Source organism: Simochromis diagramma, unplaced genomic scaffold, assembly GCF_900408965.1.
Source record: "Simochromis diagramma unplaced genomic scaffold, fSimDia1.1 OVJJ01000734.1, whole genome shotgun sequence".
Taxonomy (NCBI): domain Eukaryota; kingdom Metazoa; phylum Chordata; class Actinopteri; order Cichliformes; family Cichlidae; genus Simochromis; species Simochromis diagramma.
The window spans coordinates 84,046-205,310 of NW_024387513.1; the positions used below are offsets into that span (position 1 = coordinate 84,046).

The 121,265-nt window shown below is 40.0% G+C and overlaps 5 protein-coding genes and 1 pseudogene across 13 annotated transcripts; 2 read left to right on the forward strand and 4 right to left on the reverse strand.

The window, feature by feature from the left end:
• Window positions 1–1,400: 1,400 nt before the first annotated feature.
• On the reverse strand, window positions 1,401–7,721 carry LOC120725831 (butyrophilin-like protein 10). The gene is made up of 8 exons (XM_040018877.1): window positions 7,686–7,721; window positions 6,204–6,299; window positions 5,738–5,888; window positions 4,022–4,360; window positions 3,645–3,926; window positions 3,393–3,503; window positions 3,250–3,300; window positions 1,401–2,431 (listed from the first exon to the last, which is right to left on the reverse strand). The coding sequence occupies exons 1-8, from the start codon at window positions 7,719–7,721 to the stop codon at window positions 2,289–2,291; spliced, it is 1,209 nt and encodes a 402-aa protein (XP_039874811.1). The 3' UTR covers window positions 1,401–2,288.
• Window positions 7,722–23,113: 15,392 nt separating this feature from the next.
• Window positions 23,114–24,782, forward strand: LOC120725800 (annotated as a pseudogene).
• Window positions 24,783–24,923: 141 nt separating this feature from the next.
• On the forward strand, window positions 24,924–32,421 carry LOC120725802 (RING finger protein 150-like). The gene is made up of 2 exons (XM_040018844.1): window positions 24,924–25,410; window positions 29,913–32,421. Exons 1-2 carry the CDS (start codon window positions 24,954–24,956, stop codon window positions 30,200–30,202), a joined length of 747 nt encoding a protein of 248 aa, XP_039874778.1. The 5' UTR covers window positions 24,924–24,953; the 3' UTR covers window positions 30,203–32,421.
• A 2,063-nt stretch (window positions 32,422–34,484) lies between these two features.
• LOC120725803 lies at window positions 34,485–103,491 on the reverse strand. 9 transcript variants are annotated; one of them, XR_005694219.1, is made up of 8 exons: window positions 91,689–91,773; window positions 89,606–89,652; window positions 89,343–89,438; window positions 78,067–78,167; window positions 77,413–77,772; window positions 36,418–36,495; window positions 35,758–35,858; window positions 34,485–35,599 (listed from the first exon to the last, which is right to left on the reverse strand). XR_005694219.1 is itself a non-coding variant. In XM_040018845.1 (8 exons), exons 4-8 carry the CDS (start codon window positions 89,189–89,191, stop codon window positions 86,477–86,479), a joined length of 690 nt encoding a protein of 229 aa, XP_039874779.1. In that variant the 5' UTR covers window positions 89,192–89,202; window positions 89,343–89,438; window positions 89,606–89,652; window positions 91,689–91,773; the 3' UTR covers window positions 86,120–86,476. The 9 variants fall into 9 exon arrangements, 8 of the variants coding, with proteins under 8 accessions (XP_039874784.1, XP_039874785.1, XP_039874783.1 ...); XM_040018845.1 differs by lacking the exons at window positions 34,485–35,599; window positions 35,758–35,858; window positions 36,418–36,495; window positions 77,413–77,772; window positions 78,067–78,167 and adding exons at window positions 86,120–86,536; window positions 86,720–86,820; window positions 87,406–87,489; window positions 88,454–88,807; window positions 89,101–89,202; XM_040018850.1 differs by lacking the exons at window positions 77,413–77,772; window positions 78,067–78,167; window positions 89,343–89,438; window positions 89,606–89,652 and adding exons at window positions 37,348–37,701; window positions 38,099–38,199; window positions 38,339–38,537 and having other exon boundaries at window positions 91,689–91,765.
• Window positions 46,427–47,694, reverse strand: LOC120725806 (myelin-oligodendrocyte glycoprotein-like). Its single transcript, XM_040018855.1, has 2 exons — window positions 47,495–47,694; window positions 46,427–46,851 (listed from the first exon to the last, which is right to left on the reverse strand). The coding sequence occupies exons 1-2, from the start codon at window positions 47,589–47,591 to the stop codon at window positions 46,454–46,456; spliced, it is 495 nt and encodes a 164-aa protein (XP_039874789.1). The 5' UTR covers window positions 47,592–47,694; the 3' UTR covers window positions 46,427–46,453.
• LOC120725805 lies at window positions 59,752–63,417 on the reverse strand. The gene is made up of 5 exons (XM_040018854.1): window positions 63,269–63,417; window positions 61,600–61,959; window positions 61,415–61,492; window positions 61,211–61,324; window positions 59,752–61,137 (listed from the first exon to the last, which is right to left on the reverse strand). Exons 1-4 carry the CDS (start codon window positions 63,324–63,326, stop codon window positions 61,212–61,214), a joined length of 609 nt encoding a protein of 202 aa, XP_039874788.1. The 5' UTR covers window positions 63,327–63,417; the 3' UTR covers window positions 59,752–61,137; window position 61,211.
• Window positions 103,492–121,265: the final 17,774 nt, after the last annotated feature.

The window sequence follows — 121,265 nt, forward strand, 5'->3', positions numbered from 1 at the left end:
GATATTAAGAGTTTATTGTTTATTACTTTTTGTCATTGCCATTGAACCATTGCTTCACTTCTCTTATTTGTTTAAGTGTTATGCTGCAGCCATGTTTGTTTTGAGCTGATTAGAAAAAGGTCCACCCATCATTTGTTAATTTTTATAGTGTCACCTAAATTCAATGAGTAAATAAAATCAAAACACACGAAAAAACACATTAAAAATACATTTTATTTTTAGTTTTCTGAGTTATGGAACATTTTAGTTCTTTATATTTTGCTTCAAATGACAAGACTATATTTTACTTATTTTTTTAATGTTCAATAGTTCTACAAACTTTCTAAAGGTCTTTAAAGCTTTGTTGGACATGTTGGCTGCTTTTTCACTCAGTTTTCTGTTCTTGTACCTGACCATTTTCAGAGGAATGTTGTTTGTTAAACCACTGAAACAATGACCTCTAACTGACTCAACCATAAAAACTGTACTCAAGAGATTAACCACAGTTTTTATCCACAATACATTTTTTTTATCGTCGCTTTGTTGTGTAGGTGTTAGAGACCAAGAAGTTTCTTTTTATTAACCTTGTCACATTGGTTCAGTCAATACTCTGTTTTTAAAAAATGTTCAGAAGGGGTTGTTTAAAAAAAGCCTGATTGACGACTGATTATTGTCTGCAACAGACAAAACACAGTAAGAGATGGACTACTTATTGTAAATCTTATATCTTTGTTGTCTTTAGAAGTTCTTTTGGCACATAACTGTGAGAATGTTCAATGTGTTCATTATCTCAGTGAGGAGCTACTTCATAGTAGCTGTGAGGAAAAATCCAAGAAATCTGAGAAGTCCCCATGTTAATAAAGAAGAAGGAGCAAGGTGATGAGTTTTTCCCATGAAGATGTTGATTCAAGATTCAACAAGTTTATTGTCATATACACTGCAAAACACAAGTGGTTACACATGGCAATGAAGTTCTTACTTTACAAGTAAGAATTACTTTCCCTTCATACAACAAAAAAACAACTAACTAAAATAAAGAGTAAACTTAATTTTGAGCACAGAAAATAATAAATAAAGTAAAAAAGGTGACAGCAGTCACATCGTCTTTAGATTGTGTTTCCTTTATGCTGAGCAGCAGGCAGCAGAAAAGTATGTAGCTCCCTCTAGTGGTAAGCTCTAGTTTGTCAGGATGAATAAACCCCTGCAGTAAAGACTTTGAGTGACTCTAAATGGGTAAAAACCCTGCGTACAGTGAGCACCTTTTTAAATCTCATGGTCATCTGGAGGTGATGAAGGCAAAAACAAAATATGAATTACACAAAGAAGCTTACTGAATCTTCAGGGTGAACAAAAAGGAACAACATGTCATTTAACATCACATAAGATTATGATATCTAGAGAACAATTTTAAACACATTTCACTCCTTTCATCAGTCTGCAGGTGGATATAACGACTATTCTGGGTTAAAAATCAATGCAGTTACAGTAGTTTAACAGTAAATACTGAATTCTGTTTAACACACCTCAGTACTTGAAATTCCACATGATAAATTTGTTGTACTTTTGTTTTTTGTATTCTGTGTGCAAAATCATCAAACATGATGAGTTTTAAGTTCAGAGATAAAAAAAAAAAAAAGTTTCCAAAGCTGAAGATCAACTTGTGACTCCTGATTGATAGTTTACATTGAGGCTTCCTCTACTTTAGTTTAATATGTGATAAATACGTGTATTACTGTGTTACTGCAGTATTGTTCCCTACAGGTTCATGTGAGTTATGTTTGTTAACAGTTATGTCCTGCTGCTGCTCGCTCCTCTCTCCTTCACTCTTACCGACTGTTTAAGATCCTAAATGATATTTGATTCTCTGCTGCTTGGTATTTCTACTTGTTAATTGTTTATGAATTACACCTGATTCTTGGACAGATCTACAAGCAGCAACAATCACAACTGGTTGTAGAAAAAAAAGGTTTCAAGTGCAAAGAGCAACTTGTTTTGATGCGCACAAAAAATGACCAGCATATCACACAGGGAGAAGTGGTACGATTATATAAACACTAAGAAAATAAATTCAGTCAAATTAGAGAATAGAGCACTGATTTTAAAACATCAGAAATCAACAAAGTGATATACAAAACACTGAAATGCAAAACAATATAAACAACAATAAATACAAGGTGAGAAGACATCACTCATTCAAAGTTAAAAGCAAAGGAATAAAAAATGATTTTTTAACTATTTTATAAAACAGGCAGTGAGGGGTCATCTTAACATGGTCAGGAGCCATAACTGAAAAAGTCATTCCTGGTCATTCAGTCAAATCTTTGAAACGACTCGTACCACCTTTTCTCACTTTCCAGCAGTCCCTGTGTTGATGTTACCGTCTGGTTGTTATCAAAGAGAGTTATGTCATTATTTTCTTCTTCTGTCTGTTCACATCCATCGTTCATGTGGTCTACAAATACAGATAAATGACACAGTTACCATTCATATAAATATTTACTACACTTGGATTTTGTTTGCTGTAATCTGGGAATTAAGTGTAAATAGCTTTTTAATAATAATCATAAATATGATTAAGAGAAAAAAATATGAATAAGAGAAAAGTAAAACAGTATTATTTCATTTTTACTGAAATAACAAACACATGTCTGAAACTATAATGAAGTTCTGAGTCAGTTTTAAATATAGTCCTTGATGGGTCCTTGATGCCAAGGGCTCCTCTTCAGTCATTTTTCCTTTTGTTTTTAAATCCTTATATGAGGTTTTCCTAGTATTGTAAAATATGTTGACTAGATGATTTTTAAATTTGAAAACACAGAGTAGTATTAGTTTAAATCACAAAAATGAATCATCGATACTTAAATTTTACCTTCAAAGTTTAAAGGGTTGAAAGGTTATCCCAGTATTTTCAGTACAGAATAAATCCCCATGAAACATTAAGGTTCTAAGTATGAGCTGACACATGAGGATACTGACAGTGTAGTGTCACAGAAACTGGATGTTCTCATATAAAGTTTGATAAAGTGAGTTTGATAAAGTGAGTTTGATAAAGTGAGTAAAAGGAAAATCTAATCTTACATAAAAACAAAATTGTCCAGCAAATATACATAACCACTACAGCATGAATGATACAGTGAACAGTGGATATAATACGCATGGTTATATTGTCAGACAAGATAAAAAGTAAAAACAAAATCTAAAACTGGTCATGAGTAGATCAAAAATCAAGCAATACAGAGATTTTTTCCCTTACATGTGAGTCATTATTACCTGGAACATCTATGTGTGTCTCTGTGCTCTGTTTGGTGTTCCTCTGTTCCTCTGTATCAAATGACATATAAATTTACTCCTACAGTGTATTGATTTTTTATTGCAGATAACATTGACAATAAAAAAAAGAATTTCTGACTCACCACTTTGCTTCTCCTTCAGTTTCCATGTAACAAACATCACTATAATACACATCAAGAAAGCTGCTCCAACGCCGATACAGCTAATTAATGTAGAGTCACTGATGTGTTCACCTCAAAGGACAAAACAAACCATCATACACTGGATTAGAGGAAGTGTGTGTGATTTTACCACTGGAGGGAAAAATGAAAGTGACAAACATTTTAAAGTCAAAATAATGGAATAGATTGTTTCTGAATGTGAGTCATTATTACCTGGAACATGTTTATGTGTCTCTCTGCTCTGGTTGGTGTTCCTCTGTTGGACTCTGCAGGTGATTTTGTTGCTGTGTCTCTTCTCCACAGTCACTCTGCTGCTGACAGTATAGAGGTCTTCAGGACCTCTGAGGGTCTCTGTAGGTCCAGCAGAGAGGAGGTTTCCCTCACCGTCCAACCACAGCAGCTCAGGCTTTGGATACCAGCCTGCAGACTCACACTGTAACACCACCCTGCTGCTGATATTTGACATCACCTTTATGACGGGTGTAGATGCTGACCCTGATAAGAGCAAAGAAGGCATTGCTAACTCTTTTCCACCTATCATAAAGCTTCTTTATACTTTAAATCCGGTTTGTTTAAATGTTTTGACTCACCAACAGTGAGAACAATGGAAGCTTCTTCACGTATCCAGGGAATGGAGCATCTGTACGTTCCTTCATCAGAGAGTTTGACATTGAATATTTTAAGCGAGACGTTTCCTTTCATCAGTTCATCCACAAAGACTCGTGTACGAAAGTGATAAGATGGGTTTTGGTTCTCAAACACCAGCCGTCCATCTTTATGAAGATGGACGACATCTGGGTCCAGACCAGGTTTGATCCAGTTCACAGTCTCAGCGTTAGTATCAACAGCAAATTTAAGCTGACATGGAAGTACAACATCATCACCCAGCATGGCTACAACCTGAGATGGACACACCAGATGAGATTTTCCTGCAAGGTAACATAAGAAAACAGTAGAAGTAGACGATATTTTTGTGTAAATAAAAAAAAATAATAACAACAACAACAACAACACAAAAAAGGAGATTCCCTCGGCTGTTTGTTAAAGTCTTGTTTCCTGTCTGGGATCACATGGACAAAATGATAGATTACATGTTAATTTCGATTGCAGTGGAAATCATATGACATTTCCATACAGCAACAAACATTTTATTAAGTATGCTGGGATGATGAGAATAACGGCATTGTTTTTTCAGTAACTAGTAATCTAACTAATTAATATTTCTATCATTTCAACGCACTTACCGTTACTAACAAGAAAATGTGGTGCGAGCCTGTATGAGAAACACAATAAAATTGGGGGATGCCGACTCATGCAACAAAAACCAGTAAGTAGGTGTACAGCATACAGGAGCTTATTATGTACAGGTTGGTAAGCTGTCTTGTGACAACTGACAAACTGAAACAAACGAGCGTGCTGTGTGTGCAACAGCGTGACAAACATTACCTGTCTTTTTATTAACTGCACAAGTAGTGCTGGTCATAGCTGCTGGCTACCTGGGTAAGGCTGTCATGGGTCTGTAGCTCTGTCACCGTTGTAGGGAACATATTTGGATTTAAAGTTAGTTACAGGACTTTCCCTTTTTTCTGGAGGGCTTATATTTCACTAAAAACTCATAAACATAAAAACTAAATATGCGTGTATATGCATTGTCTAGATATGCTATCTAAGGAGATGAGGAGGAAACCGTGACAAAAGGAGCATACCAGTTGTTGTATTGCAGAGGTATTCAAGTATAAAAACAATAATAAACACAATTTTTTGGTTATATAATATATATTTCTATCATTAATTTATTATGGATTAGGTGCAAGAGTTGTTAAGTGTGGATAATTAAATAATAGTTTAATGCAATAGCAAATTGCACCTTGTTCTCAGATGGACAGCAAGTGGAGAGTGCTAGATGAGATGAAGAGATGGAAGGAGGAAGAGAGGTGATTCACAGGCAGAGCCTAGTTTATTTTTCTATTTTGTTGCCTTATGGTTCCAAACACTGTCACCAATCTGTGCATTTAATTATTATCTCACAACACGTGTTTAAGTCTTGAATATATCACAAGGACAGAGTCAAGGGGAAGTTAATTTGTCTGTACTCGTGGTTACAGGAAACTTGCTGTAACCTGACACACTGTCTCCTCCTTATTGAAGACAAACAGATGGTTTATAAACTATATGTGAGCATTGTAAAAAGTCACATTGGAAACATTTTTAACACGTCAAAGTGAATCAATGCCTAAAATATAATCATCAGTTAAAGAGAATTATGTAAGACTCAAGAAGAGTTTGGTAGAAACAGATTTATTTACCTTTGACTAAAACGAAACAGAGGATAAGAATCCACAAGGAAACAGAGTAAGAAGCCCACGATGCACACGGAGGATGGATGAGAACAAAGTCACGGTCTGAACAGTGAAATATCTTGATTTGGTTGGTTTCTGTGTCCTCTTCACACTCAGCCTGCAAAGAGTTAGTAACTCCATTAAATCTCAACATACAGACTGAAATGTTAATTTTTTGATAAGACCACTTTTTCTTTGATTAAACAATCATACTTGATTTCTACTTAAAATAAACCTCAATAGTCTATAATCTACACAGCTGCTAATGTGACTAAAAGTGATTCTAAATGTTATGGCCCTAGCAGGGCCTCTTCTTGAAATTGCCCTTGTGGGGGTGTGGTCTCTCTCCGCCTCCTCCTCTCTTGCTCCACCCTCCCTGTCACTCTTCTCTCTCCCCAGGACACAGCTGCTGTTCATTGGCCTCATTTACTACCTGGGCCCAGTCAGCAATCACCTCTCTGAGGTCATATAAGCTGGGGATGAACTGGATGTGGGAGGGTGGTTTTCTCTGGTGTCTCCAGATTGTGTCCTAGGTGTCGGAAGAGATCCTATCATGTGGAGTTGTAGAAGCATGGGGGAGTGTTGCTGCTTAATGTGAGTAGTGTGGGCTTGTGGGCCTGAGCAGCAGTAAAGCTACCTGCTGCTAGTAACAGGGTGGGCCTGTGGGCCCCTGGAAGTGCCTCCTCGTGGTGTGTGTCCCATTGTTCAGACGTACTCATGACAGTGATGGAATGAGAACAAGCAGAAAAGGGTGTGAGAGAAACACTAAAAAGCTCTGCATGACAATGTGCATGCTTCAGGTGGTTTTTGTCAATAAAACTTGTCAATCAGCAGAAACAATAAGCAACGGCATTCAAAGGATTAAGGAAGCGTTCTACTCAGTATTTCAAACATTTCCATGTGTCACTTGAGGCTGAGAGTGACACTTGGGAGTGACATCTTCATTTTTACAAAATATGTTTTATGATACTCTGTCCTTTATCAGAATATGCACAGCAATAGTCGCCTCAAGGCTCTTTATATTTTAAGGTAAAGAGCCTACAATAACCGGTTTGGGTGAGGGGAGGAAGACTGGACAAAGACACACTATGGAAGAGAGCCAGGGATTAATAATACATAATAATCAGATGCAGAGAGGCGTATATGCACATGGTGGGTGTAAAAGGTGACACTCAATGCATCATGGCAATACCCAATAATGCAATGAGTGTTTCTTTTTGATTCCCCAGCAGGAGTCAGCTGCCCTTTTGCTTTTGAAGCTCGCTCGTTTTTTGTTTGTGTTACGTCCCCCCCGAAGGGGTCTAGGCATGTGAGTGAGGGGACCAGTAACAAATGAGTCCAGAACAGAATGAAAGGAAAACAGACCAGTGTTTTTAATAAATAAAATAGTCTTTATTATAGATCATCATAACATAAGGAGCCGGCAACGCCGTATTACCAATAACATGCCGAAAAAAGGGAAAAAAGGTTGCAACAACAAAGAACACAACAACCAAACAAAAACTCCACACCACGAGGAGGCACTTCCAGGGGCCCGCAAGCTCACCCTGTCACTAACAGCAGCTGGCTTCACTGCTGCCAAGGCCCACAAGCCCACACTACTCACATAAAGCAGCTATACTGCTTCCACACTTCAGGCAGGCCACCTACACACCAAGCAGAGACACCCCACCCTGCTCACAGCTCATCCCCAGCTTATATGACCTCAGAGAGGTGATTGCTGACTGGGCCCAGGTGGTAAGCGAGCCCAATGAACAGCAGCTGTGTCCTGGGGAGAGAGAGAGCAAGAGAGAGACAGAGGGGTGGAGCAAAAGAGGAGGAGGCGGAGTAAAACACCACGCCCACACAAGGGCAGTATCAGGAGGCCCAGCTAGGGCCGTAACAGTTTGGTTGTTGTGTTCTTTGTTGTTGCAACCTTTTTCTTCTTCTTGTGGTGTTGGAAAAACGGCATTGCCGGCTTTTTATGTTAAGATTATCTATAATAAAAAATATTTTATTTACTAAAAACCTCTGACTGTTTTCCTTCCATTCCGTTCTGGACCCATTTGTTACCAGTCCCCACACACACCCCTAGACCTTCATCGTGGGAACATTACACTAAATAAAAGCTGTTTACCTTGAAAGCGGAAGAGCGAGTTTAAAGACACGGCACAGATCAGTACAAGAACATAATGACTGTAGGACGGAGCTTTGACTCTGGTACCAACCTGCAGTTTGTTGTTGAACTGCTCCCCCCATGTGACTGCTACTGGGATTTGAGTAAATGTGAGACTGGGTGGTGTCTGCATTTCCTCTTTTATTGCATCAGTTGATGTGCAATGTCATGACAAACTATTTAGTTTAGCAGAGGAAGTCATGACTTGATGAGTTTTTATTCCAATTCTGCTTTGTTTAGTTTTTTAGTCTCAAAGGTTTGTGGTTTGTAAAACACTCTTGGGTAATTTAACCCAAATGGCTTTTACTTAGGTGGTTGGGCTGCTGCCCCGCGACCCCGGATAAGCAGAAGAAGATGGATGGATAATTAAAAACGGCCTCTTCTTTCAATGAGTAGTGACATCATCCTCACCCATCACATACATATTGTAAAAACAAAAGTTGTAAAACACATCCATTAATTTCAAGCAACCTATTTCAATAATTTTAAAAAACTTCGTTTTAACAGGAAGAAATTTAAGTTTTAGAATTTATATTCAGTGTTAACTGTAACTAGGCTCAACGTTTAAATATCTTATTTTAATAAACAACACTGTCATATGCAAAAATAGGATGGAAATGTAACACAGTGTTAATTTGGTTATCTGATATTGTGTGATTTTCACTGTGTATGTATATATCTATATTGGGTGTTCAGTTATAAAATGTTCTTCAATGATTTTGAGGTTTTTTTTATTGCTATTGGTTTGCGGCTGCTTTGCAACAGTCGACTGTGGTAGTACATCCTAGCGGGAGGGGCTATGAGCTCACATGGCTTGTAGCTGTGCCAGAGAGCAAGCTTGGGTGAGCTAGTGGGGAACATCTCCTTCTGCAGTAGCCTTAAAAAAAGACTATTGTTCGTTCTCCTGCCAGACGCCTCGCTGCTGTGCTGCCTTACTGCTGTGCTGCCTTACTGCTGTGCTGTCTCATTGATGTGCTGTCTCGCTGTTGCCATTAAAGGATTGGCGGCTGCCATTCATTCATCCATCCGGACCTCAATTATTTGGACCGAAGTACTCACAAACACGCCCGCACTCAGTGCCATACACTCTCTTTATTTTGCTGGCCAGCTAACACCATTGTTTTTTTGTTTTTTTTTGGGGGGGGGTTGCATTCACAAAGACTATCCAAAGACATTTTGGTTATTGTCAAATAGACACTCTCTGATTATGGACTGAGGAGGTTGTGGTGTTACAACCCCAGGACTGAGAAAAAAGACTCTTTACATAATATATTCACTTGTCGCCTGGTTAGAAGTGGCCATTGATGAAAATATATTTTTTTTCTTCTTCCTTTTGTCTTTGTTTACATTGTATCCCAGGGAAGTTTTAAGTTGTTCAGGTTGAAACACTAGAGTCGGTTAAGTTTCCTTTGATGTATCAGTGTCAAGCTAATGTTTAAGAGGGTAGGTTAAGGACGTATGTGATCCAGTCCATCAATCCTTTAAAGTGCTGGACACAGATGGTGCCATCAGACCCTAAATAAATTGTCCTCTGCTGTTATCCATATTGCTTCACTCATTCTTTGGTGAGTAGACGTATTGGTTACAGAAATAGGGGTTGCAAGAGATCATTTTTCCACACATGATCATTCCATTCTTTCTACATCCGCTCCTGAACACAACAAACCTGATGTCTTAATGATGAATTTAACCAAACACCTCTAAACTTTCAGGATTTTTTTTTCTGAATAGTGTTAACTAAAAAAACTAAAAAATCGTGTTAATTGAAGATTTTTACAGTTCAACACAGACAGGTTAATACTCAGTTTAATCTTAGAATTATGTTTTGCAAATTCAGTAAACGTGCTTCATCTTCTGTCATTTCAGACAGCTGGGCTCTTGAGTTTGTGCCAATGAGTCATTTTCAAAGGAGAAACTGAAACAATTCATATGAGTTGACTCCACCCACTCTGTAAATAGCAGACTTATCAGCAGCAGTCTGTGGGGATGTAGGTGTCATGACAGAAAGAAAGTGTTTTATCTTTATTTGGCAAATACAATAAAGAAAGGTGTTTAATGGTGGATCATTAAACACTCACCAGGAACATCGACTAGCTCATCCCAAACTAAACACTAATATCCAAATAATTAGGTTACACTTATTTTTCTAAAGAAGCATCGGATACAGTGTTCACTTGTTTAAATGATCATCTTTAACTGAGATTACGTTATGATCTTTTATTTTGAAATTAAGCTGATTCATATCAGTGTAACTTAAGCACATGACTAAAACTGAAAGCTCAGAGTTTCTTTTAAGTCACCTTGATGAGACAAAGTCCTGCTTTAAGTGCAGGTCTCTGCATGATTCCAAGAACAGTTCTTTATAAACATAAATACAGGTTTTCTCACACTTTGTTTCTGAGCTTTTAACAACTGTTAAAGACATTTGTCATCTTGTATGTGCTCATGGTTTGACAAAGAAAAAAAAGACTGATTTTATTCAGTTTATTCAGTAAGATGTAGAAAGAAATTCCAGATAAAAAGAAAAAAACAAGCAAATAAAACAAGACTTACCACAGATAAAGACCACAGACTCTGACACAGTGATCCAAACTGTCGCTATACTGACTAAAAGTCATCATTAACATCACATCACTGCATTAGGAATGCACTAGTGTTTGCATAGGTGACATTATTATCATTGCTGTCAGCTCACAGACACATACTCAGTAGCACATGTTCATTATGCAACACTACTTGAATCTCAGTGACTCAATACTTCTGACCAGAGCTCATCAACTGGCACAGCAGTCTCAGTCATGGTGGCCACACTCAGTACCACACAAATCATATTACAAATGAACAATAAGTGTTATAACACTGTAACTCTACACATGAAGGTCAGAGTGAACCACGAGTCTAGTGCCCTCTGCCCTTCAGCACTACAAGATTTTCCTTTGACTAGAAAAAGCTAGCTCTCTGGCTCTGATTGACAGAGTGCAGAACAAACCCGATGACTCTGAAGCTTAAAATCAACCAAACACCTCCAAAAGTAGTTTATACTTTTTTTCCCTAAAGAATCAGCAAATACAATGTTCAGTAAATTAAATGATCATCTTTAACTAAGATTTGATTGGTCAGTAAGGTTAAGTTATGATCTTTCATTTTGAAGTTAACTTAATACTGAAAGTCAAGTCTTGCTCCAAAAACAGGTCTTTACAAAAATAGATGCAGCTTTTCTCACGCTTTGCTTCTAAATTTGGTGCTTTCTGGGAACTTTGTGACGACTAACAGAGACATTTGTTTCACCACATTTTTTAGTGCTTTGTTAGAAGGTTCGTGTCTGTTGGGTTCTCTGACACAAAAACAAAAATACAAACAAATAAAAGAAGACTCACCACAGATGAAGATCCCAGACTCTGACACAGTGATCCAAACTGTCACTGTCAAAGTGAAGTTAGATGCTGGAGCTGAGCAGGTAACAAACTGAGACAAGGATTAATGTGTCACTGCAAAAGAGAAATTCTGGTCTGATGAGTTTCTAAAGGTCATTGCTGCACATTTATTGGTTTATCAGTAAACACTGAGCACTACAAACACAAGGACAGCTTCACCTATTGCATCAGGTCAGGACAGATCATGTGTAAACCAAAGAGGAGCTCAAAATGGTTTCAACAGAAAAACATTAAAACTTAAAAAAGAGTGTGCTGTGTAAGGTCAACATTTAGAAAGAGTTAATAGTCATTTAGAAAGTACGGTAACAAGATTTAAAATATCATGTCACATTAGACCTCTGACTTTGCCCTAAGGTCAATAATTCAACCTGTAAGTCAAAGTGATGATAAGTCTCATGTCGCTATGCATTCATTACAGAATAATGATAGAAGAAAAGACAATCACTGATTATGATACACATGTTGTCCAACATGATGGATGTACTGGCATACTGTCACAGCCAGGCTCAACCTGAAGAGCAATGAGAGACGGGAAGAGGCTCAAACTCAGAAAACAACAATTTATTTACAGAAACAGAAACATCTGTTTATGAATTAGTCAGCCGTCTGATTCAGCTGAAAGGCAAACATCAGCTCTCAGAATTAAGTTATTCGTTGGTGAGTCGGTCCTCATCAACATCAGCAGCTGAATTCATTCAGCAGACAGATGTGACAGAACAGCTGAACATAATCAGCAGCTGTTTTTAAACATGTGAAAAATAAAATCATAATTCTGAAATGATACAGACATCATGAACATCTCTTCAGTATATTATGAACACACGGTTACCATAAAACAATCTACAGCAAAAAATATAAATAATCAAAGTGCTGATGTGTGAAGCAGATCTTGGTTTAGGATATCGCTGCCATCTACTGGCTGATCTGCAGTAATGCTGTTTGATGAGACCTTTTTTTATGTGCTGTCAGTTTCTGCTGCACCACACACAGGAAGTGTTTCATCCATCAGTCATATCAACATTGGTCTCCTTCAGGCTCAGAGAAACTTTTCATTTGTTCTTGATCACATGATGTAAAGTCTTCCTGACACAGAATCAACAAATTTGATAACTTTATAATATAAAGGTAAAAGCTAAGGGGTCCAAAGGAGGTCCAAAAGAACACCCAAGTTACGTACCGTATCAGAGAGGGAGGTAGCAAAGGGCCCAAATATATTGGCTAATTGTCCCCAAGGGATGTGTCTCAAAGACAATAATTTCTGTTTTCTTTTCATTTAGAAAAAGGGAGTTACTCGATAACCAGCCTTTAACCTCCCTCATACAATCGAGAAAGCAGCGTAGTGATCAGCCTATATCAGCCTAAGTAAACAGTCTGCCAACCCAAGTGGCCATGCATGGAATGGGAAGAACAGTCGTTATCAGTGTGTTTTTGTTCGGCTCAGCCTTGACCCCACAGCTGGTGCTGAGGAGGTATCCGCATTATGATGTTGATGTTGTTGATTTTTCTTTTATGCGAGCAGCTCAGGAGAATTTCAAAGCTGTTCTTTAACACTCCGACACTGGTCTCTCAATCTCCCATTGGAGAAACGCGAGCCTCCCCATGATGGTATCAAACTTCCGTTCCGTGGTGTTGTCATTCTTTTGCTCAGAGAGCCGATTCTGAGAACTCACAACTGCAGTGAGCTGTTCTCTGATGTGATCCAACTTTTGCTCAAAGGTGTCATTTTGAGCAGGCCTCTCCTTGATGTAACCCAGTATACGCTCGGAGGTGTTATTTTGAGTCTTCATGGCAGCTGTAAGTGTCTCCAAGGTCTTAACCATGCTGCTTTTGAGCCCATTCTGAGAAGTCGCGCCTCGTCCCATCGTTTCAATCCCCCTGGCAGCCTTGGGGGGGATGGAACAGCTGGTTCCGCTGTCTTAATTCTCCGATAAGCCAGGGCCAAGCCAGCTCCGATCAGCAAGAACCCTGTTATCATGGTTCCAAATGGTTCCCTTTCTGTCACCCGTCCATCGTGTATCCGGCAAGGAAAGTCCCTCCAGGGCACTCAGGCTCTCCCGAGCCCAGACTTCTCGTTGAGAAAAGGGTGTCAATAGCATTCAGAGACCAGTTGATCAAATCCATAATTCTCTTTTAGGTTTTAGAGAACGACAGTGAGAGACTGTTCCAGGGAAAGTAATGCACACGAGAAAGGACAAGGACACAAGAGGCTAAGCAGGGAAGATAAGGGGAAGGAGGAGAGGAAAAAAGTGCGACTGCCTTCGCCGAGAGCCAAAGAGAAGACATCAGCATAAAGATGAAAAGAAATGTTATATTTGTCAAATATAGTCAAATATAGTATCAAAAAAGTACATATTCACATCAAATGTCTACTGAGAACACACTAAAAAAGATTTTACATTATACATTATACAGATTATACATAAAAGGGTAGCATGTACAATGAGAACATAGGGCCAAGAACAGACCCCTGGGGCACACCACAACGAAAAGGGGTAACAGAGGAAGAGTAGTTCCCCATTGTAACAGAAAAGAACCTTTCCAAAAGATACGATTTAAACCATTCAAGGGCATTCCCTTTAATGCCTACTAAGTATTCTAGTCTTGTTAGAAGAACGCTGTGGTCCACTACATCAAAGGCTGAAGACAAATCCAGTAGAACCAAGACCACAGCGCGCCCTGAATCCACAATTAAAAGGTCATTAAAAACTCTCAGCAGAACAGTTTCTGTACTATGATGTGGTTTACTCCCAGACTGAAATCTGTTGCTAATGTGATTAGCATCTAGATAGGCCTGTAATTGCTGAAGAACTACTTTTTCTAAAATTGTTGCTATAAAATGTAATTTAGAGATCGGCCTATAATTTGCAAAGTCTTTGTGGTTAAGGTCTCTTTTCTTAATGACAGGTTGCACAACCGCATGTTTAAAAGCAGTCGGAATGCAACCCGATAGCAATGATGAGTTTATTAGAGATAGAATGCAAGGCCCGATTACATCAAAGCCATTCTTAATAATACGAGATGGAAGAATGTCATGTAAAGAGTTTGAGCTTCTCAGCTGATCTATTATTCCCTTAAGTGTTAAGAGTGAGATAGGTTCAAACTGGTAAAAAGCCGAAGAGCATCCTAAAGTTGGAACTTGGTTAACCACCGGTAAGTGTAGGGCCTTTAATGATGCAATTTTATCTGTGAAATAATTCAAAAATCGCTCAGAAAGAGCTGTGGAGGCCTCCCTCAGCACATCAGAGTGAGGGTTGACCACTGAATTAAAGATTTTAAATAACACTCGAGGATTGTGGCGATTGGCCACAATGATGTCAGATAAGAAGGCTGCTTTAGCCATCTTAACAGATTTTTGATATGCTGTGCGACTTCTACATAGGACGTCAAAGGACAGATGGAGCCAATCTTTCTTCCATGCCCTCTCTGCTCGACGACAGGCACGTCGTAGAGCTCGTGTATGTCACGAGCATTTAACCAAGGTTGATAGGGAGTTCTGGAGCATTTCACCTTAACCAGGGCCACAGTGTCCAAAATAGAACATGTACAAAGCATGGTATTAGCAAATTCATCAACCGAATAAAATGTATTCAATCGGCATCAAGGAGGGCGGAATTTATGAAAGCCGCAGAAAAATTAGCCACAGTCCCAGAGTCAATAATGCGCACAAGGCGCTGAGGGCCCTCAAATTTCAGTTCTGCGTTGCTTAGATCGGCATCAAACTTGACCGGCAAATGGTCAGAAATTCCAGCATTGCTGATGTCCCTAATGTCCAGGGCATATGAAAAGACCAAGTCAAGAGTATGACATTGAACGTGAGTAGGTTCATTTACCCACTGGGTGAAATTAAAAGAGTCAATTAAGGCAAGGAAATCCTTAGCCAGCGGGTCTCCCTCACCAGTAATAAGAACACAATCATAATTTTAAAAAAGTGATCCTAAAAGATCAGCAAATTCGTAGATAAAAGCCTTATTATATTTTGGTGGTCGATAGGTGAGAACACAGAGAGTCCGAGGAGAGCCAGATATTTCCAATAACCTCAAAGCTAGAGCACATGGGTGAAGACAATTGCTGCACTCGAATTTTACTTCTAAAAATTGAGGCTTGCCCTCCACCCCTGCCTGAAGATCTGGGGGAGCTACAAAATACACAGTCCGGGGGGATAAGCTCCGAGAAGGAAAAAGACTAAGCGGGGCGAATCCAGGTTTCCGTCAAAAACAGGGCATCCAGTCTTGAAGTAAGAACCTTGCTCCTCCATATCTATCCGATCTTCTCCATACATACTCACCCCTTCCTACACTCTGCTCTTCTTCAGCTTCCCTTCTGTCAGTTCCACTTGCTCGCCTGACTACCATGGGACTCAGAGCCTTTAGTTGTTCTGCCCCGAGACTTTGGAATGCACTTCCACTTGCTCTCCGTACCACACATTGTCTCACCACTTTTAAATCACTACTCAAAACCCATCTGTTTAGAATTGCATACACCTGATCCATTTTTAACTTGCTCAGTTTTTATATTTGCTTTTATACTTTTATGACTATTTATGTCTAAATTTTATCTACCATGTTTGCTATATATACATTTTTCTTATGTCTTTTATGGTATTGTTTACGTGTTACTGTAAGGTGACCTTGAGGGTCTGAAAGGCGCCTATAAATAAAATGTATTATTATTATTATTATTATTATAAAAAGATCATTTACAATGAAGGTCTTGTTCATCAGTGACATAGTATTCAGTAGAGCCATCTGCGAGATGGACGCCGCAGTACTGCCAACAGCGCGTCTCAGACGGCTCAGGTTACTGTGTCTGACACCGCCTCCAGAGGATCTTATCCAGCATCGGACAGCCACTGGTAGGGTCGAGTGGGATGGTTGTCCAACCTAGCGAATCCATCGATGATTAATCAATCTGAAGGTGAGTTGGTCACGGGAAATAGATGGAGATCACAGAACATCCATAATGGAATAAGGGTTAACTGCATTCTGCACTTTAAGATAGGCCCTGAAGTGGACATGAATACCGCTCCGTTTTCCTTGTTTCCTCTGTTGTTTCCTATATGGAAAAGAAAAAGGGAGGCAATATGTACAGGGGGAAAAGTCCATTCACGGTGAGGTGGCATCTCCGATATTCCAACGCGGATCCGGCTCAAAATGGTGAGATGGTCGGAGGTTTAACAAAGTTTGCCGATCATAGGTAATTAGTGCAATGGCATCTGGAGAACATATAGATAGAATAATAAAAATAACAAACAAAGTTCAAAAAAGAAAAAAGCGAAACAGGAGTGAAGATAACGACGGCCAGCGCCGTCTTAGAGTTGTTGTTGTTATTGACTGTGTGCACATCTTCAATGTTCATGGACTAACCCTGTATCAGTATTTAGTCAAACGTGTTGAGTTTGATGAGCAGCTCACAGCTGGAGTTCTGTGTGTTCAGTCTGAAGGTTTCAGGTAAACTTCACATCTTCTTCTTCCTCCTCAACAATTCATCTTTACAGTCTGATCTGCAGCTTCAAGGACCTCTCTGCTCGTGACTCTGTGCTGGTTTCATTAACATTTAGACCTTCTTCTTCCTGCAGTTATTACTGAGTGACAGTAGGGGGCAGCAAATGTGACTGCAGGTGTTAGTTGGTGGTGAAAGTGCTAATTTGTTTGCTCTGTAATAGTTCATCAGACCTGCTTGTTAACTTTATGCTGATACAATTTATTTTTACAAACTAACATTTAGTTAAATGTTGGATCATCAGTTGTGATCAGCATGATTCTTACCTCTGACAGGTCATAAATGTGAGTGTAGACTGAGAGGATGACAGCTTTTTATAATATTTTGGGCTGTATATTGTGCTGTAGTTATGATAAGATTATAAAGCTGCACATCTTCTCTTAGCAGCAGAAATTTGTCTTCTAACCCTTTCTTTTTTTCCCCCAAGTTCAGTTTCTTAGAAAACAGTTTATTTAAAGATACAGTAAAATGCTAATTCTTTAATTGGCACCATATCTCCATGTTGAATCACTTAACCCAGAGCTTTCATACTGAGTTGTTGTCACAGCTGTGTGGAGTGCACAAATCCAGGCAACAGAGCAGAAGTATTTTATAAAGAGAATAAAAGAGAACATAGCAGAATTATACACAAAAATACAAACAACTGCAGGTGAGAGCAGATCCTGGGAAAAACTTTGGATTGGGAACACAAACCTGACCAAGATGTTGGAGTTGGACTATATTAATATTTCAAGTGATTCGAATGCTTGTACAGCAGTGCTGCACCAACTGGATATCGGCACACAATGTCCAACATGCTTTTACATAGATACACATACTGTGATAGACTGGCTCATACGCAGTGAGAAGCAACGGGAGACAAGATGAGGTCATAACTTAGAAAACAGTTTATTTATGATTTACATAATTTACAAGAACATGTTTTTATTATCAAGTAAGTAAAGTACGATATGCATGGATGAGTAACAGAGTATGTGTGCACACAAACAGGAACCCCCAGTGCCTACATGTCTTACACTGCACACATTTCTAATGTAGGCATGAACTGTGAACTCACACAAGAAAAAAGTACATTTATAAAAATACATGTATTTCCAAAAATACAAAAACATGTTACATACATGTAATATTATTACATCATATCCCACCATTTAAAATACATATACGCATGCTGTTTGTCAACACGGAGATATAAACACTATTTTAGTGTTTGAGAATAAAATGACAACAATAAATATTTGATTCACTGTAACATAATTAAATGCTTGAAGTTTAACATGTTAAACACATGTCATGTGTTCAGGGCAGCACAATAGTTTCTATGGCTGAGCTGAACCTGTAACTTATTTCCTGATCGATGGTTTCAGGTTTGATCTGAAGTCGTTCTTAATGGACTGTTTTTGTTTTTAAATGTAGAGAAATTAAAGTGACGACCAGAACAATGGGATCATCACATTCACATAACTTACACTGTCTCATCCTGGGAAAGTCAATATTTTATCTTCTGAGTCTCATCATCATGAACTACTTTCAGGTTTTGTCAGTGAACAGATTTGTAACCTGTTTGGATCTTTGTGTTTAATCCTTGATTTCAGGCACTTAATGAAAACAAGCTGGCAAAGCATATCTGTTCAAAATAAATAATTATGAAGGCATCATGAGTGCCTACCTGAAGCAACATTTGCTTTCCATTTGTCGTTCTGCTTCCTTGTTCTTCTCGTTCTGTCTGATTGTCTCACTTGGATCAATAAGAGTTGAGAGATTTTTGAGCTGATCTGATGTTAACGTTTGTGAGTATTAACCTCTTTGCTGCTCCCATTGACAGCGACGACATTAACAAGAAGATAAATTAACCACTTCCACTTTCTTCCAAGCAAACTAAATGTAACCTTCATCACACATATCCTGGTTACAATCAGCAACACACTGATAAAGATCTTTGATTAACTTTTATATGTTTGTTGTGAAAATAAAAGAAATATTAAACAGAGCAATCACAAACTGAAAAATCAGGTTAAGAGCAGCAGTTTAAAATATGGCTTCAATTCAGAAGGCACTTCTGCAACAGGTTAGTAATTTTTTCCCTGTTGCTTTTAACCCCTTTTTTTGCCATCCATTTCAGATAAAGCATTCCAAATTTGGCATAATAATGGTTTGAAGTTTTTCTACAATTTATTTTCAGGAGAAACTTTTAACACCTTTGATGCTCTGATGAGAGATTACAATATACCAACCTCACATGTGTTTAGATACCTGCAAATACAAAGTTTTGCAAAAACATTGTTTCCTTCTTTCCCCTACCTACCTCCTAAAAATCAAGTGGATACCATTTTGGAAATGGATCCTTTTGGCAAAAGGAGAATCTCCGTCATATACAAACTGATGCAGAGCTTAAGGCCTATTACTTGGGAAAAAACTAAAAATAATTGGGAAAAAGACATTGGGGTGGATTTATCTGATGATGAGAGGAGATCTTGTCTGAATCGTATACATACTTCCTCCCTTTGCATTCGCCATGGTTTAATTCAGTTTAAAATTCTTCATCGTCTTCATTACACAAGAGAGAGGCTTTCAAAATGTTTCCCAGAAGCCGATCCTGCCTGTCCCAGGTGTGGACATAATCCAGCAAATGAGGGTCACATGATGTGGTCTTGTCCGAAACTGGATAATTACTGGGGAAATATATTTAAAGCATTATCTCATATCAGTGCGCAGAATTTAGTGCTTGATTTCCGCATTGGCATTTTTGGAGTTATGTCATCTCAATACAAAATTAGTAAATCTCAGGAAAATGCCATAGCATTTGCTACGTTGCTTGCCCGTAGACTTATTCTATTCCACTGGAAGTCTGATAAGGCTCCTTCATACGTACAATGGTTAAAGGAGGTGCTTTTTTTTTTACCACTGGAAAAACTTAGATACTCATCACAACAAAAATTCTCTGCGACTTGGAACCCATTTATTGACTATATAAAAAGGTATTTTCCAGATGTGTGACATACATTTTTTGTTTTTGTTCTGTTTCAATTTACATGAGCCTCAGGTGGGGATGGAGGGGGGGGGGGGTTCTTTTTTTTCTTTTTTTTCTTTTTTGTGTATAATGGCAACATTTTCATTATGTATTGTGACCATGATTTGTGAAAAAAAAAAATTTAAATAGAAGTTTCAAAAAAAAAGAAAAGAAATGCAGAGGCTTTCAGAACTGGACGATTTATGCGCACTTGTCTGTGAAGACACTCTTAATGAAAATAGTGTGTTTTCACCTTTATGTGCATTACACTTGTAGACAAATGCAGAGGATGCAAGTGCACAGCTATCACTTTGTCATTTGGTGTAAAAGTGCTGAGTGCCGTTGTGCGCCGCGCTGTCCAACATCACTGGGCTGTCATGGCAACTGATCAACAGTGTGTTTGCCAGCTGACTTGCGCACAGATGGCGCCCAGTTGCTTATGTGCTGTGGAATTTATTATCTTTTTATTAAAGGCTGATCATTAAAGGAAAAAAAAAAGAGCAGCAGTTTGTAGTTATGTAAAAATGTGATCATGATAACAAAACTAAATTTACATTTAGATTTACAATTCAGAGCAGCAGCACTGAAGGCTAATTATGTAAAACTGAATGTACTCTTCAGACAAATAATTACTGAGAATACAAAATATGACCTAAGACTAATTACATACAGGAGGAAATAATTACGTCATCCTCTGATGAATTTGTAGGTTTGCTCACTTATAATGAAATGAACAGGCTCTCATTTTATGCTAATTTCATTTTAATGGAGAGACAGAAGATCAACCAAATTCAGAATACAGTTACTTTGTTGAAATAAATGGATTACATGGCTGTCTTTTCTTGTTTCATATGTAAGGCTATGCCCTCTCTATTATTGGTAATTCCACGTCGGTGGAAACCCAAACAAAACACGCATTAAGAGGCTCTAATGTCTGTGTCTCAATCTCACGGCTAAAGCTACTTTTCGGCTACGAGCCCGACATAAACCCGACATATTAGCCAAAGGTTCCTTTGGAGCCACGGACCTGTTTTATATACGCGCGGAATAGTGTTCTATACGAGATTGCTTCAAAAAGTGCAGCCTTATCTAATGTCCAACCTACTGTTACTCATTTATATTAAGATTTAAAAATCTAGTTGGTATTGGTATGGTAAATAACCTTCAGTAATAGTAATAAATCACACAGCAATAGTACATTCATGTAGATCAGCCCAAAACTAGACGGGAGGAGCTTGTTTATAATCTGAAGGACCACAGTCGCCAAGAACAGAATTTTAACACACTAGGCTGAAATGGACTGAAATTTTGCCGTGTCCACAAGGTCCCCCTGCTCAACAAGGCACATGTCTTAAGTTTGCTAGTAAACATCAGTGATTCAGAGTGGCCAAGGAGCAGCCAAAAGATTTATGAATTTAATAAACGGGTCAAAAGAGCCTCTGTCACCAAACAGAAAACTCTACAGTTTCAAGCTCAACACACTGCGCGTTTTTCTCGCTTCGTAACACATCACGCTGCTCATCATGACGTACGCGAACTTTCCACTCCACGGAGAAAACAACGACGCTGTAGCACAGAATAAATGAAAAAGATTAATAAAACGAAATAAGGATGTTACCTTTAATCTCATCTGTAAAGTCTTCTGTGTATTAAAAGTGAGTGACCGTATCCATAGGACCTGATGTAACGACACGTGGGGGAGTGTTTATAAACAAACATCAGAAGTCTTGTTAAAATATTTGTAAATATTTGTAAGTTGCTATCAAAGGTGCTGGCAAACAGGCTGAAGATGGTGATGGATCAAATTTTACATCCAGGGCAAACTTACTGTGTGCCGGGTCGACAATGTGTCCTGTCCACTCCTAGTTAGAAGTGTTTTGGAAGTCTCCAGTTCACTGGGTTATGATACTGGTCTGATTTCTCTGGACCAAGAAAAAGCTTTTGGCTGAGTTGAGCATCGTTACCTCTGGAGTGTGCTAGAAAGGTTTGGTCTCGGCTCTGGTTTAATTGCTAAGATTATGGTTTTGTACGAGGAAATTGAAAGTGTACTGAAAAGAAATGGTCGTTTGTGTAAACCTTTTAAAGTAACTAGAGGCATTAGGCTGGGCTGTCCACTGTCGGGTATGCTCTGTCTATCAAACCAGTGTTGCACAATGTGAGGTCATCCATTACTGGGTTGGTTTTATCTGATGTCAATATGTCTTTTAGTTTGTCTGCGTATGCTGATGATATTATTGTATTTGTTAGGAGTCACCAAGATGTGAATAAGTTGGGAATAATTGTTGGGAACTTTTGCAGATTTTTAGCTGCACAGGTGAATTGGGCTAAGAGTGAGGCTCTGGCGGTGGGTGATTGGCTGACTGGGCTCCCACGACTTCCAGGTGAGCTGAAGTGGTAAAGGGGAGGGTTGAAGTATCTGGGTGTGTACGTGGGAGATGAGGCTACAGAATGTAAGAACTGGGAAGGGGTGGTGGAGAAAGTTGGGGGAAAATTGGAAAAGTGGAGGTGGCTGTTGCCCCAAATGTCATATAGAGGGAGAGTGTTGATTATAAATAACTTGGCCACTTCTGTTTTATGGCATCGATTAGCTTGTATAGAACCCCCTCCTGGTGTGATACATGATCTTCAAGTTTTGTTGGTTTATTTCTTTTGGGACAATCAACACTGGGTACTCCAGGCAGTACTTTTTTTTGCGCAAGAGGAAGGTGGACAAGGATTGGTTCACCTAGAGAGCAGAACTTTGTGTCTTTCTGTGATTTGAGATCATCATCAAAATTTCACATTCATTTCCAGCTGAACATTGAACATTTAAAAAGTGCTCTTTTGTGCGTATAACATATAAAAATTATAAAATAAAAATGTGATGATCTCAAATCACAGAAAGAAAAACACACAAAGTGTGATTTATTTATTTATATAGAAGAAAGTGTTAACAAGCTTAAGTTGAAGTGAGCAGTAAATAAAAGGGTTAAACACACAGTATCGCTCTCTAACTGCTCCTCTTCCTGGAGTGAAGCACAGCCTGATAACCCTCCCTCTTCTTCCTGCTCTTAAACACAGCACCTCCTCTCTGTCCATGTGTTTCCTCGTTCCCTCCCCTTCAGATCTGCAGTTTGCCGATGGGTGTAACCAACATGTGGTGACATGTAAGAGCTGACAGGCTCCATTCACTGCAGAAACATGTTGTTGAGATCAGAGCTCAGACTAGTTTCAGTTATAAGGAAGAGAAACTCACACAGTCACTGACACTGAGAGGAGAAATGGTGCAGAAAGGAGTTCAGCTGGACCGAGAAACCTTCTCTTGTTCCATCTGTTTGGATGTACTGAAGGATCCGGTGGCTACAGCCTGTGGACACAGCTACTGCAGGAACTGTATTAAAAGTTTCTGGGATGAAGAGGACAGGAAGGGAATCCACAGCTGCCCTCAGTGCAGGAAGACTTTCACACCGAGGCCTGTCCTGGAGAAAAACACCATGTTAGCAGCTTTAGTGGAGCAGCTGAAGAAGACTGGACTCCAAGCTGCTCCAGCTGATCACTGCTATGCTGGACCTGAAGATGTGGCCTGTGATGTCTGCACTGGGAGGAAGCTGAAAGTCCTGTTTATCTTGTCCGGCCTCTTACTGTGAGAAACACCTCCAACCTCACTATGATGCAGCTCCATTAAAGAAACACAAGCTGGTGGCCCCCTCCAAGAAGCTCCAGGAGAACATCTGCTCTCATCATGATGAGGTGATGAAGATTTTCTGTCGTACTGATCAGCAGAGTATCTGTTATCTCTGCACAATGGATGAACATAAAGGCCATGAAACAGTCCCAGCTGCAGCAGAAAGGACTGAGAAGCAGAAGGAGCTCGAGGTGAGACGACTAAACATCCAGCAGAGAATCCAGGAGCGAGAGAAAGATGTGAAGCTGCTTCAACAGGAGGTGGAGGCCATCAATGGCTCTGCTGATAAAGCAGTGGAGGACAGTGAGAAGATGTTCACTGAGCTGATCCGTCTCCTCCAGAAAAGAAGCTCTGATGTGAAGCAGCAGGTCAGATCCCAGCAGGAAACTGAAGTGAGTCGAGTCAAAGAGCTTCAGGAGAAGCTGGAGCAGGAGATCGCTGAGCTGAAGAGGAAAGACGGCGAGCTGGAGCAGCTCTCACACACAGAGGATCACAACCAGTTTCTACACAACTACCCCTCACTGTCAGCACTCAGTGAGTCTACACACTCATCCAGCATCAATATTCGTCCTCTGAGCTACTTTGAGGATGTGACAGCAGCTGTGTCAGAGACCAGAGATAAACTACAGGACATTCTGAGAGAGGAATGGACAAACATCTCACTGACAGTCACTGAAGTGGATGTTTTACTGTCACCAGCAGAGCCAAAGACCAGAGCTGGATTCTTAAAATATTCACATGAAATCACACTGGATCCAAACACAGCAAACAGATATCTGTTATTATCTGAAGGGAACAGGAAAGTAACATTTATGAATCAGCAACAGTCTTATTCTGATCATCCAGACAGATTCACTGATTATTGTCAGGTCCTGAGTAGAGAGAGTCTGACTGGACCTTGTTACTGGGAGGTGGAGTGGAGAGGGGGAGAAGTTTATGTCGCAGTTGCATACAAGAATATCAGGAGAGCAGGGAGCTCTGATGAATGTGGATTTGGGTGGAATGACAAATCTTAGGTCTTAACTTGTAACACAGAAAATTTTCAATTTTGGCACAACAGCCAACCGCCTGGTGCTTCGCTTCGGTGGGCTCACGTCGCGTCACTCCTGTGGTGATTTCTCTTTTCAGTTGTGCGCATTTAGGAGTTTTTTCGTGGGTGTTTCTCATCGAGTTAACGGTGGAGGCTGGAAATGGAGACTGCTAACAGGCGTCTGCTGCTAGGTAGCCTGAGAGTAGTGGAGGGGAGCGGCTAAAAACAGCCTTTTTTTCTTTCTTGTGAAAAGGGGGAGTATAAGCGAGTTAAACACGCTCCTGGTGGTTTTGCCTTGTAGCATGGTGGAGTAGGAGGCTCCAGCGTTGAAGCTACCGGGCTCCTCCAACCTACCGACACACAGCTCGCTCTCACCTCTGGGAGGCTCGTCATGGCCCCGGGCTCGCTGGTGGCGGCCTGCCGCAGCCTGGCCCTCTCTACGTGGCTGCTCTCCTTCTGCTTCGTCCACCTGCTGTGCCTGGACTTCATCGTGGCCGAGCGGGAGGAGTGGTACACCGCCTTCGTCAACATCACCTACGTGGACCCGGCCACCTCGGAGCTGCGCACCGAGAAGACGGAGTGCGGGCGATATGGCGAGCACTCTCCGAAGCGGGACGCCAAGGGGGTGTTGGTCCTGCCCGCAGCACCGCTCGACCGCCAGGCCTGCGACCCCAACACCCGCTTCGCGGTGCCCGCTCAGGCCGGGGCCTGGGTGGCGCTCATAGCCCGGGGCAACTGCACCTACAAGGACAAGATCCGCCACGCTGCAGCCCACAACGCCTCTGCGGTGGTCATCTTTAATGTGGGCTCCACCAACACGAACGACACCATCACCATGCCTCACCCAGGTAGATGATGCTCTGCTTTATTCACCCCAATAAATGCGCATTTAACTCGATTTCCTCCCTCTGTGAAGGAGGCTTTGTAGAGCTTTTCTAAGTTGGGTAGTTTGCTGCTGGGGTGAATAGAATAGAATAGAATGCCTTTATACAACCGTATAGTCACAATAATGACATACAGAGCATCTCCTACTCAGTGCAAACATGCTGGGGGGAGGCAAAGTTCTGCAGCACTATATACATATGGAAAGCATTAACAGAGGGAAAATATATATACATAGGATTGGTATTGCACAGTGGTGGTTCTTAGAGGAAATGGGAAGAAAAAAAATGGGGGGGCTGTGTTATCGGTGCATGTGTGAGTTCAGGGCGGTTATGGCTTTAGGGAAGAAAGTGTTTTTGAGTCTGTGGGTTTTTGTGCTGATGCACCTGTAGCAGGCTGAACATGTTGAAACCAGGGTGGGAGCTGTCCTTGATGATGTCTCCTGCTCTGCTGAGGCAGCGGGAGGAATAACTGTCCATCAGGGAGGGGAGAGGGCAGCTGATGATCTTTTGTGCTGTCTTGACTACTCTCTGAAGCCTCGCTCTATCCGCCTTAGTGCAGCTGCCGTACCATACTGTCATGCAGTAGGTTAGCAGGCTCTCAATGGACGACTGGTAGAAGGTCATGGGGATTAAAGGTGACGTGGACAATGTTTATCTTAATTTCTTAATACAAACGTCATGGAAAAAGTCCAACTGACGAGGTATTTCTGTTATAAGGGATGTGTTGAGTCATCTAGTTTTATGTCCAAGGAGGTGTTATATGCAAACTGTCCCCAGATTCTCCTTATTTGGAAATTGTGTAGTTTAGACTAGAGGAACCACTTTTTGCTGAGCAGTGTATTTTTATATAATTTTAAAGTTGTGTTTCCCCACTTTCACAATTCTCCCATCTGTGGAGGCACTGTTTTGCTGCCACACTGACTGGGCAGGGTGAAGCACTCACACTGGGGACTGCTTTACTATGGACACTGAGAAATAGTTGAGTGGAAAATGTAGATGTGTGTACAGGTTAAGTTGGTGTCGGGTATAAATTAAATGTAGAACATAGACACACTGACACCAGACATTGGTTTGACTCAGTTTTGGTCTCACCTGTTGGTGTGTTGGGGCAAGAAATTGTCTCATTTAGACTTAACAAGTCAACACTCTCTTCTTCATCACCTCATCTTCCTCTTCTGACTGATGCTGAGCTCCAACCCTTTTTACCTCCTGGAGATGATTCATACTCACTGAAATTTCACTCATGACACAGAAACTGTTCAGTTATTCTTCATTTATTAGTCTGTTTATCAGGAACCTCTGTTGATTTTATATGCAAAGGATTTTCCTTGTATCACTGAACCTTTTAAGGGTTTTCTCTTAGTAGTTTTGGGGAGTTTTTAATTAGATTTACAGTTTCAGAATAACTTTGTGATGTCAGATTAGAAAGTCTGTGTCCAACCCTGGTGTTTGATCAGATGTTTGATCCCTGCAGGGTTGGATTTTTTATATGAATGTTGAATTTGTTGTTTTGGAACTGAGTTAGATTTTTATTGATGGAGGATTCAAGTGTAAAAAGTGGATCTACCAACAGTTTATTTTCTTTGGTATTATGATTCAATGTTATGATTAAATATATTGTCCTCTTTTTGTGTGACAGAGGCAGGAATTTCTCTGTCCTGGATGTAAATTTGCCCAGTAAATTGTTGAAACTGTCAAATAAACCTTGTTTGTGTTTTGTGATTTAAAACATAACCCAGTGTTCCCAGGTAATGTAGAGAGGTCTGTGTTCACAACACTCATGTGTGGAAATGTATCAATAGTGTGTGTTGGGAGCTGATAACAAGCGAAGACAGCCAGGAAATGTGTTTCCTTGATAATTGTTCTTTTATCAATGCTGGTTAATTCTGTCTCTGGTGTCTCCGGGGGAGTGTAGTTTGTGGCTCGGCTGCAGGGGGGGGGGTGCAGCAGTGTGTTCAAGGGAGGCTGGTTGTCACAGCCAGCAAGCATCATCTCAGCATACCTTCCCTATTTTAGTAGCTGCTGGGGCTGGAGGAGGAGAGAAGTGAGCTGAGGGTGAAGCAGCTGGACAAGCAGCACAAGAGTGAGCATTGTGGGAAGTGTAAAAACACATGGTACATGGTACGATCCAGAGGATTTCTGAAACGGGTTTCCAGCCTTACGTTTCCAGTTTGAGTTAACAACACATTCCCTGAAAGGCCTTCATCAGCTTCCAGCTGAAGCAGAATAAAGTGTAACACAACTGATGATGTGATGCACAATTCCCTAGATCACAGCGAGTGTGTTGCACATTGGGGTGGGAAGCATCAAATTTAACAGGCATGCACTGCTTAGTGTTTTTGTGTGATGGGAATGAAATACGAAGATGTGTTAACACTTACAGTCTGACCATTTGTGTCTCATAGCGATCGTGGAAAACATGACATAAATGATATCATGACCATGCTCACTCGGTGGGTTTGGGCAGTGTGAATAAGCTTCACATTCCTGCAGGGGAATCAGCAGGTGTAACGCTGCCAAACCGGAGGTGAAACATTGTTTAAAGGGGGAGGATACACTCTTCATAACCAGCAAGAAGACTTTTTCCCAGATCTGAGATTGTCTCAGAGCTGCTGACTGAAGGTCTGTGATGCTTCTTTATCAATTTATTTCCATTTGTTAAACGATGCTGTCAGTGGTCATCCACACAGTGCCTCTCTGACAGAAACAGTCGTGTGGATCAAGGATTCCCAGCCCCGCTGCATCCACAGTGACTGATTATGGAAAACAGGCTCCTGTCATTCGATTATGTCCAGAGAAACTCCATGTGACGTTTGATGTTGGTCACGACTTAGCGCTGAGTTACATAACAGGGCTGACTGCTCTGTAGCACCGTAAGTGGTGTTCTTTTGAGTCGCTCTGCTGCTGAGTGAAGTAACAGCTGTTTCTCTGACAGCTGGAAACTCCTTCAGGGATCCCTGGCAGGCGTACACTAGGGCTGCCACGATTAGTCGACTAGTCACGATTACGTCGACTATCAAAATCGTCGACGACTAATTTAATAGTCGAGGCGTCGTTTGAAGCTTTGTAAGATCACAAAAGACGCAGGAATAAGTAGTAGGATTTAAGAGTGTAATAACGGACTGAAACAGAAGACGGCAGCACTGCATATACAAGGATGCCAGCTGCCGTTAAACCCTGAAGAAGAAGAAGAAGAAGAAGAAGCTGTGTCCCAGAATTCATAGCGCAGCCCAGCTCAGTTTCCAACAATGGCGGCAGCTAGTTAGTTTTAATATTACTCTTATTATTCTTTCTGGGTCACAAAATAAACGTTTAAAATATTTTCAGGTGAGAATGTAGCTGTGCAAACCTCAAATATCTGCTCAGTTTATCAAGACACCACATACTTTCAAAAGCGCTCCGATGTTTTCGGAGACGTCTGTTACCCACCAGCTCGATAGCTAGCCGGGGGCAAGGCTCACTAGAGCCGTGAGAACACCGGACTCCCGGCAGATCGTTTTCAAACACACCGCTGTCTTTTGCTGCTCAGGTTAAACATGATATATAAGTCACTTAGATAACTTAAAATGTTATTGTTTGCCTTTTTTTAGTATTTTATTTGTTCCTGAGTAAATCGGTTTGGCTGAGATTAAAGTTATAGTTTTTACACAGCTGAATAAATGTCAAGCAGACAACTGATTATCAGAAGTGTGAGATGCTCGAGAATATACTCCGGTGTCCTGTTATATTTTAGATAGCAAGGAGTTTATTAAACTTCACCGAAACAATCTGCAAATTTCATTAAAATTTAATAAACTATCATCTTGTCTTTATTTTTAGTTAGCACATACCTTAAACACTTAAAGCTGTAAGCTAATGATAGTTATATAAGAGCAGATGCTGCTGGTGCAATAAGCTGAACGTTTTATGTCCAATGGATGATGATCTGATTAGTCGACTAATCGCAAAAATAATCGGTGACTAGTCGACTATCAAAATAATCGTTTGTGGCACCCACATTTAGATGCCATGAATTCAGGAAGGGGGGGAAAAGCCCTGAGTGGTTGGTTTGCTTTAAATCCAGCCTCAACTTTCACGGCCCGCTACCAAACAACTCACGGACCGGTACTGTCCGTGAGTTGTTTGGGGACCGCTGGATTAGAGCCACATGAACTACATTACAAAGCCATACTAGTGACAGAGAAAGGAGACTTAACCAAAGGGAAGTGTTTTGGATTTTTAAATATAAGCCCACTAGATATCCTTGCTTCAATAATGTAGATTTATTTTTTATTCATCTTGATATTTGAAACCTATTCCTGTTCCTAGTAATTGGTGGTTGTTGCTCATGGAGTTCTACTCCTTTTTTTTAATTGACAAATATTTTAGGCCAAAATGATGACATCAATCAATCAATATTTATTTATATAGCTTATGTAAAAAGTACAATAACCATCAAAGTGCTTCTCACCTGTCCTCATCTTCAGGTGCGAGCGAGGTCGTCGCCATCATGATCCCGGAGCCAAAAGGCCGCGAGATCGTATCGCTGTTGGAACGAAATGTGACGGTCACCATGACAATCACCATCGGGACGAGGAACCTGCAGAAGTACGTGAGCAGGACGTCGGTGGTGTTCGTATCGATCTTCTTCATCGTGCTGATGATCATCTCCATCGTCTGGCTCATCTTCTGCTACATCAAGAGGTTCAGATACACCAATGCGGGAGACCAGAACCAGGCGCGAACACGGGTCTGCGTCTCCTGCTGTTCTGCTTAGTTTATGAAGACAATGAAGATAATGATAATGTGAGACACTTACTGACATGTATAGATGGATTTTCTAAGTATGAATGCAGGTGTCTTCAAACCAAGGCAGGAGCATCTGTTGCATCTGCTTTTCTGTTCTGAGTGAGGGACATGTACCTGTTAAACTTCAAATAGATGAAGGCGAAGAGTTTAATAATAAACATTTCCATCAGGTGATGGTTCAGTTTAATATCACACTGTGATGGGTTTAAAAGAATTGTAAGTGAATAAAAAAGATGTAAGTGTGAAAACCTGGTTGTAAAACTTTTTTTTTTTAAATTTCTATATTTACATTTTCATTTAATCTTTTTTCAGTATCAATTTTTTTCACTTTCAATACAAACCTTTTCAGTACATTTATTTCAGTTTCAATATTATTTTTCAGTTTCATTTTAAGGTGGCATTTGTGCTGTTGCCCTCTGTTTTTAAGCTGTGTTAATGTTTATCAGAATTCCTTCTGTGATATATATTTAGCTAGAATCTACACATTTATTTGAAGAAAACATTTTTTTTATTTAGCTGTAATTCTAAAGATTTCTAAGTGTTCACTGATGCCTTATTTGTGCATACAATCTGTTATTGTAGTTAGATTTATGTCTTGGATTTGTCTTAATTTTGTGCTCCTTTATCAGCCTTTTTTTCCTGCATGTACATCTAATGGCCAGGAGGGTTTGCAGTTTCATCAAAACATGAGTTGATTGTTGCTTTCATTATGAATTTGCTGACTATGGCTGCTTATAAAAGTCAGATTATTACATTAATATGTTATTAATATCTGTATATTGATTTAATTTTACTGTCAGACAGTTTAGTGTGTAGCAGCAAGGGTTGTGTGGTTTTATTGTTTGTTACTGCCTGGAGTAATCAAAGTACAGTTTGACTTTTCGTGCTATAGCATACAAAGAGCACCACGCTGGGGTGTCACCTCTGAATGAGCTGGGAGTTAGTCTCAGGTTTTGTGCTGGACTATATGCACCTTGTGTGTCTGAGGGTCATGCGCAACCTTATTAATCTTTGGGTAAAAGGTCCCTGAACATGCAGACAGTCTATGCAAATTCTACCTGTGATTTCAGCATTCATGCTTTCTTTCAGGCAATATTTTCAAGACCCAAGGTCTCTCCTTGTAATTAGCATGTAGAAAGCAACTGAATTAAGACAATTTTTGTTTCAAACAGGTCCTGTTGTTTTACTTAATAATGTACCAAGCCAAATGTATAGACACTTTATACTTTTATCTATATCTAAGTCTTTATTTGTGTAATGTAGGGGGGGAATTCTTATTGTGACAAGCATTTTACAGGATTGCCAAGTTGTTGCACCGTGTCAGGTCTTTGAAAACTGTAATTCAGCTTCCCGCTGGACTCAACGTGCCTTGGAACTTACTTTGTTTCAAATCTGTCTAAACACACACATACTAGTTGACTTCTTTTTGCTTTCCCCCCAGCATGCTATGATTTGCAGTTGTTGATTTTCTGGATGGTGGAGGTGGATCCAAAATTCTTTGCAACTGGTATCACTCAGCATTTTTCTTTTTGCAGGGTTTTTCATCTTTTTGCAAGTGTTTTTGTTTTTGCAGCATTTTTCTTTTTGCAAGTGTTTTCTGAAGTTGCAGCCCGTTTGGCCTCTCAGGGCCACCGTAGGTAAGGCATGTTCACTTCCTGTCATTTATGGGCTCAACTGTGCCTTGTATAGACCGTTAAAGGGGTTAAACCATATACGGGGTGAAGGGAGATAACCCTTTGGTGTTAGATGTTTTTAAAACGCGTGTAACCAGGAAGTCACGTATACAAACACACATACACGCACTCACATTCTCACATATGCATACATACACACAAACACAGTGCCTTAGCTTTTACGACACACCATATGGGTTTTACAATGGGGTGTTTCTCTAACTGTTTTTACTGAATAACAGGCTGCGAGGGAAGGCTGGAGTTGGAGTTGTCTGGGATCAGGTGAGGAGCTTAAAGCTCTGGGATCCTGACTGGACTGGCTTCCTTTTCAAGTTAAAATGGACTGAGTGTCTTGCTTTGTTCACGGGGATAAGTCTCTGAGTTAGCGAGGTCTGCGAGTACAGACCTAACAATGTGGATTTATCCAGTCATTTTTAAAACGGAGCTCGGGACATAACCTGGTCCTGGCAGGTCATGTGTTCAAGTTTATGTGTTTAATAAACAGGTCAAAACAGCCTCTGTCACCAAACAGAAAACTCTAAAGTTTCAAGCTCAGCACTGCACGCTTATTTCCCTTCGTACTACATTCTGATATTCATAATGATGTAAACTTTCCACTCCACAGAGAAAACAATGACACTGTTGCACAGAATAAATGAAACACATTAATGAAAATCTGAGAATGTTACCTGTAATGTCAGGTTCTGTGTATTAAAAGTGAGTGAACGTATCCGTGGGAACTGATGTAACGACTGTGTTTTCCCAGCCACGTGGGGGAGTGTTTATAAACAAACATCAGAACTTCTTGTGGAGGACTTGGTTATCTGCGCATGCGTGAATCTGAGCCTCATGAAAGTTAGTTTTCTGGTAAAACCTTTTTTCAGTGTCATGTTGTGTAAACTTTCCTCAGAAATCTGATTAAATTCATATTCACATAAATGATCTTTTTCTGTATCTGTTCGTTTGCAGTTCGTCCGGGATTCACATGAATTTCACCTTTGTGTATTGGAAAAAAAATACTAACAGTAATAGTTTTTTAGCATATGCCTTTATGGTGGGAACTCTGAAATGTGTTCAGTTCCTACCATGGACACATTTCTAGAAGGAAATTGGAGTTTTGATTTATTTCTTCAGTCTGTTTCATTGTTACACTGTTAAAGACTGACACTCAGCTCTGAAAGGTTAAACCTGGATTTGTTTTAATGACCAGCAGGGGGAGACTCCTTTATCTTGAAAAACAGACCAGATTATATTGAAGTCTATGACAGAATGACCCTCGATCTCACTATGACCTCATTATAAACTTTCCAGGTGACTTCATGATCTCCAGGTGCTGCTATATAAAAATTTTGACATTTGTAATTGTTTATTTTGCAAATTATGGGCTCTAGAATCAAAATAAGTCAATAAAGTCAGGATGCTTTAGGTCTGCTTCTAATTCCTCACATCCAACCTCTTTAAATCCAAGTCAGCTTCAAACTCTCATATAAACCTATAAATATCATCCCACATCCATCTTTTATCCTGTGACTGTGGCTGTATCCCAATTCAGGGTCTGCAGCCTTAAAGTACGCAGTCTCAACGATCCTCAAGGGCCGCGTACTTAAAGACCGCTAAGGCCGGAAGTGCGAGGCTTGTGAAATGGGACGGTCTAGCCTCCGTATCGCTGCCCAGGTTGCCTAGCAACCATGATACTAACAGCTAGAAACGTTTCATACAGCTTTGTTTGACAGAAATGAAGGAGAAAATATTTTGTTCATTTGTTTGTTTGTTTCTACATGAGCTTTGATCATTCTCTGTAAGATTAAGGTCAACTATTGAACGGCTTATGTTTTAAAGTAAAGGCTTTAAAACCAAGTTAGTACAAACGTCACTAATGTCACATAACTTTGCCGACATGTGGCCAACAGTAATGTTTAATGTTCTTCGTTATTAAACATTTGCACATAAATAAGTGCATATCCAGTACTTACTTAAAGTTTACTCTTCGGGCACCCCTCATCCGCCGTTTATTTTTTTGGCAAAATTATCCACACCCACCGCCGCGCTATGCATTCTGGGATATGTTGGGCCACGAAGTCTACACCGCCACATCCTTAAAATTCAGGGAAATGAAGGATGCATTTGAGGGCCGCATTTCGAGCAGCCTTCGAATTGGGACAGCCTTCGTCGTGTTGCTGTGACGTAATCGGCCTTAAAATGCGGCCTTTAAGGCTGCGGACCCTGAATTGGGATACAGCCTGTGTCTGTGCTGCTCCCATGTAGGAGGACAGCAGTGTTTTACAAACATTACTGACAGCTGTCAGTGCTACACCTCAGCCTCACAGATACACCTGTGGTATCAGTCAGAGAATGCTACATCTCCTCGTTCTCAAGTTAACATGTTCACAGTGTTGGATGTCCATTCAGCCGACACACTGGAGTTATGACATCACCCCATCAGCCTTCATGGTGTAAATCTGATTTAAGTCTGTCATTGGTCGTATTTATTCCAGACTGGAGGACGAGTTACAGGAAGTCAGAGTTGTGATATTTAAATGTTCATGTGATGTAAAAACTTCTTGACACAGAATTCAGTTGAATTCAATTTAAATTCTTTTATATTAATTTTGTTTACATATTCAAAATATATTATATATAGTTTTGCATAAATGATAATATTTCCATGTCCATCATTTAACCAGGTGTTTCACACTGAGTTGTTGTCACAGTTGTGTGCAGTGCAGAGATACAGCACACACGAGGCAGAGCTGAACAGTGAAAGACAAATTTACAGAGTTACTCAGAAATAAACACACGGACACATCCGAGTGATGACAAATTCAGGTAACAGAGCAAAAGTAAACATTTTTTAAAAAGAGAAAAAAATAGAACAAAGATTTATATACAACGACAAGAACAGGAGTATTTCTACACTGGACTCTGATCGAGGGTTAGACACAGGAGATGGATCAGCTGCAGCTGAGAGCAGCTCTATCCTGGGAAAAACTTTGGATTGGGAACATAAACCTGACCAAGGTCTTGGAGTCTTTGTGAGAGGAACAGAGCTGACACTGAAAAATCCAGCTTCTCCCATAAAACACACATTAATAACAGGATCTGCAGCTGTGCTGATTAGTTGTAATCTGAACGTCACAAACTGATGAATCTTTATGTGAGTCAGAGTTCTTCTCACTGAGGTTTCTGCTGCTTTGATGTTGCATTAAAACGAGACACGAGTGTAAATATCAGTCCAACTACTTTTCTTACTTTACTTTTTTAGCACACATGACAAATAAAAAGTAGAGAAACCGTTTTACTGTAAACAAAAGGGCCAACAAGAGTGTATTAAACAATGTAAACACAAAACATGAAGCTCCATCCTGTTAATGCTGTTTTGTGTTTTACCTCAAATTCAATTCATCCTGTTTTTATTTTAACACCTCAGGATATTTATAGTTCAGATGAGTTGAAGGATTTCAATATTGGACTGAAGTCCTGAATTTAAATCTTTTTTCTGTTGTTTGTGTTGTTTTTCCCTCTGTTGGTTCTTGACGCCAACTAAACAGCATCGAATTGGAAACTTCAAATCTGGTTTATAATCATGATGTTATGAAGAGTTTCTGTTCAAAGTCTGAGATCTGCAGTTTCCAGCTGTTGTCATGAAACTGAACTAGAAGGTCCATATGCTGACAACGTCTTCATCAAGAACTCTGTTTGAAATTGAAAGAAAATCCAAAGACTCACTGAGTTATACTGAATATGAAAAGTTTAAGAGACTTTAAGATGTCACAGAGCAAATGATATTCTGACACAAACTGTAAACATTTGTTTTTAAAAGACAATACTTTTTTTTTTCTGACAGACTTACGTGTTCTTTGCAATTCTGATAAAACATAAATCCCCATGAGATCAGAGAGATACAGATGAATACAGCCCCGACGATTGCTAGCCGGCCTGACAAAGAAATTCCTAAGGTGCAAAACACAGTAAACACATAATTCAGTTAATGATGTAAACGAGCACATTTTAAAGACAGGAAGTAGAATTAACCATTAAATAACCAGTATTACTGTGAGAGGTGAGCACCAGACTTTATTTACATGTTTCTGATGCACAGAGAATTTCATTTATCACCACTTACAGTCTGGTGACCTCCAGCTTACATCGGGCCTTTTGCCCAATGTTAACCAGGAAAGACTCGAGCCCCCAAAACCCAGAACTGGATAAAACTGATATTTGACATTTTGAAGCAGAACCTCAGTATGTTTACCTGAAAGAGCTGCAGGTTTATGGGAGGATTTTACTTTGTTATTCATATAGACTCAGTTTCACTTATGAAGGCCTAGTCTTGGACTCTCTTTATTTTAAGACTAAACTAAATCCATTTCTAGAAAACTGGATGGGAGTGTTTTCTGTTCTCGTAAATTAATACAGTTCTCAGATTTGGCCCATATCTCCTGACTGAACTGTGTATAAACAATATAATGAATGAGTGATTTTGTAAACTGTAAAGTTATTTTGTTTTTACCTTTGGTCTCTTCCTTCAGCTCTGGTGGTTGGAGACTTCCAGGTTGCTGAGTTGTTTCTGTCTTCCCAGGCCTTGATTCTGAAATAAAATAAAAATTCTTTGTAATAAATTGGAAAATGATCTAATGTTATGACAGTGAATTAAGTTGCTCACAGTTTTATTTCTACCAAGTGGAAACTGACAAAACTGAAACATGAAACCAACAATGAAGAACCCAAAAACAAAAACAATGTTGTGATGAGAGAAACAGTTTGTGGCTCTTCAGTGTTGATTTCATCACATGTCCTGATGAAGCTGCTCAGTAACAGTGTCACTGAGGTTGGACACTGTGGATTTCTGTGGTCGACTCAGACTCTGAGGCCTCCTTCAGGGATGTTACCTGGACCAGCAGCTCCATGAAGAATTAGCCTCACGTGTGTGGAAGCCACAAAGACTCTTGTGTTAAAAAGTCCAACTTAAAGCAGAAATGACCATGTTTACAGTCTTCTACATCAACCAGTGTTGTTCTCCATGGATAGTTTCATATCATCTCTGTGTAGACTTCCTATATGTCTGTTACTGTACTCAGCACTAATTAGCAGGTGTGTGTCTGTGTGATGCAGTTTATAGATGTAATTTTCTAACTACACAGTTTTTCTGGTAATTCTATTAAAATGCTCCAAAAGGAAACATCAGCTCTAGAACAGTGAAGAAGATCCAGTTCATGGACTCGAGTCAGTGAAAGTGGGGCTACAGCTGCTGGTGTCTGAAACTCCATCAATCAAACAGGATATTTATAAAGACACTGTTGTTATGAAAGTGGAAACTAAAGATTTGTGTTCATCACTTTGAAAGCCTGTAACAATTATACACACCAATTTTATCTCAGGTTTGAACCATGATTGACGTTAACAGCTCCCAGTGATCACTTGTATAAATGAATTGTCTTACCAGAGACGGTGACTCTGCAGCTGTTGGAGCCGCGGCCATAACCTGTGTCCACCTCACACAGGTACAGACCCGAGTCCTCAGTCCTGAGTCTGGACAGCTGGAGTCTGATTCGTCCTTCTCTGAGGGCGTCTTTGTCACTCTGGACTCGTCCTGAAAACTCTTCATCCTCTGAGAACTCGACACCACCACGAAGAAAATACAGAGTTATGTGTTTATGATCATTATTCATGTAACAGAGGATGTTCAGTGCTGAGATGGGCGTGTCTGGTTTGGTGGTGAACGTCCACTCCAGTGTGATGTTGTGGTTCTCGTCTGCCTGATAGGAGCTCTGTGTCACATCCACTACAAATGATCCTGTTGAGGAGACAGAGAGGAGCAGACACACTCACAACTTTAGACAACATCAGACTGTAAAACACAGGAATAAACAAAGCATCATTTCTTTTATAAATCCAAAGAACTTCAAGGCCCCCACACCACAGCCTGTCATATTTGTCCATTTATTCAGAACGCCATAATCTGCTCCTTGTTGTTTTGGCTCCTGCTAAAGATGCTTTAAGTTTCCAACATTTTGTTTCCAAGAATCATGATGCCTAGAATCACATTTATTTATTAACAATCTTTCCTTATTTGTTTACACAAAACAACAAAAAGTAAACAGTACAAAATATAAATAATCATAATTCATATACCCTGATCTGTGTCTGCTCTGAGCATAGATGAGTTTAAATGCTCAGCAGTTTTTGCTCACCTCTGCAGAGGACGAGTGTTAGAAGCAGCACAGCAGCAGAGAAGGCCGAGGGTCTGTGTGTGAAGATCACACTGATCTCCTGAAGAGCCATCACTATTACTCTGAAAATCAACAAGCAAAACAAGCTTCCTGTTACTCTCTGCATCTCACAGCAAGCAGCCCAGCAGACTAATATAACATCATGTGTTTTTTCTAAATGTTAATGTTTCTAATTCTTTAACAACATTAAAGAAATCTTACCTCAAATAAATATTTTAGTCAGCACTGGAAATACGTGCTGCTTTCTTAAAAAACTTTCAAGTACAAACAAACAAAAGAGAAAATATCTTCGAGGATTTTAAGTTCAGAGCTTCTCTGTGATGTGTTTCTTCATTTGTCTACTCTGAACAACATCTCCAGACTGCAGATCCTGTACTGTTGATCAATGAGTTCCTCCACTCTGTAACAATAACAGGAAAACAGGTTCAGTCCCAGTGAAATTGTCACATTCAAGAAGCTGTTTCAGTGTTTAAGCGATTTAAAAATAGTTTATATGTAAAGAGACATTTAGATCATCACTGATTACATAACAGAGGGCAATGATTTTAAATGTGTTCTGGTCAGGCTTGTACTGAGACAAAAAAATCAGCCTGGAAGTTTTTGTCCAGGCAGATCACCATCATTGTCAACCCCCCCCCCCCCCCCCCCCCCAAAAAAAAACCCCTAATATATCTAATTATTAATATCTAATTAAAAACTACATCTGCTTTCAATGAGAAGCAACGTCATTCTCACTATAATCCATTTCTAACATACTGTAAAAAGAAAAGCTATAAAGCACATCCATTATTTGCAAGCAACTTTTTTTTTTTTTAATTTGCATGACAAATGGATTTTTTCAGTTTCTTTTTTATTCCTGTGACACAAAAAGTCCCCACACCCACAGATGCTGTGAGATAGTGTATGTTTGTTTACAGTGTTTCTTGGCGCTTTTTGTCTGCTGACATGTCAGTTATTTAACATATTTTATTGCATTTATTTATTTTCAACTCCACCTTTTTTCTTTTTTCACTTATGTCTGTGTTGCATACACATTCAATTCAGTTCAATTGAATTTAATTCAATTCAATTCAAAACAATAGAATTCATTTTATTTATATAGCGGCAAATCACAACAACAGTCGCCTCAAGGCTTTATATTGTAAGGTAGATACAGAGAAAACCCAACAATCATATGACCCCCTGTGAGCAAGCACTTTGGCGACAGTGGGAAGGAAAAACTCCCTTTTAACAGGAAGAAACCTCTGCAGGACAGGCTCAGGGAGGGGCGGGGCCATCTGCTGCGACCGGTTGGGGTGGGAGAAGGAACAACAGACATGCTGTGGAAGAGAGATTAATAACAAGTATGATTCAGTGTAGAGAGGTCTGTGCGCCTTAGCATATGCTACTTCCGGTGGGGAAACTCCTGTAGGGTGCTTCGTTTCTAGTGTGATATTCACGCCTTGTTTACAGTCGGGTTTTCGAAAACAAGTCAACTAAATGGATGAATCAAACGGCGATTTACATTTCTCATGATGTCTTGGGCATTTACCGGATATATCTGTACATTATGTTCATCGATTTGTCAATATTTTTTGTCCTGCGCCTCAGAGCAAAAGAGAGAAAGGATTCAAATTTTACATTTCTCAGTATTTGTATAATCTTGAAGGTAAATCACAACATACCCTTCATGAATACTAATATATAGAGACACTTACCAGCAATCATTTATTTATTTATTTTTTATATCCTGTGGCTTTTTATTCATGGTTTGTTGATGCTGTGTAGGCGTGTATTTGAAATTTCTAGCTGATATCGACTTCACGGGGTAAACATCTGGCTTTCACTAATATTCACCTGTAGTTTGAATGCTGAACATTTGCCTGTTTAAATCATAAGAACTGTCACTATACAGAGATGTGCTTCTGATTCTGTGATGCAGTTCTGCTTCTGTTGAGTGATGTAAACAACCAATCAATCTACACTCTTCAAATATCAAAATCGATCATTTGATTTTTTTTTTTATGACACAGCAATGGTGAGTGTTCCCACCTTCTGCTCTTTGTAACTTAATGCGATCTTTCCATTTTTGTATTTTGGACATGATTTTGGAGTCCACCTTTGCAGTAGCGATTGACCGCAAAATAAAGCTACCGGAAATGTAAAACTCTACATTTGGTCTTAAAACAGGAAGTTAATATTTTCTCGTGCACAGGGTTTATTACCACATAGTGAGTGAGAAAGGTGACTGAAGAAGAAATACTCAGTGCATCATGGGAATCCCCCAGCAACCTACGTCTATTGCAGCATAACTAAGGGGCAATTCAGGGTCACCTGGTCCAGCCCTAACTATAAGCTTTAGCAAAAGGGAAAGTTTTAAGCCTAATCTTTCAAGATTAGGCTTAAAACTCCTGAATCCAATCCTGTCTCCTGAATCCAAACTGGAAGCTGGAACAATAACCATGAGACACCAACACAACATTACTGGAATAAGTGATATAACATTGAGCATAAATGTCAGCATGAACCACAAGTCTTTGGCATAGTGCTCCCTCCCCTTGAGCCAATATTATATTTTCTTTTGAACGTAGAAAAAGCGAGCTCTCTAGCTTTGATTGACAGAGAGCAGAACAAACCAGATGACTCAATGATGAGTTTAACCAAACACCTCCAAACTTTAAGGATTATTTCTGAGGACCAAACTGACTCTGCCCCCAAACAGCTGAAAAGTCGTGTTAACTGATGATTGTCACAGTTCAACACAGACAGGTGAATGCTCAATTTAATCTTAGAATAAGTTTAGTAACTTTAGTAAACATGCTTCATCTTTAGTACTTTCAGACAGCTTGGCTCCTGAGTTTGTGCTAAAGAGTCATTTTCAAAGGAGAAGCCGAAACAATCCATGTGATTTGACTCCACCCACTCTGTAAACAGCAGTAGTCTGTGTGTATGTAGCTGCCATGACAGAAAGAAACATGCCGCTGCAGTCAGCTCTGTGTTTTATCTTTATTTGGCAAATACATTAAAGAAAAGTGTTTAATGGTGGCCCATGAAACACTCACTGCACACAGGACAGGGACTATCAAAATAAAACAGGAAACACATGACAGGCACAGACTTGATACTAAACAGAGGGAACACAGGACGGGAGTAACAAACTGCGTCATGAGACATGACTTACCCAAGAACTAGAAATCACAAAACAATAAAGAACCTGTCAGTATGTGCTGACATGTGTATGTGCTCACAGTTTGACTTTATTCAGAATTCATTCAGTAACATGTAAAAAAAAATCCCAGTCTTTCATCACAAATTTTAATGTTTTGTTATAAGGTTCTTGTTTGTTTGTCACCTGACTGAAAAAAACAAAACTAAAAACCAAAAAAAACCCAAAAAACAAACAAACAGAAAAAGCAAACAAATAAAAAGAAGACTTACGACAGATAAAGACTCCGACACAGTGATCCAAACTGTCGCTGTCCAAGTGAAACGAGTTGCTGGAGCCGAGCAGGAAACAAAAACTGAGACAACGATTAACAAGTTACTGCAAACCAGACATTCCGGTCAGATCAGTTTCTAATGTTTATTGCTGCACATTCATTGGTCTATTCATCAGATAAACCCTGAGCATGACGAACGCAGAGACAGCTGGTCCAGTGGGTGATCAGGGAGGATCATTTCTTGTATAACACTTTATTTATGTGAAAGTGCTCAATAAATAACTTGGACGCGGCTTGAGTCTTTTTCTGGGGTGAAAGTTTAAAGTGTGTAGTTTCCTCAAGCAGAGTAGCAGTATACAAGAACCAGTCCATTTACCATTCCTTTCAGCAAGGCAGCTAGACTGGTAGTGATTGTTTTTGTGTGTCTTCATCCTCTCGATATTTCTGTTGAAAGAAGTTGAGTGATGAGTCATTCTGATGACACAAGAAGCAACAACATGGTTGTGTGTTTCTTTCTTACTTTTCGTTTTTTTAAAATGTGGAGAGAGAAATATGCAGCAAAACCAGCCCAAACTATTAATAAGGTGATGACAACGACGACCACAGGGACCCTGGATTGACCTGCTGATGTAAAAAAAAGACAAGGTCACCACAATTACACAAAAACCTAAACAGAAATGATGCAGAGAAAAGTTGGACTGTGTTACGACCCTAGACAGGTCTCCTCCTGAAATTGACCTTGTGTGGGTGTGTCCTGCCCTATCTCCTGCCTTAGGGGCCACCTTTTTTCTACAGCTGACTCCTATCAGCAATTAAAAATACTTAAGGGCAGAGAAAGGTGAGCTCTAGTACCACTGGGCAAGTCTACAAAGATATGGTCAAGATCATGCATAAAAGACAATTTTTCAACCCTGCTGCAAAAGAAAAAGAGAATTGAAGAGCTATGAAGAGCTATCACTATGGATAGTCCCCAATGCGGTATTAGATTTCACACTATTGAACAAAAGAACACGGATAGGGCTTTTATCTTAAACTCACATACACTGCATATCAGTGTTACAGTTATGTCAAAATATACACAGATGCATCAAGGAATACAGCCAACCAAAGTGGGATAGAATTTATTGTTCCTGAGTTTAACACAAAAGTAAGGAAAGGCTTTAGTGACTGTTTATCAGTATACATGGGAATAAGGGTTTCAATACAGTTTACGGTCCAGTGGATTGAAGATGAAAGACCATTGAGATCTGTGATATGCTCCAACTCGAGTTCATCATTGCCTAGTTTGCAAGACGGTCACTCAGACCTGCAGACCTGACATTCTGATTGACGTTCAGCAAATATTATACAGAATTACTATGATGGGGCTTATGGTCACCTTTTTATGGGTACCAGCGCATCATGGAGTTAAGGGAGATGAAGGCAGACAGAACAGGAAAGGAAGCTACAAAGAGACCGACCTTTGTTGGATATGGATATCAGTGTTAGTAGGACAGATATTAAGAGTAAAACATGGCAAAAAATGAAAGAAAGGTGGCAAAAATAACAATTGCAAGATCGTGGCGCGAGCAGTTGCAGCGGCCCGGGACTCTCCACAATTTAGCAGCTTTCTTTTTATCTTGTGTATTTCATTTCACTTCTCCAATTAGCAGGAGCAGTACAGTAAAACTGAACTGCTCACGGTTCTAATCACACAAACCTGCACACTTTTCCCAACAGTGACTGGGACTCAATCCCCCCTGAGATCCAAAGGAATAGGGACTCCAACTTCACAATACAACATCTGAAGTGGCGCAGGTGAGGGAGGCATGGGAAACAGAAGAGGGGGGAGAGAGCGGGGCTGAGAGCTAAGCACTAACCGCCTACAGACCTGCTATTATAAGTCTCCTCCTCACCAACTCATGGTCAGTAAACAACAAGATGGATGACCTGCAACTGCGGATCACCTCACGCTGTTTGGATTACTGTGCTATGATTGTGACAGAGACTTGGCTGGTAATGAACTAATCCTTCATAGTGGACAGGAACAAAGAGTCCAGTGAGAAACGTGGAGTAGGTCTGCTAGTGTATGTGAACAATAACCCGTGTAACAACACCACAGTTAATGCTGCCCTCTGCTGTCCAAACATAGAATATATGCTGGTACAGTGTATGGTAGCAGAGTAGGGGTCTAGGGTGTAGACCACAGGTGTTGAACGCCAGGTCTCAAGTGCCAGTGTCCCTGCAGGTTTTAGATGTGCCCTTGATCCAACAAAGCTTATTTAAATGACTAAATTACTTCCTCAACATGTCTTGACGTTCTCCAGAGGCCTGGTAATGAACTAATCATTTGATTCAAGTGTGTTGACCCAGGGTGATAGCTAAAACCTGCAGGACACTGGCTCTTGAGGCCTGGACACCCCGGTGTAGACCCTTCTACTTGCCAAGAGAGCTCACAGCAATCACAATAATAGCAGTTTATGTGCCACCACAAACTGATGCTAAGCTAGCCATTAATAAACAGTTAACGACTCACCCGTACTGTGCTGTAATTGTGGCAGGAGATTTTTACCATGTAAGCCTGAAAGCTGTCCTGCCTGGATTCTGTGAGCTTTTCGATGAGGTAATATACTATAACACTGGACCTGGTATAGCAACATTCCAGATGCTTACAAAGCCACCCCCCAACCTCAGCATCAGAGAAAATGAACAAGGAAACTTCAACACATGTACATACAAGGCAGCTCACTTTACCATAAATCATATAGGTGTGCATCTATTTCTGGATACAGTGTCCCCCGCTATAACGTGCTTCACCTTTCATGGCTTCGCCGTTTCACAGATTTTTTTTCTTTCTTAACAGCGCATTATATTCTGTGTCCTGATTGTCAAACAATGGTCTCCTCCGTGCTGTGTCTCCTGAACAGTTAAAAAAAAAAAAAAAAAAAAAAAACCCGAATCTGTGCACTAAGGTGTAGATCTGTTAATTTGTGTTGTGGGGTTGGATGTTGATACAGCAAAATTACTGATGGAAGATGGACAAGAAAAGATCAAAAATACTCAAATGGGCTGTCAAGAGTGACCATGCTTTCACCACACACACACACACACACACACACACACACACACACACACACACACACACACACACACACTGATGTGTCCCTAAAATAAGACACATCAAGTGCAAATGTATCAATTATGCAAGGTAATACAGATGCTGGTTAATTTTTTTTCTAAATGTAATAGCATGCACCATCACTTTAGCTATGAATTAAATCTGTTGGGTGATGATCTCTGCTCTGAACAAAAAGTGAAAGCAGCCAACCATGTGAGCTTTTTTGTGCAACCAAGTCAAAACCAACTGTTGGTAACCACTTCATCACGCAAATCTTGGTCATATTAATTCACCAGCTGTTTGTCAGCTAGAAATAGAAAATGAAGGAATACACAACCCAGCCACTTTATTAGGTACACCGCAGAAGTACTGGATCGGACGCACTTTTAGCTTCATGACAGATCCACCAAGGTGCTTTTGCTTCATACTGGCATGATACCATCACACAACTGCTGTAGATTTGTGAGTTTGACGTTATGGATGTCTATCTCTTGTTCCACCATATCCCAAAGGTGTTCTATTGAATACAGGTCTGCAGACTGTGGAGTACAGTGAACTTGCTTTCATGTTCAATTAAGCAGTTGAATATGAGCTGAGCTTTGTGACATGGTGTATTATCCTGGTGGAAGCAGCCATCAGAAGATGAGTACCCTGGGGATGAATAGATGAACAGCAACAATACTCAAGTAGGCTGTGGTGTTTAAACAATTGGTAACAGTTGCTAATAAGGGCCTACAGTTGCCAAGAAAACATCCACCACACTGTTATACCACCACCAGCAGCCTAAACCATTGACACAAGGCAGGATGATCTAGTTATTGATACCATTAATACAAAAAGGAGGAGAAAAAAAAAAAAGAAGGAAAGGGGGGGGGGGGGAGAAAAGGAAGGAAAGAAAAAAAGGAAGAAAAGAAGAAAAAAAAAAGATCAAAGCCATCAGGTCTGTTTAGAAAAGCAGACAAAAGAAGAGGAGAAACGAGCAAAAGATGAATGTAAGAAGATGTGTCTTTGGATAACTGCAGGTATTATGTATCCCGAAACAAGATAACATTCATTAGTAGGAATAGTGAAAACTTCTGTTAACCTTAGTTAGCCACTTGGCTATGATAGTAAACAGTAGACACTGATGTGGCTTATTGAATCTTTTGGACTGTGTTCAGCCCAATATTAATCACCCATTTATTGGAAGAGGTATATCATTGATTTGTCTGCTATTCTCAGTGTATGATGAATTATATTGGCTGTTTGTTAGCCATTTGCATACTCTCTCTCTCTCTCTCACACACACACTATATAAAATATTTATCTGGTTAAATTCAGTATGGTTCTGACAACAGGATTCACAATAAAATATCAGAATAAGCAGAGGGTGTGTTCACCCAGGGCACCAAACAGGCTAGGACCGCCCCTGTTGGTAACTAACCTTTTTTTTAACTTGCTTTTCTGTTTATTGACCAACAGCTGAGTTTTGTTGTTTGCTTCCTTTAAAAGGTGATAGCAGCTTGTCCATCTCTTTTAGTTCGGTTATTATTAGAAACATTAATAAAACCCGTTGAGCATTTTGCCTCCCTGTCTCCTTTTTCCCCCCAACTTTGACACCTTTTGTTACTTTCCCCCTCATCCCCTGGACCTTTTTAGGGGAACATAACAGACTGTTTTCTCACCATTTGTTGGAGTTGTGTCCTGAGGATCTGGAGTTTGCAGCGGCGTCTCTGTTGTTGAGGTTTTAGCAAAGTTTTGATCTAAAAGACAAAACAGTCAAAAAAAAAAATTAAAATACAAATCAGAGTCTTTGACTTTTCAACCCCAAACATCACCAAAACAAATCTTCTCACCGACTACAAGTTCAACAACAGCAGCTTTCACTCTGCTCTGCAGCTTGGGGATGAAACATCTGTATCTGCCGTTGTCTTCCTCCGACACGTTCAGGATCTTCAGTGAAATGTTCCCATGTTTCATGTCGTCGATGAACAGCTCCGTCCTCCTGAAGTACGAGGCCATCTTCATGTCGGGGACCTCCTTTCCATGTCTGTACAGGTGAACGTACTCATCTGACGGGTCGGGCTTCAGGTCGGGTTTGGACCACTCCACCATCAGACCCTGGACATCGAACGTGGGCTCCAGGTGACATGGCAGGATGACATCATCACCCGGAGCAGCGATGATTGGAAGATTTGAACCGATCACCACAACCTCACCTGGAAACAGACAAAAAGTTAAACGTCCTGAAATCATTTCAGTAGCTAGCCAGCTGATTGGGGACCAAAACAGCCAACCAGAAATTTTGCATCCAAATCTATGATTGGTTGGTTTGTGGAGCATTTATAACGTGTACAGAAAGAGTTGAGCGTGCAGGGAACACAGATGTTGAGAGCGGGAAGGACACACTGAGACCAGGTCCAGAAATGTCTGTCAGCACAGAGCAGAGCAAATGCCAACAACTAAGTGAGAGGGGCTGTTACTGTGTGTGTAATAACAAACATTGAAATACATTATTTGCACGCAGAAATGAATTTTGTTCACTCAAAAATAATTGTCTCCTCAAAATGCAACACTTGCACTCATGCGCTCAGAATAGAGGGACAAAAACAATGGCATAAAATAATGCCATAAATCATCTCCATCGTGTCCGTTATAAACAAACCTCTAAACTGAGAGCAGTCGCTTCACACAGTCAGAACCTGCCAGACAATCTTCTCGATTTAAGATTCTACCGGTTCTAAAGTAACTCACTGACAGATGTCACACTGTTAGTGACAGACAACACAGCACAGCTGATAATACTCAATTCAGCTTTTCACCCCCCCCCCCCTCCAGTATGTGATTAAAATTCAGTGTAACCTTGTGCAGAAGTCCAGACGGACAAAGTCGAGCACAGGAGAAAAGTCCAGAGTGAGAAAAAGGAAGAGTCCTTAAAGTAGAAGTTGTTCAGAGACATGATCGATGATTAAAAATTCCGTTTTCTGACTGAAGAAAGTTTTCTGGAAAGCTGCAGTCCGATCAGTCCCTGACTGCTTCGCTCTGAATGAATGACCTGTGAGGCTCACTCGCTCTTTATATAAAACAGACTCCGCCTACTGCATTCAGGGTGGGGTTAGATGCCTATGAAGTCCCCCTGAATAAGTAAGGGAAAATCTCAATGTGACGCTTGCGTGCCTGTCATGCTTTTCTTTTCTTTTCTTTTTTTCGTTTCAAATATCTTTTATTAGAAGCAAGTATCACAGTTGTTACAAGTTAATAGAACATATGCCCCCCCCCTTTCCCTAAACAAAACAAGGCAAAACAACATTGCCATTCATGGTATATCTTATTTTTTCAAGGTGAAGTGCAGGAACCTTTTTGCCTTTCCAAAGCTGCAGGATCAGTTTCTTTGCAATGATCAGTGCATATGACATAAGACTTTTTTGAACATGTTGTAAAGCTTTGTGTTTCTTTAAAGATCCCAAAGGTAATTACTGTTGGATTTAGATCAATCTTGACTTTAAGAATATTAGACAGAAAGGTAAAGATGTTACACTCAAAACTCTGAAGCCTTGGACGAAGTGCAAAACTATGTAACAGATTTCCATAGTGTGTCATACATTTTTCACAGAAGGGAGAGCAGTCTGGATAAATTTTGTGAATTCCTTCCCTTGTGTAATGTAATCTGTGTACAATTTTATACTGAATTAGGTAATGACAGGAATTGATAAAAAGCGTATTTTTGTTGCATAAGACCTCCTGCCTGTCGTGCTTTAATGCACCACCTAAATTACTTTGTATTTGAATTATTTCTGTAGAAACTCCAAGTCTCAGCTTCATGTAACTAATTCTGCTCTGTCTTACTTTCTGTTCAGTACTGAAGACTCAGACATTATAATGTGTCTGACTGATGACAAATAAAAACAAGCTAAGCTGTCAGGTGAAGTAGGTGACTCCGAACTTTCATAATGGAGAAACATGAAATGCATTAATGACACAACACAAACGTGCTGTGTCATTAATGACTCAGACTGAGAACTAGTCTAGTCTGTGCTTGACTGGAAGCAGATGACATTCAATAGGGATAAACACTCACTCTCACTTCCTCTTCCAGGACACGCATTTAGCACAGAATGGGCGTAGCTCTGCTGAGAACTAATGTCACTGCAGGCGGCCTGGACAATCCTGGAATTATTATAGTGAAATCAACTTCAGTGTTTTTATTGTAACACCTCGACTGGTTTACCTATATCTTGTCTCTGACATTTGCCCTGTATACAACAATAAATTAAAATAATTAAAACAAATAAAAGTAGCACTTAACCAATAAAAATGAAACATTTTTAAACAATAAAAACTAAGTTGAAATAAGAAAATCTGCTCTGGATATAAACTGTAACTAAAATGAAATAAAAAAAAACAATGCAGAAAAAAATGAGGTTTTTTTGTAACTTTGCCCTAAGGCAGAGCCAACAGTGTTGCCTCTGCTGGACCACAAATCCTGCTTAAGACAACACGTGTAATCAGTTTGTCTAAAATAAAGACGTGCTTCATCTCTTATCAGTTCAGCAGCTTTTTCTAACAGGAACTTATCTGATTTGAAACAGACAGAGGTGATTTAAAGTAGGAAGCAGTGGGCGTTGCTGTGATAGTGGAAGAATATGAGAATGGAAGTGATACCATTTCCATAAGACCCTCCACACTCACAGTGCAGCTTTGTTTTAAGATCTACTGATGTAAGAGAACATGAGTTATATGGGGACGACCATGGTTCAGGTGGTTGGGAAGCTCGTCTTTTAACCAGAAGGTTGCCAGTTCGATCCCCAGCTCTGTCTGTCTTGGTCATTGTATCCTTGGGCAAGACACTTCACCTACTGGTGATGGCCAGAGGGGCCAAAGGCGCGATATGGCAGCCTTGCTTCTGTCAGTCTGTGGCTACAACTGTAGCTGCCTCCACCAGTGTGTGAATGTGAGAGTGAATGAATAGTGAAATTATATAGTGCTATTGAATTGAAAAGCGATATATAAATGCAATCCATTATTATTATATGGGTGTAGAGCGGAGTCATGTCAACAGTTCAACAAATTTTGGCTACATCTGAAACCATTAGGTCAACTTAATGATTTATTAGTGAAGGTTTAACCAAAAGCCTCATAACTTCTTTAGTCATGTCTGCAAATCTAATCACAGGGATGCAGGGCTCCTTCAAACAATAGCCACACATCATACTGATGTTTATTTAGTTTATTTCTCTCTCTCATCTTCTTCAGAGACTGTGGAAACAGAAGAAAAAACTTCTGTTCAGACCCAAATTGCCAATGATTGTCCTCTCAGCTAAACTATGGTCATGTGACCATTAGAAACTCTACCTTAGACAAACTTTACAGCACTTTACACCTGTAACAAAACCTTATTTTGCCACATATTTTAGACAAGTTTTAATCAATTATACCTTTTTTTTATTATCTTATCCAATAAATCTTAACATTTTCCAACAAATATATGAGCTAATTTAAACATGAATCTATCACAGAAACATAAAAAACAAACACCTTTATTTAACTGTCTCAGGGACAGTCACACTGTCCATTTACTGTAATCAACAGTAGACCGTCAGAGGTTGAGGATTAGTACATATATATTGTTATGTTAACTCAGCTCTGTAGAGCATCTGCAGCATCTTAGACCAGTTCTAACTTGTGAACAATGCACAGAATGATGGTTAGATTAGAGTTGAGTTTTTACACAACAGTGTGTCTGCTCCTCTCGATCAGCTGCCAACAAAGAGACTTCAGAGACGCCTTCATAGCCACGGGATGTTGCAGACAGCAGCTCCAGTGTTGAGTTGCAGTTTAACAAGTAAAAAGAAGCAGGACAGCTCACCTTTGTATACTGAAGTCAACAATCAGGCAAGTGTTTGATACAGTATGAATATTTCTGGATTTTATTATTGTTATTTAATCCTTATGTTATTATTTTATCTCCTAATACTCTGGTTCATTTTTCGAGAAAAACAAAAAACCAGACATACTATCACATGACATCATGTCCTGTTTTACATGAAAACATAACAGCTTCATGATGATTTAAATATATTTTTTATATCAAATGTGAAGATGTGAAAAAAACATTCAGTTATAATTTATATAGAGAGAGATTTTAAACTCTATCCTCACTGCTGTATCATAACAAATCCTTATAACTACCATAATGATCAGTATTAACTAAGCATTAACAGTTAAAACACAAAACAAAAATGGCAGCTCAGGTGGATCTTATGAGCTCAGCTTTCATTTCAGTCTTACTGCCCACTCGAAGTGTTTCTAACCACAAATCAGATTTTTTTTATTTTATTTTTTTATTTTATTTTATTTATTTCAGCCTGTAAACATCCACAGCAAACATCCACTCCCACTGAGATCTGCTCCATGATAAATGTGAGAGAAACTAAACACTGATGACATTTTAACGGTGTCCCTCCTGCAGATGGAGCTCAACATCAACTAATAACACAGATGTTACTGTAAACATTTATCTGCTCAGTTTGGAAACACAGAGACTCTGAAACTGTTTCAGGATTGTGCTGCTGGAGAAACAAAGCAGAACTCTTCACTGTGGACATGAAAATGGAAACTACTGTTTATGGTTTGATCAGGATTTTCACTTCCACTTATGTGAACTGAGGGAGTTCACTGTTTCCTCTTACATGCATGATTGCTGAGGTCTTTAGTTAAAGGAAGTTAACGGGAAACTTGCTATGCTTTTTTAAACTAAAGAAATAAATGCTTTATAAATTACATGTGAACATTAAAAAAGTCACACTGGAAATATTCAACAAATGAAACTGAATCAATACTTAAAACCTACTCATCAGTTAATTATAGTTATTTAACAAATAACCTTTAACAAAATCCAAGCTGAGAATAAAATTCCACAGAGAAACAGAGTGAAACCAGTCCATGATGACTGCTCAGATGATGGACGAGAACGAGCCCACAGTCTGAAGCCTGAAGTCAGTACACGTCTCCTTTTCACAATCAGCCTGCAGACAGTTAATCACTCCATGAAATCTCAACACACAAATGTAAACCTCAAATTTCTAGAAATATTTTTGAAAATAAAATTCACTGTCAGTGTTAAACAGAATTAAGTTGCTCCTAAAAGTGCAGAACTTGCCTGAGAAACATCAGGCAACAGTTTTCAGCTCCTTTTAGCTCCGTTTAAGTGATTCGCTGACAGCTGTCGTCACTGACACATCAAACAGCAAAGAAGAAATGTTCACAGTGAATTTAATTAATTCACCAACATGTGATTAAATCTAGTTGATCAGCTGTGATAGTCTATAATCTACACAGCTGCTAATGTGACTGAGAGTGATTCTAAATAAAAGCTGTTTACCTTGAAAGCAGAAGAGCGAGTTTAAGGACACGACACAGATCAGTACAAGAACATAATGACTGTAGGACGGAGCTTTGACTCTGGCACCAACCTGCAGTTTGTTGTTGAACTGCTCCACCCACATTACTGCAACCGGGATTTTGGTGGTTTGAATGTGAGACTGAGTGGAGTCTACATTTCTTCAGTCCTGAGAAATGTGATAGTTTTATTTTAGTTTTCACTGCTTGTTAAGTTATCAGTTAAAGAGTTCTGCTTGTTAGTTTGTGTTGATACAAACAGGTTCTTGGTGTGAATGTCTGAATATAAAACATATTGATCTTAGACTTTGAATGATTCATCTTTGATAATGTTTTTTTTATTATTATTGTCTCTGAAAACCAGAACATGTTTGATTCAATTTAAAAAGTGTGTCAGTCTGCTGAGTCAGTGAAGCAGAAGTGGATTTTCTGACAAACATCATTCTCAAAAAACTGTAGTTAGACTGCAGCAATAATCTCCTCCTGCCTGCAGTGATGGTCAATGTTAGGCTGTCATCATGTCTGAATTTTAGGAAAATTCACTTATTTAAACCATATAAGCAAAAACCCAAACACTGAAAAAACACAGAACAGAAACAGCACTGAGACTCAAGTCAGAGTTACACTTCCTGATGAGAAGTGGCATTAAGCTGGTCACTGATGTCAGTGTAGCTGCAAACACATTTACATGAAGGAGGCAGTAACTGACCAATCACAGACAAGAACATTAAAGTTGACAGCAGCGAGACAAAGAACATAAAACTGTAAAACTATAACAATATAAAGAGTTTACAAACACAACACAGACTGACAGTAACAGTGAGAGGAAAAGCTCTGCACAGTCAGCAGGTTAGTAGTAAACATGCTGTATGACTGTGTGAGGGTCAGTGAGACTGGAAAAGAGTTTGTGTTCATCAGGAATGAAAACGTTACAGCAGCACATGTTTCATCTTGTTGATGTAGATGATCGAGGCCGCTGCTTTCTGTGTCATTTAAATTCAAATTCAAATTTTATTTGTCACGTACACAGTCATACACAGTACGATATGTAGTGAAATGCTTGGACAACTGCTCGTGACCTAAAGAAAACAAAAAAAGGAAAGGCTATGAATAAGATAGGAAATAAATATGAAAAATTAAAAAGGGTAAATTTAACTAGGAAGGAATAAAATATAAATTAAGGTTAAAAATGAAATAACTGTACAACACAAATTAGAATGAAGGGTAAATTTAACTGGGAAGAATAAGATAAAATATATAAATTAAAGTTGAAAATAAAATAACTGTACAACAAAATACACAATATAGAACTATATAAGAATGTATGAAGAAATCTAAATCTAAATAATATATACACAATAACAGCAGCTGTACAAGTATTAACCGGAAATGAAGAATATAGTGACCAGTGTTGTGCAAAAACAAAGTCCAGAAAGTCCAGTGTGTGTGTAAGAACTGTATGTGTGGGTCAGTACTGTGTGGTGGTGTGATTGAGAGACCGTATCGCCTGCGGGAAGAAGCTCCTCCTCAGTCTCTCTGTGTTGGTCTTCAGGGAGCGGAATCGCTTTCCTGACCTCAACAGAGAGAACAGTCCGTTGTTGGGATGGCTGAGGTCCTTCACGATCTTCCTGGCCTTGGTCCAGCACCGCCTGCTGTAGATTGAGTGCAGGTCAGGGAGCTCGGAACGGATGGTGCGCTCAGCTGACCGCACAACCCTCTGTAGAGCTCGTCTGTCCTGCATGGTGCTGTTCCCGAACCAGGTTAAGATGTTTCCCGCCAGGATGCTCTCTATGGTGCACGAGTAAAAGTTCCTGAGCACCTTGGAGGGCAGTTGGAAGTCTCTCAAGCGTCTGAGGTGGTAGAGACGCTGTCGGGCCTTTTTCACCACGGTGTTGATGTGACAGGACCACGACAGGTCCTGCGTGATGTGAACTCCGAGGTATTTGAAGCTGTCCACTCTCTCCACTGGGCACTCGTTGATGACGGGGGTCTGGTAGTTCCTCTCCTGCTTTGTGCTGAAGTCCACTATCAGCTCCTTTGTCTTACTGACGTTTAGAAGGAGGTTGTTCCTCTGGCACCAGTTCTCCAGATTCCTAATCTCCTTCAGGTAGGCCGTCTCGTTGTTATCAGAGATCAGGCCCACCACGACGGTGTCGTCAGCAAACTTGATGATGGTGGTGGAGCTGGTAGTGGCCACACAGTCATATGTGTACAAAGAGTACAGCAGGGGGCTCAGAACACACCCCTGGGGGGCTCCAGTGCTGAGAGTGGTGGAAGCTGAGACATGTCCGCCCATCCTTACTGCCTGTGGTCTGCCAGTTAGGAAGTTGGAGATCCACTGACACATAGATGAGCTGAGTCCCAGATGCTCCAGCTTGGTGGTGAGTGTGGAGGGAATTATGGTGTTAAATGCAGAGCTGTAGTCTATGAAGAGCATTTTAACATAATTCCCCCTTCTAGTGTCCAAGTGAGTGAGTGATGTGTGGAGGAGATGAGAGATGGCATCGTCTGTGGAACGATTTGGACGGTAAGCGAACTGTAGTGGGTCCAGTGTGTCTGGTAGTGAAGAAATGATGAAGTCTCTGACCAGGCGTTCAAAGCACTTCATCACTACTGAGGTGAGGGCTACAGGGCGATAGTCATTGAGAGAAGCAGGGTGGGGTTTCTTCGGGACAGGAACAATGATGGACTCTTTGAAGCATGTGGGGATCACCGACTGAGATAGAGAGATGTTGAATATCTCAGTGAACACAGGAGCTAGCTGGTATGCGCAGTCTCTTAGGATACGACCTGGGATGCCGTCTGGTCCTGCTGCTTTCCTGGTGTTCACTCTCTTGAAGGCTCTCCTTACTTCATGCTCGGAGATGACGAGCACGTTTCCGGTGCTGGCAGCATCTTCCTGTCTGCAGCCGTTAGCGCCGCTAACACTAGCATTGTTGGAGACCTTAGCTGCAGCCTCGAAGCGAGCATAGAAAGTGTTCAGCTCGTCTGCCAGAGTCACGGCCGCGTTCGTCATACCGGTTGTTGGTGCTTTATAGTCCGTTATTGTCCTTAGTCCCCGCCACAGGCTCCTAGAGTCACTCTGTTGGAGTTGTGACTCTAGTTTCCTCCCGTAGCGCTGCTTCGCCTCTTTCACCGCCCTCCGCACGTTATATGACGCGGCTTTGTACGGGTCCATGTCCCCCGTCATGAGTCCCGTGTTGTAGGCAGCGGTGCGGGATCTCAGAGCGTCGCGGATGGTTTTATCCACCCACGGCTTCTGGTTGGGAAACGTTGTGATAGTCTTTGTCTCCACGGTATCATCCGCTAGTTTCCCGATGAATCCCACAACCGCTTCCGTAAACACGTTGACGTCATCGTCGGAGCTGTTCCTGAACATGCCCCAGTCTGCGTCATCGAGTGCGTCCTGTAACGCGGCCACCGATTGGTCCGTCCAGCGCGCGACCTTCCTCTGAACCGGAACTTCCTGTTTCAGCCTTTGTTTGTATTTTGGCATGAGGAAAATGGCGGCGTGATCAGATTTGCCAAACGGGGGGCGGGATTGTGCCTTGTAGCCGTCCTTGACCGTAGTGTAGCAGTGGTCCAGTGTCCTTTCACCTCTGGTGGGGCAGGTGATGTGTTGATAAAAGTTCGGCGCTGCGCGTTTGAGGTTGGCGCTATTAAAGTCCCCCGTCACAATAAGCGCAGCGTCCCGGTGTTGTGTCTGGTGCTGTGTGAGTGCCTCATGCAGCTCGCATAAGGCGGTGACCGTGTCCGCTTGTGGTGGAATATAAACGGCACTTACAATGACCGATGTAAATTCCCGAGGTAGATAAAAAGGACGACACATGATGGACAGTAGTTCCAGATTTGGTGTGCAGGAGCGTGTGAGAGGAACAACGTTCGCACTGTTGCACCAGTTGTTGTTCACCATTAAACACACGCCGCCTCCCCTTGACTTCCCCGAGTCCCGTGTCCTGTCCATGCGGTGAACCGAGAAGAACTCGGCCGGCTGGATGGCGTGGTCCGGCACCGCTGGGTTCAGCCATGTCTCGGTGAAGCAGAGGAGATTGCAGTCCCGAATGTCTCTCTGGAACTTTATCCTGGCCCTGAGGTCGTCAAGCTTGTTCTCCAGTGACTGGACGTTGGCGAGCAGGATGCTAGGCAGAGGTGTGCGGTGTGCACGAGCTCTCAGCCTGTTCCTGACGCCGGCTCGCTTCCCTCTAGGCCGCCGCCGCTTCCCTTTGTTCTCCCTCGAGATCTCACTCGGCCAGCTCGGGTCCGGAGTTAAAAACTTCGAATTGTGAGTACATTGTATACCAATAGAAACAAGAGTGTCACTGTCATACCTAATGTACCCAATGGTGATGGTTTTGCCGATTTAGAAACGCTGAAAACTAACTTAAAAAACAAAGACAAAGAAAAAGTGGTCGGAGCAGTCGTGACGGCAGCCGACCTCACCGGCGCCATCTGATTATTCTGATTACTGAAACAATTTTAAAGTTATATCTGATTATATCTGATTACTGAAACAATTTTAAAGTTAAATGTCATCACTCTTTATCTCTCTGCAGGACCTTCTTGCTTTGATGCACTTACTAACCACTGAGTCACTAGTATTATTAAATCTATTCCCCTTTTTTTTTTGACACAGCAAATATGATTGCATGGGAGAAAAGCTGTATTTGACATAAAACAAAAGCTTTGGTGGAGGAAACTCCTCAAAGGTGTTTTACTGCTGGTGAAAAATGCTGGACGTTTATGTCCTGTGCAAATTATAATTAAAGAAAATTTAATTAATAACAATAAAAGAAAAAACTGCACAAAAACCTACCAGTAGCATTTCAGGATGGCTGTCTCTATATTTGCTGCTACAAATTTCAACATGTCTTTCTTGAATAGAAATTCTTCTGAGCCATGAGAAACTGTGCTCAGCATGTCATTTCACTTGGGTTTCTGAACCTGAACCATTTGGTTAATAATACCACTACTAATGATAAAAGTAATAAAATGGAATGTGGAAGAAGGTCCCATAATCAAAGACACCCAGCCACCTCCACCTAAGACTTCTAAAAAAAAAAAAGAAAAGAAGAAAAAAAGAAAAGAAAAGTTATTAATATTTCCAAAACATGAAAACACTCAAATACGCCCTCTGTAGTTAAGCCCACTGCAGAAACACCCCCACTCCCCCCAAAAAGATTGAAGCAGACCTTTTTCTCCCTTGAGTGTTTTACTTCTAATACAATTTCTCTCCAAATGCCATCATTATGTTTGCTGTCAAGAAAAATGGACTTGATTTAATAAAACCATGGTGACATCCAGTGATTGACACATTTTTGTCTTAAGATGTGACTCAAAGTTACACAAAAAGACAAACTCCTTCTATAGTGTGACCCAGAGAGCAATGAGGATGCTGCTGTAAAGCTAACAGCAGCCCACCCAGGTCCAGACTTCCTGTAATGCACAGTAAGAATGTTAAAGAACCAATGATGTCACACTCACACATTCAAATGGCAGTGCGACAATTAGGAGCTCAAAACTTTTACAATTCAATGAAAACCTGACAGTGTCACCCTGGGAATTTCAACCACAGAATACTGAGTTGAGACGTTGTTAATTATGAAGAAGGTGCACAGGTCAGTTATACTTAAGACAGACGTGGTTCAGTGTAAAATAAACATTTTGACAGCCGTTTAAAATACGAAATAAGTGAACCAATGAACTGATTGTACATGCACAATTCAGAGCTGTGGATTACCAGATGAGAAGGTCCAGAAAGATCACCAACTCATACATGCAGCTCATCTTCACACACTCAAACCAAGAGTGCATAAATAAGCACTGCGCACAGATGGTCCCACCACCAAGGCACACAGTTGCCTCCACTTTTGGCCTTCAGCTTCTGAATAAAAGAAACACAAGTTGTTAAAGTAATTAAACTCCAAAACAAATGCATCCTCTGTGGTTAACTGTACTGCAGAAACACACTGGTGATCTGCAGCTAGAAAAAGGGCCTCCTTCAGTCTTCAGTGGTGTCACACAAAAGAGAATCTACAAATCAAAACATTCAGAAAGCAAATGCACAAAAAAAAAAATTCCTTCAGTTTGGAGCAGACAGCTTCACTGAATCTAACTTAATAATTTAATACATTAACAGGCTTCCATATATTGCATGTAAGGCTCAACTGCTATTCTAAAACTTCCAACTTCCAGTGAGAAGGCCAAACAAAGCAAAAAGCACAAAGAAAAAGGCAAAAGTAAAATGAACACAAGGCAAAGAGGAATATTCTGTAAACGTAGCCCAGAGAAGCAGCGGCGGCCTCGCTATAAAGTTATCAGCTGCTCGCTCGGCCCCGACTTCCTGCAATGTATCATACAATTAGCATTTATAGCAAAAATACAATAATGGATGTAAGGCTAAGATCGTAACAAATCAAAGTTACATGCTGAACAAACAGTGTCGCCAAATTTGCAAACACACTTGTTTAATACCAAGTAAAATAATAAAGGTATGGCACAAAATAAAAATATGTCAGGAGTCGATGGAAGGCTTCAGGGAAATAATCTGCGCGTGATCTTTACAAAACATGAGTGGCACCAATCAACAAAAGTGTAGCCAATTCAGGCTGAGGCAGCAGCTACATGTAGGCAAGTCCTACCAGTGACAGCTGGGACGTCAGGTGACTGAAGAGCTGGATGCGCACGGCAACAGGTGAGTGAGTCAGGGATGCTCAGATATCTAATGTGATTGGCTACTAACAGTGGCTAATAATGTAATATGGAAATACAGTACTCATTGTGCTACATGAATATAAAATAAGACTGTAACAGAAGTAATGCTAATATCTCAACAAGTCAGAGTTACACTCTGATCAAACTGTGATGCCCAAGTCTAGAAAAAAGCAGCAAATAGGTTTCTGCAGCTCCAGCTGTAAACAAACCTAATACAGATCCATCCTGTTCCATCCTGAAGCTGTGGAGCCGAGTGAATTCTGCATCGTTAAGAAGATTTGTTTTAATGTTTATGAATGCGAATGCAAATTCAAGACTGTCAAAATTAAATCTCTGTCACTGAGTTTATATCAAACCACAATGACAGAGACATCACTTCATCCAAGAACTCTCCAAACTTTAGATCCTGAGGACTCGACTCTAAAAAGAGAGAAGAGTCATTTTCTCTGTATTTTTTTTTTTCTTTTTGAATTAGTTTGTCTGGTAATTTATTTTCCTCATGAGCAACAGATAAAAGGAGCATTTGACACAACATGACCTTCAGTTGGTAACGATAGTCCCATCAGAGTAAAGAACATGAGGACAGGCCTGCTTTACGGTAGGCTTAACTTGTGATTGACAGGGGACTGCTGTATCTGTTGATGGTGATGGTGGACAAAACACTCATTCAAAACACTTTAAAAGGAAGTTGATCACTGTAGCTCAGGGGTGTCGAACTCCAGGCCTCGAGGGCTGTAGCTACTTTTAAAGTCTGTTTGTCGCCCCCTACAGGACATTAACAATAACCCCCACTGACTGCAGCAGTCACGGAGGCTGCAGAGACGTGTTTGTACGTAGGAAGCGTAGACTCACACTCATGTGTGGAACAAATCAGTGACAACGTTTACTGCTTTAAAACAGAAATCAGACGGTGGCCTCTAGTGTCCAGTTCTGGTATTGCACTGAAAAGATGAGTCAAAATTAAGGTGAACATCAACATTTCATCTCCAGTAAAACAAGTGAAGCTTTTATCATCTCTCATTTCATTTTATAATTTCTTACATCTTCTATCTTACATTCGGTAGTAAAAGACATCTCTACTTAATTACAGTGACACATAATGAACATGGAGCATTAAAGTTCCTGTTTGTCTGTTCAGCAACACAGTGAAGACACTGTAAATGTAAAACTTTAATACTTAAAAATAAACCAAAGATTTAATAAAAATTAACAAATAAAACCGTTGGACACTTTTACACTCGCAACTCTCAGCACTAAACTGAAAACACGATCACAAATCAGACTAAACTTTACAGACTGAACTTCGAGTCCTGACCAGCAGGAAGTTTAACATTAAACTTAATGAATTATTTGTAGCTTTAAAAATCCAGAGATGTAAATCACCTTGTTTTGGATGTTTATAAAGTGCAGCAGATGATTAACGAAGGGTGTTTAAAGTAATCAGCTTATAGCTCAGGTTCTCTCAGACAGTAAAGATGAAAGAAAGAAAACAAAAAACAATCAGAGCTCATCAGCTGTGGTAACAAAGTCTGCTTTCATACAGTGAGGTCAGTAAAACAAAGGAGTTCTCCTTATGAGCTCCATAAATTCTCTTTCTATTACTTTAAAACTTGTTGGTGCTTTTCCAGTCTTCTGTGTCACCAACACAATTTTCAGGTGACCCCCCCCCCGAACTGTGCTGGAAATATCCACTTCCATCTGTAATGAATGCAAATGGAATGGAAAAGACTGCTTGTTTGGGAATGATCTATGTCAGCCCAGCACAGTGATGATCAGGGAGGATTTTAACCCTTTAATTAGTCCCTCAGAGACACTTTGAGGTCTCCCTGAAAGGTTTAAGTTCACCTTTAACTAACAAACAAACAAACAAACAAACAGTAAGTAAATTCATTAAACACGCTGACAGTGAGGCAGAGGAGTGTTTCTTCTCCAGGCTGAACTTCACAGTTTTGTATTGAAGGAGGAAATCCATCAGTTTCACTGCTTGATGTTTCCAAGCAGATCCTCCAGAGTCTGACAGCAGCAACTCTGACTGAAGACATCTGTAAGAAATATTTCCTGTTTAGATCCTCTGATCTTCCACTCTGGGTTTTCTTGTACGTCACTTTGTTTGTCTGAAAATGAGCTCGATAAATAAGCTGGATGAGGCTCGAGTCTTCAGCTGGAGTCAAAGTTCAAGTCAATCTCACAGCCTTTTGTAGGAGTGACCTTATGATGAACTCAGTGCTGCTGGGCCCAAGTGTCACCCTGTGGTTGATGGTTTGAATCCAACATAAATGTGAAGATCCAGGAAAGATAAATCTCTCTCAGCTCCATTAACACCAACGCTCCTTTGAGTACAGCAGCTACACTGATAGTGGTTGTTTTTGTGTCTCGTCATCCTCTGGATGCTTCTGCTGAAAGAAGTAGAGTAATGAGTCAGTCTGACGGTGCAAGAAGCAACAACATGTTTGTTTGTTTGTTTCTTACTTTAAGTTTCTGCAAGACGTGGAGAGAAATATGCAGCAAAACCAGCGAGAGCCAAAACTAATGTTACGGTGATGACAACAATGACCACAGGGACCCTGGATCGACCTGCTGATGCTGAATAAAGAAATAAACATAGTCACCACAAATGGACCAAAAAATACTCAAGCAGGAATGATGCAGAGAAAAGTTGGAGCATTTTCTCACCATTTGTTAGAGTCTTTTTCTGAGGAGCTGGATTTTGCAGTGATGTCTCTGTTGTTGAGGTTTTAGCAAAATCTGTATCTGGAAAAAAGAAAAACAACCAAAACAAACAAATAAAAATCTATGAAATTGGCAGTTTTTGTTTTTTTATACACAGTGATCACATGTGTATAAATGAATTGTCTTACCAGAGACGGTGACTCTGCAGCTGTTGTAACCGCGGCCATAACCTGTGTCCACCTCACACAGGTACAGACCCGAGTCCTCAGTCCTGAGTCTGGACAGCTGGAGTCTGATTCGTCCTTCTCTGAGGGCGTCTTTGTCACTCTGGACTCGTCCTGAAAACTCTTCATCCTGAACCTCTGAGAACTCGACACCATAATAAAGATAATACAGAGTTGAGGGTTTTTGATCAGTTATCAGTCTACAGCAGATCTTCAGTGCTGAGATGGACGTGTCAGGTTTGGTGGTGAACGTCCACTCCAGTGTGAGGTTGTGGTTCTCCTCTGCCTGATAGGAGCTCTGTGTCACATCCACTACAAATGATCCTGTTGAGGAGACAGAGAGGAGCAGACACGCAACTTTATACAACATCAGAACTGTGAAGCACAACAAACAGTCTTTCTGACAGCCTCCCACACGATAGTTTTTCATGTTCTTCCACCACAGTATAATTCCACATTTTACTCTCGTTTTGACTAATCTCTGATTATTCGAGACTTTGTATGTGATTAGAAGGATTTTCAATTCAAGTCTGGATTTAAAACAGGAGCCAATAAAGAGAAATCAGCATGGGAGAAACATGGTCTCACTTTCTAGTCCTTGTTTTTCAGATGGTACAGCGGTGGATCAAAATGTGATGTTACTTTTCTTTGTTCATAATTCATCAGTTCGACAAGATCTCCATGAAATACAGCTGAACTCCATGACATAGCCTCCTCCCTCCTACAGATGGCTGCAGATACTCATTACTGAGCTCCTCAAACACACTGATATGAACCAAAGCTGAGACCATTTCTGATGAACTGGCCGGATGAATCTGTCAGATCCTTTGTCAGACCTTTGTTTTGTTTTGATTTTTCCTATTTCTTAAGGACGTGACTTTCAGATACTGTTCATCTGCTGTAAATAGTTTAAGCACACACTGGCCTCCATGCTGAGATAGCCCCAGTTTTCAGCTGATAGCTTTTTGGGAATGATCTTGTTTGTGCAAAAACATTTTTATGTCCGTCAACGTGTTTGAGCTTTGGTATTTTTTTATAGGCTCAACCAAAGAAATGGGAACAAACAATTTGTAACAAAGTGTCGAAAGAAACATTTTGAAATCGGTTCTTTGGTAAGTTGTCTGCTTTGTGCTAACACCGCACTGATTTAACCTTTAAGTTCGGTGACTAACTCAGCTTCAACCTGGTCCAGTTAAACTGTGAGCACGACATTGTCATATTAAAAGCTTTTCAACATTCACATCAAACATTCACTCCCACTGAGGTTTGATAAATATGAAAACAAATTATATTGAAGACTGTCATTAAGCTAACATTTTACTTCTTGAGATAAAAACATGATAAAACATATATTCAGCAATTCAGTATTTTACAACTGGACTTGCATGTTAAGCAGAGAGAAATGTGAAATTGTCTTTGTTTGCTGACTTCTGCTTCTTCTGAAACTGCAGCGTTTTAACGTGACGGTCTTGGCAGACCTGCTATAATTGGACACCTCCATTTCTAAATCATAAATAAAAATATATAACATGCAAAGAATGGATCAAGACCTGCAGGTGACTTTAGCATTAGTTAAATATTGTTGGCTAAAATGGTCTAAAAGTAGAGTCTGTAATAGAAACACATTATTTACCTTTAACTGAACTCAGGTAGATGATCAGAGTCCACAGTGAGGCCACGAGGAAAGGCATGAAATCCACACTGACATCTTATTCACAGTCTGTGGGGATCCAGAGCTTCTTCCTCATTACACACAGAGACTGAAGACACAATGAATTCTGTTAAATCTCAACACAGACGGGCCAATCATGTCTTCAGAAGACATTACACTTTCTTTATATAATGATATTGGGCCTTTATTAAAAATAAAACTACAGGCGTTAAACATCACAGGAGAAATGCTGCTCATGGTGAGTGCAAACCTTTTACAGTCATTTCCCCCATAACCCTGTAACAGGACAGTTATTTAAAGATAGCTGGGCATTAATGGGAAGCTTCTGTGGAAATGAGAGAACCAACAGAGAACCTTTCAAACCAAATCTTTTACCTTCAGCTTTTTAATAAGACAGACATACAGACAGACAGAGATACGTGTGTGTTGATAGCTGATGTCTCTCTTGGTTCTATTACACTTGCAGTCATTCTTTGACCCTGTTGCAGATCTGGACCTGGTGTCAACAATCACTTTGTGCTATTTTTGACGTTCACCCTGTTGGTTTGTTTCTGAAATGTTCACAGCATGACTTCCTGCTTTTTTTTTTCATGCAGCGATGGACTGATATAGATTCTGAATATGTGGCCTTGGCAGAATTTGGTAATAAAGCAATAAAAAAGTATTTACTGTTAGTGCAGATATTTGTTTTTTGTTTGAAATAAAAATTCTACTAGTATTTGTAGTATGTTATATGAAAATATTTGAGGAAGCTTGTTTGCCACCTTTTTGTGCACACACACTGATGATCATGTAGTCCCAGCTCCCACTGCTTCAACTAATAATATATAATTCTGTGGAAATACTATCAGTGTTTTTAAGACCAAATTATTAGAGAATCTGTTAATAAGGTCAGGGAAAAATATTTGAGCCCATGCTGATTTTGTAAGTTGTAAGTAACTTTTTTGAAATGACTTTTTCTGAATTGTTTTCTTTTTTTGTTGCTGTTCTGTCTCTCACTGTTCAAATAAACCTACCACTGAAATCATAATCATTTCTGTGTTAGTGGCCAATCTTACAAAATCAGCAGGGGTTTAAATAATTTGTTCCCTACTGTAAAAATCTATAGCATCAGTAGATACTGTAGAAATTTGAGTAGTTTCATGTAAAAAACACAGTAAAACTGTTAAATAAATTACAGTGAGGTTGCTGTAAGTTTTACAGTAACGCGCTGACGAATCCTGCTGCAAGGTTTTTACTAGAGTTTAGGGTTTTTCTTACAGTGCTCAACACTGTAAGAAATGAACCAGGTGCTGATACCTGTTAACAATGTTGTTTTCATTATTCTCACACACTTCGATGAGGATTGCAGCCACAACTACAGGATACACTTTATATTATCGGCACTCAGCGTGGATGCCCACTCGTGCCACGCTGTCAGTGTGTCAGTCTAACCAGGTTAAGAGGCAACACACTTGCAGATAAATTTATTCTAATTAGATTTCAGCTGAAAAGTTTCGGTTTTGTTTACAAGTTTTTGGATTTAATGCTCATTAAAATGTTTTTACATTTAGTATTTTGATGATGTATTCAGATCAGAGATCCGGGCACAGTCCTCCAACCAGGTAAGATGCTATTAAAAGGTAAAGGTTTCGATAATAGTGCATTTATTTGGTATCAGATCGATGTCAGATTTTTACGGCATTTAAGAGTCAAAGTTTTGGCCTTAAGCTGAGCTTAGAGTTGAAGTAAAACGTCGGTTTACCTTGAACAGGTGTGATTAAGATGAAGGCAGATCACAGGATTAAAGTCATGAGTAGAAAAGTGCAAGAAGACTCCTTACAGAGCGAGCTGTACCCGCACATAGTAACAGGTGCAGAGACTGACAGAGCGACTCGGTCTCTTTTCTTCGAAGCGATTGCTGAGCGGCTCTCAGATGGCTCTTTTATACGCGTCACAACGCGCCATGCAACGCGCCATGCAACGTGCGTAATACTCTTCAGAAAAACTGTTTGGAAATACTTGTAACCGCAAAAATACCTGCGCTCTTCTTAGTTTTAAATCATTTGCTTCTTGTTTGTCCAGTTATGAAGTCCCACAGCTCCAGTTTGAGGCTGTGGGCTCAACATCTAGAAATTCGCTTTGATATATTTGTAAATGTTTATAATTTTGTTCATTGTTAATGAACATTACACAATAAAGTCAAAGTGGTCTCTATGCGCCTTGATCTAATAGTTTACACTATTAGATCTACCACTGAAGGTAGAAAACAATCAGCGGCAAAGCTTGGAGGGTATAAAATTGCGAGAATAAAATACACAATTTTGACAATAAAGTGGCAAATTTATGGCAAATAAATACTTGTGATTCTTAGCTTAGTATCGCCACATTATCATAAAGATCCGGTGTTTATAAAGACGCGTTGAATTGGGTCTGTTCAGAAAACAACCAACTGATTTGGATGACGTGATAACCTTTGCACCAAGAACTATACAACGGAAAGATACCAGGACGTGGTAAGTTATATCTATGTGAATGATTGACGTGAATGTTGAAATCCTGCTATAAGAATGTTAAAATGAGCATTCTGCGTGGACCTGTTGCCTCCTGGCTGAAGATGACGTTGTCATAGTTATTTTTAGAGGATTTTGTTCTATATTTAGTTTAGAGTTCATTATACTAACAAGTCGCATCAACGCTGGGCCAAAGTTCAGCACGTGGTTAAAGTTTCCAGCCGGGGTGTAAATATCACTCAGCAGCCAGTCGTAGAGCTGAAGCAGGAAGCATCAACACATAAATCTACTCTACCCCGCTTAAATCACAAGACCACCTCTGACTGAAAAGCTGTAGATTTTTCTTGTTTGCACAAATTAATTCAGATTCACACTAATTCTGTTCACAGAACCAACAAAATGAGGAAGAGGAGGGAGAAAAACAATTAGATTGAATTACAATTGGATGGAAGTCAGGATCAGAATCAGAATCACAAAGACTTTATTTATCCCCAAGGGGCAATTAACATACAACAGAGCAGCATGGCGTTGAAGATAAGGACATGACATAAATAGGCAATAAGAGTGAGATAATAAATACACAGAATATACAGTATATACACAAATTACACAGTTTTAAAATTAAAGTGACTGAAAGGTGAATAAACAACTGTAAGTGAGTAAAGTGTCTGCAGTATAAAAAGACTGTAGTTTATGTTTCTGAATGGTCTCGACGACCTTGTAGTTCACCTACGAAAATTACAATAAACCAATAATAAATGTCTATGTGTCTCGATGCATTCTCAATCATCCAGGAAAGTAAATCTCCAAAAGTTGATTCTGTTCATCCGGACGTAGCGTTTTGTGGGAGAAACGTTTCGTCACTCATCCAAGTGACTTCTTTAGTCTCAGCTGACTGCAGGTTTCCTCAACATTATAAACAGTACATTTGCATAATGACTGAAACCAGCCCACTGAAGGAACAATGGGCAATTGTTTCTTGATGGTTCTTTGGGGCACCTTTAAAGGTTCTTCTATGGCAGACCTTCCCAAAGGTAGAAAACAATCAGCGGCAAAGCTTGGAGGGTATAAAATTGCGAGAATAAAATACACAATTTTGACAATAAAGTGGCAAATTTATGGCAAATAAATACTTGTGATTTTTAGCTTAGTATCGCCACATTATCATAAAGATCCGGTGTTTATAAAGACGCGTTGAATTGGGTCTGTTCAGAAAACAACCAACTGATTTGGATGACGTGATAACCTTTGCACCAAGAACTATACAACGGAAAGATACCAGGACGTGGTAAGTTATACCTATGTGAATGATTGACGTGAATGTTGAAATCCTGTTAATATAAGAATGTTAAAATGAGCATTCTGCGTGGACCTGTTGCCTCCTGGCTGAAGATGGCGTTGTCATAGTTATTTTTAGAGGATTTTGTTCTATTTTTAGTTTAGAGTTCATTATACTAACAAGTAGCATCAACGCTGGGCCAAAGTTCAGCACGTGGTTAAAGTTTGTAATCCACAAGGTGTGGGGCCCGCCCCCTACGGGGGGCGCAGAGCCATTGCAGGGGGGAGCGCGGAATGAAAAGGGGGAGAAAAAAAACAAAACGCTTGGACACTGCTAGCACGGGGCGGCCACAGAAACGCAAAGCAGGAGATGAAGCATAGCTGAATATGTTTCCAAACCAACTTCATTCTAAGCCAAAGAAAATATGGTGAAGCATGTCTGCTGTTGTTCCATTAAAAGATTTAATGGAAACGGAAGGCTGGATGTCTGTACCGCTGTGATTGGCTGAGAAGCACGCGCGGGTCACTTTCAAGTGTCTGACAGCAGGGAGGGGGGAGAAGAAACTTCAACTGTTGCCACAAAAACAGCCAATCACAGACTTGGATGCAAAAATATCTGATTAGCCGTTTTGGTCTCCAATCAGCTCGAAATGACGAAATGCAATATCCCAGAATCCATTTCGTCCAAAACTCAAACGAGGCAGTGGTGGAGGAACACAGAGTGGCGGAGTTTGAAATATTACTCTTTCTGGGTCACAAAATAAACTTTTAAGATATTTTCATGCGAGAATGGTGCTGTGTAAACTTCAAATACCTGCTCGATTCATCAACACATCACATATTTCCATAAGTGCTCTAACGTTTTCGGCATCCAAGTCTGTGATTGGCTGGTTTTGTGACACAAATATAACGGTGTACACAAAGAGTTGAACGCGCACGGGCAGAAATGTTGGGAGCGCGAGCAACACATTGCGAGCTAACCCAAATACAAAAACTGAGCGAGAGGGGCTGCTATTGTGTGTGTGTGTGTGGATAATAGCAAACACTGAAATACATTTTTTGTATGCAGCAATGAATTTTGTTTACTCAAATTCAGCTTTTCTTCTTCCATTTCCACTATACTCTTTCATTCACATACATTATTCTCTTGCATACATATATTTTCTTCAGACATGTATGCATTCTCTTCTTACATTCATATATTATTTGTGAGATTAAATGCATAGTGAATGCATGCAAATGAGAGCAAAATGTAGGAATGCAAGTATAAAGTATATGTGTGTGAAAGAAGAATGTCTGTGTGTGAGAGTGAAAGAATGAATTTTGGCTTGTACGGCCCCTCATAGGTATCCGTCCATCATTTGTATCATTTTTTGCTTAATCAAGTCATTCCTGTTCATCTTGAAATCTTCTGTTTGTTTTTTCACTCCAAATACACAGCAACACCCAAACAGAACCACTCTTGCTCAAAAATATCTACAAATTTAAATCAATGCCATTAGACCATTGTATCCAACACATTTTAATGACTCTACTTAATAAATAACACAACCTGTGTTTATGTTAGAGTTCACCAAGAGGAAGACCTGAACATACAGAGGCAGTCAGACTGTCAAAGCTGAAACTGCTGCTGTCAGTGAGTTGATGACAGTTTGACAGAACCAGACATTTACAACAAGTTACAACAAAACAGCCGTATAAACACTCACAGGCTAAGCAGTGCAAACAGAAGGCTGCATTACAAACATATGAACCATTAAACATGAGCTCAAAAGTCTGCCCTCTTGTTTTTCTGCTCTCATTCAGTTCCTGTTTCACTGAGCGAGTTAATATTTTTATACAGTGTCGAGCCTTAAAGCACAAACACACACAAAAGACAGACAGGAAAGAAGCAGCAGAAAGAAGAGAGACAGCCAATGCATATCAGACTCATCTTATATAGGAACAGGGATCACCCCTCTTGTATCATTTCATCCTCTTTTTTTCCCTCTTCATCTTCCACTTATGATATACATGACCCCGCACCATAACGTCTTGCAGAACAATCTCTCATCCATCACTGCATTTGGTCCGTTTGACAGTTTCATGGCCAAAGTGAGTCTGAAAGTCTAGAGAAAGGCAGTTAATCCATCTAACACTTTCCTTGGGCACGCATGCTGGACATAAGCTGCTATCCATGCTGAGTAAGGGTTGTTTTTTTCTTATAGGTGTTCAAGGGGCTTATGTTTTTCCCTATAGCTACTTGAGAAGGTTGCAGGCCCTTGCTTGGCAGCCATCCAAACAACGGCATGCCTTTGTTGTACAGCCAACTAAAGAGCGGCCCACGCCATGAAGCATCAGTCAAACCCCGCTGCCTGCTTCTGCTGCACAGCCATCTCGAACCACCGCATGCTTCTACTGTACAGTTAGATGCAGTTGCATGCCAAGAAGGGTCATATGCACATACCTTAGCAGTACCAAGTTTAATTAACCCTTTGTTGGACTAGTGACAGTAGGTCATAAAGGGTTACATTTTTAAGCAGTATTAATCAACATTTGGTCATACAACAAGTGGCACAATATTTTTGTAACATACTGGAGATATATATGACCTAAATATATGGGTCATGTGATTTGAACATGCAGGTTAAATGCTTAACACAGTGACTCCATATATAAACACTTCATTGTGAGCATGCATAGTATATACGAGTGTATATGATTACACACAATTTATGAAGGTAACTATGATTACATGTCTAGTGTATACAGGTATATATGTCATAATAAGATCCAATCAGTTTCTACACAGAAACTTTCTAAAGAGCTTTTAAGCTGAATGAGTCTGCTGAAATCAAGGTTTCAGTTTGCTATGGAAACAGTGCTTGTAGTCTCTTCTTTGATCGTTTTGTTTGTGACGTCTCTCTCTATGAGACTGTAACGACTGAGCGGACAAAATGAATTAATATCTTATTATTTACATCTGCAATGGATACAATAATTCATTCACATTTACATGCCAGTTTTTGGGTTTTTTTGGTTCTGTTTGCTCATTTCCATTTATGTTTTTTTTACTATTGAACATTAATGAAGTAAAAAAAGTTGACTAGAATAGATACCAGACAACGAAAAAGGATTTCACGCACTGCTGTTAGTACAGCAACACACAAAAGCTGAGAAAGCAGTGATAACAGACTGCTTAAAAGCTTATAAAGATGTCATGTTGAAATAAAAATAGGAAATTACACACCTGCAGTCGGCTGATTCACAAACTCAAAGAATCTCACAAATCTGCACTTTTCTCTTGATAAACTGATCTGTGAGCTGCTGCAAGACCAGTTTAGCCAGTTTGGGCTTTAAACAGTTGCGAGTTTGGACTGTTAGACTGTGTGCAGATAAGACAAGGATAAAGATAGATTCAATTGTCTGCTGAGGTAAAGTAAACAAGCCCGACACTTATCACTGCAGGTGAATTACATCACAAGGCAACTATTGCTACTAAAACATGGATTTTAAATGCGTTGTAGAACAACACACAGCGACACTACACATGAGTGGGTTTTAAATGCACTGTAGTTTTTCAAACTCCCGACAACCCTCAATGTCTACATGCATTTAAAACTGAGAGGTGAGGTTGAATGCATACGTGCCCACCCCCAAGGTCCTATATGTATGTGTTATGAGAGTGTGAGTAATGTGGATGTCTAGTTTGTGAAATAAAATTGAGGCACAGGCACCCAGAATGCCTCCCCTGCACCCTGGTGACACACCTGCACCCCAAGGCCCTGCATGTGTGGGTGGGTGTGGTGGAGTGGGAAGTGGGAGGCAGTCGGGGATGGGGAGGGAAGGAAGGGAGGGCCAGGCAGCCCATCCCTGGGGCCAGCTCCCCTAGGGGCCCAGTCCCATCCAGACCCGGGCCCACAGTAGCAACACCACCAAGTCCCACAGAACCTGGGGCAGCCCACCCAACCCCACCGCAGAGTATACTGTACCCACCCCATCCAGTTGTTTGAAATACACTGGAAGTGGAGCAATCAAAGTGAAGCTGCAGAAAGTCTTAATGATGACAAGGAAAAAAAGAAAAAAGATGGAAAGATGTTAAAGTAGTTTTTACTTCCACAGAACTCGAGCACACACACATTAAATAAACACAGACGCATCCATTCACAAACAGCTGATTAAGAAATGAAGGTGTTATTTGAAGAATGCCTGTTTTTCCACATTTAATCTGCTGTCATTGAAGCAGTACAGACCACAGTGGAGCTACTTCCAAAAAAGAGATCTTGAAATAGTTTACATTTATACAGCAGGTAAAATAAGCATTGAACACGCCACCAAGTTTGTAAGTAAATATATTTCTAAAGGTTCTACTGACATGAAATTCTAACCAGATGTCAGTAACAACCAATCCAAACATGCAAAGAAATTAAAGCATAGATGTGCATAAAAGAGTTTAAGAAAAAGTATTTAATCTGCTCCTCTATAGAGAAAATAGTGGGTGCATTACTTGGGTGTGATTTTGGCCCATTCTTGCACACAAACTGTCTTCAAATCCTATTTGGGATCATCGTCCTGCTGAAGCATCCACTCTGGTTTCATCTTCATCGTCCTGGTGGATGGCAGCAGATTTTTATCAGGAATGTTTCAGTGCATTTTTCCATTCACCCTTCCTTCAGTTACATGAAGCACGCAGTGCCCTATGGTTGCAAAGTTGATTCAAAAGCTTATTCACTCCTTCTGAAAGACTCTCTAACCGCAGGATGAAAACCAGTTGTGTTGCATTCTGGCTCCGACAGTGATGTCATCCATGAAGAGCAAATGCGACAGTATTGCTTTAATGGATTTTTTCCATTCCAAGCCTTTCCAACTTGGCTGACTTTGCAATGTGTAAAACTTTCAGGAAAATAACTTTATTTATAAAAAGCTGTTGATGAAGTGCTTTTGAAAGTAGATGAAACAGTTACATATTGTATTTGGTAAAACTAGACTAATTTTTGACAATCTGTTTTGCAGGTTGACAGTTTGTGTCCAGATGAATATGCAATTATTTACATGGACTAAATAAATTAAAAAACAAACAAACAAACAGATTCTTAAGCAATATTTTTAAGGGCTAATCCAGCTCTCACACTGGGGCAAAGCTGGCATACACTGTGGGCAGTTGGCTGGTCTACTGTACACTCATTCACTCACATGCCAACAGGTGTGATAAGCCCATAAAACATGCTGGGTGACTCATCTTCCCGAATTACCGTATGGATATATGGGGTAACACAAACCCACAACAGCCACTATGCACATTAAAAAAACAAAACAAAAAACCCCCAATAATGATAGTTAAGGTTGGACATCTGGAGTGCTCAAGCTCATATTTTTAAGATCAAGGATCTTGAAATTTGTGGATCTGGTAAAATTTAAAACTGGTCGAATAATGTAGAAAGCAAGAAATAATCTCTTACCAGAAAAAATTTCTTAAACATTTGTTCACAGACAGACTGTGGAGTTATTGTTAGGGCACCTGGGTCGTCGACCCAGTGGTTTTGTGTTTTTGGTTCTGGGTTTATTATATTTTTAGCCTTCGTTGTCTAATGGGTTAAAGGGTTGTGCTGAGTTTACGTTCTCTGCGTGGTTTATGTTAGAGTTTTAGTCTTTTGGCTTCAGTCTGTGTTCCTTAGTTGCTGTGAATCCCCTTATCAAGTCCGCATCTGTGTTACGTTTCCTGTTTTACTTTGAAGTCTGTCTCATGTTAATGTATCAGGTTTTGCTTCCCCTGTCTTGTTAGCCCTGATTTGCCCCAGCTGTGTTTCCCTCCTGTCTCTCATTCACGGATTGCTCCCTCTGTGTATTTGAGCCCTGTGTTTTCCTCTGTCTGTGTTGCGATCTACCATCTTACCATGCTGTGTCGTCTGCCTGTCAGGTTTTTGCAGTTTTCAGTTTAGGTTTTTTGGTTGTGTTTGCAGTAAATCTAAGTTTGAATTTACCTTCCTCCTCTATAAGTCTGCACTTTGGGTCCTATCTTGCTTGCACACAGCTGTCACATGACAGTTATGAGTTCAGGGATGAGCTGAGCTGTATTTAAAATAAACAAGGGATGAAGTGGGGCATTAAATATTTATGTGCTTATTGTGTATAATTATAGATTTTATAAACAAACAGTTTTGGAAAGGTGTATAGTTAAGTAATCAAAGGTCAATGGATATCTGTATATATTGATGTAAGTGGCACAGATATTGAGTCATGTCTGTTTATATTGTTAGTGTCATGCTTTGTTGTTTAACACATTTCTGCCATGAAGCAGCTCCACTGCCTTCAGTTCTCAGAGACAGTGACGCTGCAGCTGTTGTGGCCGCTGCAATAACCTGTGTCTATTTTAACATCTGTTTTAACATCTGTTTGCTTTGTGGATTTTTCTCAATTCTATTTAGTCGTGTTGTGTCCTACAGAAATAAACATTTAAAGATTAATTTGTCTTATTCTCATCGTTTCAACATGTATGATGAAAAGCAGGTTGGATTTAAGATGATGTGCTAAAACAGACAAAAAGAAACATACATTATATCATCACCAGCTCACATGAAAAAATCATCAACATCACATTTATATGGTTAGTTACATCTGAATATATAAAATCAAGTCACGCAATGTGGAAAAAAAATAATGTTGCCCTCAGATGTGATCAGAGCCGACCCAGTGCAGCACAGAGCCTTGTTTCCAGCATAAACGTCACTATAAACTGTACTGTATCTACAAACATTTGATATTTTGTCTTTGTACAATCTTCACACCACCAAAAAACAAACAAAAAACAAAACAAAAACACACACATTTAAAAATAGCAGCACAACAAGTGATTAAAAATGTCAAAGTTATTATGCATCAAACACCTGAAGTGGTTTTGGTGGCCAAGTTCATGCAGATAAGGAAACTGGTTCTTATTTGTCATCATAATTACCTGATACTAAACTCAAACAATACAACAACTGTACAGACAGTTCAGCTATTATTATCATACTGTAAACTCATGCAGGTAGATTTAACAGGATGCTGCCATCTACTGGCTGATCTGCACTAATGCCATTTGTTAGAAATCAGATTTTTGACAGGTGTGATGACGTCACTGAAAACTCAGGTGAGAATGTGGGTGTGACACAGGATCCAAGGATGGACACGTCAGCTTTGCCGTTTTAGCAGTGCTTTTATTGACAGTAGTGATTAGTACGGTTTCGGGCTTCTGTCCATGAGAAAGGCTACTCTGACTGTCACTCTCCCGCTCCGTCTCACTGCAAGACATCAAAAGAGAGTTTCCATTCATCGATCCAGTTCAGCACACCTGCTCTTTCCCACCTCTGCTCCGCCCTGTGAGCTCACTGCGTCACCTCTCCTCTGCAGCAGGCCAAAGACCACACTTCCACCACAGTGGGAAAATGTGTACATTTTTTATCGTGCTGTCCACCTCATCTACTCCTCCATTCATCTTACATAGCATTATTTTTTTAAACGCACTTAAAATCAATATAAATCGCAGATTCTTTAATGTTTTGGAAATCTTGTTCAACTCGATCCAGCTGTTCTATCTCAGAATGTGATGAAAGATATCGATATTGGTCTGAAGCCCTGGATTCAACAGTTTTCTCTGTTGTTTAAGTTGTTGTTTGTCCCTTGGTTCCCAGCACCATCTTACTGAACAGCATCAAAACGGGAAACTTCAAATCTGGTTTATCATCAGGATGTTATGTGTTTCTATTCACAGTCTGAGATGAGATGCTAACAGTCATGAACCTGAACGAGGTCCAGAAAGTCTTCATCAAGAACTTGTGGTTTTGCGTGAGGAAGTCCTCCTCTGTTTAAAAATGAAAGAAAATTGAAAGATTCACTGAGTTATACTGAATATGACAAGTTTAAGAAACTTAAACTGTGACAGAGCAAATGATTCTGACACATACTGTAAAAATCTGTTAAATGTTCTGATATTTTTACATTTACAGCTTATACAAGAAAATCACAGACTTACGTGTTCTCTACAATTATGATAAAACATAAATCCCCACGGGAACACAGAGATACAGATGAATACAGTCATGACGATTCTTCCCTGGCCTACAAAGACAATCCACAGTTACAAACACAGTACAAACATAATTCAGTGTTAATGATGTAAATGAGCACAATTTAAAGACAATAAGTGGAATTAGGTAAAAACCAGTATTACTCTGAGAGGTGAACACCAGACTGTATTTACATGTTTCATTTAATTTATCTCCACTTACAGTCTGGTGACCTCCAGGTTACATCAGGCCTTTTGCCCCAGGAAAGACTCGAGGCCCCAAAACCCAGAACTGGATAAAACTGATATTTGACATTTTGAATCAGAACCTCAGTATGTTTACCTGAAAGAGCTGCAGGTTTATGGGAGGATTTTACTTTGTTGTTTTCCAGATTTTCAAAGATGATCTAACATGAAAACTGTTTGTATTGTTAGCCTGATGTTTCATTACCTCCCTACCATTACCAGTGTTGGGAAGGTTACTCCGAACCATAGTAAAGGGACCTCTGGCTAATACGTCGGGTTCTGTGTCGGGCTCGTTGCCAAAAATAGCTTTACTTTGTTGTCTGGGTCAACTTTGCTAGCGAGAGACAGAGAGAGGCGTTGAAAGGCTGCTCCAACGGAACTTATTGTTTCGGAGGAAAACACGAACACGGTGTACAGCTGAGTCTTAATAGCTTACTTACAACTGGGCTCGTCAGGCACTCTTCTTGGCTGCAGTGGTTATTATTATATTTACATGTTTCCAGCCCTCGATGTCTGCTCGATGACTGCTCGTACTTTTCTACTTCCTTTTTCTCCCTCCTCGCGATCAAGGACACATAACGGGTATGGCGGTCCATTCTCCCTGTAGCACGGACTACACTGCCTATGAGGCTACATTCTTTAGGGCTATGCCTGTAGCATTCTGTAGCTTAGCACAACAACAACAACAACAACAAAAAGGCGCTCTCTCACCCAGGAAACACACAGGAACATAGCTGTCAAACAAAACTCAAACAGTCCTGACCCACGACAATATGAAACAGGAAAATACCGCTGTGTAATCCATTTATTTCAACAAAGTAACTGTATTCTAAATACCACCTTTTTAAATGGTAACTGTAACGGAATACAGTTACTCATATTTTGTATTTTAAATACGTAACGGCGATACATGTATTCCGTTACTCCCCAACACTGGCCATTACCTTTCATTAAGCCAACACTACACAGACTCAGTTTCACTTCTATAGAACGAGCCTAGTCCTGGACTCCTTTTAGTCTGAGACTGAACGAAATCCATTTCTAGAAAACTGTGTTTTCTGTTCTGGTAGATTAACCTAGTTCTCAGATTTGGCCCATATCTCCTGACTGTACTGTGTATAAGCAATACAATGAAAGAATGATTTTGTAAACTGTAAAGACTTTATTTTTACGTCTGGTCTCGTCATTCAGATTTGGTGGTTGGAGACTTCCAGGTTGCTGAGTTGTTTCGTTCTTCTCAGGCTTTGATTCTAAAATAAAGTAAAATTAAATATTGTTTAATAAATTGTTTTATTAACTTAAAATTGATGTAATGTAGCAGTGAATTAAGCTGCTCTCGGCTCTGTACACAGTTTTATTGCTACCAAGTGGAAACTGAAGACTGAAAAGAAACCAAAACATGAAACCAACAATGAAGAACCAAAAAAACAAACAAAGTGTTGTGATCAGAGGAACAGTTTGTAGCTCTTCAGTGTTGGTTTCCTCACATGTCCTGATGAAGCTGCTCAGTAACAGTGTCACTGAGGTTGGACACTGTGGATTTCTGTGGTCGACTCAGACTCTGAGGCCTCCTTCAGGGATGTTACCAGATCCATGAAGAATTAGCCTCATGTGTCTGTAAGCCACAAAGACTCTTGTGTTAAAAAGTCCAACTTAAAGCAGAAATGACCATGTTTACAGTCTTCTACATGAACCAGTGTTGGTCTCCATGGATACTTTTACCATCATATCATTTCTGTGGTTTGTTTCCTACACGTCTGTTACTGTACTCAGTACTAATTAGCAGGTGTGTGTCTGTGTGATGCAGTTTATGGATGTATTCTATGTGTTCTAACTACACAGTTTTTCTGGTCATTTTTGTCTGGAATCGGAAACTTCATCAATCAAACAGGATATTTATAAAGACACAGTTTTTATGAAGGGGGAAACTATCTTAAGAGAGCTTTTTTTCTTTTTCTCTCTTCAAAAAATGAAATGTTAGGTTTATAAACACCAATGTCAGGATCCAACCTTGATCCAGTTTAACAGCTCACAGTGATCACATGTGTATAAATGAATTATCTTACCAGAGACGGTGACTCTGCAGCTGTTGTAGCCGCGGCCATAACCTGTGTCCACCTCACACAGGTACAGACCCGAGTCCTCAGTCCTGAGTCTGGACAGCTGGAGTCTGATTCGTCCTTCTCTGAGGGCGTCTTTGTCACTCTGGACTCGTCCTGAAAACTCTTCATCCTGAAACTCTGAGAACTCGACACCACCACGAAGAAAATACAGAGTTGAGTATGTTTGATCAGTATTCAGGTAACAGGAGATCTTCAGTGCTGAGAGGGACGTGTCTGGTTTGGTGGTGAACGTCCACTCCAGTGTGATGTTGTGGTTCTCCTCTGCCTGATAGGAGCTCTGTGTCACATCCACTACAAATGATCCTGTTGAGGAGACAGAGAGGAGCAGACACACTCACAACTTTATACAACATCAGACAGTAAAACACAGGAATAAACGAAGCATCATTTCTGTTATAAATCCAAAGAACTTCAAGGCCCCCACAACACAGCCAGCCATGTTCAGTCGTTCATTCTTTCATAACTCTATATTGTCCTCCTGGTCGTTCTGGCTAGTTTCCAACAATTGTGAATTTGAGAACCATTTTTTTTTATGTTTAAACAAAACAACCAAAAATGATCAGAGATGAGTTTAAATGCTCAGCAGTTTTTGCTCACCTCTGCAGAGGACGAGTGTCAGAAGCAGCACAGCAGCAGAGAAGGCCAAGGGTCTGTGTGTGAAGATCACACTGATCTCCTGAAGAGCCATCACTATTACTCTGAAAATCAACAAGCAAAACAAGCTTCCTGTTACTCTCTGCATCTCACAGGAAGCAGCCCAGCAGACTAATATAACATCATGTGTTTTATTCTAAATGTTACTGTTTCTGGTCCTTTAACAACATTAAAGAAATCTTACCTCTCTTTGAGGATTTCAAGTTCAGAGCTTCTCTGTGGCGCGTTTCTTCATCTGTCTACTCTGAACAACATCTCCAGACTGCAGATCCTGTACTGTTGATCAGTGATTTCCTCCACTCTGTAACATCAACAGGGAAACAGGTTCAGTCCCAGTGAAGTCACATTCAAGAAGCTGTTTCAGTGTTGAGCAATTATGCATTTTTTAAAAATAGTTACTATGAAACTTTAGATCGTCACTTATTAAATAACAGAGTAATGATTTTAGATATATTCTGGTCGAGCTTGTACTGAGACAAAAAAAAATCAGCCTGGAGGCTTTGGTCCAAGCAGGTCACCATTATTAGTCTAAATAAATAAATAAATAATATATCTAATTATTAATATCTAATTAAAAACTGCCTCTGCTTTCAATGAGAAGTGACGCCATCCTCACTATAACCCATCACTAACATGCTGTAAAAAGAAATTATTTATTTATTTATTTTTTCCTTTTTGCCTTCCTGTGACACAAAAAGACCCCACACCAATAGATGCTATGAGACAGTGTGTGTTTGTTTAGCCTGTATTATTAATAAATATAAAATCCAGAAAGCTACACAACACGGTGTGGTTCATTTACAAACACAAAACTAACTTCGCTTTCACTGGTTTTTGTTAGAAAAAAATCAAATTGTTGCTTAAATTTGAACAAAATGTCAGAAATCTGTCATGAACTAAAATTCTAACCTACTTTTTTCACGAGTTGTTCGGTTAACCCTCTGAGGTCCAAAATGTTATTGGCCATTTTGACTACTTTTGATTTTACATTCGCATTTTACTTTGTGGCGGTTTGTGATATGGGCAATATGGGCCGCTGCCGTCACTCCCAAAACTTTCCCCTCTTCCTAAACAACCAAATGACTTTAATGTGGGTCATAAAGATGATACAAGAGCCATATATTTTATGAGGTGGTACTCATTGTGAAAGGTTTGAGAAGCACTGCACTATGCAATATATTCAATTTTAGAATTTATATTCAGTGTTAACTGTAGCTAAGCTCAACTTGGTAATGCGCTTTAAGCTAATGCTAATCTTATATTAATAAACTACACTGTCATATGCAAAAAGGTGGCACTAGGGGTGGCAAGAGATGCCACCCTTCTAGATCCGCCCCTGTGCAGAACAAACCTGATGACTTGTTGATGAATGTAACCATAATTGTCTTAACTAAAAAAGCTAAAATAAAATTGTGTAACTGATGATTGTCACAATTCAGCACAGACAGGTCCATACTCAGTTAAATCTTAGAATTATGTTTCATAAATTCAGTAAACCTGCTTCATCTTCTGTCGTTTCAGACAGCTGGGCTCCTGAGTTTGTGTCAATGAGTCTTTTTTAATGTAGCTGTCATGACAGAAAGAAAATCTGAAAAAAAAAAAAAACCTTGCTGCTGCAGTCAGCTGTGTTGTATCTCTATGTGGCAAATACAACAAAGAAAAGTGTTTAATGGTGAATAATGAAACACTCACCAGGAACATCAATCAGCTCATACACCACTACACACCAGCATCCAAAATAATTAGGTTGCACTTTTTTTTCTAAAGAAGCATCAGATACGATGTTCACTTGTTTGAATGATGATCGTGAGATTAGTCAGCGGGGTTAGAGTTATGTTATGATCTTTTATTTTGAAATTACAATCCTCCATATCAGTGTGACTTAAGCACATAACTGAACCTGAAAGCTCAGAGTTTCTTTTAAGTCACCTCAATGAGACAAAGTCCTGCAGGTCTCTGCATGATTCCAAGAACAGTTCTTTATAAACATAAATATAGAAAACAAAACAACCCCCCTCCCACCAAATAAATAAAAAGAAGTCTTACCACAGATAAAGAGCCCATATTCCGACACAGTGATCCAAACTGTTGTTGTCAAAGTGAAATGTGTCTCTGGAGCCGAGCAGGTAACAAACTGAAACAAGGATTAACGAGTCACTGCAGGTTTCTAACATTCCATGATCTATTTATCAGGTAAACACTGAGCATGAGGGAGGCAGGAACGGCTGACCTTGATTGCATCACAGCAAACACATTAATGTGTCTTCACCTTCTCAACCACACACACACCACTTTAATGTATCATGATTTTGCAGTATTTTATATATTGTATTTTTGTCATTCTCCAGGTCTGACTTGCCATTTCTGTCTTTCTGTCCTACTCAAGCTCTCCCTCTCTCCCTTCACTATCTGTGTGTCTTTCTGTGTGCGTGTGTGTGTCTTTGTGTGTGCACATTCCGGTGTTCTCGTCTTTGTGAAGCATCAGGACTTTGAGGACTTTCAGCTTCAGTTTCGGGGCTGCACGTTCCTGCCTGGTTAGGAGCCAATATTCAGGAGAGTATCTAAGTTGTAGTCAGCGCTGGGTTGTTGTATAACAAACAGACAGTCTTGTTATGTGAGAATTACTTACCTGTGTTCTCCTATGGAGTGGAGATGGAGAAAGCTCAGAGACTCTTTGTAAATTGGAGAAGCTGTGGATGGAGTGTTTTTGTACGTGGAGCATCGCACTGAGAGCTGGGATTACACTGCTGTGAATGTCAAATTTTTGGAACGGTTGTTTTTGCACCGATTTCACAGTAAATAATTCACTGTCTCTGCTAAAGAAGTCCTGCAATTGAGTCCTGCTTTTCTGCAAAGTGGCAAACCCTTTAGTGCGCTTATCTGTTTTTTGTGACTGAAGCCAGACAAATGACACAAAGTCACCTTAAACATCACACCACTGCAACAAGAATGCACTGATGTTTGCATAGGTGACATTACTATCATTGCTTTTAGCTCACAGACACATACTCAGTAGCACATGTTCATTATGCAACACTACTTGACTCTCAGTGACTCAATACTTCTGACCAGAGCTCATCAACTGGCACAGCAGTCTCAGTCATGGTGGACATTGTTAGTCACACTCAATATCACACAAATGGGTACAATTCACATTACAAATGAACAATAAGTGTTATAACACTGTAACTCTACAAATGAACGCCAGCGTGAACCATGATTCTAGTGCCCTCTGCCCTTCAGCACTACAAGATTTTCCTTTGAAAGTAGAAAAAGTGAGCTCTCTGGCTCTGATTGAGTGCAGAACAAAGCTGATTAGTCTAAACCTCAAAATCAACCAAACACCTCCAAAATTAGTTTATACTTACTTTAAAAAAAAAAAAAAAAAAAGCATTAATTAAAAATGTTCAGTTATTTAAGTGATCATCTTTACCTAAGATTTGATTGGTCAGTAAGGTTAGGTTATGACCTTTGATTTTGAAGCTAACTTAATACTGAAAGTACATGTCATGGTCTGTGTGTGGGCAGGCAGGATAAAAAGGACCCAAGTGCAGGACTTGTGGAGGCAGAAAAATACAGAGGCAAACACACGGGGAACAAGGACCAGAAGGGGAACACAGCTGATACAAATTAACTGAAGGGACCAGGTGGACGCAAAAGAGGAAACATCAACATAAGACACACACCTTCAAAGTAAAACAGGAAATTCATTGACAAAACTCAAAGGCACCAAACCAAACTCATATTAAGCACTAAAGAATAACAAACCACAAAAATAATACAACACTGGGTCACAGACAGTTCAGAGCTTCAAGTCAAGTCTTGCTCCAAGAACAGTTCTTTACAAACAGAGATGGAGGTTCTTGTCTGTCGAGTTCTCTGACACCAAAACAAACAAACAAACAAATAAAAAGAAGACTTAGCACAGATGAAGACCCCAGACTCTGACACAGTGATCCAAACTGTCGATGTCAAAGTGAAATGAGTCACTGGAGCCAAACAGGTAACAAATTGAGACAAGGATTAATGTGTCACTCCAAACCAGAAACTCTTGTCTGATCAGTTTCTAAAGGTCATTGCTGCACATTTAATGGTGTATATATCAGTAAACAGTGAGCACTACAAACACGGGGACAGCTTCACAAAGAGGAGCTCAAAATGGTTTCAGCAGAAAAGCATTAAAACTTAGATATGATGATTCTTGCTAGTGTGCTGTGTAAGGTCAACATTTAGAAAGTAGGGTACCAAGATTTAAAATATATTTTAAAAAAAGACCCCTTTGACCTCTGACCTTTACCTAAAGTCAACAGATTAACCTGTAAGTCAAAGTAATGATAAGTCTAGTCTCGGTCATTATTTATGCGTTCACTACAGAATAATGATAGAAGAAAAAGACAATCACTGATTATGATACACATGATGTCCAACATGATGTATGTACTGACATACTGTCACAGCTGGGCTCACACATTGAAGAGCAACGAGAGACAGGAAGAGGCTCAAACTCAGGAAACAACTATTTATTTACAATAACAGCAACATCTGTTTATGAATTAATCAGCCGTCTGATTCAGCTGAAAGACAAACTTCAGCTCTCAGACTGAAGTTATTTGTTGGTGAGTGGGTCCTCATCCTCAGTATATTAGGAAGACACTGTTACCTTAAAACAATCTAGAGCATAAAATATAAACAATCAAAGTGCTGATGTGTGAGATGATGGAAGCAGATGTTAGTTCATGAGAGCGCTGCCCTCTACTGGCTCATGTGCAGTAATACTGCTCTCGTCCTTCCTTCTACTCCCACATTTAAACTGTGAGCAGCTCTGATTGACAACATGCTGTCACACTGAAAACTTCACATCTGCTTCTTCCTCCTCAACAATTCATCTTTACAGTCTGATCTGCAGCTTCAAGGACCTCTCTGCTCCTGACTCTGTGCTGCTTTCATTCACATTTAGACCTTCTTCCTGCAGTCATTACAGAGTGACAGTAGGGGGCGCCAAATGTGACTGCAGGTGTTAGTTGGTGCTGAAAGTGCTGATATGTTTGCGCTGTAACAGTTTGTCAAACTTGCTTGTTAACTTTATGCTGATCAGTGTTGTATCATCAGTAATCAGTGATCAGTAACTAATTACTGATTACTTCCCCTAAAAAGTAATCCCATTACTTTACTGATTACTCTTTTTCGAAATTAATTAGTTACTTTGTTACTTTTTTAAAACATGATTTACAACCTAAATATGTGATAAAGCAATAGATCATTCAACCTAAATCTACTATGTAACCAAATGGAAAAAGTCAGTTTTTAAATTTTGTTTTATTAGTTTTAATATTTTAACTTTCAAGTTCAAGTTCAAGTTGGCTTTATTGTCACTTCAACCATATACATTTAGTTCACAGTGAAACGAAACAACGTTCCTCCAGGACCAAGGTGCTACATGCAACATAAATTTACAACATAAGTTAACACTAAACTAGCTAACTAAGAGGCCTAGTTAGCTGGCTAGCAGAGACAAGACAGACTGACCTAACATAAATTACAACATAAATTAACAAAAAAAAACTAACTATCTAACTATCTAAGGAAGACTAGGAAGTAAAGAAGTTAGTGCAAAAAGACCAGTAATAATATTGTGCAAAAGAGCATTTACAGGTTGGTGTATACGATAGTTTGATGGTGTAGGTCGGTGTGGGTCGGTGTGTTTGCACTTGTGTTGATTAGTCAGTTTAGACTCAATGCTTGAGGTAGTTAAGTTAAGCTGAGTGATAATGTTGTGTGTGTGTGTGTATGTGTGTGTGCGCGTGTGTGTGTTTATCAGTCCAGTCCCTTTTTGTTGAGGAGACGGATGGCTTGTGGAAAAAAGCTGTTGCACAGTCTGGATGTGTGTGCCCGAATGCTTCGGTACCTTTTCCAGATGGTAGGAGTGTGAATGCATCAGACAAAAATTAAATTATATGCAACATTCTCTGACTGGAAGAAATTAGTTTAACATTTAAAGCTATTTTATGCACATTCCTGCACATAAAATAAAATAGGTTTTTGTGTTTACAGTCAGTCTTTCAAATAGATGCAAGTGAAACACAGCAGAAAATAAATAAAATCCAAGACTCAGCAGTCGGGTTGTGCTATTTTCACCTGTATAGCAGGAGTAGGGCAGGTTTTAGTAACGCAGTAATGCAGCGTGCTTATGGGAAAGTAACGGTAATCTAATTACCTTTTTTGCAATAGTAATCCCTTACTTTAGTCGTTACTTGAAAAAAAAAATTGGATTACAACTAACATGTAGTTTAATTGTGGATCATCAGCGGTGATTTTGAAAGGTCATAAATGTGAGTGTAGACAGACAGGATGACAGCAGTGCCGTTGCAGAGCTTTCCACAGATTATTAGAGCAGCAGCACAATAATTAGTTTATATGTATTTGTATGTATTTAAGCTTGAGCCAGTCAAAGAAAACAAAAACAACTTTAATGTGTGTGACTGGTGCACAATGGCTGTGGATTCATGCTCAGAGTTAGGTTACATCAAGTGTAGCAGAATTTTAACTGGTGAGCCTGAGATCCATTGACTGAACTCCACTTTTGTACCAACTACATACTGTCTAACATAAAGACAGTATAAACATTGTACTGTCTGCATAAAGGATGAAAAATGAGCCAGGACAACTCATCAAACATCTGCTGACATCTGGTTGAATTAAGTTGTTAAATCCACAAAGAGCAGCAGGTCGGATGATCACAGCCTGTACATGACGAAAATCTACCGAAGCTCTCAGCAGTAATTATTCTGAGTCCTGATTTGTTTGCCCACTGAGCCACTACAACCAATTTTAGGGTTCCTCCACCTGCTGAATTCACTTTAACCCCTGACTGTAACAATTTTCCTGTTTAGAGGCAAAATCACCGTCTACAATGTAGACAACAGAAATATGTCAGAGCTAGTACTTTCTCACTTTTACTTGAGTAAAGAAGTTAAGTCAGTACTTCAACTTTTACTAAAGCAGTGGTTCTCAAACTTTTCACAATGAGTACCACCTCATAAAATATATGGCTCTTGAAGTACCCTTATGACCGTCATTAAAGTACGGTAGTATAGGCCTATTTAACACCACATACAGTTTACATGAGACAATTTCATTTCTTATATGAATGTTTTTCTTGTTTTAACTGTCATAAACAGGACAAGTGATAATAATAACAACTGTACTGCATTAAAACATTCACAACAGGGGGTTATCTGGTCTTTAAGTGATGACATGATGAAAGCTGCTTCCAAACTACTCTGCATTTATTAAGGCGGTTGTGTTTCTAACATGTTCTAATGTTTTGTATCTTGTTTTATTTAATCTGAACAAGCCCCTGAAAAAAGTCAGTGATCACTGTCAGCCTCTCACAGTTTTTATCATCACTTTTCATTTTAAAGCTCAGTTTTTAAAACCTTACAATGTAACTACAGCGCAGCCCATGCAGCATTATGTTATTATATATATTATATTATACGTATAAATGACTAACCACATATTGCAGTTGTTCTCCTGACTGAAGTTTAGTCCGTTTACAGCATCCTGCCATGTGACTGTATTTGTTCCTAACCATCGGGAAGGCCTAAGGAAACAAGCCCTCCAGCGCTCTGTAGGTTTTGGTTTTTATGAAAAAAAATAAGCTTTTTTTTTTTTCAATCTTCTAAAGCTGTTTAACTTCTAGAGAGAATCGCAGCAACTACATGATGAAGCTTTCAACTCCAAGACAAACTAAGACAGTTTTCATGTAGTATGAGTATGAGGGTGTGACACAGGCCCTGTGTATTTTTTACGTTGCAGTATTTTAAATATTTTATAATATTTCTGAGTATTCCATCATATTATGCTTTACTTATGTTAAGATTATAAAGCTGAAACAATGATTAGAAACGTTTCTGTCAGCAGCACCCAGCAGTTTATCTTCTAACCCTTTCTTGTTTCCTGATCCCAACGTCAGATACAATTAAAATGCTGATTCTTTAAATGTCATCACAAGAGTTTATTAAACATGAAACATGAAGCTCCATCCTGTTAATGCTGTTTGTGTTTTACTTGAAACGATCCTGTTTTTATTTTAACCTCTCAGTATATTTATAATTCAAATGAGTTGAAGGATAACAATATTGGACTGAAGCCCTGAATTTAAATCTTTTCTCTGTTGTTTGTGTTCTTTTTTATTCTCTCCAATGGTTCTCAGCGCCAACTTACTGAACAGCATCAAACTGAAAACCTTAAATTTCGTTTTTTCCTCATGATGTTATAAGTAGTTTCTATTCACAGTCCGAGATCTGCGGCTCCCAGCTGATGTTGTCATCATGAATCTGAACTAGAAGGTTCACCTGCTGAGAGCTTCTTCCTCATTAACTTCCTGGTTTTGTATGAGGAGGTCTGTTTTCTGTTTAAAATGAAAGACAATTCAAAGATTCACTGAGTTATACTGAACACGACAAGTTTAAGAAACTTTAAACTGTGACAGAGCAAATGATATTCTGACACAAACCATGTGTCAAAAAATGTGTTTTGATCATTTTATATTTACAAAACTTACAAGAAAATCCTGTTTTTCTGACAGACTTACGTGTTCTTTACAATTCTGATAACCAATAAATCCCCATGAGACCAGAAAGATACAGATGTATACAGCCACGACGATTGCTAACCAGAGTGCCAGGAAAAATTCTAAGGTACAAAAACAGGAAAAACATAATTCAGTGTTAATGGTGTAAACGAGCACATTTTAAAAACAGGAAGTAGAATTAACCATTAAATAACCAGTATTACTGTGAGAGGTGAGCACCAGACTTTATTTACATGTTTCTGATGCACAGAGAATTTTATTTATCACCACTTACAGTCTGGTGACCTCCAGCTTACATCGGGCCTTTTGCCCAATGTTAACCAGGAAAGACTCGAGCCCCCGAAACCCAGAACTGGATAAAACTGATATTTGACATTTTGAAGCAGAACCTCAGTATGTTTACCTGAAAGAGCTGCAGGTTTATGGGAGGATTTTACTTTGTTGTTCATATAGACTCAGTTTCACTTCCATAGAACGAGCCTAGTCTTAGACTCTCTTTAGTCTGAGACTGAACTAAATCCATTTCTAGAAAACTGTGTATTCTGTTCTGGTAAATTAATACAGTGCTCAGATTTGGCCCATATCTCCTGACTGTACTGTGTATAAACAATATAACAAATGAATGATTTTAGTGTTTTTGTAAACTGTAAAGTTATTATTATTATTTTTAATATATATATATTTACTTATGCCTTTGGTCACATCATCCAAATCTGGCCTCTGGAAATTTCCAGGTTGCTGAGTTGTTTCGGTCTTCCCAGATTTTGATTCTGAAATAAAAAAAAATAACATATCTTTTTAAATTTTAGCTCAGGTGGTAGAGCAGGTCACTTACAAATCAAAAGGTCGGTAGTTCGATCCCAGTCTGCGTGCTAAATATTTTTTTGTCTGTGATGCATCATCACAGTATGAATGTGTGTGAATGTTAAACACTGTGAACATGTGAGACAGTATAGACCAAAAAGGGCTCGTGTCAATGGGTGATGTACAAGTTGTGTAAAGCACAATGAAGAACCAAAAAACAAACAAACTGTTGCGATGAGAGAAACAGTTTGTAGCTCTTCAGTGTTGGTTTCATCACATGTCCTGATGAAGCTGCTCAGTAACAGTGTCACTGAGGTTGGACACTGTGGATTTCTGTGGTCGACTCAGACTCTGAGGCCTCCTTCAGGGATGTTACCTGGACCAGCAGCTCCATGAAGAATTAGCCTCACGTGTGTGTAAGCCACAAAGACTCTTGTGTTAAAAAGTCCAACTTAAAGCAGAAATGACCATGTTTACAGTCTTCTACATCAACCAGTGTTGTTCTCCATGGATAGTTTCATATCATCTCTGTGTAGACTTCCTATATGTCCGTTACTGTACTCAGCACTAATTAGCAGCTGTGTGTCTGTGTGATGCAGTTTATAGATGTAATTTTCTAACTACACAGTTTTTCTGGTAATTATATTAAAAATGCTCCAAAAGGAAACATCAGCTCTAGAACAGTGAAGAAGATCCAGTTCATGGACTCAAGTCAGTGAAAGTGGGGCTACAGCTGCTGGTGTCTGAAACTCCATCAATCAAACAGGATATTTATAAAGACACTGTTGTTATGAAAGTGGAAACTAAAGATTTGTGTTCATCACTTTGAAAGCCTGTAACAATTATACACACCAATTTTATCTCAGGTTTGAACCATGATTGACGTTAACAGCTCACAGTGATCACATGTGTATAAATGAATTGTCTTACCAGAGACGGTGACTCTGCAGCTGTTGTAGCCGCGGCCATAACCTGTGTCCACCTCACACAGGTACAGACCCGAGTCCTCAGTCCTGAGTCTGGACAGCTGGAGTCTGATTCGTCCTTCTCTGAGAGCATCTTTGTCACTCTGGACTCGTCTTGAAAACTCTTCATCCTCTGAGAACTCAACACCATCAAGCAGATAATACAGAGTTGAGGGTTTCTGATCTTTTTTCATGTAACAGAGGATGTTCAGTGCTGAGATGGACGTGTCTGGTTTGGTGGTGAACGTCCACTCCAGTGTGATGTTGTGGTTCTCCTCTGCCTGATAGGAGCTCTGTGTCACATCCACTACAAATGATCCTGTTGAGGAGACAGAGAGGAGCAGACACACTCACAACTTTATACAACATCAGAACTGTGAAACACAACAATAGACGAAGCATCATTTCTGTTATAAATCCAAAGAACTTCAAGGCCCCCACAACACAGCCAGCCATGTTCAGTCGTTCATTCTTTCATAGCTCTATATTGTCCTCCTGGTCGTTCTGGCTAGTTTCCAACAATTGTGAATTTGAGAACCATTTTTTTATGTTTAAACAAAACAACCAAAAATGATCATAGATGAGTTTAAATGCTCAGCAGTTTTTGCTCACCTCTGCAGAGGACGAGTGTCAGAAGCAGCACAGCAGCAGAGAAGGCCGAGGGTCTGTGTGTGAAGATCACACTGATCTCCTGAAGAGCCATCACTCATTACTCTGAAAATCAACAAGCAAAACAAGCTTCCTGTTACTCTCTGCATCTCACAGCAAGCAGCCCAGCAGACTAATATAACATCATGTGTTTTATTCTAAATGTTACTGTTTCTGATTCTTCAACAACATTAAAGAAATCTCACCTCAAGGTTCTCTGTGGCGCGTTTCTTCATTTGTCTACTCCGAACATCATCTCCAGACTGCAGATCCTGTACTGTGGATCAATGAGTTCCTCCACTCTGTAACAATAACAGGAAAACAGGTTCAGTTCCAGTGAAATTGTCACGGACCTGTGTCTGAAGGACCCAGGGTCTTTGAATAAGTATGGACGTGTATTTTTTGTGCTGCTGTCCTGTTTCCTAATGTTTGTGTATAGCTGGGTGTGTATGTGGGTGTGGCAGAGCACCTCTTCCTCAGCCCTGGTGGGGGTGTCAGCCAGGAGCCTGGCCACATCTGAGGACGAGAAACGCACACACACCTGAAGTTGATCAAGCCTCGTCTGGGAGCTATTTAATAGTTTTTCCGAGCGTTCCTTGACGCTGGATTGTTGCGTGAGACTCCACATTAGTGTTGTTAGTGTCAAGTCCAGTGAGTGTATGCCCACAGTAGTTGAGTGATAGCTGCTTCTATCATTTTTTGCAGGAAGAGTGTGGAAAGCCAGAGAGCAGCGAGCACGTGGAGAGCAGACACACGGGAGCGGAGAGCACGAGGCACGGACTTTTTGGGGAAGAAGACACGGCACGGGAGTCAGGGGAATGCATCGGGATTGTTTGTGTGAATATTTACTGCACTGTAAATAAACGCACTGTTCACCGCAGCATTTGGATCCTTTGCCCAGACAAACCGTGACAGAAGTCACATTCAAGAAGCTGTTTCAGTGTTTAGCTATTAACCAGTTTCAAAATAGTTTATATGTAAACAGACCATTAGATCATCACTGATTCAATAACAGAGAGTGATGAATTTAAATATTCTGGTCAGGCTTGTACTGGGAGAAAAGATCAGCCTGGACCAAAACGTCCAGGCTGATCCCACAGATACTGTGAGGCAGTGTGTGTTTGTTTGCAGTGTCTCTAAACTTTTCTGTCTGTGCAGGCTTCCAGCTGCTCACCAAAGCACACAGACCTTTTCTGTAGCACACATGCGTTGAATGCTGTAGTGTTGTTGTTGGTATTAATATTGGTGGTGCAGCTGCTGAAATGTCAATTATTGGACATATTTTACTGCATTTACCCAGCATAACTAAGGGAGGATTCAGGGTTACCTGGTCCAGCCCTAACTATATGCTTTAGCAAAAAGGAAAGTTTTAAGCCTAATCTTGAAAGTAGAGATAGTGTCTGTCTCCCGAATCCAAACTGGAAGCTGGTTCCACAGATGAGGGACTGACACAGCATCTGTTGTGCTGACCAGAGCTCATTAATATGCACAGCAGTCTCAAACTAGAAAAATAGCTGAAAATCACATTACAAATGAACAATAACTATGAGACACCAACACATTACTGGAATAAGTGATACTAAACATGAACGTCAGCATGAGGCACGAGTCTTTGGCATAGTGCTTCTTCTTGAATCGTTACTATATTTTCTTCTCTAACTTTGATTGACAGAGAGCAGAACAAATCTGATGATTTGATGACGAATTTAACCAAACACCTTCAAACTTTAAGGATTATTTCTGAGGAAGCTGAAAAGTCGTGTTAACTGATGATTGACACAGTTCAACACAGACAGGTGCAAACTCAGTTTAATCTACGCAAATTCAACAAATGTGCTTCATCTCAGACAGCTGGGCTCCTGAGTTTGTATCAAGCAGTCATTGTCAAAGGAGAAACTGAAACGATTCATGTGAGTTTTCCACCCACTGTGTAAACAGCAGACCAATCAGCAACAGTCTGTTGTCAGCTCAGTGTTTGACTCTATTTGACAAATATATTAAAGAAAAGTGTTTGATGGTGGTCCGTGAAACACTCATCAGAAACATCAATCTGCATATACAGAACAAAACACTAACATCCAAAATAATTAGGTTACATTTATTTTTCTTAAGAAGCACATACTGTGATACTGTGTTCACTTGTTAAAATGATCATCTTTAACTGAGATTATTCAGCAGGGTTGGGGTTAGGTTATAGCCTTTTATTTTGAAATTAACCTCTTTTCATATCAGTGTAACTTAAGCTCATAACCATAACTGAAAGCTCAGAGTTTCTTTTAAGTCACCTCGATAAGTCCAAAGTCTTTATAAACATAAATACAGCTTTTCTCACACTTTGCTGCTACATTTGGAGCTTTGTGGGAGCTTTTAACAACTGATAGAGACATTTATCATCTTGTATGTGCTCACGGTTTGACAGAGAAACAACAGTCTGACGTTATTCGGTAACATGTACAAAAAAATCCCTTTGTTTTTCCATCACACATTTTTTTTCATTATTAGTTTCTTGTTTTTTGAGTTCTCCAACTCAAAAACAAAAAAACAAGACTTACCACAGATAAAGACCCCAGACTCCGACACAGTGATCCAAACTGTTGCTGTGAAAGTGAAACGAGTTTGTTGGAGCCGAGTAGGTAACAGGAACTTAAACAAGGATAAACATGTCACTGCAAACCAGACACTCAGGTCGGATCAGTTTCTAACATTCCTTGATGCAAGGCCTATTCATCAGGTAAACACTGATCATGACAAACACAGGGAAGGTTTCACTTTATTACATACTGCGTCAGATCAGTACAGATCATGTGTAAACCAAAAATCAGCTTAAAATGGTTTCAGCAGTTTCTTCTCATCTTCAACAAAAAGCTCACGTTTTTCGTAGCATTTGCATTTCATTCTGTCTGTAAACACAACAGCTCTGAAAGTTTTGAATGTATTCTGATAAAACTCTGTAGGCTGTAGCAGGATCATGTTATAATGATCCAATAAAGTTTGATTTACATCCACCGAGGTCTTCATGGTCAACTTTATGACTTGCTGTTGAAAAATTGACAAAAAGCCTCCTTAAAAGCGCACTGTGTAATGTTAACATTTATAACATATAAAGATTTAAAATATCATGTCACATTTTACCTCTGAACTCTCCCTAAGGCCATTAGATCAACCTGAAAGTCAAAGCAATTATATATAAAACTGTTTATTTAAAACTATATTTCTTACTGTGTTTGCTGGTGAAAGATGGAACTCCGACCTCTTCTTTAGGGTCAAATATGGTCAAACTTTCATAACATGTATTTTTATCTGTAATTCATTTTCTGCTGCCTCTATATCGGTGACGTTTTTGCATGACTTTGTTTTCCATGTGCATTACTGTAATGTACGAAACAAAGATATTCATTAACAGAAGTTGACATGAATTTTTCTTAAAATCAAATGAATTCTGCACAGAAAGGACACAGCACAGCTGGAGCTCTGTGTGTTCAGCCTCTGAAGTCTGCAGCTGAACCAGCCTGTAGCTCCAGGTCATTTGCAGAGTTTCTGACCTCAAACAACAAACATCATCTAATGAGTGACTGGTGTTGAGATTAAAGCTGAAATCCAAATTTCTGCTGAGTAAGAAATGTACAGATCTTCTCTTCAGCAGCTTCAAGGAAGATGGTGACCTGACCTGTAGTCAGCTGAGACTGAAGAAGTCACACTTAGATGAGTGGCGAAACGTTTCTCCCACTGAAAATGCTACGTCCAGATGAACAGAATCAACTTTTGAAGATTTACTTACCTGGATGATTGAGAATGCATCAAGACTTCATAAGCAGTTATGACACGGTATGATTTTTTCACCCAATAAAGGAATATCTAATATATCAGTCTACTCTTCATATCAGAAACAGTTATCACAGCTCGTCTCTTATATATAACACATCTATATATATACTGTTAAAGATTACTCTTTAAGGTAATAGGAAATATAAATGACTGCAACTTCACTCTTTACTGAAGCTCAGTATTTGGATCATCAGTTGTGACCAGCAGTGATTCTGACCTCTGAAAGTTCATAAATGTGAGTGTAGATAGACAGGATGACATAAGTGCTGGTGCAGGAGTAGTTCCAGCTTTAAACACCGGGCAGAGCTTTCCACAGACATTAATTCAATTCAATTCAATTCAATTTATTTATGTAGCACCAAATCACAACAGCAGTGGCCTCAAGGAGCTTTATATTGTACAGTAAAAGGTCTTTATAAAAAGGCAACAGTACAATAATTAGTTTAAATTTGCCTCACTCTTTTCCTCACTGAAAGTTGGACTAAATTCCACGCTCGCCCCTGCAGGCATCCTTCAAATTCGGGTCCTCTACCAGAGGAGCTTCTTTTCGACATCTTCTTATTAAAACAGCTTCTCGAGCTCTTCTGAGCCCTTGGTATTTCTCGAGCTTCTCATGTTCCTTCTTCCTGATGTTGCTGTCATTCAGAACTGCTACATCAATCACTACGGCCGTCTTTTTCTGTTTGTCTACCACCACTATGTCTGGTTGGTTAGCGACCACTATTTTGTCCATCTGTATCTGGAAGTCCCACAGGATCTTAGCTCAGTCATTCTCCATCACCCTTGGGGGAGCAATAACATGGCTGACAACTGCTCCATTCCATAGTCGGTTTCCGTAGCCAGTCTTATCACTGATCTCACTGAGGGGATTCAGGCCTATGCAGAACAGCAGTGGGGACAGAGCATCTGCTTGGTAGATTCCGCACTTGATGGCGACTTGTGCTATGGATTTGAAGTTGGCCTCTAGTGTTGTACGCCACATCCCCATTGAGTTCCTGATGAAGGCTCCTGTTAATCTTGTACAGGTCCATTCCAGGATCCATGCGTGGGTCATTGGCCTTCTTGTAGTCCAGGCAGAGCACAGGTTGGTCAGTCTGGTCTTGCTGGTGTTTTGCACTGGTATTCTTGCCAATCCCTTTCTGTGCCCCACTCATGTATTGACCCATATGTCTGTTCATCTTAGCCAATATGATGCCTGACAGGAGCTTCCACGTGGTGCTGAGGCAGGTTATTGGTCGGTAGTTGGATGGTAGTTGGATCCTCAAGGACCCCGGGACCCCCAGGACCCCGGATCAGGACTGTCCGGCCTTCGGTTAACCATTCTATGTGTCTTTCTTTAACTAGAAGCTGGTTCATTTGTGCTGCCAGATGCTCATGGAGTGCAGTCAGGATCTTCAGTCAGTAGGCATGAACCATGTCGGGGACTGGTGCTGTCCAACTCTTCATACTGGAGATCCTTTCTTGGATGTCTGCCATTATGATGGTTACTGGACCCTGTTCAGGGAGGTCGCTGTGGTCTGCAGTCAGATCAACTAGCCACTGAGCACTGCCGTTATGGGTTGTGTCCTTCTACTATATGCTCTTCATGTATTGCTCCGTCTTCAGCCTTGGTGGTGCTGTTCTCATATTGTTCCCCTGCCACTGAGTTGCAAGCTGTTCTATATAAGGCCTATATGTGTGTGTGTGTGTGTTTGTGTGTGTGTGTGTACTTTTGGGGGCTTTTTTAGCAGACGCGTGAAAACAAAAGTACAGAAACCATTTTACTGTGAATGAAAATGATAACAAGACTTTATTAAACAAAACATGAAGCCCCATCCCGTTAATATTGTTTTCTACTTGCCTTTAACTTTAATTCAAATCATTCTGGGTTTTTTAACAGCTCATGATATTTATATTTCAAATGAGTTGAAGGATATCAATATTGGACAGAAGCCCTGAATTCAAATATTTTCTCTCTTTTTTATGTTGGGTGTTTTCCCCCTCTGTTTGTTCTCGACGCCAACTTACTGAACATCATCAAACTGAAGACTTCAAATCTTGTTTATTGCCATGATGTGTTATAAAGAGTTTCGATTCACAGTCTGAGATCTGCAACTTCCAGCTGTTGTCGTCATAAGTCTGAGCTAGAAGTTTCACCTGCTGAGAGCTTCTTCCTCATTAACTTCCTGGTTTTGCTTGAGGCGGTCTGTTTAAAAATGAAAGACAATTCAAAGATTCACTGAGTTATACTGAACACGACAAGTTTAAGAAACTTTAAACTGCTTTAAACTGTGACAGAGCAAATGATATTCTGACACAAACCATAAAAATTTGTTTTCATTATTTTATATTTACAACACTTAAAAGAAAATCCTGTTTTTCTGACAGACTTACGGGTTCTTTGCAATTCTGATAAAGCATAAATCCCCATGAGATCAGAGAGATACAGATGAATACAGCCCAGACGATTGCTAGCCGGCCTGAGAAAGAAATTCCTAAGGTACAAAAACAGTAAAAACACAATTTAGTGTTAATGATATAAACGACCACATTTTAAAGACAGGAAATGGAATTAACCATTAAATAACTAGTGTTACTGTGAGAGGTGAGCACCAGACTTTATTTACATGTTTCTGATGCACAGAGAATTTCACTTATCTCCACTTACAGTCTGGTGACCTCCAGGTTACATCGGGCCTTTTGCCCAATGTTAACCAGGAAAGACTCGAGCCCCTGAAACCCAGAACTGTATAAAACTGATATTTGACATTTTGAATCAGAACCTCAGTATGTTTACCTGAAAGAGCTGCAGGTTTATGGGAGGATTTTACTTTGTTTTCCAGATTTTCAAAGTAGATCTAAGATGAAAACTGTTTGTATTGTTAGCCTGATGTTTCATTTCCTACCTACCATTACCTTTCATTAAGCCAACACTACACAGACTCAGTTTCACTTCTATAGAACGAGCCTAGTCTTGGATTCCTTTTAGTCTCGGACTAAAAGGAATCCATTTCTAGAAAACTGGATGGGAGTGTTTCTGTTCTATATATATTTTTACCTGCTTCTTTGGTATCTTCACTCTGATCCGGCGTCTGAACATTTCCAGGTTGCTGAATTGTTTCTGTCTTCTCAGGCTTTGATTCTAAAATGAAACAAAACAAAACATAACATATGTTTTAATAATATTTTGTATTAACTTAAAACTGATGTAATGTTATATCAGTGAATTAAGCTGCTCTTGGCTCTGTACATAGTTTTGTTTTATCACGTGGAAACTTACAAAACTGAAACATGAAAACATGAAGACACTAAAAAAAGTGTTGTGATCAGAGGAACAGTTTGTAGCTCTTCAGTGTTGGTTTCCTCACATGTCCTGATGAAGCTGCTCAGTAACAGTGTCACTGAGGTTGGACACTGTGGATTTCTGTGGTCGACTCAGACTCTGAGGCCTCCTTCAGGGATGTTACCTGGACCAGCAGCTCCATGAAGAATTAGCCTCACGTGTGTAATGCTGGGCTTACACTGTGCGATTTTTGGCCCATTTTGAGCAGATTTTTGAGTCGTGTGACCGTTTTGGCGATCGGCCCGATTTTGGCCTTTATCGTGCGTCGTGCAGTATACGTGGGGTAACGAGACGCGATTAACACCTCACGACCAGCTCCCCATCATCAATCGCTTGGTCGTGAGGATTTCCAACCTGTTTGATATCCTCGCGACCATCGTGAGGGTGTCACCGCAGTTTGCACTGCGCACGCGCAAACACAAATGTCAGCGAAAAAGTCGGAGCAACATGGCAGTGCAGCGTGTGATCTGGACACAAGCGATTGTAGCCGCTAAGACTGGTGGACCTAAATCTTCACCACCACCACGTCTGTTATACGTACAAGCGAAAAAGGGGAGTGGGTGGGTCAGCGCTCAGGGCACAGAAACTTAGCTGGCTTCAAACACACCATTTATTTTCCATTAAAAAAAAAAAAAAAAAAACCACTGCCAGAGTCACAGAATACAAGATACAATTCCCCATATACAATAAAAATAGTGTTGCAATCCGCTAAAAACCCTGCCGGCAGAAATAACTATACAGTATTAAAACAAGGCTAAACCATGTTTTCCATATGCTAAAATTACCCTCCCACAGTCCCTTAATCCCACAATCCAGCCACAAATGGGCGATGGTCCTTATCTGAAAGAGACAGGAGAGGAACTTCTCTTCCGGGATGGGGAAACTTGCCAGCAACAGACCAGGGAGGAGGCTCCTATCGCAGACCTGTCTCCTCCGGACAGTGCGTCGCCGCACAGTCCCGCCCCACTCCACACCTGAACACGGCCTCCCTCGTCTCACCGTCAGATGCAGGCAGAAGGGCATCCCTGCCCTGTTGTGCATTGCGGCCATTGCCACCCACTGTTGCCGTTCCTGCCGTTAGGACTAGATCGCCGAACGACCCGCGGCGCCCCACAGTCAGGAAGTAGTTCATTCCACACACGTGCGGGCTTGCACGCGTTCCTTTTTCTCCTGCTCACCCTTCGTGCATCGCTTCTTTCTTCTTTTGTCTCTGCGCTCACCATCCCCTTTAACAGGTCAACCTGGCGGCTGATAGGCCACCTTGGGGAACGCCCCCACCTCACAGGTGCCTACAATTGTCTGCTTAGTCCACAGTGGGTTAAAGGAACATGGTATAACATTAACACAAATATAAATATGAGGATAAAACCATGCAGTATAAATATCAATAAACAAACATGCAATATAAATATCACAATAAAATCATGCAAATAAAATCAACACTATGTACCAATACACAGATTGATAAAACATAAAAACACAAATTTCCGCTGTGTGACACGATGGAGGTACAACTAGTAGAACTTTGGAAAGCTCATCCGAGCCTTTTCGATGTGGCATCACAAAATTATCACGACCACAACAACCGTGAAAATAGTTGGATCTACATTGCTGCTCAATCACAGCTGCCTGATCAATGTTTTTCATTAGCAATTTAGCAAAGTTGATGGTGGTGGTGTGTCTGTGTGAGTGAAAGACAGAGAGAGAGAGCGAGCGACAGAATTTCTGTTATAACCTTCATTTTGGACTTTATGGAGGCACAGTGTGAGCACTCAGGTCACATCAGAGCATCCCAGAGGTGGGACCAAGTCATTGTTTTGCAAGTCTCAAGTAAGTCTCAAGTCTTTATCCTCAAGTCTCAAGTCAAGTCTCAAGTAATGTCAGGCAAGTCAGAGTCGAGTCTCAAGTCACTGGTGTAAAAGTCCAAGTAAAGTCACAAGTCTGAAATTTTGAATTTCAAGTCCTTTCGAGTCTTTAAAAAAAAAAACGAAAAAAAGCATGTTGCAGTTATGCTAAATGTAAATATTAGACCATGTAATTTTTAAATCTGTGTTTTTCTCAACACATGACAAAATAGTGAACTTAGAAAATATACACAAATTGTGAAATTGCACCTCTTTAAAATGCAGCTCAATTAAACCTAGCTCCAAGAATAATTTTCACCGACAGTTCTGAGATAAGCTGCATGTTATTCTTGGATGCGGTTGTAGGACCGGCTTTAAAATCGCATGACAAAAATATCATACACATTAAAAAAAAAACTGCATCACCAACGTAGCCTGGACAACATTTGCTAGTTAGATGAAGTCAGCTATCTCATCGTAGCATATTTATATGCATATTTATAATCATACGGTTCTTGGAGTGAGTGCATACACTCATGAAGTTTAGTAACTTCCGGTCACTGCAACAAGCCCAGGTACAGTTTACCGACGAATGGGTACAGGACCTTGAAATGCACCGTGTAGAAAGTAAAGACCATCGTACGTATCATAAGTTTACCAGTCTCACAAATCGTCGTCATAAATACACATTCGTTAACCGTTTATTAATAGGACCTTTGAGCTCAATGGTAATTAATTAGCAGTGGAAATAATTTCTGGTAGCATCACAGAAATGTAGCAGTGACAATAATATTGTATGCTGTAATCGTACTGGACAATTAGTGATACAAAACAACTGTTTTACCCTGTGAATAAAAGTATATGTTTTTGTCAATGTACCATAATAACAGAAGCGAAACGCAATATTGTGTCAGGACAATTATTTATGCACAATAAACAAAGGAGCATAGCGCGACAATTTCTGTTCAGCGCCAGACTTGCTTGTAACCTATATCACCAGTTATGTTAAGAAAAATGACGCATTAACTACAACAGAAGACTTGCCTTTGTGGGAATGCTCGGAGCAGACTAACCTGTGAGCTGGAGTGTTCTGGGACGTTATATTTGGTCTTTGAATGGCTGCAATCCAGTCGCCTCTTTGTTACTTCGGAAACATGGCTCGAACAATTTCTCTTCAACGACGTAATCCGATAACAACCGATCTCTTTACCCGTCGGCTTCCCGTGGCTGTCATGCGACCGGCTATTGCAGTTAATAATACAACAGCTTCTTGACATTTTTGTGTTTCTTTTTATCGCTGTGTGACTGATTTCAATTGAAAGCCTGCGTGCGCTAGTACCGCTTGCCACGAGTTCCCAGAATCCTTTGCGGTTTACCCGTGAATGACGTCACATTTTCAATCTCTATATAATATGCATGTTAAATTTTATATTTGGGGTAAAATATCAAGTCTTTTCAAGTAAACCGGTTCAAGTCCAATTCAAGTCCCAAGTCATTAGTGTAAAAGTCCAAGTCAAGTCACAAGTCTTAGAACATTTTTTCAAGTCAAGTCTAAAGTCATAAAATTAATGACTCGAGTCTGACTCGAGTCCAAGTCATGTGACTCGAGTCCACACCTCTGAAGCATCGGGCCGTATAGTGTGAGACCCTGCATCGTGACCTACCAACTTCTGACCCCTGTGAGTCAATCGTGCAGTTTGAGCAGGAGCTGAATCGCGCGACTGAAAAAATCGCACAGTGTCTGCCCAGCATAAGCCACAAAGACTCTTGTGTTAAAAAGTCCAACTTAAGGCAGAAATGATCATGTTTACAGTCTTCTACATCAACCAGTGTTGGTCTCCATGGATACTTTTACCATCATATCATCTCTAGGCTGTTACTGTACTCAGTAACAGCTGCTCTCTACCCAGTCTACAGGATATTTACACCTCAAGCTGCATTCGTAAAGGCACTAGCATCATAGCTGACCCGCGTCCCCCCTCCCACCAACTGTTTACTCCCCTTTCATCCAGAAGATGACTCTGCAGTATCAGGAGCCGGTTGTCGACATTGTGAATTAGCTTTTCCCCCCAAACAGTCCATCTCCTGAACACCATGCTGCCCTCCTCCACACTGGAGTCTCTTCTCTACACACTTCTTGGACTACACAACACGTTAAACTCTCCTCTCATATCCAATACTTGCACTATGCTGTATTGCACTGTTTGACTCTGTGTATTTAAGCTAATCCTGATTCTTTCTATTTCTTATTCTATTTCTATTAAGGTACCATACTGTTGTATTCATTCCTAGTTTCTCTTATTTCTGTATTGTCATATATTTAAATCTTTCATTTTATTTTTACAGTTTGCACCTTCGATGCAGGAGGACAATATTTTATCCCACTGTATACTTGAGTGTATATTGTTGGGTTGACAGTAAAACTCTGCTTAACTTGGTAACAGAGCTTTCAGTTGCTCTGCTCCTCAGCTCTGGAATTATTTTCCTCCTGATATCAAGAATACTGACTCGCTTCCCTCGTTTGAGTCAGAACTTATAACCCATCTGTTTAAACTGGCTCACTCTTCTTAAACATTGACTCCGATATTTGTCTAATGCTGTTTTTAATCCTTGTTACTGTTTGTGCTTTTCTTTTCCTTTTTTGTTTTTGCCTCATTTCTCATCCTGATTGTAATTTGTAAAAATGTTTAACATATTTTCATTGGTGTGTTTTATGGTTTGTTTGTTTTTTTGAAAATCTAATTTCAGGCAAAAAGAATGAGATTTAAAAATAACCACAGGTTACTACACAGACCTACAATCCTAAAGGTGTCAGGGTCCTGGGTCTGTTACGCAGTGTTTTGTTTTTAATTCATATTCTTTGAGTTTTTCATGATTCAGATTCTGAGCTTAATCATTTGTATAAAGTGTGACTCTGCTAAACATCTGTATACTCACCTCTGCAGAGGACGAGTGTTAGAAGCAGCACAGCAGCAGAGAAGGCCGAGGGTCTGTGTGTAAAGATCACACTGATCTCCTGAAGAGCCATCACTCATTACTCTGAAAATCAACAAGCAAAACAAGCTTCCTGTTACTCTCTGCATCTCACAGGAAGCAGCCCAGCAGTCTAATATAACATCATGTGTTTTATTCTAAATGTTAATGTTTCTGATCCTTTAACAACATTAAAGAAATCTTACCTCAAAGAAATATTTCAGTGACCACTGGAAAAGAGTGCTGCTTCTTGAAAAACTTTCAAGTGCAAACAAAGATAAGAGAAAATCTCTTCAAGGATTTCACGTTCAGAGCTTCTTTGTGGTGCGTTTCTTCATGCGTTTCTTTGTCCCTCTGAGCAACATCTCCAGACTGCAGATCCTGTGCTGTTGATCAGTGAGTTTCTCCACTCTGTAGCAATAACAGAAAATATAGGTTCAGTCCCAATGGAGTTGTTTCAGTGTTGATCCCATTTATATTTAAGCCATTTCCCAAAAATGAATTTTTTTCTTTCCTTTTTTATTGCTCTGACACAAAAAGACCCCACGCCCACAGATGCTGTGAAACAGTGTATGTTTGTTTACGGTGTTTCTCTGCACGTTTTGTTTTTACAGGCTTCCAGCTGCCTTTTCCTGCACAGCACACCACACACAGCTCTTCTGTGGCACACATGCTCTGAATGTTTCAGTGCTGTTGTTCGAATTAATATTGATGGTGCAGCTGCTTAAGCGTCAGTTAACTTGAACATTTAATTGTATTTATTTATTTTTTTCAGCTCCATCCTTTTTTTTGCTTTTGTGTTTCTATATATACCAACCAGTTCTTCCAACAAGGTGCACAAGAACATGGGGACAGCAGGGGAGTAATAAACATGAACCAGTGGGTTGATGGCAGTACTTGTAGGGCTGATTGTCACTCACCCCTTAAGCCAACTGTAGCCTGTATGATTATTTCAATTATGAAAAGATTATATTGACCCATCAGGTAAATGCCTGGTTTGCCAGATTACTAGTCCTGTCCTGAACATAAATGAAGGAGTGAGAGTCTGCTGGATGAACTTGATTCTTATGAGTGGAGGAATAAATGCATTCCACTTAATGTACTTAATGATAGTGTACTAAACAGTTGTTGCTCTGTGGTTCGAGTGACTGACTAGAGTCAAATTCCTGAAATTGTCTGACTATCATATTTCCACAACTAATTAAAGCTGATACACCATGCCGTAAGGAATTCAACCAGTGCTTACCAGAGCTCATTAACTGGCAGAGCAGTCTCATACCAGAAAAACAGCTACAGTCACATTAAAAATGAACAACGTTACCGGAATAAGTGTTATAATACTGTAAGTCTGCACATTTATATTTGTGTGAACAGTGAGTCTTTGGGATAGTTCTCTCACCCCTTGAGCTGCTACAACATTTTCCTTTGAAAGCAGAACAAGCTCTCTAGCTTTCATTAACAGTGTAGAAATAAAACCTTACAGCTTAAAAGTCAACTGGGTCAAAAACCAGGATCTTTTCAAAGTCAGGGGAGGAAACTGACCCTGCCCCAAACAGCTGAAAAGCTCACTGATGATTGTCACAGTTCAACACAGGCACGTGACTACTCAGTTTAATCCTGGAATTATGTTTCATAATTTTAGCAAACGTGCTTCATCTTCAGCCATATCAGACAGCAGGGCTCCTGAGTTCGAAAGAAAAAACAAAGATGCTGCTGCAGTCAGCTCTGTGGTTGTCTCTATTTGCCAAATATATTAAAGAAAAGTGCAAAGACTCTGGCAAAGTTGGTGGTGATCCTTTAAATACTCACCAGGAACACTGTTCAGTTCATACACAACTAAACAATAGCATACAAAAGAATTGGTTTACACTTGTTTCTTTCTAAAGAAGCATCAAATACAATGTTCCATTATTAAATTGGTCCTGTATATTTGAGATTTTATTGGCTAATACCAAAACCTAATCAAGGAAGGAAAGAAATGGGCTGGTCTTGGGTAAAAGATCGAAACACCCTGTGAAGTCGTGGCACACAACGATGTGTCCCGCTGGTAAAGTTTCTGGGCTGCCTTTCCTTGTAACAGTCCTCCCTTAAGATTTTCTCCATTTAAAGCTATGCATTGTCAGAGATTGTAACATCTAGTCCTATCACTGAATCAGAGTCAGCAGGGTTGGAGTTAGATTATGATATTTATTATGAAGTTAACCTGCTTTTTGTTACAAGGTTCTTGTTTGTTCGTTCTCTGACTCAAAAACAAGACAAACAAAAATAAATAAAAAGACTTACCACAGATAAAGACCCCAGACTCCGACACAATTATCCAAACTGCCGCTGTCAAAGTGAAAGGAGTCGCTGGAGCCGAGCAGGAAACAGGATTAATGTGTCGCTGAAAAACCAGTCACTCCAGTCCAATCAGTTTCTAATATTCATTGCTGCGCATTCATTGGTTGCTTCATGAGATAAACACTGAGCACTACAGACACAGGGATGATTCAGCTTTATCACATATTGCATCAGATCAGTACAGATCATGTGTACACCAAAAACAAACTCAACATGGTTTCAGCAGTTTCTTCTTACCTTCAACAAACAATACATCTAAAATGTATTAAGTATGTATAAAGTAAGTAATGTAAAAATCTCTAAAGATCAAACTTTTTTTTCACTTGATATTCATGATGTAAACATTTACATGAATTTTACTTAAACCAAATGAATGTTGCACAAGTACTATATGCAAATAAATAGAAATTAATTAATTAAATAAATAAATAAATAAATAATTAATAATTATTATTATAAATAATAATAATAATAATAATAATAATAATAATAACAATAATAATAATAATAATAATAATAATAATACATGGAGGTCACCACATGATCACAACAAAAAATTAAGCTGACAACAGAGTCAAGTGTGGATTTATGTTCTGAGAAAAAAAAATGCAGAAATATGAATAATGTGATTATTGTGGTTTACATCGGATTGTAGTTTGTGTTCTGTTTTCTAGAACAACCACAGCCAAACCCACCTACGTAAGTGTTCTGCAAAATCTGCCAATTAAAGAACTGGAAGATCATCACCTGGCCTTGTCATTTGCTTGAGGGCCATACTAGCATTTAACCAGTGCACACCCTATGATCAGCACCATAGAAAACTGAACCCTGGCATCAGAAACTAACATAACATTTGATGAAGAAGGTCTAAACATTAATGAAAGCAGCACAGAGTCAGGAGCAGAGAGGTCCTTGAAGCTGCAGATCAGACTGTAAAGATGAATTGTTGAGGAGGAAGAAGCAGATGTGAAGTTTTCAGTGTGACAGCATGTTGTCAGTCAGAGCTGCTCACAGTATAAATGTGGGAGTAGAAGGAAGGACGAGAGCAGCCTGATGTGAACAGAAGGAGCTCTGATGTTTGTCACAAACTGTGCAGCCGGCCTGGAGCTACACGCTGGTTTACCTGAAACCTTCAGACTGAACACACAGAGCTCCAGCTGTGAGCTGCTCATCAAACTCAACACGGGTTACTAAATACTGAACTTGGTGGTGCAGCAGATACTGGAAAACACAATAAAAACTCCAGCCAGCCAGTAGATGGCAGCGATCTGCTAAACCAGGATCTGAAAAACTGAAGCTGTCAATTCAGCTCTGTGGAGTGGGCAATCATAATGAAGCACTTTATTTCAAGTTGTAGAGTCCTTCTACATATTTTTGGCAACCAAACAGGACCATGTTGAAAAGTTTTGAGTAATAAGCCTTAATACATGTTTCAAAGCTTCACAAAGCTTCCTCTGACCATAACGATAGTGCATACGTTTTTTGTTTTTGTTGTTTTCTGTGTGTCACAGTAGTGGGTCTGCAACCCAGTGTTTTGTGTAATTTAATTTCATTCTTTGATTACTGTGTTTTTCTCCATGTTTCCTTTTTTTTTTTTTTGAAAGAGTCTTATGTTCTTTCCTCATTGTGTTGGGTTTTACTTCTCTGTGGTGTCATTACATTTCCTCACGTGTTCTCACTTCCTCTGACGACTTCCTGTGTGTATTTAATCACCTGTCTTCCTCTGTTCATTGTCAGGTCATCTGTTGTACTCGCTATGTGTGTGTGTGTGTGTGTGTGTGTGTGTGTGTGTGTGTGTGTGTGTGTGTGTGTGTGTGTGTGTGTGTGTGTGTGTGTGTGTGTGTGCTCATCAAAAATGAAAGCACATGATGAGTTTTCAGTTGAGCACAAAAATGGTTCTGAAGCTGAAGATGAACCGGTAGTTCCTGATTAACTGTTCAGGATTTAGATTGAGGTTATTGTTCCCTCTACATCAACTAGAAAGTGTTTTGGGTCAGTTACCCTTTATCTTATAAGTGTTTTAAGTATTTGCTACATAAATAAAAGTGATGGCATAAGATGTAACTACAACTACAAAATATTGTGCTAGCTTACGTGGTTGCAGTTCTACAAGGATTTAAAAGTAGTTGCGCAAAACGGAGCGTGCCCGCTCTGACCGGTTTTAAAGGGTTAAAAAATTATCAAATTTATTTCTGACATCTAGTCAGGTCATCTAGTCCCTTTCCTTTTAGCTCACAGATTAGCTATTATATTGACAAACGAATTATTGTTGTTGTTGTTTTTTTTGTTTCCTCACTGCCAGTTGTATTTCAGGATTTTGAATACATCTGGCAGTATTAGCTAGCTACTGTTTTTAGTAAGCTAATGTGCTCTTCAGAAGTTCTAAGTCGCTCAAACTGTGGACTCTAACTAGTGTTAGAGCAATGGCCTCTAACACTAGTTAGGTCTATGACTGGACTCTCATACATCACAGCACCACACACACTGTTTATTTGCACACTTCTTATAATTTCTTTCTTAAATTGTTCATTTGGACATCCTATTTTTATCTTTATAATTTACATCGAACTCTTAGTTTAGTCTTTAATTCTTAGGTTAAATTCTTAATTTATTGTTTACATCTGTTAGACCCTTTCTTATTTAACTGTAATTTTTTTTTTTGTAATTTTCTCTAAATTTCTAAATGTAAAATTTGTAATTTTGTAAATTTTGAACATTTCTGTAGTGTAGTTTAATGGTCGGGCATTGCACAGCAATGAGCATTTCACTGCATGTTGTACTGTGTATGATTATGTGTGTGACAAATAAAATTTGAATTTGAGCTTCAACATTTCAAGGCCTGAAGAGTCATCTATGTGCATGGGCAAGACAACCTGTTGCAAGTCCGACTGAGAATCAGGGTGAAGATTAAAGCGCATATTTTCCACAGTGTCTTCTCTTCATTGGCTCCCTGTTAAATCCAGAATTGAATTCAGAACTGCTCATAGAGGGTCATTGGATTGTTGGGGTTTCTTTGTATTATCTCAGAGCCTTTACGGTACAATCTGTCAGTCCACCCCAGGGCAGCTGTGGCTACAATGTAGCTTGCCATCGCCAGTGTGTGAATGTGTGTGTGAATGGGTTGATGACTGAATGTAGTGTGAAGCGCTTTGGGGTCCTTTGGGACTAGAAAAGCGCTATACAAATACAGGCCATTTTACAATATAAAGGGTTTTGAGGCGACTGTTAAGCTGCATTGATTCATTCATAGACACTCACAATTTTATACTCTTCTTACTGTACTGATATTCATTCGTGTATGCATATATGATCTAATAAATGCATCTAATTCAAACGGACACACTATAAAATGAGGAAGAAGGTATAAAGCAATGTGAAAGCTAGGCAATTATTGCCAAAAGCAAAAGAGGAAATATACTTGTCAATTTTCAGTAACAGTTCATCACCCTAACAGCAGCTCAAAGAAAACGCTAGTCAATTGAGCATTTAGCCATTTGTCAGCATCCTGATTTCATTCAGCACAATGGAGACTTTAGTGGGACTGCTGCTTTTGCTTCTCACTTATTCAGCCTCAGCAGGTATGTATGCTTACTACCCAACAGTTTTTACAGCTGCAACACTGAACACAGTATTTTTTTTCTAGTGTAAACATCAATGATTTTGTATATCCAAGGGAATTACACATCTTTAAAATGTGCGCAATATAAAGTAAATGTTTAAATGGATGTAGGGTCCGCAACAAGTAAAAAATATTTAATCAAAATATTTAGAATTGTCGATCAGTACCTTGATATTTCTCTCAATATATCAACAGCTCCATCTGTCAGTGCTACAGCCGTCAGTGCTACAGCCGTCATTACTTCTGCTGTCAGTGCTTCTGCTGTTAAGGCTCCAGCTGTCAAGGCTCCAGCTGTCAGGGCTCTAACCATCAATACTTCAGCGGTGGATGGAAATACCAGTAAGAGCATTTTATTGAACTCAATTTGTATAATTAAATTTAAAAATGTTTTTAAAAATGAATAGAATGAATGAAAATAACATTTATCCAAGGGCGTAGATTTGGTTTTGGCATTGGTGGGGACGGATGATTCAACCACCGAACTCTGCCCTGTTTCTTTTTTTTTTCCTTTTTGTCTTTGCTTCTTGATAAAAAAAAAAAAGGAGAAATATACTTGTCTACATATGCTTGTGAAATGCACTTCACACACGTACACACACGCTGTTAAGAGATATATTCTAAAACACTTCTTCAGCAGAGAATCAGAGAGGAGAAACAGACCGATTTTCTTGCTAGCAAGGGCAGCCTCCAGAGCTCACACACCAAGAGTGAGGCTCCAAGATTCGCAAATGAGAGACTACCCCGGTCTTTATTTATACTTCAGTGGGTGGTTGTTCCTTACATTGGAATGTGGAGGTGTGTGTGTGTGTGTGTGTGTGTGTGTGTGTGTGTGTGTGTGTGTGTGTGTGTGTGTGTGTGTGTGTGTGTGTGTGTGTGTGTGTGTCAGAGTGTGACCCCATAAACAACTTCCCTTAACCTGCTGGTCTGGAAAATCCAACAGTTCATCTATATGTAAAAAGGCACTTAGACTAAAACTGACACAGCTACGTTAATCCTACCGTAAAACAATAAGACAAGGTACAACCTTTCCCATGCTCCTAGGATGTGGGGGTGAAGTCAGAACACCCTGGAAAGTACACACCGTTGTTACAGACTTCCTAGGATGAGACATTCTTTAAATATGTCACCAACTATATACTTCTAAACACAAATGATTACATGCAGTATTCTACCATATGCAAACTTATATAATTAAAAGATTATACTGACTACTAAATACAATTTTCCATTGACACACGCACAGTTGTTTGTCGCCAGATGCCACATTTATTTATAGTTTTCACTTGTTATGACCGACCACCGTCTGACAGCTCCGGTCTCAGCTGATTTCCAGCCTCCCCTCCGCTCCTCTCCCGTCTCACTATAAAAGGGAAGGAAACCATCATCAGTCCAAACGCCATCAGCTGTTCTCACCTGCGTCTCCAGCACAGCCCCGTTGAGCTCACTGCACCACTCCTCCCCTGCAGCCGCGCCCGGGACCACACCTCCGCCACAATGCTATTCTGCATGCTTTTAAACCATTTAAAATTACAATTCATAGTTTTTTTTATGTGAATTATATAATGTTAAATTACTATTAAACAAATGACTGACTAAGTACTTTAGGCTTTAGTTTACTTCCACATTCCATATAAATCAGGTATCATACAAAAATAAAAATAGCTTCAAATACAGTCATGACAATAAAAGAATATGACTTTAAGGACTTAACAACATTACTGCAGTTATAATACACCAACATCTCTGACACATTAGCACTAAGGGAACACTTAATGACCTGGTGGTTTTTGTCCATAAAACTACTCATTTAAGATTACCACAAAGTAAAAGATCTCTTCAGCAAAATTATGCAGCATTTTAGGCACTATTGCCCCAATCAAATAAGTGAGCTGGGATTTTTTTATTCTAAACATGAACTACTGTTACAGCAACAGACATGGACTACTGGTGCCCCACACAACAACTCAATGTCCACTATGTGAAGGAGCCAAACACATGCCTGCTCCTCTCGGTAACTGAGATAAACTGCTGGCATATTGGTTTTACATCTATACTGTCCAGTCTCTCCTGGTGGACATGGCATAGAGCAGCATTGTTTAATCTCATTTGGCCTTAGCCATCTTTTTAGTCTTCTGAGATCACTGAAGTATCTTTCATCCTAAGAACATGCGTTTTATCCTCAGATTAAAATTATTACTATGTGCTTGATGTGCCTCACCTTTGGCCCTGGCTCTTCCCCTCTGACTGCACTAGGACATATTGCTACCTGACACATTGATTTGTGCCATATATATTATTTGTCAAATATACACAAATATACACTAATGAATCAATTTACATCAGCAGCCTAACAATTGTTATGATGATAAATACTAGTTCATCTATAGCACCAAATCATCAGTCAGTCACCTGCATCTTGTAGCGTAGCTTCTGATTGGGCAGACCACCGTTTTACCTCCCTCGTGGTTACTTCTTCCCTCCGTATGTTTTGTTTATACTGGGGAATGAGGAAAATGGCGTTGTGATCAGGCTTCCCAATGAGGGCTGCGCCCAGGTCCTTGTTTTGAAGCGAACTCAGCACATCATGTCCGAATTACATGATGTGCTGAGTTCTCATTGTAGCAGCAGACTTTAATAAAGCGAACCTCAGACAAGTCATGCCAAACTTTTACCAGCATGTCTCGTGTCCAACGAGGGGGGATCAAATTTTGGATCACTGCTACACGCCATACAAGCAGGGCTACAAAGCTGTCTCACACCCGGCTTTTGGGAAGTCTGACCACAACGCCGTCTTCCTCATTCCCCAGTATAAACAAAACATACGGAGGGAAGAAGTAACCACGAGGGAGGTAAAACGGTGGTCTGCCCAATCAGAAGCTACGCTACAGAACGCACTCAACGACGTCAACTGGGACATGTTCAGAGCATGTGCAGTCGACATCAACGAGTTTACGGAAGTAGCAGTATGCTTCGTCAATATTCTAGCAGAGGAGATTATCCCCACTGCGAGAGTCACCACATTCCCAAACCAGAAACCGTGGATAGACAGATCGATCCGCACTGCAGTAAACGCCAGGACCGCCTCCTACAACGCGGGTCTCGCCACTGGCAATATGAGCGCCTACAAAGCAGCCTCATACGGCGTGCGGCGCGTGGTGAGAGATGCCAAATGCCGGTACCGGGAACGTGTGGAGTCCCGTTTCCACCAGGGCGACACACGAAGTATGTGGCACGGACTACGCACCATTACGGACTACAAAGCCAGGGACACTGCGCTGATCAACGCTGACTCTGCATTCACAAACGAGCTGAATCAGTTCTACGCCCGTTTCAAGGTTAGCCAGGCGGCTAATGCTATCTACCGCCTGACTACCGAGGACAGTGATGTCATCAGCTAGAGACCGGTGACCAGCATCGCGGAGCATGACATCCGAGTGGCATTGAGGAGAGTGAACACAAGGAAAGTGGCGGGGCCAGACGGCATCACCGGCCATCTGCTGCGCTGCTGTGCTGACAAGCTAGCACGTGTGTTCACTTCCATCTTCAACGAGTCCCTGGCAAAGTCTGTGGTCCCCACATGCTTCAGAAGATCCACCATCATCCCTGTGCCCAAGAACTGCAAACGCTTATCCCTGAACGATTACCGGCCAGTTGCACTGACCTCAGTAGTAATGAAGGTGTTCGAGAGGCTGCTGAAGAACATAATCTCCTCCTCCATCCCAGACACCACAGATCCACTTCAGTTCACCTACCGACCCAACAAATCCACAGAGGATGCCATCGCCCACATCCTGCACACCACCCTCAGCCACGTGGACAAGAAACAGGGTAACTATGTGAGAATGCTGTTTGTTGATTACAGTTCAGCGTTTAAAACAATAGTGCCCTGCAGACTGTTCACAAAGCTCAGGGATCTGGGACTTAACAGCCGTCTGTGTGCATGGGTGTTGGACTTCCTCACTGGCAGAATTCAGGTGGTGAGGGCGGGTAGATGCGTCTCTAACAGCATCACCATCAACACAGGAGCACCTCAGGGATGTGTCCTCTCGCCACTGCTCTACTCCCTCTACACTTCAGACTGTGTGGCCACCCATGGTTCCAACACCATTGTGAAGTTTGCTGACGACACAGTGGTGTTGGGCGCCATCTCCAACAACGATGAGGCGGCCTACATGGATGAAGTGAAGAATCGGGCATCATGGTGCCAGGACAACCACCTCCAGCCGAACGTCGGCAAGACCAAGGAGCTGGTGGTGGACTTCAGAAGGAGTCAGCACAGAGACTACAAGCCCATTATCATCAATGGAGCTCCAGTGGAGAGGGTGCAGTCCTTCAAGTATCTTGGTGTCCACATCTCCTCAGACCTGACATGGTCTGCCCACATTCAGGTCCAGACCAAAAAGGCTAGGCAGCGCCTGTATCACCTACGACAACTGAGGAAGTTCAGGGTCTCTCCAAAGATCCTCAGGATTTTCTATACAGGCGCTGTGGAGAGCATCCTCACACAGAACATGACATCGTGGTTTGGGAACAGCTGTGTGAAGGACCAAAAAGCTCTCCAGAGAGTGATCCATACAGTAGAACGCTGCTGCAGGATTGCTCTCCCCCCACTTCAGGACACCTACACCAGGAGATGCCGGACTAGAGCAGCGCAGATACTGAAGGACCCGTCCCATCCTGGCAAGAAACTGTTCCCACTTCTGCAATCTGGTAGAAGGTTCCGCATCATCCGGGCAAGGACAGAGAGACTCAAGAGGAGCTTCTATCCCCAAGCCATCCGGGCCCTAAACAAACACACACACCCGCCCTCTCACATCATCTATAATTGACTGAGACAGGACTCTCTTCTAGACACTCTAAACCAAGGCACAATGTACATTTCAAACTCCTTTAATTTTACATATGTTTATATTGTCTATTCTGTAAAATAGTCAGATGTCTATTCATATTAATGTACAGAATTCACCTGCTTGCTGCTACTACTGCACATTCACCCAATGTATATCCTATATATATATATATATATATATATATATATTAGGGGTGCAACGATACTCGTATCGATATTGAACCGTTCGATACAGTGCTTTCGTTTCAGTACGCATATGTATCGAACAATACAAAAATTTTTAATTTATTTTATCAACTTTCCTTCTGACGATGCTGTCTGTGTTGAGCGCTCAGTGGATCTGCGCTCGACAGTGGAGCCTAGGCAGAGTAGTCGAACGCAGATTCACTGAGCGCAGTGCAAGCTAGCGAGACAGAAGTTAAGCTCTCCTTGCAACATGGCAAATTGAACCTCCCCCACCCTCATTCAGATCTGGCGTTTGGAACTATTTTGGTTTTCATGTGACGTATGACCCTGAAGGTAAGCGAGTCATGGACTAAAGTAAAACAGTATGTTGGATGTGCCACGCAATGCTCAATTACATGGGTGGGAGCTAGTGCGTTAGCGCAGTTAGCTCGTTAACGTGTTGGCTGTCCAGCCCCATGCACGGGGCGATCCGCGGTAGCTCGTTAACGGAGATTTGCCGTGTTGTGACGTTAACGTCATTTCAACGAGATTTACGCTGACAGCACTAGTGGGAACACAACGAATATGACTGCACATTTACGCTGACATCATCCTAGTGCAAAGACAAGTGGAAGCAGACGACAAGCACACATGCTACAAACTTTACCCGAGTCATTTAGACAGCCGTTAGCACATGATTCTCCTTATGGGGACCTGATATGTTTAATATGCTGCTGAGAATATAGCCCAGAAGAAGCGTATAGTATAGCTTTTATTTTGGAAAGAGCCATTTCTCTGTAATAAACTCTCTTTTCCAAAGATGAGTGATTCCTCAATCACATACAGGGCTCGCAAAATCGCTAGCCCGACGTCCCGGGGCTAGCGATTTTTCCAGTCGGGCTACCAAAATCTATCTCTGCCCTGCCCGTCGGGCTATTGTAGGAAGGAAAAATATATGTCAATGCTTTTGCATTCTTTCGGAAATGTAGCTGGGTAATTGTGTCATTGGCATCGGTGAGCCACTGTCAATTAAAGCTCTATACAAATGCAGGCCATTTACCATTTGCCATTTACCATCAATATGTGACTTTTTTTTTTCTTTGTGTCCCGTTTGGATCTTTAGCCATCAGAATTGTTGTCTTAAGGCCAAGAAAGATGCCAAGCGGATTTATTTTACCAAGTGGATCATCATATCCTTGCCATATTGGTCCATTTGATTGACCTTTATTATAATTATGAATTTATTTTATTTTCAGTTGCTACAAATGGGACAGACATGACTGGGGGATAGGACAGGGAGAAAGAATGAAAGAAAGAGAGGGAGAGAAAGAAAACCAAAGGGGAAAAGAGACGGTGAGAAAGGGGGGAAGAAAAAAAAACAAAAAACAAACAAAACACCTGGATCACCTGTATGGAGAACAAAAACAGAAGAGAAAGCAAACAACAAAGAGCAACATAATAAAAAAACAGCACCATCACAATAAACTAGCTAGCAGTAGATAACAGTAGATACTAAATAATAAACGATATTGTGCAGCACACAAGATCGACAGCGCACAATGTGCTGTGAGGCAGCAGCCAAGAAAGGTGTAGTCTGCGTCTGTGAACACCCGTGTGTACACCTGTGTGCACACCTGTGTGGATCAGCATGCTTGTATTCCAAAGGTTTCTCCATGTAACGATCTGCTAGGGAGTGTGGGGAGCCATAGCCCCGTCCACCAGGGTATGAAGCAGGTATGGAGGAGATCCAGGCCCCAGATATCCAGAGGCCCCAGAGTACAAGGACCCGAGGAGGACCACCAAAGCGGGGGGGGGAACCGTGCCACCCTCCTGGGAAGAGCTGAGTAGAGCCCCAAAGGAGAGGTCACCCCGCAGCTACGGAGCAGAGGTCAGAGGGGGTTGCAGTGGCGTGCCCGCGGGCTCTGCCGGCAGCCAGCTGTGCCAGAGAGGACCGAGCTTCAGGCCCAGAGGCCAATTATTAGCACAGACGCATTGTGATTAAATGCTTCCGATTTCAATATGTCACATATTGAAATCGCGTTTGAATTTGCTCTTGTTTTTTGCTTTCACTTTGCAATCGCGCGAACTGTGTATAGAGAGCGACGGTACTGATTGGTGAGTGATGATAATTTGCGCACCAATTCCTCTGACATCGTCTTATCAATCGTTAGCTTAATATGCAAACATGACAAGTGAAATCTCCCGCAGGAAGCTTAAACATGTGAGAGGTTGATCGCGCAGAGAATCGCTGACCGTTATGTGAGTTCGTGTGTAAAAGCAGCAGGATATATATTTTAGTTCTGCTGAGCCAAATAAGACAGGTCAGGGTGAAGAAGTGACAGCCAAAGAAAAGCTTACCACAAAACGGAAAAGTTATGACAATTCAGACTAGAGGCAAAAAAGAAAGTGCAGCTTTATGGTTTCATGGACAAAAGAATTTCTGTGGCTGCAATATGACGAGCTAAATAACCAGGGCTGCACATAAGTGGTCCGCAGGTGCGCATTCGCTGTCAAAATAAAAAACGTGTACAAGATAAGAAGTTGCAACGCGTGTTTGTGTACATAAGATTTTCAGGAGGAGGAGAGACATTTGTTTAGAACTCTTAAAGATGTCGAAGAAGCAACCTCCTTTAAGCAATTACTGTGTTGTTCCTCCACCTCCAAAGAAATGTCAGAAGGAGTCCGAACCACAAAAGAAGCACGTATTCTCGGAAAAGTAGTTGCAGGAGGTGAGCTGGCTTCAAACAAATGATGAACGCACAGAGATGTGGTGCGGAATGTGCCGTGAAAATTTAATAAATGACAAATTAAAAAGGCATGAATTTTTTTTTTGTATCGAAAAAATATCGAACCGTGACACCAAAATATCGAACCGAACCGTGAATTTTGTGTATCGTTGCACCCCTAATATATATATATATAATCTTCCTCTACGCCCCCCCCATTTTTGCACATGTCGAGGAGTGTGCCAGGCTACATTTCACTGTGTGTTATACTTGCATAAGTATGCATGTGACAAACATTTTACACATGTTTGTATGGGATATTGTATTTGTTTTAAATGTTATGGTATGTGACTTTTGTTGCCATGATGCCAGGTCTCTCTTGGAAATGAGATTTTTAATCTCAATGAGACTTTTACCTGGATAAATAAAGGATTAATAAAAATGTGACAAATAAAGAACCTTGAACCTTGACCTTGCCTCTTCACCTCTGTCTGAGCTACAACATGGCAGAGCTGCCTCTGTCACCTGACAAATAGGACATACATGACAATAGGAATAAAATGTGTAGCTGCTTCAGTGTTTCTCTCAATTTGTGCAGATCTTGACTCATCAGTAATGTTTGTGGGGTGAGTGCATTTTTAAAACAATTTGTGCAAACTGCACTACAAGGTGGATATTTGCAAAACCACCTCATAAAATATTGTCTCACAAATTAACCCTATGAATATGTCAGTACCATTAGGATGAAATTATTGTGTCACCAACATTTTAACGTTAGACATATAATTTTAACAGCCTCTGTAATATCCTGGCTTGCTCGAGGCTGCTGTTTTCTCTGACAGTTTCAATCAAAATTAGAAATGCTGCTCTGAGACTGAGAGAACTAATAGTGCTGCCTGTTGTGCAGTTAGTTTCCAAAACACGTTATTCATGGTTACATACAATTTTAGACTGATGTGGGCCAAAGCGTAGAATAGCCTGTAACGTTATTATGACGGACACATTTTATGAGTTAATTTGGCTTTAAGTAGGGATGGGTATCGAAACCCGGTTCTTGTTGAGAACCGGTTCCCACTGTTTCAATTCCTTGGAATTGTTTGGCATTTTTGCAAACGATTCCCTTATCGATTCCAGTCGCCCTGAATGACGTCACCACGTTGCGGAGCGTCGTTTACCTGGCAGGAAACACGGCGCCTAAGCGGCTCAAACGCTCAAAAGTTTGGTTATACTTTACGAGAACGGATGACAACAGGGCAACTTGCAATACTTGCAAAGTAGATATTTCATTTAAGGGAGGAAACACTACAAATATGCAAAAGCATTTGCTCACAAAACACGCGATAACCTTAAATGAATGTCGTGTTTTTAATTCCGCTCCGGACTCGTGAATCTCAACCCAGCAGCAGCGGTAACGTTTGCACGTCCTCTCCCGTTAATGCGGCAGGTAAATAATCAACTAACAGTGCATATTATGTTAGCGCGATCTGCCTTATTACAAACCTGCCATTACTGTGCATTTAGGTGACCACGATGAGAGAGACTAGGGATGGGTACCGGTATCCGGTTCTGACATAAACATTAGTAACCAGACCGAAAAGCAGCGCACATTTCGGTGCTTTATTTCGGTGCTTTTTTTTTCCTAAGCTGTGATACACTTTAGATTCTAGCCAATCATTTTACATTTCCGAGGATAGTAGGCAGGTCTAGGTACGTACGTTCTTTTATGCAGAGCTACAGATTAAAATGCCCAAGGCAAAGCGGTCAAAAGTCTGGCTGTACTTCACAGCAAAATATGCAAACTCAGCAGCCTGCAACAAGTGCTTTAAGGTGATACTGTCAAAGGAGGTAACACCTCAAATCCGATGAAACACCTGGCGACGCATAGCGGTTTTTTTTTTTTAAAGCCGAGAAATGCGCCGTATTTGATGGCAGCAGCAGCCGTTCTTCTCTGCGTGAGTAGCTTAATGTTGTTCGTGTGTAATTTACGTTGAGTAGGCTAACCACGTTATTACATTAATGCATGTAAGGTGAACTAGCAAACATCATCATAGCTACATGTGGCTGTCTTCTTGTTTGATGGCAGATACTCCCTTCACCCTGGCCAAAAAGGCTAAAATCACCAAAGAAAAAGTGGGAAACAGTTAAACATGAGAGGTTTTTGGACAAAGTTTGTGTTTTTTCCATTGTTTAAGCACTGCTTCCAGCCAAGAGTGATACCATATATGCCCCATAGCTGCAGAAAAGGCTAACATTGTTATCTTTTTACAAAAAAACAGCTGAACATGGGAGGTTTTTGGACCAATTTTGTGTTCTCCATTCTTTAAGCACCGGTTTGAGCACCGTTTAAGCACCGGCACCGTTTCAAAAGTACCGGTTTGGCACCGGTATCGGATAAAACCTAAACGATACCCATCCCTAAGAGAGACAGACAGAGTCTGGCTCAGATGCTGGCAGTTCTCACTGCAGTCTACCGGTAGCGTCTCCTTTCAGGCCAGGATAGACGAATGTCACCGAGCAGTGACTAAGTTTGTGGTTAAAGGCTTGCACCCATTTGCCACAGCAGATGCCCCTGATTTTCGGTAAGTGAATGTGTTTAATTGTAGGGAGGGACATTACTGGATATTCTTGTGTAATTGCTACAGAATCATTTATGTTATACTTTGTTATTGGTACAGAAGAATATTTATTTTATTATTTTACATTTACAATTTTTGTTTCCCTGGGACCCCGTGACACCCCATTGAAGAGTCAGGCTGTGGATCTCTTTGTAAGGCTGTAAGGCTTTGTAAGGCCATGTTACTCCTAAATGTCTGTCTTGTTCAAAGAGAAGATATAAAACAAAGTTCTAAGCTAATCGACCTTAGTGTTCTCCTTTTTAAAAAATAAGAATCGATAAGAGAATCAATAAAGAATCGAATCGTTAAACAGAATCGAAAATGGAATCGGAATCGTGAAAATCTTATCAATACCCATCCCTAGCTTTAAGTGACTTACAGGTTTCTTTGAAAAATACTTTCTTATATCCAGGTTTTTCCTTTTTGCTGCCGTCCTCCTCTCCTCCTCGCAGCGCAGGCTTTCTGCTGCTAAAGCTAAACAGAGCTCCCTGAAAGGCACAGCCAATCAAGTTGGCCATATTTGTCACATGAGGTCGGACTCCAGTAGAGAACGTAATTAAACTCTTTCTGCTCCGCTGGGTGAATGAGACGCTGACAGATCGTTTTTTTCTTTCTATTGGGTTTGTTTTTCTTTACTCGAAGAGATCAAATTATTGGCGGGGACAATTCAATAATCGCTGAATATTGGTGGGGACATGTCCCTTCCGTCCATGCCAAATCTACGCCTTTGCATTTATCCATGTTTTACCAGTTATCTGGGTCGAAGTCCCAGGGCCAGCAGTGTAAAGCACTCAGCAGGGGTTGTAAATGGGAAATGGTGTGTGTGTGTTTGCACAAGCACATTTTTTCTAAGTGCTTTCCTCACTATTATCCACATGCATCCATACACTGATGGATGCATCGGAGAGCAATTTGGAGTTAGTATCTTCCTCATGCCCATTTGGTATTCAGCCTAGGGGAAGCCAGGAATCGAACCACCATCCTTCCAATCAGTAGATGACCTGCTCTACTGCCTGAGCTACAGCCACAGAACAGAATGAAGGCTGAGATAACCTTTGGGGAAAACTAATTCCCCACTAACATCTAACCTTATTTAGTTATATTGTTAGACTACAAGTAGTTCAACAACAGATGAGAGTGAGAAAAGGATTTTAGTAGTTAAACATCTCTCACATTGTTTCAACAGCTCCAAGAAACATGTCAAAAAGTCTAAATTTACTCTGATTGTGGTATTTTTATTTTTAAATATTAATAGAGCAGTTATGACAACAAATTCTTCTTTTTGTGAAAAAATATTATTTTACTTTCAGTGTGATCCCAGCAGACATTAAACAGATGTAAGTGTTTCAGTTGGTGATCCAAAACCAACAGGAAGTTTAAGTAACTATGTTGGGAAACCACATTATTTATATATTGAGGCTAAATAAAAATAGTATTTGCAATATTTATTTATTCAAATAATTATTAAGGAAAATATACTTGGCATAAACTGAATGTATTCCAGTAAAGTAAATATTTAAACAGAAACCAGAATATTTGGTTTCATTTGATCCGATTCCATGAAGTATAATATTTGACATTGTACTTTTGCTACAAAATTACATAGAAAATTTATACGTAATCAGATTAATTGCATTTAAGTAAAAAGTTTATTTTCAAGCCATTTCTTACATATATTTTTCAGGTTCTCAAGCTAACACACGCCTTGCCATCATTGCTGGCACTGTCATTGCTGCCGTTGTGGTCGTGATAATCTTCTATGTAATTGCCCGGAGATGTGGTAAGTTTATTCTTGCATTAGGGAGTTGTTGCTGTTGTTGCCGTTGTTGTGTGCTGAATGGGTGCATGTTAACTACTTTGTTATAAGTAGAATTAAACAAGCTAAAAAGGAAAAAAAAAACATGCAAAAGAATTACAGGATTATATGCCATGATATCAAATACACAAAATAATACATATTCATATTTTACCAACATCACTAATATGACAAAAATACATCAAAACAAAATCACTAAGTTATTTTGTGATTATTATAAGGTAACTTCTAAAAAGTATCCAACTGTGCTAACCTGCAACACAGTGAATTTTACCTTTTTTAGAACCTGTACAAACTAAAATACATCGGCTTCTTTGTTGCAAAGTAATATTCACCTTTTGGTTAAATTTGACATTTTTAGCCTTTCAGATAAATCTCTCATTTTAATTGTGCTATGAATGATTATTTTTAAGCTTTCTGTTTATCCAAAATAACAAGCTACTATAAACTGTCCATGCATGACTTTTGACTGTCTGTCTGTCTGTGTGTGTGTGCGTGTGTGTGTGTGTGTGTGTGTGTGTGTGTGTAGGTGCAACGAACGAGCAAATCTTTGAATCTTGTGGCAAACCCTTTTTTAAGCTCGCAATGGCATGCTCTGAGCTGCTTCAAAAAGATGAATAAAAGGGTTTGATCTTTTCTGTTTTGGATACTAAAGATTTTTCATTCATACTGTTTTTAATATCTTTTAGCACACTTGTTATATCTGTCTTTCTTATATCTCTTTTGAAAAAAAAATCTGTATGCTTGAATGTTGTAGTCAACCGATTTTCTGTTTATGCTTAAAGAAATGTTCTGTTTAAAGATATTCATGAAATTGGGTGGTATGTATAACCTGCTTTTCTATAACTAATGAGCACTGTGGTGAAAATGGTCACTTCTGCTTGCATGACATGTTTCATCAAATAGACCAAATCAGATGTTCCTCACATTACATATGATCAATAAGACTGAGATCCCTCGGCTCAGACAAAAGCTTGTATGTGTGTTAGGATTTAGCCTAAACAGCAGGCACAGATACACAGAAATAGGAAGGTTTTTGATTTGATTATGTATAACAATAGGAAGAAGTAATTTGTGTTGTGATTGATAAACACTAAAGTTCAACTAAAGTTCAATAACGGGTGTTAAAAAGAGACAAAGATAAAATAAGTACTCAGAAATTTTAAAAAATGCATTGAATGACGGAAGGGGAATAATAAATTTCTGTTTGAGATTATAAGAAATCATGAAATGCAGTTATGCATAAAATGGGGGGGGGCGATGATTGTTAACATCGGATGTTGTTCGTATCGGATTCATAAAAACCTCTGCAGTTAATGATTATTCGCAGTTTCCCTGGGGACATTGTCAAAGTGAGCAGAAGACTGGAAGACTCTGGTTGACATAGTTGTTTTTTTTTATACCCACTAGAGATAATTTCTTTTTAACTTTTCTTTAAACTCTTACATTTTGAATATGTTTCATTTGTTGTTTCTAAATTGCTTAATAAAGTATCTTTTTTTGCGATTAAAGTAAATTTTGTGGACATTCCATTCTTTTGACGTAAAGATTGAACTTGGGCATGATTATTAACATCTACTTTTTTAAGGTTCTTATAGGTTATTCTAGTGTTTTAAAACTAACAGATCCCTGTGGTCTATTTTAGACCGGGGGGGGATAATGAATTATGCTAATAGTGAGTAAAAAGTAAACAGTATAATACAGATAAATAAAAAACACTCCCAAAACAGAATAAATTATTACAAATGAGTTATTAGAAAATATTAATAAAAGAACTATAAAAATGGAGGCAACTTTGCCTGTGGTAGAATGTATACAATGTATGAAAAAATCTTTGCTGCAGATACTAATTTTGTGTTTTAAGATTTATGAGTTTCATGCTTTCATAATGGCACATGGGAGAACTGACATTTTCTCAGGTGGTACACACTGTAAAAAGTTTGAGAAACACTGATAAGGTAAGTGTATGTGTGCTTTTGGAAAACATTTAAAGCTGCTGTACAGAATCTTTGAAACAAGCTTAAAACATTTTTAG

What these genes read in the sequence shown, in the direction of transcription:
- LOC120725831 (XM_040018877.1), bottom strand. Translation starts at nt 7,721, where the DNA reads ATGCCGTTTTTCCAACACCACAAGAAGAAGAAAAAG. An exon ending in TGATTGCTGACTGGGCCCAG is followed by an intron (nt 5,889 to 6,203) that starts GTAGTAAATGAG and finishes AACTCTTTGCAG; the next exon opens with GCTGAGTGTGAAGAGGACAC. An exon ending in GACACACATAGATGTTCCAG is followed by an intron (nt 2,432 to 3,249) that starts GTAATAATGACT and finishes CTGTATTTGTAG; the next exon opens with ACCACATGAACGATGGATGT.
- LOC120725802 (XM_040018844.1), top strand. Translation starts at nt 24,954, where the DNA reads ATGGCCCCGGGCTCGCTGGTGGCGGCCTGCCGCAGCCTGGCCCTCTCT. An exon ending in CATCACCATGCCTCACCCAG is followed by an intron (nt 25,411 to 29,912) that starts GTAGATGATGCT and finishes CCTCATCTTCAG; the next exon opens with GTGCGAGCGAGGTCGTCGCC.
- LOC120725806 (XM_040018855.1), bottom strand. Translation starts at nt 47,591, where the DNA reads ATGTCTCTGAACAACTTCTACTTTAAGGACTCTTCCTTTTTCTCACTC. An exon ending in CGTCTGGACTTCTGCACAAG is followed by an intron (nt 46,852 to 47,494) that starts GTTACACTGAAT and finishes GTCTGTTTCCAG; the next exon opens with GTGAGGTTGTGGTGATCGGT.
- LOC120725805 (XM_040018854.1), bottom strand. Translation starts at nt 63,326, where the DNA reads ATGCCTTTCCTCGTGGCCTCACTGTGGACTCTGATCATCTACCTGAGT. An exon ending in CTACCTGAGTTCAGTTAAAG is followed by an intron (nt 61,960 to 63,268) that starts GTAAATAATGTG and finishes TCTCCTCAACAG; the next exon opens with GATCATTTGTAGTGGATGTG. An exon ending in CTGCAGAGTCACCGTCTCTG is followed by an intron (nt 61,493 to 61,599) that starts GTAAGACAATTC and finishes TCTTTTTTCCAG; the next exon opens with ATACAGATTTTGCTAAAACC.
- LOC120725803 (XM_040018846.1), bottom strand. Translation starts at nt 101,155, where the DNA reads ATGGCTCTTCAGGAGATCAGTGTGATCTTTACACACAGACCCTCGGCC. An exon ending in AACACTCGTCCTCTGCAGAG is followed by an intron (nt 88,808 to 101,064) that starts GTGAGTATACAG and finishes TCTCCTCAACAG; the next exon opens with GATCATTTGTAGTGGATGTG. An exon ending in TGATGTGACCAAAGGCATAA is followed by an intron (nt 86,821 to 87,405) that starts GTAAATATATAT and finishes TTTGTACCTTAG; the next exon opens with AATTTTTCCTGGCACTCTGG.